Here is a 144,179-nt window from a genome sequence, read left to right on the forward strand (position 1 = left end):
AGTTTCTCAGAAAGCTTCTTTCTGCTTTTTATCTGAATATAATTCCATTGTCACTGTAAGCTTCATTGGGGAAAGAAATATCTCCCTGCAGAGTTCAAGAAAACTGTGTTAGCAAACTGATCAATGAACAGAAATGTGTAACCCTGTGAGTTGCTTTCACACTTCACAATGCGGTTTCTCACAACGTTTCTTTTCAGTATCTATCTGAAGATATTTCCTTTTTCACTTTAGCCGTGAATGCGCTCCGAAATATCACTTAGCAGATTCCACGAGAAGAGTGTTAGCAAACAGCTACATGAACAGAAAGGTGGAACTCTGTGAGATGAACTCAGAGAACAGAAAGACATTTCTCAGGTATCTTCTTTCTCATTTTTATCTGGGGATATTTCTTCTGGCTGCCTACTCCTCCAAGAGATGCAAAATATCGGTTCTCAGATTCAACAAAAACTGGACTTGCAAACAGCTCCATGAAATACAGCTGTAACTCTGTTAGGTGAACTCACACATCGCAAAGCAGTTTCTCAGACAGCTTCTTTCTGCTGTTTATCTGAATATATTTCCTTTGTCACTGTAAGCTTCATTGGGCAAAGAAATATCCAACTACAGATTTCAAGAAAACTGTGTTAGCAATCTGATCAAAGAACAAAAATGTGTATCTCTGTGAGTGGCATTTGCACGTCACAATGCAGTTTCTCAGTACGCTTCTTTTCAGTTTTTATCTGAAGAGATTTCCTTTTTCACTGTAGCCTTCCATGCACTCCCAAATATCACTTAGCAGATTCCATGAGAAGAGTGTTAGCAAACAGCTACATGAACAGAAAGGTGGAACTCCGTGAGATGAATGCAAAGGTCACATGGAAATTTCTAGGAACGCTTCCATTCAGTTTTTACGTGAAGATATTTCCTTTTTCACTAAGCCATGAATGCGCTCCCAAATATCACTTAGCAGATTCCACCAGAAGAGTGTTAGCAACAGCTACATGAACAGAAAGGTGAATCTCTGTGAGATGAACTCAGAGATTAGAAAGACATTTCTCAGAAATCTTCTTTCTCGTTTTTATCTGGGGATATTTCTTTTGGCTGCCTACTCCTCCAAGAGATCTGAAATATTGGTTCTCAGATTCAACAAAAACTGGACTAGCACACAGGTTCATGAAATACAACTGTAACTCAGTAAGTTGCACTCATCCATCACAAAGCAGTTTCTCAGAAAGCTTCTCTCTGCTTTTTATATGAATATATTTCCTTTGTCACTGTAAGCTTCATTGGGAAAGTAATATCCCACTGCAGATTTCAAGAAAACTGTGTTATCAAACTGATCAAAGAACAGAAATCTGTAACTCTGTGAGTTGCATTGACATGTCACAATGCAGTTTCTCTGAACACTTCTTTTCAGTTTTTATGTGAAGATATTTCCTTTTCCACTGTATCCCTCAATGCACTCACACATATCACTTTGCAGATTACACTAGAGAATTGTTAGCAAACAGCTCCATAAAGAGAAAGGTGGAACTCTGTGAGATGAATCAAACATCAGAAAGACAATACTCAGACATCTTCTTTCTCATTTTCATCCGAGGATATTTCCTGTGGCTGCCTACTAATCCAAACGATCTGAAATATGGGTTCTCAGATTCAACAAATACTAGACTAGCAAACAGCTCCATGAAATACAGCTGTAATTCAGTGAGGTGAACTCACACATCACAAGGCAGTTTCTCAGAAAGTTTCCTCCTGCTTTTTATCTGAATATATTTCCTTTGTCACTGTAAGCTTCGTTGGGCAAAGGAATATCCCACTAAAGATTTCAAGAAAACTGTGTTAGCAAACTGATCAAAGAACAGATCTGTGTAACTCTGTGAGTTACATTCACACGTCACAATGCAGTTTCTCAGAACGCTTCTTTTCAGTTTTTATCTGAAAATATTTCCTTTTTCACTGTAGCCATCAATGTGCTCCCAAATATCACTTAGTAGATTCCATGAGAAGAGTGTTATCAAACAGCTACATGATGAGAAAGGCGGAACTCTGTGAGACTAATGCACAGGTCACCCGGAAGTTTTTCAGAATGCTTCCTTTCCGTTTTTTTTTTTTTTTTTTTCCGAAGATATTTCCTTTTTCACTGTATCCCACAATGCGCTCCCAAATATCACTTTGAAGATTCCACCAGAAGAGTGTTGGCAAACAGCTACATGAACAGAAAGTAGAACTCTTTGAAATGAACTCAGAGATCAGAAAGACATTTCTAAGAAATCTTCATTCTCGTTTTTATCTGGGGATATTTCCTTTGGCTGCCTACTCTTCCTAGAGGTCCGAAATATTGGTTATCAGTTTCAACAAACACTGGGATATCAAACAGCTACATGAAATACAGCTGTAACTCACTGGGGTGAACTCACACATCACAAGGCAGTTTCTCTGAAAGCTTCTTTCTGCTTTTTTTCTGAAAATATTTCCTTTGATACTGTAAACTTCATTGGGCAAAGAAATATCTCACTGCAGATTTCAAGAAAACTGTGTTAGCAAACTGATCAAAGAACAGAAATGCGTTACTCTGTGAGTGACATTCACACGTCACAATGCAGTTTCTGACAACGCTTCTTTTCAGTTTTTATCTGAAGATATTTCCTTTTTCACTTTAGCCATGAATGCGCTGCCATATATCACTCAGCAGATTCAACGAGAAGAATGTTAGCAAACAGCTACATGAACAGAAAGGTGGAACTGTGTGAGATGAATGCACACGTCACATGGAAATTTCTCACAACGTTTCCTTTCAGTTTTTATCTGAAGATATTTCCTTTTTCACTGTATCCCTCAATACTCTGCCAAATACCACCTTGCAGATTCCTCCAAAAGAGTATTAGTAAACAGCTGCATGAACAGAAAGGTGGAACTCTGTGAGATGAACTCAGAGATCAGAAAGACATTTCTAAGAAATCTTCTTTCTCATTTTCATCTGCGGATATTTCCTGTGCCTGCCTACTCCTCCAAGCGATCTGAAATATCGGTTCTCAGATTCAAGTAAAACTGGACTAGCAAACAGCTCCATGAAATAGAGCTGTAACTCATTCAGAAGACATGACACATCACAAAGAAGTTTCTCAGAAAGCTTCTTTCTGCTGTTTATCTGAATATATTTCCTTTGTCACTGTAAGCTTCATTGGGCAAAGAAAAATCCCACTGTAGATTTCAAGAAAACTGTGTTAGTAAACTGATTAATGAGTAGAAATATGAAACTCTGTTAGTTGCATTCAAACGTCACAATGCAGTTTCTCATAACGCTTCTTTTCAGTTTTTATCTGTGGATATTTCCTTTACACTTTACCCATGAATGCGCTCCCACATATCACTTAGCAGATTCCACGAGAAGAGTGTTAGCAAACAGATACTTGTGCAGAAAGGTAGAACTCTGTGAGATGAATGCACAGGTCACATGGAAGTTTCTCAGAACACTTCGATTCAGTTTTTATCTGAAGATATTTCCTTTTTCACTGTATCCCTCAATGCAGTCCCAAATGTCACTTAGCAGATTCCACGAGAAGAGTGTTACCAAACAGCTGTATGAACAGAAATGTGGAATTCTGTGAGATGAACTCAGATATCATAAAGACATTTTTCAGACACCTTCTTTCCCGTTTTTATCTGGGGATATTTCTTTTGGCTGCCTAATCCTCCAAGAGATCTGAAATATCGGTTCTGAGATTCAACAAAAACTGGACTAGCAAACAGCTCCATGAAATACAGCTGTAATTCAGTGAGTTGCACTCACACATCACAAAGCAGTTTCTCAGAAAGCTTCTTTCAAGATTTTTCTGAGGATATTTCCTTTTCACCATACCCATCCAAGGGCTTCCAAATATCACTTTGCAAATTCCACAAGAACAGCCTTACCGAAAGATTTCTTGAGGGGAAAGGTGTAACTCTGTGAGATGAATTCACAAATCACAAAGAAGTTTCTGAGAAAGCTTCTTTTTTATTTTTATCAGAGGATATTTCCTTTGGCCCTATAGTCTTCAAAGGGATCCAAAATCTCAGGTCTCAGATTACACAGAAATAAGGCTAGCAAACAGCTCCACGAAATACAGCTGTAACTCAGTGAGTGGAAGTCACACATCACAAAGCAGTTTCTCAGAAAGCTTCTTTCCAGGTTACATCGGAGGATAATTTGTTTTTTCACCATAGGCCTTTAGGGGCTTCGAAATATCCCTTGGCAAATTCCACAAGAACAGTCTTAGTGAAAAGCTTCTGGAGGGGAAAGCTGTAACACTGTGAGATGATTCACAGATCACAAAAAAATTTCTCAGAAAGCTTCTTTCTCATTTTGATCGCAGGATATTTCCTTTGGCCCTATAGTCTTCAAAGGGATCAGAAATATCAGTTCTCAGACTCCACAGAGATAAGGCTAGTAAAGAGCTCCATGAAATACAGCTGTAACTCAGTGAGTGGAAGTCACACATCACAAAGGAGTTTCTCACAAACCTTCTTTCCAGTTTTCATGTGTGGATATTTTCTTTTTCACCATAGGCCTCTATGGGCTTCTAAATATCATTTTGCAAATTACACAACAACAGTCTTAGCGAAGGGCTTCTGGAGGGGAAAGCTGTAACTCTGTGAGATGAATTCAGAGAACACAAAGCAGTTTCTCAGAAAGCCTATTTCCAGTTATTATCTGAGGATATTTCCCTTTTCACCATAACCCTCCAAGGACTTCCAAATGTCACATTGCAAATTCCAAAAGAACAGTCTTAGCGAAAGGCTTCTGGAGGGGAAAGCTGTAAATGTGAGATGAATTCACGGATCACAAAGAAATTTCTCAGAAAGTTTCTTGCTCGTTTTGATCAGAGGATATTTCTTTTGGCCTTATTGTTTTCAAAGGGATCCGAAATATCAGTTCTCATATTCCACAGAAATAAGGCTAGCAAACAGTTCCACGAAATACAGCTGAAACTCAGTGAGTGAAGGCACACATCACAAAGTAGGTTCTCAGAAAGCTTCTTTCCCGTTTGCATCGGAGGATATTTTCTTTTTTACATAGGCTTCTATGGGCTTCCAAATATCCCTTTGCAAATTCCACAAGAACAGTCTTAGCGTACGGCTTCTGGAGGGGAAAGCTGCAACCCTGTAAGAATAATTCACAGAACACAAAGCAGTTTCTCACAAAGCAGTTTCTCAGAAACCTTCATTCCAGTTTAAATATGAGGATATTTCCCTTTCCACCATAGCCCTCCATGGGCTTCCAAAATATCACTTTTCAAATTCCACAAGAACAGTCTTAGCAAAAGGCTTCTTGAGGGGAAGGCTGTAACTCTGTGAGATGAATTCACAGATCACAAAGAGGTTTCTCAGAAGGCTTCTCTCTCATTTTGACCTTAGGATATTTCTTTGGCCCTATAGTCTTCAAAGGTATCCGAAATATCAGTTATCAGATTCCACAGAAATAAGGCTAGCAAACAGCTCCACGAAATACAGCTGTGACTCAGTGAGTGGAAGTTACACATCACAAAGCAGTTTCACAGAAAGCTTCCTTCCAGTTTTCATGTGAGGATATTTTCTTTTTCACCATAGGCCTTTAGGGTCTTCCAAATATCCCTTTACATATTACACAAGAGCAGTCTTGGCGAACGGTTTCTGGAGCGGAAAGCTGTAACACTGTGAGATGAATTCACAGAACACAAAGCAGTTTCTCAGAAAGCTTCTTTCCAGTTTTTATCTGAGGCTATTTCCCTTTTCACCATAGCCCTCCATGGACTTCCAAATATCACTTCCACATTTTGAGAGGAAGATATTTCCTTTGGTCTTTTGCCTTCTAGGTGATCCTAAATATCAGTTCTCAGATTCCAAAGAAATAAGTCTAACAAACAGCAATACGAAATACAGCTGTTCTGAGTGAGTTTAAGTCACACATCACAAAGCAGTTTCTCAGAAAGCTTCTTTCCAGTTTTCATCGGATGATATTTTCTTTTCCACCATATGCATCTATGGGCTTCCAAATATCCCATTGCAAATTCCACAAGAAGAGTCTTAACGAAAGTCTTCTGGAGGGGAAAGCTGTAACTCTGTAAGATGAATTCACAGAACATAAAGCAGTTTCTCAGAAAGCTTCTCTCCAGTTGTTATCTGAGGATATTTCCCTTTCCACCATAGCCCTTCATGAGATTCCAAATATGACTTTGCAAATTCCACAAGAATAGCCTTAGCGAAGGATTCTTGAAGGGAAAGCTGTAACTCTGTGCGATGAATTCACAGATCACAAAGAAATTTCTCAGAAAGCTTCTTTACCATTTTTATAGGAGGATATTTCCTTTGGCCCTTTTCTTCAAAGGGATCCGAAATATCACTTCTCAGATACGACAGAAATAAGGCTAGCAAAGACCTCCACGAAATACTGCTGTAACTCAGTGAGTGGAAACACACATCAGAAAGCAGCTTCTCAGAAACTTTGTTTCCAGTTTTCATCTGAGAATATTTAATTATTCACCATAGGACTCTAAGAGCTTCCAAATATCCCTTGGCAAATTCCACAAGAACAGTCTCAGCGAACGGCTTCTAGAGGGGAAAGCTGTAACTCTGTGAGTTGAATTCACAGAACACAAAGCAGTTTCTCAGAAAGCTTCTTTCCAGTTTTTATCTGAGGTTATTTCCCTTTCCAGCATAGACTTCCATGGGCTTCCAAATGTCCCTTTGCAAATTCCTCCAGAATAGTCTTAGCGAAAGGCTTCTGAGGGGCATGCTGTAACTCTGTGAGATGAATTCAGAGATCACAAAGAAGTTTCTCAGAAAACCTCTTTCTTATTTTCATCGAAGGATATTTCCTTTGGACCTATAGTCTTCAAAGGGAGTCGAAATATCAGTTCTCAGATTCCACAGAAATAAGGCTAGCAAACAGCCCCATGAAATACAGCTGTAATTCACTGAGTGGAAGTCACACATCACAAAGCAGTTTCTCAGAAAGCTTCTTTCCAATTTTCATCTGTGGATATTTTCTTTTTCACCATAGGCCTCTATGTGCTTCTAAATATCCCTTTGCAAATACCACAAGAACAGTCCCAGCGAACGGCTTCGGGACGGGAAAGCTGTAACTCTGTGAGATAAATTCACAGAACACAAAGCAGTTTCTCAGAAAGCTTCTTTCCAGTTTTCATCTGAGGATATTTCCCTTTTCACCATGACCCTCCTCGGGCTTTCAAATATCACTTTGCAAATTCCACAAGAACAGTCTTAGCGAAAGGCTTCCTGAAGGGAAAGCTGAAACTCTGTGAGATGAATTCACAGATCACAAAGAAGTTTCTCAGAAAGCTTGTTTCTCATTTTGATTGGAGGATTATTCTTTTGACCCTACAGTCTACAAAGGGATCTGAAATATCAGTTCTCATATTCCACAGAAATAAGGCCAATAAACCGCACGATGAAATAAAGGTGTAACTCAGTGAGTGGAAGTCACACATCACAAAGCAGTTTCTGAGAAAGCTTCTTTCCAGTTTTCATCTGAGGATAATTTTTTTTTCACAATAGGCCTCTTTGGGCTAACAAATATGCCTTTGCAAATTCCATAAGAAAAGTCTTAGAGAACGGCTTCTGGAGGGGAACGCTGTAATTCTGTGAGACGAATTCATAGAACACAAAGCGGTTCCTCAGAAAGCTTCTTTCCATTTTCGATCTGAAGATACTACCCTTTTCACCATTACCCTCCCTGGACTTCCAAATATCACTTTGCTAATTCCACAAGAACAATCTTAGCGAAAGGATTCTTGAGGGGAAAGCTGTAACTCTGTGAGATGAATTCAGAGATCACAAAGTAGTTTCTCAGAAAGCTTCTTTCTCATTTTCAACGGAGGATATTTCCTTTGGCCCTACAGTCTTCAAAGGGATCCGAAATATCATTTCTCAGATTCCACAGAAATAAGACTAGCAAACAGCTCCACGAAATACAGCTGTAACTGAGTGAGTGGAAGTCACACATCACAAAGTAGTCTCTCAGAAAGCTTCTTTCTAGTTTTCATCTGAGGATAAATTCTTTTTCACCAAAGGCCTCGATGGGCTTGCAAATATCTCTTTTCAAATACCACAAGAACAGTCTCAACGAACGGCTTCTGTAGGGAAAGCTGTAAAGCTGTGATATGAATTCACAGAACACAATGCAGTTTCTCAGAAAGCTTCTTTAAAGTTTTTATCTGAGGATATATCCCTTTTCTACTTAGCCCTCCATGGGCTTCTAAATATCATTTTGTAAATTCCTCAAGAACAGTCTTAGTGAAAGGCTTCTTTAGGGGAAAGGTGTAACTCTGTGAGATGAATTCACAGATCACAAAGAAGTTTCTCAGAAAGCTTCTTTACCATTTTGATCGGAGGATAATTCTTTTGGCCCTATAGTCTTCAAAGGGATAAGAAATATCAGTTCTCATATTCCACAGAAATAAGGCTAGTAAACAGCTCCACGAGATACAGCTGTAACTCACTGAGTGGAAGTCTCACATCACAAAGCTGTTTCTCAGAAAGGTTCTTTCCAGTTTTCATCTGAGGATATTTTGTTTTTCACCAGAGGCCTTTGTGGGCTTCCAAATATCCCTTTGCAAATTCCACAAGTATAGTCTTAGCGAACGGCTTCTGGAAGGAAAAGCTGTAACTCTGTGAGATGAATTCCAGAACACAAAGCACTTTCTCAGAAAGCTTCTTTCCAGTTTTTATCTGAGGATATTTCCCTTATCACCATAGCCCTCCATGGGCTTCCAAATATTCCTTAGCAAATTCCACAAGAACAGTCTTAGCGAAAGGCTTCTTGAGAGGAAGGCTGTAACTCTGTGGGATGAAATCACAGATCACAAAGAAGTTTCTCAGAAAGTTTCTTTCTCATTTTAATCGGAGTGTATTTCCTTTGGCCCTGTAGACTTCAAAGAGATCCGAAATATCAGTATTCAGATTCCACAGAAATAAGGCTAGTTTTACAGAAAGCTTCTTTCCAGTTTTCATCTGAGGATATTTTCTTTTTCACCATACGCCTCTATGGACTTCCTAATATCCCTTTGCCAATTCCACAAGAACAGACTTAGCAAACGGCTTCTGTAGGGGAAAGCTGTAACTCTGTGTGATGAATTCAGAGAACACAAAGAAGTTTCTCAGAAAGCTTCTTTCCAGTTATTATCTGAGGATATTTCCCTTTTCACCATAGCCCTCCATGAGCTTCCAAATATCACTTTGCAATTTCCACAAGAACAGTTTTACCGAAAGACTTCCTGAGAGGAATGATGTAATTCTGTGAGATGAATTCACAGATCACAAAGCAGTTTCTCAGAAACCTTCTTTCTCATTTTCATCGGAGGATATTTCCCTTAGCACTATAGTCTTCAAAGTGATACAAAATATGAGTTCTCAGATTCCACAGAAATAAGGCTAGCAAACAGCTCCAGGAAATACAGCTGTAACTCAGTGAGTGGAAGTCACACATCACAAAGCAGTGTCTCAGAAAGCTCTTTCCGGTTTTCATCTGAGATTATGTTCTTTTTTACCCTAGGCCTCTTTGGACTTCCAAATATCCCTTTGCAAATTACACAAGAACAGTCTTAGCGAATGGCTTCTGGAGGGGAAAGCTGTAACTCTGTGAGATGAATTCACAGAACACAAAGCAGATTCTCAGAAAGCTTCTTTCCAGTTTTCATCTGAGGATATTTCCCTTTTCACCATAGCCCTCCATGGGCTTCCAAATATCACTTTGCAATTTCCACAAGAACAGTCTTAGCGAAAGACTTTGAGGGGAAAGCTGTAACTCTGTGAGATGAATTCACAGATCACAAAGAGGTTTCTCCGAAAGCTTCTTTCTCATTTTCATCAGAGGATATTTCCTATGAACCTATGGTGTTCAAAGGGATCCGAAATATCAGTTCTCAGATTCCACAGAAATAAGGCTAGCAAACAGTTCCACGAAATACAGCTGTAACTCAGTGAGTGGAAGTCACACATCACAAAGCAGTTTCTCAGAAAGATTCTCTCTATATTTCCTTTGAGGATATTTTCTTTTTCCCCTTAGGCCTCCATGGGCTTCCAAATATCCCTTTGCAAATTCCACAAGAACAGACTTAGCGAACGACTTCTGGAGGGGAAAACTGTAACTCTGTGAGATGAATTCACAGAACACAAAGCAGTTTCTCAGAAAGCTTCTTTCCAGTTTTCATCTGAGGATATTTCCCTTTTCACCATAGCCCTCCATGGGCTTCCAAATATCATTTTGCAAATTCCACAAGAACAGTCTTAGCGAAAGGCTTCATGAGGGGAAAGCTGTAAATCTGTGAGATGAATTCACATATCACAAAGAAGTTTCTCAGAAAGCTTCTATCTCATTTTCATCGGAGGATATTTCCTTTGGCCGTAGAGTCTTCAAAGGGATCTGAAATATCAGTTCTCAGATTCCACAGAAATAAGGCTAGCAAACAGATCCACGAAATACAGCTGTAACTCAGTGAGTGGAAGTCACACATCACAAAGCAGTTTCTCAGAAAGCTTCTCTCCATATTTCCTTTGAGGATATTTTCATTTTCCCCGTAGACCTCTATGGGCTTCCAAATATCACTTTGCCAATTCCACAAGAACAGTCTTAGCGAACGGCTTCTGGAGGGGAAAGCTGTAAATCTTTGTGATGAATTCACAGAACACAAAACAGTTTCTCAGAATTCTTCTTTCCAGTTTTCATCTGAGGATATTTCCCTTTTCACCATAGCCCTCCATGGGCTTCCAAATATCACTTTGCAAATTCCACAAGAACAGTCTTAGCGAAATGTTTCTTGAGGGGAAAGCTGTAACTCTGTGAGATGAATTCAAAGATCACAAAGAAGTTTCTCAGAAAGATTCTTTCTCATTTTTATCGGAGGATATTTCCTTGGGCCCTATAGTCTTCAAAGGGATCCGAAATATCAGTTCTCAGATTCCACAGAAATAAGGCTGGCAAATAGCTCCACGAAATACCGCTGTAACTCAGTGAGTGGAAGTCACACATCACAAAGCAGTTTCTCAGAAAGCTTCTTTCGAGTTTTCATCAGAGGATATTTTCTTTTTCCCCATAGGCCTCTATGGGCTTAAAAATATCCCTTTGCAAATACCACAAGAACAGTCTTAGCGAACGGCTTCTGGAGGGGAAAGCTGTAACTCTGTGAGATGAATTCACAGAACACAAAGCAGATTCTCAGAAAGCTTCTTTCCAGTTTTCATCTGAGGATATTTCCCTTTTCACCATAGCCCTCCATGGGCTTCCAAATATCACTTTGCAATTTCCACAAGAACAGTCTTAGCGAAAGACTTTGAGGGGAAAGCTGTAACTCTGTGAGATGAATTCACAGATCACAAAGAGGTTTCTCAGAAAGCTTCTTTCTCATTTTCATCAGAGGATATTTCCTATGAACCTATGGTGTTCAAAGGGATCCGAAATATCAGTTCTCAGATTCCACAGAAATAAGGCTAGCAAACAGTTCCACGAAATACAGCTGTAACTCAGTGAGTGGAAGTCACACATCACAAAGCAGTTTCTCAGAAAGATTCTCTCTATATTTCCTTTGAGGATATTTTCTTTTTCCCCTTAGGCCTCCATGGGCTTCCAAATATCCCTTTGCAAATTCCACAAGAACAGACTTAGCGAACGACTTCTGGAGGGAAAACTGTAACTCTGTGAGATGAATTCACAGAACACAAAGCAGTTTCTCAGAAAGCTTCTTTCCAGTTTTCATCTGAGGATATTTCCCTTTCCACCATAGCCCTTCATGGGCTTCCAAATATCATTTTGCAAATTCCACAAGAACAGTCTTAGCGAAAGGCTTCATGAGGGGAAAGCTGTAAATCTGTGAGATGAATTCACATATCACAAAGAAGTTTCTCAGAAAGCTTCTATCTCATTTTCATCGGAGGATATTTCCTTTGGCCGTAGAGTCTTCAAAGGGATCTGAAATATCAGTTCTCAGATTCCACAGAAATAAGGCTAGCAAACAGATCCACGAAATACAGCTGTAACTCAGTGAGTGGAAGTCACACATCACAAAGCAGTTTCTCAGAAAGCTTCTCTCCATATTTCCTTTGAGGATATTTTCATTTTCCCCGTAGACCTCTATGGGCTTCCAAATATCACTTTGCCAATTCCACAAGAACAGTCTTAGCGAACGGCTTCTGGAGGGGAAAGCTGTAAATCTTTGTGATGAATTCACAGAACACAAAACAGTTTCTCAGAATTCTTCTTTCCAGTTTTCATCTGAGGATATTTCCCTTTTCACCATAGCCCTCCATGGGCTTCCAAATATCACTTTGCAAATTCCACAAGAACAGTCTTAGCGAAATGTTTCTTGAGGGGAAAGCTGTAACTCTGTGAGATGAATTCAAAGATCACAAAGAAGTTTCTCAGAAAGATTCTTTCTCATTTTTATCGGAGGATATTTCCTTGGGCCCTATAGTCTTCAAAGGGATCCGAAATATCAGTTCTCAGATTCCACAGAAATAAGGCTAGCAAATAGCTCCACGAAATACCGCTGTAACTCAGTGAGTGGAAGTCACACATCACAAAGCAGTTTCTCAGAAAGCTTCTTTCCATATTTCCTTTGAGGATATTTTCTTTTTCCACATAGGCCTCTATGGGCTTCCAAATATCCCTTTGCAAATTCAAAAAGAACAATCTTAACAAACGGCTTCTGGAGGGGAAATCTGTAACTCTCTGAGATGCATTCACAGAACACAAAGCAGATTCTCAGAAAGCTTCTTTCCAGTTTTCATCTGAGGATATTTCCCTTTTCACCATAGCCCTCCATGGGCTTCCAAATATCCCTTACAAATTCCACAAGAACAGTCTTAGCGAAAGGCTTCTTGTGAGGAAAGCTGTAACTCTGTGAGATGAATTCACAGATCACAAAGAAGCTTCTCAGAAAGCTTCTTTCTCATTTTTATCGGAGGATATTTCCTTGGGCCCTATAGTCTTCAAAGGGATCCGAAATATCAGTTCCCAGATTCCACATAAATAAGGCTAGCAAACAGCTCCACAAAATACAGCTCTAACTCAGTGAGTGGAAGTCTCACATCACAGAGCAGTTTCTCAGAAAGTTTCTTTCCAGTTTTCAGCGGAGGATATTTTCTTATTCCCCATAGGCCTCTGTGGACTTCCAAATATCCCTTTGCAAATTTCACAAAAACAGTCTTAGCGAACGGGTTCTGGAGGGAAAGCTGTAACTCTGTGAGATGAATTCAGAGAACACAAAGCAGTTTCTCAGAAAGCTTCTTTCCAGTTTTCATCTGAGGATATTTCCCTTTTCACCATAGCCCTCCATGGGCTTGAAAATATCACTTTGCAAATTCCACAAGAACAGTCTAAGCGAAAGACTTCTTGAGGGGAAAGCTGTAAGTCTGTGAGATGAATTCACAGATCACAAAGAAGTTTCTCAGAAAGCTTCTTTCTCTTTTTCATCGGAGGATATTTCCTTTGGCCCTATAGTCTTCAAAGGGTTCTGAAATATCAGTTCTCAGATTGCACAGAAATAAGGCTAGCAAACAGCTCCATGAAACACAGCTGTAACTCAATGAGTGGAAGTCACACATCACAAAGCAGTTTCTCAGAAAGCTTCCTTCCATATTTCCTCTGAGGATATTTTCTTTTTCCCCATAGGCCTCTATTGGCTTCCAGATATCCCTCTGCAAATTCCACAAGAACAGTCTGAGTAAACGGCTTCTGGAGGTTAAAGCTGTAACTCTGTGAGATGAATTCACAGAACACAAAGCAGTTTCTCAGAAAGCTTCTTTCCAGTTTTCATCTGAGGATATTTCTCTTTTCATCATAGCCCTCCATGGGCTTCGAAATATCACTTTGCAAATTCCACAAGAACCGTCTTAGCAAAAAGCTTCTTGAGGGGAAAGCTGTAACTCTGTGAGATGAATACAGAGATCACAAAGAAGTTTCTCAGAAAGCTTCTTTCTCATTTTCATCGGAGGATATTTCCTTTGGCCTTATAGTCTTCAAAGGGATCCAAAATATCAGTTCTCAGATTCCACAGAAATAAGGCTAGCAAACAGCTGCACAAAATACAGCTGTAACTCAGTGTGAAGAAGTCACACATCACAAAGCAGTTTCTCAGAAAGATTCTTTCCATATTTCCTTTTAGGATATTTTCTTTTTCCCCTTAGGCCTCTATGGGCTTCCAAATATCCCTTTGCAAATTTAACAAGAACAGTCTCAACGAACGTCTTCTGGAGGGGAAAGCTATAACTCTCTGAGATGCATTCACAGAACACAAAGCAGTTTCTCAGAAATCTTCTTTCCAGTTTTCATCTGAGGATATTTCGCTTTTCACCATAGCCCTCCATGGGCTTCCAAATATCACTTTGCAAATTCCACAAGAACAGTTTTAGCGAACGGCTTATGGAAGGGAAAGCTGTAACTCTGTGCGATGAATTCACAGATCACAAAGAAGTTTCTCAGAAAGCTTCTTTCTCATTTTTATCGGAATATATTTCCTTTGGCGTTATAGTCTTCATAGGCATCCGAAATTACAGTTCACAGATTCCACAGAAATAAGGCTAGCAAACAGCTCCACGAAATACAGCTGTAACTCAGAGAGTGGAAGTCACACATCTCAAAGCAGTTTCTCAGAAAGATTCTTTCCAGTTTTCATCTGAGGATATTTCCTTTTTCCCCTAGGCATCTATGGGCTTCCGAATATCACTTTGCAAATTCCACAAGAACAGTCTTAGGGATCCCCTTCTGGAGGGGAAAGCTGTACCTCTGTGAGATGCATTCAGAGATCACAAAGCAGTTTCTCAGAAAGCTTCTTTGCATTTGCTATCTGAGGATAATTCCCTTTTTTCCATAGCTCTCCAAGGGATTCCAAATATCACTTTGTAAATTCCACAAGAGCAGAATTAGCGAGAGGCTTCTAGAGGGGAAAGCTGTAACTCTGTGAGATGAATTCACGGATCACATAGAAGTTTTTCAGAAAGCGTCTTTCCAGGTGTAATCGGAGGATATATTATTTTTGCACATAGGCCTCTAAGGGCTTCCAAATATCCCTTTGTAATTTCCACAAGGACAATCTTAGCCACCGGCTTCTGGAGGGAAAAGCTGTAACTCTGTGAGATGAATTCGCAGATCACAAAGAAGTTTATCAGAAAGCTTCTTTCTCATTTTCATCAGAGGATATTTCCTTTGGCCGTATAGTCTTCAAAGGGATCCGAAATATCAGTTCTCAGATTCCACAGAAATGAGGCTAGCAAACACTTCCACGAAATACAGCTGTAACTCAGTGAGTGGAAATCACACATCACAATGCAGTATCTCAGAAAGCTTCTTTCCAGTTTTCATCTGAGGATATTTTCTTTTTTCGCATAGGCCTCTAGGGGCTTCCAAATATCCCTTTACATATTCCACAAGAACAGTCTTAGCAAACGGCTTCTGGAGGGGAAAGCTGTAACGCGGTGAGATGAATTCACAGAACACAAAGCAGTTTCTAGAAAGCTTCTTTCCTGTTGTTATCTGAGGATATTTCCCTTTTCAATATAGGCCTCCATGGGCTTCCAAACTTCATTTTGCAAATTCCACAACAACAGTCTTAGCGAAAGGCTTCTTGAGGGGAAAGCTGTAACTCTGTGAGATGAATTCAAAGATCACAAAGAAGTTTCTCAGAAAGCTTCTTTCTCATTTTCATCGGAGATTATTTCCTTTGGCCCTATTGTCTTCAAAGGGATCCGAAATATCAGTTCTCAGATTCCACAGAAATAAGGCTAGCAAAGAGCTCCATGAAATACAGCTGTAACTCAGTGAGTGGAAGTCACACATCACAAAGCAGTTTCTCAGAAAGCTTCTTTCCACTTTTCATCGGAGGATATTTTCTTTTTCCCCATAGGCCTCTAAAAGCTTCCAAATATACCTTTTCAAATTGCACAAGAACAGTCTTAGCGAACGGCTTCTGGAGGGAAAGCTGTAACTCTGTTAGACGAATTCACTGATCACAAAGAAGTTTCTCAAAAAACTTCTTCCTCATTTTCATCGGAGGATATTTACTTTGGCCCTATAGTCTTCAAAGGGATCCAAAATATCAGTTCTCAGATTCCAAAGAAATAAGGCTAGTAAACAGCTCCACGAAATACAGCTGTAACTCAGTTTGTGGAAGTCACACATCACAACGCAGTTTCTCAGAAAGCTTCTATCCAGTTTTCATCTGAGGATATTTTCTTTTTCCCCTTAGGCCTCTATGGGCTTCCAAATATCCCTTTCCAATTTCCACGAGAACAGTGTTAGCGAATAGCTTCTGGAAGGGAAATCTGTAACTTTGTGAGATGAATTCACAGAACACAAAGCAGTTTCTCAGAAAGCTTTTTTCCAGTTTTCATCTGAGGATATTTCCCTTTTCACTATATCCCTCCATGGGCTCCCAAATATCACATTGCAAATTCCACAAGAACTGTGTTAGCGAAAGGCTTCTTGAAGGGAAAGCTGTAACTCTGTGAGATAAATTCACAGATCACAAAGAAGTTTCTCAGAAAGCTTCTTCCTCATTTTCATCGGAGGATATTTCCTTTGGCCCTATAGTCTTCAAAGGGATCTGAAATATCACTTCTCCGATTCCACAGAAATAAGGCTAGCAAACAGCTCCACGAAATATAGCTGTATGTCAGTGAGTGGAAGTTACACATCACAAAGCAGTTTCTCAGAAAACTTCTTTCCAGTTTTCATCTGAGGATATTTCCCTTTTCAACATAGGCCTCCATGGGCTTCCAAATATCACCTTGCAAATTCCACAAAAACTGTTTTAGCGAACGGCTTCTGCGGGTGAAAGCTGTAATTCTATAAGATGAATTCACAGATCACTAAGAAGTTTCTCAGAAAGCTTCTTTATCATTTTCAGCGGAGGACATTTCCTATGGGCCTATAATCTTCATAGGGATACGAAATATCTGCTCTCAGATTCCACAGAAATAACACTGGCAAACAGCTCCACGAAAAACAGCTGTAACTCATTGAATGGAAGTCACAGATCACAAAGCAATTTCTCAGAAAGCTTCTTTCCAGTTTTCATCGGAGGATATTTTCTTTTTCCCCATAGGCCTCTAAGTTCTTCCAAATATCCCTTTGCAAATTCCACAAGAACAGCCTTATCGAACGTCTTCGGGAGGTGAAGGCTGTAACTCTGTGAGATGAAATCACAGAACACTAAACAGTTTCACAGAAAGCTTCTTTCCAATTTTTATCTGAGGATATTTCCCTTTTCACCTTAGCCCTCCATGGGCTTCCAAATAGCACTTTGCAAATTCCACAAGAAGAGTATTAGTTAAAGGCCTCCCGGGGGGAAATCTGTAACTCTGTGAGATGAATTCACAGATCACAAAGAAGTTTCTCTGAAAGATTCTATCTCATTTTCATCAGAGGATATTTCCTTTGGCCTTATAGTCTTCAAAGGTATCCGAAATATCAGTTCTTTGATTCCACAGAAATAAGGAAAGCAAACAGCTAAACAAAATACAGGTGTAACTCAGTGAGTGGAAGTCACATATCACAAAGCAGTTTCTCAGAAAGCTTCTTTCCAGTTTTCATCGGAGGATACTTTCTTTTTCCCCATAGGCCTCTATGTGCTTCCAAATATCCCTTTGCAAATTCCACAAGAACAGTTTTAACGAACGGCTTCTGGAAGGGAAAGCTGCAATTCTGTGAGATGAGTTCACAGAACACAAAGCAGTTTCTCAGAAAACTTCTTCCCAGTTTTCACCTGAGGATATTTCCCTTTTCACCATAGCCCACCATAGGCTTCCAAATATCACTTTGCCAATTCCACAAGAACAGTCTTAGCGAATGGCTTCTTGAGGGGAAAGTTGTAACTCTGTGAGATGAATTCACAGATCACAAAGAAGGTTCTCAGAAAGGTTCTATGTCATTTTCATCGGAGGATATTTACTTTCGCCCTATAGTCTTCAAAGGGATCCGAAATATCAGTTCTCCGATTCCACAGAAGTAAGGCAAGCAAACAGCTACAAGAAATACAGCTGTAACTCAGTGAGTGGAAGTCACACAACACAAAGCTGTTTCTCAGAAATCCTCTTTCCAGTTTTCATCGGAGGAGATATTCTTTTTCCCCATAGGTCTCTATGGGCTTCCAAATACCGCTTTGCAAATTCCACAAGAACAGTCTTAGCGAACGGCTTCTTGAGGGGAAAGCTGTAAATCTGTGAGATGAATTCACAGATAACAAGGAACTTTCTCAGAAAGTTTCTTACTCATTTTCATCGGAGGATATTTCCTTTGGACCTATCGTCCTCAAAGGGATCTGAAATATCACATCTAAGATTGTAGCGAAATAAGGCTAGCAAACACCTCCACGAAATACAGCTGTAACACAGTGAGTGGAAGTCACACATCACCAAGCAGTTTCTGAGAAAGCTTCTTTCGAGTTTTCATCGGAGGAGGTTTTCTTTTTCCCCATAGGCTTCTATGGGCTTCCAAATATCCCTTTGCAAATTCCACAAGAGCAGTCTTAGCGAAAGGCTTCTTGAGGGGAAAGCTGTAACTCTGTGAGATGAATTCACAGATCACAAAGAAATTTCACAGGAAGCTTCTTTCTCATTTTCATCGGAGGATATTTCCTTTGGCCCTATATTCTTCAAAGGGATCCGAAATATCTTTTCTTAGATTCCACTGAAATAAGCCTATCAAACAGCTCAACGAAATATAGCTGTAACTCAGTGAGTGGAAATCACACATCACAAAGCAGTTTCTGAGAAAGCTTCCTTACAGTTTTCATTGGAGGATATTTTCTTTTTCCCCATAGGCGTCTATGGGCTTCCACATATCCCTTTTCAAATTCCACAAGGAGGCACAAAGCAGTTTCTCAGAAAGCTTCTTTCCAGTTTTCATCGGAGGATATTTCCCTTTTCACCATAGCCCTCCATGGGCTTCCAAATATCACTTTGCAAATTCCACAAGAACAGTCTTAGCAAAAGGCTTCTTGAGGGGAAAGCAGTGACTTTGTGAGATGAATTCACAGATCACAAAGAAGTTTCTCAGAAAGCTTCCTTCTCATTTTCATCGGAGGATATTTCCTTTGGTCCTACAGTCTTCAAAGGGATCCGAAGTATCAGTTCTCAGATTCCACATAAATAAGGCTAGCAAACAGCTACACTTAATACCGCTGTAATTCAGTGAGTGGAAGTCACACATCAGAAAACAGTTTCTCAGAAAGCTTCTTTCCAGTTTTCATCGGAGGATATTTTCTTTTTCCCTGTAGTCCTCTATGGGCTTCCAAATATCCCTTTGTAAATTCCACAAGAACAGTCTTAGCGAACGGCTTCTGGAGGGGAAAACTGTAACTCTGTGAGATGAATTCACAGAACACAAAGCAGTTTCTCAGAAAACTTCCTTACAGTTTTCATCTGAGGATATTTCCCTTTTCACCATAGCCCTCCATGGGCTTCCAAATATCACTTTGCAAATTCCACAAGAACAGTCTTAGCGAAAGACTACTTGTTGGGAAAGCTGTAACTCTGTGAGATGAATTCACAGATCACAAAGAAGTTTCTCAGAAAACTTCTTTCTCATTTTCATCGGAGGATATTTCCTTTGGCCCTATGGTCTTCAAAGGGATCCGAAATATCAGTTCTCAGATTCCACAGAAAGAAGGCTATCAAACAGCTCCACGAAATACAGCTTAACTCAGTGAGTGGAAGTCACACATCACAAAGCAGTTTCTCAGAAAACTTCTTTCCAGTTTTCATCTGAGGATATTTCCCTTTTCACCATAGGCCTCCATGGGCTTCCAAATATCACCTTGCAAATTCCACAAGAACTGTTTTAGCGAACGGCTTCTGTGGGTGAAAGCTGTAATTCTATAAGACGAATTCACAGATCACTAAGAAATTTCTCAGAATGCTTCTTTATCATTTTCATCGGAGGATATTTCCTATGGGCCTATAATCTTCATAGGGATACGAAAAATCTGCTCTCAGATTCCACAGAAATAAGACTGGCAATCAGCTCCACGAAATACAGCTGTAACTCATTGAGTGGAAGTCACAGATCATAAAGCAATTACTCAGAAGGCTTCTTTCCAGATTTTATCTGAGGATATTTCCCTTTTCACCATAGTCCTCCATGGGCTTCCAAATATCTCTTTGCAAATTCCACAAGAACAGTCTTAGCGAACGGCTTCTGGAGGGGAAAGCTGTAACCCTGTGAGATGAATTCACAGATCACAAAGAAGTTTCTCAGAAAGCTTCTTTCTCATTTTCATCGGACGATGTTTTCTTTGGACATGTAGTTTTCAGAGGGATCCAAGCATCAGTTCCCAGATTCCACAGAAATAAGACTAGCAAACAGCTCCATGAAATACAGCTGTAACTCAGTGAGTGGAAGTCACACATCACAAAGCAGTTTCTCAGAAAGCTTCTTTCCAGTTTTCATCGGAGTATATTTTCATTTTCCCCATAGGCCTCTATGGGCTTCCAAATATCATTTTGCAAATTCCACAAGAAGAGTTTTAGCAAATGGCTTCTGCAGGGGAAAGCTGTAACTCTTTGAGATGAATTCAGAGAACACAAAGCAGTTTCTCAGAAAGCTTCTGTCCAGTTTTCACCAGAGGATATTTTCCTTTTCACCATAGCCCTCCATGGGCTTCCAAATATCACTCTGCAAATTCCACAGGAACCATCTTAGCGATAGGCTTCTTCAGGGTAAAGCTGTATCCCTGTGAGGTGAATTCACAGATCACAAAGAAGTTTCTCAGAAAGCTTTTTTCTCATTTTAATGGGAGGATATTTCCTTTGTTGCTATAGTCTTCAAAGGGATCCGAAATATCAGTTCTCCGATACCACAGAAATAAGGCTACCAAACAGCTCCACGAAATACAACTGTAACTCAGTGAGTGGAAGTCACACATCACAAAGCAGTTTCTCAGAAAGCTTTTTTCCAGTTTTCATCGCAGGATATTTTCTTTTTCCCCATAGGTCTCTAAGAGCTTCCAAATATCCCTTTGCAAATTACACAAGAGGAGTCTTATCGAACGGCTTCTGGAAGGGAAAGCCGTAACTCTGTGAGATGAATTCACAGATCACAAAGAAGTTTCTCAGAAAGCTTCTTTCTCATTTTCATCGGACGATGTTTCCATTGGCCATGTAGTCTTCAGAGGGATCCGAATATCAGTTGCCGAATTCCACAGAAATGAGGCTAGCAAACAGCTCGAAGAAATACAGCCATAACTCAGTGAGTGGAAGTCACACATCACAAAGCAGTGTCTCAGAAAGTTTCTTTCTCTTTTTCAACGGAGGATACTTCCTTTGGCCCTATAGTCTTCAAAGGGATCTGAAATATGAGTTCTCAAGATTACACAGAAATAACGACAGCAAACAGCTCCACGAAATACAGCTGTAGCTAAGTGAGTGGAAGTCACACATCACAAAGCAGATTCTCATTCTTTCCTATTTTCACCGGAGGATATTTTCTTTTCCCCATAGGCCTCTATGGGCTCCAAATATCCCTTTGCAAATTCCACAAGAACAGTCTTAGCGAACGGCTTCTGGAGGGGAAAGCTGTAAGTCTGTGAGATGAATTCAAAGAACCCAAAGCAGTTTCTCAGAAAGCTTCTTTCCAGTTTTCATCTGAGTATATTTCCCTTTTCACCATAGCCCACCATGGGCTTCCAAATATCACTTTACAAATTCCACAAGAACAGTCTTAGCGAAAGGCTTCTTGAGGGGAAAGCTGTAGCTCTGTGAGATGAATTCACTGATCACAAAGAAGTTTCTCAGAAAGCTTCTTTCTCATTTTCATCGGAGGATATTTCCTTTGGCCCGATAGTCTTCACAGGGATTCAAAATATCAGTTCTCAGACTCCACAGAAATAAGGCCAGCAAACAGCTCCATGAAATACAGCTGTAACTCAGGGAGTAGAAATCACACATCACAAAGCAGTTTCTCAGAAAGCTTCTTTCCAGTTATCATCGGAGGATATGTTCTTTTTACACTAGGACACTATGGGCTTCCAAATATCCCTTTGCAAATTCCACAAGAACAGTCTTAGCGAACGGCTTCTGGAAGTGAAAGCTGTAAGTCTGTGAGATGAATTCAAAGAACCCAAAGCAGTTTCTCAGAAAGCTTCTTTCCAGTTTTCATCTGAGTATATTTCCCTTTTCACCATAGCCCTCCATGGGCTTCCAAATATCACTTTGCAAATTCCACAAGAACAGTCATAGCGAAAGGCTTCTTGAGGGGAAAGCTGTAACTCTGTGAGGTGAATTTACAGATCGCAAAGATGTTTCTCAGAAAGTTTCTTTCTCATTTTCATCGGAGGATAGTTCCTTTGGCCCTATACTCTTCAAAGGGATCCGAAATATCAGTTCTCAGATTCCACAAAAATAAGGCTAGCAAACAGCTCCACGAAATACAGCTGTAACTCAGTGTGTGGAAATCACACATCACAAAGCAGTTTCTCAGAAAGCTTCTTTCCATATTTCCTTTGAAGCTATTTTCTTTTTCCCCATAGGCATCTACGGTCTTCCAAATATACCTTTGCAAATTCCACAAGAATAGTCTTAGCAAACGGCTTCTGGAGGGGAAAGCTGTAGCTCTGTGAGATGAATTCACAGAACACAAAGCAGTTTCTCAGAAAGCTTCTTTCCAGTTTTCATCTGTCGATATTTCCCTTTTCTCGGTAGCCCTTCATGGGCTTCAAAATATCACTTTGCAAATTCCACTAGAACAGTCTTAGCAAAAGGCTTCTTAAGGGGAAAGTTGTAACTCTGTGAGATGAATTCACAGATCACGAAGAAGTTTCTCAAAAAGCTTCTTTCTCCTTTTTATTGGAGGATATTTCCTTGGGCCCTACAGTCTTCAAAGGGATCCGAAATATCAGGTCTCAGATTCCACAGAAATAAGGCTATCAATCAGATCCACGAAATACAGCTGTAACTCAGTGAGTGGAAGTCACACATCACAAAGCAGTTTCTCAGAAAGTTTCTTTCCATATTTCCTTTGAGGATAATTTCATTTTCCTCATAGGCCTCTAAGGGCTTCCAAATATCCCTTTGCAAATTCCACAAGAAGAGTCTTAACGAACGGCTTCCGGAGGGGAAAGCTGTAACTCTGTGACATGAATTCACAGAACACAAAGCAGTTTCTCAGAAAGCTTCTTTCTCATTTTCATCGGAGGATATTTCCGATGGGCCTATGGTGTTCAAAGGGATCCGAAATATCAGTTCTCAGATTCCACAGAAATAATGATAGCAAACAGATCCACGAAATACAATTGTAACTCAGTGAGTGGAAGTCTCACATCACAAAGGAGTTTCTCAGAAAGCTTCTTTCCAGTTTTCATCGGAGGATATTTTCTTTTTCCCCATTTTCCTCTATGGGCTTCCAAATATCCCTTTGCAAATTCCACAAGAACAGTCTTAACGAACGACCTCTGGAAGGGAAAGGTGTAACTCTGTGAGATGAATTCACAGAACACAAAGCAGTTTCTCAGAAAGCTTCTTTCCAGTTTTCATCGGAGGATATTTTCTTTTTCCCCATAGGCCTCTATGGGCTTCCAAATATCCCTATGCAAATTCCACAAGAACAGTCTTAGCGAACGGCTTCTGCAGGGGAAAGCTGTAACTCTGTGAGATGAATTCACAGAACACAAAGCAGTTTCTCAGAAAGCTTCTTTCCAGTTTTCATCTTAGGATATTTCGCTTTTCACCGTAGGCCTCCATGGGCTTCCAAATATCACTTTGCAAATTCCACAAGAACAGACATAGCGAAAGGCTTCTTGAGGGGAAAGCAGTAACTCTGTGAGATGAATTCACTGATCACAAAGAAGATTCTCAGAAAGCTTCTTTCTCATTTTCATCGGAGGATATTTCCTATGGCCCTATAGTCTTCAAAGAGATCCGAAATATCAGTTCTCAGATTCCACAGAAATAAGGCTAGCAAACAGATCCACGAAATCAAGCTGTAACTCAGTGAGTGAAAGTCACACATCACAAAGCAGTTTCTCAGAAAGCTTCTATCCATATTTCCTTTGAGGATATTTTCTTTTTCCCTATAGGCCTCTATGGGCTTCCAAATATCCCTTTGCAAATTCCACAAGAACAGTCTTAGCGAACGGCTTCTGGAGGAGAAAGCTGTAATCTGTGAGATGAATTCACAGAACCCAAAGCAGTTTCTCCGAAAGCTTCTTTCCAGTTTTCATCTGAGTATATTTCCCTTTTCACCATAGCCCACCATGGGCTTCCAAATATCACTTTACAAATTCCACAAGAACAGTCTTAGCGAAAGGTTTCTTGAGGGGAAAGCTGTAGCTCTGTGAGGTGAATTCACAGATCACAAAGAAGTTTCTCAGAAAGCTTCTTTCTCATTTTCATCGGAGGATATTTCCTTTGGCCCTATAGTCTTCACAGGGATTCCAAATATCAGTTCTCAGACTCCACAGAAATAAGGCCAGCAAACAGCTCCATGAAATACAGCTGTAACTCAGGGAGTAGAAATCACACATCACAAAGCAGTTTCTCAGAAAGCTTCTTTCCAGTTTTCATTGGAGGATATGTTCTTTTTCCACTAGGACACTATGGGCTTCCAAATATCCCTTTGCAAATTCCACAAGAACAGTCTTAGCGAACGGCTTCTGGAGGGGAAAGCTGTAATTCGGTGAGATGAATTCACAGAACACAAATCAGTTTCTCTGAAAGCTTCTTTCCAGTTTTCATCAGAGGATATTTCCGTTTTCACCATAGCCCTCCATGGGCTTCCAAATATCACTTTGCAAATTCCACAAGAACAGTCTTAGCGAAAGTCTTCTTGAGGGGAAAGCTTTAACTCTGTGAGGTGAATTTACAGATCGCAAAGATGTTTCTCAGAAAGTTTCTTTCTCATTTTCATCGGAGGATAGTTCCTTTGGCCCTATACTCTTCAAAGGGATCCGAAATATCAGTTCTCAGATTCCACAAAAATAAGGCTAGCAAACAGCTCCACGAAATACAGCTGTAACTCAGTGAGTGGAAATCACACATCACAAAGCAGTTTCTCAGAAAGCTTCTTTCCATATTTCCTTTGAAGCTATTCTCTTTTTCCCCATAGGCATCTACGGGCTTCCAAATATACCTTTGCAAATTCCACAAGAACAGTCTTAGCCAACGGCTTCTGGAGGGGAAAGCTGTAACTCTGTGAGATGAATTCACAGAACACAAAGCAGTTTCTCAGAAAGCTTCTTTCCAGTTTTCATCTGTCGATATTTCCCTTTTCTCGGTAGCCCTTCATGGGCTTCAAAATATCACTTTGCAAATTCCACTAGAACAGTCTTAGCAAAAGGCTTCTTAAGGGGAAAGTTGTAACTCTGTGAGAAGAATTCACAGATCACAAAGAAGTTTCTTAGAAAGCTTCTTTCTCATTTTCATCGGAGGATATTTCCTTTGCCCCTATATTCTTCAAAGGGATCCGAAATATCAGTTCTCAGATTCCACAGAAATAAGGCTATCAAACAGATCCACGAAATACAGCTGTAACTCAGTGAGTGGAAGTCACACATCACAAAGCAGTTTCTCAGGAAGCTTCTTTCCAGTTTTCATCGGAGGATATTTCCTTTTTCCCCATACGCCTCTATGGGCTTCCAAATATCCCTTTGCAAATTCCACAAGTACAGTCTTAGCGAACGGCTTCTGAAGGGGAAAGCTCTAACTCTGTGAGATGAATTCACAGAACACAAAGCAGTTTCTCAGAAAGTTTCTTTCCAGTTTTCATCAGAGGATATTTCTCTTTTCACCATAGCCCTCCATGGTCTTCCAAATATCACTTTGCAAATTCCACAAGAAGAGTCTTAGCGAAAAGATTCTTGAGGGGAAAGCTGTAACTGAGAGATGAATTCACAGATCACAAAGAAGATTCTCAGAAAGCTTCTTTCTCATTTTCATCGGAGGATATTTCCTATGGACCCATAGTCTTCCATGCGATCCGAAATATCAGTTCTCAGATTGCACAGAAATAAGGCTAGCAAACACATCCATGAAATATAGCTGTAACTCAGTGAGTGGAAGTCACACATCACAAAGCAGTTTCTCGGAAAGTTTCTTTCCATATTTTCTTTGAGGATATTTTCTTTTTCCCCATAAGCCTCTATGGGCTTCCAAATATCACTTTACAAATTCCACAAGAACAGTCTTAGCGAACAGCTTCTGGAGGAGAAAGTTGTAATTCTGTGAGATGAATTCACAGAACACAAAGCAGTTTCTCAGAAAGCTTCTTTCCAATTTTCATCTGAGGATATTTCCCTTTTAACCATAGCCCTCCATGGGCTTCCAAATATCACTTTACAATTCCACAAGAACAGCATTAGCGAAAGGCTTGTTGAGGTGAAAGTTGTAGCTCTGTGAAAGAAGTTCACAGATCACAAAGAAGTTTCTCAGAAAGCTTCTTTCTCATTTTCATCGGAGGATATTTCCATTGGCCCTAGAGTCTTCACAGCGACCCGAAATATCAGTTCTCAGATTCCACAGAAATAAGGCTATGAAACAGATCCACGAAAAACAGCTGTAACTCAGTGAGTGGAAGTCACATATCACAAAGCCGTTTCTCAGAAAGCTTCTTTCCATATTTCCTTTGAGGATATTTTCTTTTTCCCCATTGGACTCTATAGGCTTCCAAATATCACTCTGCAAATTCCACAAGAACGGTCTTAACGAACGGCTTCTGAAGTGGAAATCTGTAACTCTGTGAGATGAATTCACAGAACACAAAGCAGTTTCTCAGAAAGCTTCTTTCCAGTTTTCATCTGAGGATATTTTCTTTTCACCATAGCCCTCTCTGGGCTTCAAAATATCACCTTGCAACTTCCACAAGAACAGTCTTAGCGAAAGGCTTCTTGAGGGGAAAGCTGTAACTCTGTGAGATGAATTCACAGATCACAAAGAAATTTCTCAGAAAGCTTCTTTCTCATTTTTATCGGAGGAAATTTCCTTGGGCCCTATAGTTTTCAAAGGGATCCGAAATATCAGTTCTCAGATTCCACAGAAATAAGGCTAGCAAACAGATCCACGAAATACAGCTGTAACTCAGTGAGTGGAAGTCTCACAACACAAAGCAGTTTCTCAGAAAGCTTCTTTCCAGTTTTCATCGGAGGATATTTTCTTTTTCCCCATAGGCCTCTATGGGCTTCCAAATATCCCTTTGCAAATGCCACTAGAACAGTCTTAACGAACGGCCTCTGGAGGGGAAAGGTGTAACTCTGTGAGATGAATTCGCAGAACACAAAGCAGTTTCTCAGAAAGCTTCTTTCCAGTTTTCATCTGAGGATATTTCCCCTTTCACTGTAGCCCTCCATGGGCTTCCAAATATCACTTTGCAAATTCCACAAGAACAGTCTTAGCGAAAGGCTTCTTGAGGGGAAAGCTGTAACTCTGTGAGATGAATTCACAGATCACAAAGAAGTTTCTCAGAAAGCTTCTTTCTCATTTTCATCGGAAGATATTTCCTATGGACCTATGGTGTTCAAAGGGATCCGAAATATCAGTATTCAGATTCCACAGAAATAATGATAGCAAACAGATTCACGAAATACAGCTGTAACTCAGCGAGTGGATGTCACACATCACAAAGCAGTTTCACAGAAAGCTTCTTTACATATTTCTTTGAGGATACTTTCATTTTCCCCTTCGGCCTCTATGGGCTTCCAAATATTCCTTTGCAAATTCCACAAGAACAGACTTAGCGAAAGGCATCTTGAGGGGAAAGCTGTAACTCTGTGAGATGAATTCACAGATCACAAAGAAGTTTCTCAGAAAGCTTCTTTCTCTTTTTCATCGGAGGATATTTCCTTTGGCCCTGTAGTCTTCAAAGTTATCCGAAATATCATTGTCAGATTCCACACAAATAAGGTTAGCAAAGAGATCCAGGAAATAAAGCTGTAACTAAGTCAGTGGAAGTAACACATCACAAAGCAGTTTCTCAGAAAGTTTCTTTCCATATTTCCTTTGAGGGTATTTTGTTTTTCCCCTTAGGCCTACATGGGCTTCCAAATATCCCTTTGCAAATTCCACAAGAACAGTCTTAGCGAACGGCTTCTGGAGGGGAAAACTGTAACACTGTGAGATGAATTCACAGAACACAAAGCAGTTTCTCAGAAAGCTTCTTTCCAGTTTTCATCTGACGATATTTCCCTTTTCACCATAGCCCTTCATGGGCTTCCAAATATCATTTTGCAAATTCCACAAGAACAGTCTTAGCGAAAGGCTTCTTGAGGGGAAAGCTGTAATTCTGTGAGATGAATTCACAGATCACAAAGAAGTTTCTCAGAAAGCTTCTTTCTCATTTTCATCGGAGGATATTTCCTTTGGCCCTATAGTCTTCAAAGGGTTCCGAAATATCAGTTCTCAGACTCCACAGAAATAAGGCTAGCAAACAGATCCACGAAATACAGCTGTAAGTCAGTGAGTGAAAGTCACACATCACAAAGCAGTTTCTCAGAAAGTTTCTTTCCATATTTCCTTTGAGGATATTTTCTTTTTCCCCATAGGCCTCCATGGGCTTCCAAATATCCCTTTGCAAATTCCACAAGAACAGACTTAGGGAACGGCTTCTAGAGGGGAAAGCTGTAAGTCTGTGAGATGAATTCACAGAACACAAAGCAGTTTCTCAGAAAGCTTCTTTCCACTTTTCATCAGAGGATATTTCCCTTTTCACCATAGCCCTCCAAGGGCTTCCAAATATCACTTTGCAAATTCCAAAAGAACAGTCTTAGCGAAAGGCCTCTTGAGGGGAAAGCTGTATCTCTGTGAGAAGAATTCACAGATCACAAAGAAGTTTCTCAGAAAGCTTCTTTCTCATTTTCATCGGAGGATATTTCCTTTGGCCCTAGAGTCTTCAAAGGGATCTGAAATATCAGTTCTCAGATTCCACAGAAATAAGGCTAGCAAACAGATCTTAGAGGCCTAAGGGGAAAAAGAATATATCCTCAAAGGAAATATGGAAAGAAGCTTTCTGAGAAACTGCTTTGTGATGTGTGACTTCCACTCACTGAGTTACAGGTGTGTTTCGTGGATCTTTTTGCTAGCCTTATTTCTGTGGAATCTGAGAACTGATATTTCCGATCCCTTTGAAGATTCTAGGACGAAATGAAATATCCTCCACTGAAAATGAGAAAGAAGCTTTCTGAGAAACTTCTTTGTGTTCTGTGAATTCATTTTACAGAATTACATCTTTCCCCTCCAGAAGCCGTTTGTTAAGACTGTTCTTGTGGAATTTGAAAAGGGATATTTGGAATCCCATAGAGGCCTAAGGGGAAAAAGAAAATATCCTCAAAGTAAATATGGAAAGAAGCTTTCTGAGAAACTGCTTTGTGATGTGTGACTTCCACTCACTGAGTTACAGCTGTATTTCGTGGATCTGTTTGCTAGCCTTATTTCTGTGGAATCTGAGAACACATATTTCGTATCCCTTTGAAGACTATAGGGCCAAAAAAAATATCCTTCGATGAAAATGAGAAAGAAGCTTTCTGAGGAATTTCTTTGTGATCTGTGAATTCATCTCAGAGAGTTACAGCTTTCCCCTCAAGAAGCCTTTCGCTAAGGCTATTCTTGTGGAATTTGGAAAGTGATATTTGGAAGCCCATGAAGGGCTACGGTGAAAAGGGAAATATCCTCAGATGAAAACTGGAAAGAATCTTTCGGAGAAACTGCTTTGTGTTCTGTGAAATCATATCACAGAGTTACAGCTTTCCCCTCCAGAAGCGGTATGCTAAGACAGTTTTTGTGAAATTTGTAAAGTGATATTTGGAAGCCCATAGAGGTATATGGGGAAAAAGAAAATATCCTCCGATGAAAACTGGAAAGAAGCTTTCTGAGAAACTGCTTTGTGATGTGTGACTTCCACTCACTGAGTTACAGCTGTATTTCGTGGATCTGTTTGCCAGCCTTATTTCTGTGGAATCTCAGAACTCATATTTCGGATCCCTTTGAACACTGTAGGGCCAAAGGAAATATCCTCCGATGAAAATGAGAAAGAAGCTTTCTGAGAAACTTCTTTGTGATCTGTGAATTCATCTCACAGAGTTACAGCTTTCCCCTCAAGAAGACTTTTGCTAAGACTGTTCTTGTGGAATTTGCAAAGTGATATTTGGAAGCCCATGAAGGGCTAGGGTGAAAAGGGAAATATAATCAGATGAAAACTGGAAAGAAGCTCTCTGAGAAACTGCTTTGTGTTCTGTGAAATCATCTTACAGAATTACAGCTTCCCCTCCAGAAGCCGTTCGTTAAGACTGTTCTTGTGGAATTTCCAAAGGGTTATTTGGAAGCCCATAAAGGCCTATTGGGAAAAAGAAAATATCCTCAAAGGAAATATGGAAAGAAGCTTTCTGAGAAACTGCTTTGTGATGTGTGAGTTCCACTCACTGAGTTACACCTGTATTTCGTGGATCTGTTTGCTAGCCTCATTTCTGTGGAATCTGAGAACTGATATTTCGGATCCCTTTGAAGAATCTAGGGCGAAATGAAATATCCTCCACTGAAAATGAGAAAGAAGCTTTCTGAGAAACTTCTTTGTGATCTGTGAATTCATCTCACAGAGTTACAGTTTTCCCCTGAAGAAGCCTTTTGCTAAGGCTGTCCTAGTGGATTTTGAAAAGTGATATTTGGAAGCCCATGAAGGGCCACGGTGAAAAGGGAAATTTCCTCAGATGAAAACTGAAAAGAAGCCATCTGAGAAACTGCTTTGTGTTCTGCGAATTCACCTCACAGAATTAAATCTTTCCCCTCCAAAAGTGTTCGCAAAGACTGTTCTTGTGGAATTTGCAAAGCGATATTTGGAAGCCCATAGAGGCCTATGGGGAAAAAGAAAATATCCTCAAAGGAAATATGGAAAGAAGCTTTCTGAGAAACTGCTTTGTGATGTGTGACTTCCACTCACTGAGTTACAGCTGTATTTCGTGGATCTGTTTGCTAACCTTATTTCTGTGGAATCTGAGAACTGATATTTCGGATCCCTTTGAAGACTATAGGGCCAAATGAAATATCCTCCGATGAAAATGAGAAAGAAGTTTTCTGAGAAACTTCTTTGTGATCTGTGAATTCATCTCACAGAGTTACAGCTTTCCCCTCAAGAAGCCTTCCGCTCAGACTGTTCTTGTGGAATTTGCAAAGTGATATTTGGAATCCCATGGAGGCCTATGGTGAAAAGGGAAATATCCTCAGATGAAAACTGGAAAGAAGCTTTCTGAGAATCTGCTTTGTGTTCTGTGAATTCATCGCAGAGAGTTACAGCTTTCCCCTCCAGAAGCCGTTCGCTAAGACTGTTCTTGTGGAATTTGCAAAGGGATATTTGGAAGCCCATAGAGGCCTATGGGGAAAAAGAAAATATCTTCAAAGGAAATATGGAAAGAAGCTTTCTGAGAAACTGCTTTGTGATGTGTGACTTCCACTCACTGAGTTACAGCTGTATTTCGTGGATCTGTTTGCTAACCTTATTTCTGTGGAATCTGAGAACTGATATTTCGGATCCCTTTGAAGACTATAGGTCCAAAGGAAATATCCTCGGATAAAAATGAGAAAGGAGCTTTCTGAGAAACTTCTTTGTGATCTGTGAATTCATCTCACAGAGTTACAGCTTTCCCCTCAAGAAGACTTTCGCTAAGACTGTTCTTGTGGAATTTGCAAAGTGATATTTGGAAGCCCGTGGAGGGCTATGTTGAAAAGGGAAATATCCTCAGAGGAAAACAGGAAAGAAGCTTTCTGAGAAACTGCTTTGTGTTCTGTGAAATCATCTTACAGAATTACAGCTTTCCCCTCCAGAAGCCATTCGTTAAGACTGTTCTTGTGGAATTTCCAAAGGGATATTTGGAAGCCCATAGCGGCCTAAGGGGAAAAAGAAAATATCCTCAAAGGAAATATGGAAAGAAGCTTTCTGAGAAACTGCTTTGTATTGTGTGACTTCCACACACTCAGTTATAGCTGTATTTCCTGGATTTCTTTGCTAGCCTTATATGTGTGGAATCTGAGAACTGATAATTCGGATCCCTTTGAAGACTATAGGGCCAAAGGAAATGTCCTCCGATGAAAATGAGAAAGAAGCTTTCTGAGAAACTTCTTTGTGATCTGTGAATTCATCTCACAGAGTTACAGCTTTCCCCTCAAGAAGCCTTTCGCTAAGACTCTTCTTGTGGAATTTGCAAAGTGATATTTGGAAGCCCACGGAGGGCTATGTTGAAAAGGGAAATATCCTCAGATGAAAACTGGAAAGAAGATTTCTGCGAAACTGCTTTGTGTTCTGTGAATTCATCTCACACAATTACATCTTTCCCCTCCAGAAGCCGTTCGCTAAGACTGTTCTTGTGGAATTTCCAAAGGGATATTTCGAAGCCCATAGAGGTATATGGGGAAAAAGAAAATATCCTCCGAAGAACACTGGAAAGAAGCCTTCTGAGAAACTGCTTTGTGATGTGTGACTTCAACTCACTGAGTTACAGCTGTATTTCGTGGATCTGTTGGCTAGACTTATTTCTGTGGAATCTGAGAACTGATATTTCGGATCCCTTTGAAGACTATAGGGCCAAAGGAAATATCCTCCGATGAAAATGAGAAAGAAGATTTCGGAGAAACTGCTTTGTGATGTGTGACTTCCACTCACTGAGTTACAGCTGTATTTCGTGGATCTGTTGGCTAGCCTTATTTCTGTGGAATCTGAGAACTGATATTTCGGATCCCTTTGAAGACTATAGGGACCAAGGAAATATCCTCCGATAAAAATGAGAAAGAAGCTTTCTGAGAAACTTCTTTGTGATCTGTGAATTCATCTCACAGAGTTACAGCTTCCCCTCCAGAAGCCTTTCGCTAAGAATGTTCTTGTGGAATTTGCAAAGTGATATTTTGAAGCACAGGGAGGGCTATGGTGAAAAGGGAAATATCCTCAGATGAAAACTGGAAAGAAGCTTTCTGAGAAACTGCTTTGTGTTCTGTGAATTCATCTCACAGAGTTACAGATTTCCCCTCCAGAAGCCGTTCGTTAAGATTGTTCTTTTTGAATTTGCAAAGGGATATTTGGAAGTCCATAGAGGCCTATGGGGAAAAAGAAAATATCCTCAAAGGAAATATGGAAAGAAGCTTTCTGAGAAACGGCTTTGTGATATGTGACTTCCACTCACTGAGTTACAGCTGTATTTCGTGGATCTGTTGGCTAGCCTTATTTCTGTGGAATCTGAGAACTGATATTTCGGATCGCTGTGAAGACTCTAGGGCCAAAGAAAATATCCTCCGATGAAAATGAGAAAGAAGCTTTCTTAGAAACTTCTTTGTGATCTCTGAATTTCTTTCACAGAACTATAACTTTCCCCTCAACAAGCCTTTCGCTAATTCTGTTCTTGTGGAATTGGTAAAGTGATATTTGGAGCCCATGGAGGGCTATGGTGAAAAGGGAAATATCCTCAGATGAAAATTGGAAAGAAGCTTTCTGAGAAACTGCTTTGTGTTCTGTGAATTCATCTCACAGAATTACAAGTTTCTCCTCCAGAAGCTGTTCGCTAAGACTGTTCTTGTGGAATTCGTAAAGTGATATTTGGAAGCCCATAGAGGCTTATGGAAAAAAAGAAAATATCCTCAAAGAAAATATGGAAAAAAGCTTTCTGAGTAACTGCTTTGTGATGTGTGACTTCCACTCACTGAGTTACAGTTATATTTCATGGATGTGTTGGCTAGCCTTATTTCTGTGGAATCTGAGATCTGATATTTCGGATCGCATGGAAGACTATGGGGCCAAAGGAAATATCCTCCGATGAAAATGAGAAAGAAGCTTTCTGAGAATCTTCTTTGTGATCTGTGAATTCATCTCTCAGTTACAGCTTTCCCCTCAAGAATCCTTTCGCTAAGACTGTTCTTGTGGTATTTGCAAAGTGATATTTGGAAGACCATGGAGGGCTATGGTGAAAAGCGAAATATCCTCAGATGAAAATTGGAAAGAAACTTTCTGAGAAACTGCTTTGAGTTCTGTGAATTCATCTCACAGAGTTACAGCTTTCCCCTCCAGCAGCCGTTCACTAAGACTGTACTTGTGGAATTTGCAAAGGGATATTGGGAAGCCCATAGACGCCTATGGGGAAAACACAAAGCAGTTCCTCAGAAGGCTTCTTTGCATATTTCCTTTGAGGATATTTTCTTTTTCCCCTTAGGCCTCCATGGGCTTCAAAATATCCCCTTGAAAATTCCACAAGAACAGTCTTAGCGAAAGGAATCTTGAGAGGAAAGCTCTAACAGTGAGATGAATTAACAGAACACAAAGTAGTTTGTGAGAGCGTCTTTCCAGTGTTCAACGTAAGATACTTCCTTTTTCACCATAGCCCTCTATGGGCTTGCAAATATCACTTTGCCAATTCCAGAAGAACAGCCTTAGCGAAAATCTTCTGGAAGGGATAGATGTAACTCTGTGAGATGAACTAACAGAACACAAAGCAGTTTCTCAGAATGCTTCTTTCCAGTTTTTAACGGAAGATATTTCCTTTTTCACCATAGCCCTCTATTGGCTTCCAAATATCACTTTGCCAATACCACAAGAACAGCCTTATCGAAAGGATTCTTGAAGGGAAAGAAATAACTCTGTGAGATGAATTAACAGAACTAAAGGCAGTTTCTCAGAAAGCTTCTTTCCAGTTTTTAACGGAAGATATTTCCTTTTTCACCATAGCCCTCTATGGGATTCCAAATATCACTTTGCAAATTCCACGAGAACTGTCTTAGAGAAAGGCTTCTTGAGGGGAAAGCTGTAACTCCGTGAGATGAAATAACAGAACACAAAGCAGTTTCTCAGAAAGCTTCTTCCCAGAATTTAACGGAAGATATTTCCTTTTTCACCATAGCACTCTAGGGGCTTCCAAATATCACTTTGACATTTCCACAAGAGCAGTCTTAGCGAAAGGCTTCTTGAAGGGAAAGCTGTAACTCTTTAAGATGAATTAACAGAACACAAAAGCAGTTTCTCAGAAAGCTTCTTTCCAGTTTTAACGGAAGATATTTCCTTTTTCACCGTAGCCCTCTATGGGCTTCCAAATATCACTTTGCAAATTCCACAAGAACAGCCTTAGCGAAAGACTTCTTGAGGGGAAAGATGTAACTCTGTGCGATGAATTAACAGAACATAAAGCAGTTTCTCAGAAAGCTTGTTTCCAGTTTTTAACGGAAGATATTTCCTTTTTCACCATAGCTCTCCATGGGCTCCCAAATATCACTTTGGAATTTCCACAAGAACAGTCATAGCGAAAGGCTTCTTGAGGGGAAAGCTGTAACTCTGTGAGATGAATTAAACGAACACAAAGCAGTGTCTCAGAAAACTTCTTTCCGGTTTTGAACTGAAGATATTTCCTTTTTCACCACAGCCTTCTATGGGCTTCCAAATATCACTTTCCATATTCCACAAAAACAGTCTTAGAGAAAGGAATCTTGAGAGGAAAGCTCTAACTGTGAGATGAATTAAGAGAACACAAAGCAGTTTGTGAGAGCGTCTTTCCAGTTTTTAACGGAAGATACTTCCTTTTTCACCATAGCCCTCTTTGGGCCTCCAAATATCACTTTGCCAATTCCACAAGAACAGCCTTAGCGAATATCTTCTGGAAGTGAAAGATGTAACTCTGTGAGATGAATTAACAGAACACAAAGCAGTTTCTCATAATGCTTCTTTCCAGTTTTTAACGGAAGATATTTCCTTTTTCACTATAGCCCTCTTTGGGCTTCCAAATATCACTTAGCCAATACCACAAGAACAGCCTTAGCGAAAGGATTCTTGAAGGGAAAGATGTAACTCTGTGAGATGAATTAACAGAACTCAAACTAGTTTCTCAGAAAGCTTCTTTCCAGTTTTTAACGGAAGATATTTCCTTTTTCACCATAGCCCTCTATGAACTTCCAAATATCACTTTCCATATTCCACAAGAACAATCTTACGGAAAGGAATCTTGAGAGGAAAGCTCTAAGTCTGTGTGATTAAATAACAGAACACAAAGCAGTTTCTGAGAGCTTCTTTCCAGTTTTTAAGAGAAGATACTTCCTTTTTCACCGCAGCCCTCTGCGGGCTTCCAAATATCACTTTGCCAATTCCACAAGAACAGCCTTAGCGAAAGGATTCTTGAAGGGAAAGATGTAACTCTGTGAGATGAATTAAGAGAACACAAAGCAGTTTCTCAGAAAGCTTCTTTACAGTTTTAAACGGAAGATATTTCCTTTTCCACCACAGCCATGTATGGGCTTCCAAATATCACTTTGCCAATTCCACAATAACAGGCTTAGCGAAAGGCTTCTTGAAGAGAAAGATGTAACTCTGTGAGCTCAATTAACAGAACTCAAAGTAGTTTCTCAGAAAGCTTCTTTCCAGTTTTTAACCGAAGATATTTCCTTTTTCACCGTAGCCCTCTATGGGCTTCCAAATATCACTTTGCAAATTCCACGAGAACTGTCTTAGAGAAAGGCCTCTTGCGGGGAAAGCTGAATCTCTGTGAGATGAATTAATAGAACACAAAGCAGTTTCTCAGAAAGCTTCTTCCCAGATTTTAACGAAAGATATTTCCTATTTCACCATAGGCCTCTAAGGGCTTCCAAATATCACTTTGTAAATTCCACAAGAACAGTCTTAGCGAAAGGCTTCTTAAAGGGAAAACTGTAACTCTGGAAGATGAATTAACAGAACACAAAGCAGTTTCTCAGAAAGTTTCTTTCCAGTTTTTAACGGAAAATATTTCCTTTATCACCATAGACCTCTACGGGCTTCCAAATATCACTTTCCTAATTCCACAAAAAGAGTCTTAGAGAAAGGCTTTTTGAGGGGAAAGATGTAACTCTGTGAGATGAATTAGCAGAACAGAAAGCAGTTCTCAGAAAGCTTCTTTCTAGTTTTGAACGGATGATATTTCCTTTTTCACCATAGCACTCTACGGGCTTCCAAATATCACTTGGCCAATTCCAGAAGAACAGCCATAGCGAAAGTCTTATTGAAGGGAAAGATTTAACTCTGAGAGGTGAATTAACAGAACACAAAGCAGTTTCTCGGAAAGCTTCTTTCCAGTTTTTAACGGAAGATATTTCCTTTTTAACCATTGCCCTCTATGGGCTTCCAAATATCACTTTACAAATTCCACAAGAACAGTCTTAGAGAAAGGTTTCTTGAAGGGAAAGCTGTAACTCTGTGAGACGAATTAACAGAACACACAACAGTTTCTGAGAAAGCTTCTTTCCAGTTTTTAACGTAAGACATTTTCTTTTTCACCATAGCCCTCTATGGGCTTCCAAATATCACTTTGCAAATTCCACAAGAACCGTCTTAGCGAAAGGAACGTTGAGAGGAAAGCTCTAACTCTGAGATGGAGTAACAGAACACAAAGCAGTTTCTGAGAGCGTCTTTCCAGTTTTTAACGGAAGATACTTCCTTTTTCACCATTGCCCTCTTGGGACTTTAAATTTAACTTTGCCAATTCCACAAAACAGCCTTAGCGAAAGGCTTCTTGAAGGGAAAGATGTAACTCTGTGAGTTGAATTAACAGAACATAAAGCAGTTTCTCAGAAAGCTTCTTTACAGTTTTTAACGGAAGATATTTCCTTTTTCACCATTACCCTCTATGGGCTTTCAAATATCACTTTGCAAATTCCACAGGAACAGTCTTGGAGAAAGGTTTCTTGAAGGGAAAGCTGTAACTCTGTGAGATGAATTAACAGAACACAAAAAAGCTTCTCAGAAAGCTTCTTTCCAGTTTTGAACGGAAGATATTTCCTTTTTCACCTTAGCCCTCTATGGGCTTCCAAATATCACTTTGCAAATTCTACGAGAACAGTCTTCGAGAAAGGCTTCTTGAGGAGAAAGCTGTAACTCCGTGAGATGAATTAACAGAACACAAAGCTGTTTCTCAGAAAGCTTCTACCCAGATTTTAACGGAAGATATTTCCTTTTTCACCATAGCACTCTATGGGCTTCCAAATATCACTTTGACAATTCCACAAGAACGTCTTAGCGAAAGGCTTCTTGAAGGAAAAGCTGTAACTCTTTAAGATGAATTAACAGAACACAGAAGCAGTTTCTCAGAAAGCTTCTTTCCAGTTTTAACGGAAGATATTTCCTTTTTCACCGTAGCCCTCTATGGGCTTCCAAATATCACTTTGCAAATTCCACAAGAACAGCTTTAGCGAAAGACTTCTTGAGGGGAAAGATGTAACTCTGTGCGATGAATTAACAGAACATAAAGCAGTTTCTCAGAAAGCTTGTTTCCAGTTTTTAACGGAAGATATTTCCTTTTTCACCATAGCCCTCCATGGGCTTCCAAATATCACTTTGGACATTCCACAACCACAGTCTTAGATGAAGGCTTCTTGAGGGGAAAGCTGTAACTCTGTGAGATGAATTAACAGAACACAAAGCAGTTTCTCAGAAAGCTTCTTTTCAGTTTTTAACGGAAGATATTTACTTTTTCACCATAGCCCTCTTTGGGCTTCCAAATATCACTTTACCAATTCCAAAACAACAGTCTTAGGGAAAGGTTTCTTGAAGGAAAAGCTGTAACTCTGTCAGATGAATTAACAGAACACAAAGTAGTTTCTCAGAAAGCTTCTTTCCAGTTTTTAACGGAAGATATTGCCTTTTTCACGGTTGCCGTCTATGGGCTTCCAAATATCACTTTGAAAATTCCACAAGAACAGTCTTAGAGAAAGGTTTCTTGAAGGGAAAGCTGTAACTCTGTGAGATGAATTAACAGAACACAAAGCAGTTTCTCAGAAAGCTTCTTTCCAGTTTTTAACGTAAGACATTTCCTTTTTCACCATAGCCCTCTAAGGGCTTCCAAATATCACTTTGCAAATTCCACAAGAACAGTGTTAGCGAAAGGCTTCTTGAGGGGAAAGCTGTAACTCTGAGAGATGAATTAAACGAACACAAAGCAGTTTCTCAGAAAAATTCTTTCCAGTTTTTAACGGAAGATATTTCCTTTTTCACCATAGCTCTCTATGGGCTTCCAAATATCACTTTGCCAATTCCACAAGAGCAGCCTTAGCGAAAGTCTTCTTGAAGGGAAAGATGTAACTCTGTGAGATGAATTAACAGAACACAAAGTAGTTTCTCAGAAAGCTTCTTTACAGTTTTTAATGGAAGATATTTCCTTTTTCACCACAGCCCTCTATGGGCTTCCAAATATCACTTTTCCAATTCCACAAGAACAGCCTTAGCGAAAGGCTTAATGAACGGATAGATGTAACTCTCTGAGATGAATTAATAGAACACAAAGCGGTTACTCAGAAATCTTCTTTCCAGTTTTTAACGGAAGATATTTTCTTTTTCACCATAGCCCTCTATAGGCTTCCAAATATCACTCTGCCTATTCCACAAGAACAGCCTTAGTGAAAGGATACTTGAAGGGAAAGATGTAACTCTGTGAGATGAATTAACAGAACACAAAGCAGTTTCTCAGAAAGCTTCTTTCCAGTTTTTAACGGAAGATATTTCCTTTTTCACCATAGCCCTCTATGGGCTTCCAAATATCACGTTGCAAATTCCACAAGAACAGTCTTAGCGAAAGGCTTCTTGGAGGGAAAGATGTAATATTGTGAGATGAATTAACAGAACACAAAACAGTTTCTCAGAAAGCTTCTTTTCAGTTTTTAACAGAAGATATTTCCTTTTTCACCATAGCCCTCTATGGGCATCCAAATATCACTTTGCCAATTCCACAAGAACAGTCTTAGCGAAGGCTTCTTGAAGGGAAAGATGTAACTCTGTGAGATGAATTAACAGAACACAAAGCAGTTTCTCAGAAAGCTTCTTTCCAGTTTTGAACGGAAGATATTTCCTTTTTCCCCAGAGCCCTCTAAAGGCTTCCAAATATCACTTTGCCAATTCCACAAGAACAGTCTTAGGGAAAGGTTTCCTGAAGGGGAAGATGTAACTCTGTGAGATGAATTAACAGAACACAAAGCTGATTCTCAGAAAGATTCTTTCCAGTTTTTAACGGAAGATATTTCCTTTTTCACCATAGCCCTCTATGGGCTTTCAAATATCACTTTGCCAATTCCACAAGAACAGCCTTAGCGAAAGGCTTCTTGAAGGGAAAGATGTAACTCTGTGAGATGAATTAACAGAACACAAAGCAGTTTCTCAGAAAGCTTCTTTCCAGTTTTTAATGGAAGATATTTCCTTTTTCACCATAGCACTCTATGGGCTTCCAAATATCACTTTGCGAATTCCACAACAACGGTCTCAGCGAAAGGCTTCTTTAGGGGAATGCTGTAAATCAGTGAGATGAATTAACAGAACACAGAGCAGTTTCTCTGAAAGCTTCCTTCCAGTTTTGAACGGAAGATATTTCTTTTTCACCATAGCCCTCTATGGGCTTCCAAATATCCCTTTGCCAATTCCACAAGAACAGCCGTAGCGAAAGGCTTCTTGAAGGGAAAGATGAACCTCTGTGAGATGAATTAACAGAACACAGAGCAGTTTCTCAGAAAGCTTCTTTCCAGTTTTGAGCGGAAGATATTTCCTTTTTCAACATAGCCCACAATGGGCTTCCAAATATCACTTTGCCGATTCCACAAGAACAGCCTTAGTGAAAGTCTTATTGAAGGGATAGATGTATCTCTGTGAGATGAATTAACACAACACAAAGCAGTTTCTCTGAAAGCTTCTTTCCTCTTTTTACAGAAGATATATCCTTTTTCACCATAGCCCTCTATGGGCTTCCAAATATCACTTTGCCTATTCCACAAGAACAGGCTTAGCGAAAGGATACTTGAAGGGAAAGATGTAGCTCTGTGAGATGAATTAACAGAACACAAAGAAGTTTCTCAGAAAGCTTCTTTCCAGTTTTTAACAGAACATATTTCCTTTTTCACCATAGCCCTCTATGGGCTTCCAAATATCACTTTGCCAATTCCACAAAAACAGCCTTAGCGAAAGGCATCTTGAAGGGAAAGATGTAACTCTGGGAGACGAATTAACAGAACACAAAGCAGTTTCTCAGAAAACTTCTCTACAGTTTTGAACGGAAGATATTTCCTTTTTATCCGAAGCCAGCTACGGGCTTACAAATATCACTATGGAAATTCCACAAGAGCAGCCTTAGCGAAAGGCTTCTTGAAGGGAAATATGTAACTCACTGCGATGAATTAACAGAACACAAAGCAGTTTCTCAGAAAGCTTCTTTTCAGTTTTTAACGGAAGATATTTCCTTTTCAGCATTGTCCTCTATGGGCTTCCAAATATCACTTTGCAAATTCCACAAGAACAGTCTTAGCGAAAGGCTTCTTGAAGGGAAACATGTAACTCTGTGAAATGAATAAACAGAAGAGTGCAGTTTCTCAGAAATCTTCTATCCAGTTTTTAACGGAAGATATTTCCTTTTTCACCATAGCCCTCTAAGAGCTTCCAAATAACACTTTGCAAATTCCACAGGAACAGTCGTAGAGAAAGCCTTCTTGAGGGGAAAGTTGTAACTCTGTGAGATGAATTAACAGAACACAGAGCAGTTTCTCAGAAAGATTCTTTCCAGTTTTTAACGGAAGATATTTCCTTTTTCACCGTAGCCCTCTCTGGGCTTCCAAATATCATTTTGCTATTACACAAGAACAGCCTTAGTGAAAGGCTTATTGAAGGGATAGATGTAACACTGTGAGATGAATTACCAGAACACAAAGCAGTGTCTTTGAAAGCTTCTTTCCAGTATTTAATGGAAGATATTTCCTTTTTCACCATAGCCCTCTATGGGCTTCCAAATATCACTTTGCCTATTCCACAAGAACAACCTTAGTGAAAGGATAATTGAAGGGAAAGATGTAACTCTGTGAGATGAATTAACAGAACACAAAGCAGTTTCTCAGAAAGCTTCTTTCCAGTTTTGAACGGAAGATATTTCCTTTTTCACAATAGCCCTTTATGGGCTTCCAAATATCCCTTTGCCAATTCCACAAGAACAGCCTTATCGAAAGTCTTCTTGAAGGGAAAGATGTAACTCTATGAGATGAATTAACAGAACACAATGCAGTTCCTCAGAAAGCTTCTTTCCAGATTTTAACGGAAGATATTTCCTTTTTCTCCATAATCCTCTACGGGCTTCCAAATATCACTTTGCAAATTCCTCAACAACAGTCTCAGCGAAAGGCTTCTTTAGGGGAATGCTGTAACTCTGTGAGATGAATTAACAGAACACAAAGCGGTTTCTCAGAAAGCTTCTTTCCAGTTTTTAACGGAAGATATTTCCTTTTTCAACATAGCGTTCTAGGGGCTTGCAAATATCACTTTGCAAATTCCACACGAACAGTCTTAGCGAAAGGATTCTTGAGGGGAAAGCTGTAACTCTGTCAGATGAATTAACAGAGCACAAAGCCGTTTCTCATAAAGCTCCTTTCCAGTTTTTAACGGAAGTTATTTCCTTTTTCACCATAGCCGTTTATGGACTTCCAAATATCACTTTGCCAATTCCACAAGAACAGTCTTAGCGAAAGGCTTCTTGAAGGGAAACATGTAACTCTGTGAAGTGAATAAACAGAACAGTGCAGTTTCTCAGAAAGCTTCTTTCCAGTTTTGATCGGAAGATATTTCCTTTTTCACCATAGCCCTCTATGGGCTTCCAAGTATCACTTTGCCTATTCCACAAGAACAGCCTTAGTGAAAGGCTTATTGAAGGTATAGATGTAACTCTGTGAGATGAATTAACAGAACACAAAGCAGTTTCTCAGAAAGCTTCTTTCCAGTTTTTAACGGAAGATATTTCCTTTTTCACCATAGCCTTCTATGGGCTTCCAAATATCACTTTGCCAATTCCACAAGAACAGCCTTAGCGAAAGGATACTTGAAGGGAAAGATGTAACTCTGTGAGATGAATTAACAGAGCACAAAGCAGTTTCTCAGAAAGCTTCTTTCCAGTTTTTAACGGAAGGTATTTCCTTTTTCACTATCGCCTTCTATGGGCTTCCAAATATCACTTTGCCTATTCCACAAGACCAGCCTTAGCGAAAGACTTCTTGAAGGGAAAGATGTAACTGTGGCAGACGAATTAACAGAACACAAAGCAGTTTCTCAGAAAGCTTCTTTTCAGTTTTTAACGGAAGATATTTCCTTTTTCACCATTGTCCTCTATGGGCTTCCAAATATCACTTTGCAAATTCCACAAGAACAGTCTTTGAGAAAGGATTCTTTAGAGGAAAGCTGTAATCCTGTGAGATGAATTAACAGAACACAAATCAGTTTCTCTGAAAGATTCTTTCCAGACTTTAACAAAAGATATTTCCTTTTTCACCATAGCCCTCTATGGGCTTCCAAATATCACTTTGCCAATTCCACAAGAACAGCCTTAGAGAAAGGATTCTTGAAGGGAAAGATATAACTCTGTGAGATGAATTAACAGAACTCAAAGCAGTTTCTCATAAAGCTTCTTTCCAGTTTTTAACCGGAAATATTTCCATTTCCACCTTAGCCCTCTATGGGCTTCCAAATATCTCTTTGCAAATTCCACACGAACAGTCTTAGCGAAAGGCTTATTGAGGGGAAAGCTGTAACTCGGTGAGATGAATTAACAGAACACAAAGCAGTTTCTCAGAAAGCTTCTTTCCAGTTTTGAAAGGAAGATATTTCCTTTTTGACCATAGCCCTCTATGGGCTTCCAAATATCACTTTGCAAATTCCACCACAACAGTCTTAGCGAATGGCTTCTTTAGGGGAATGCTCTAACTCTGAGAGATGAATTAACAGAACACAAAGGAGTTTCTCAGAAAGCTTCTTTCCAGTTTTTAACGGAAGATATTTCCTTTTTCACCACGTCCTCTATGGGCTTTCAAATATCACTTTGCCAATTCCACAAGAACAGCCTTAGGGAAAGGCTTCTTGAAGGGAAAGGTGTAACTGCGTGAGATGAATTAACAGAACACAAAGCCGTTTCTCAGAAAGCTCCTTTCCAGTTTTTAACGGAAGATATTTCCTTTTTCGCCATAGCCCTATATGGGCTTCCAAATATCACTTTGCCAATTCCACAAGAACAGCCTTAGGGAAAGGATTCTTTAACGGAAAGATGTAGCTCTGTGAGACGAATTAATAGAACGCAAAGCAGTTTCTCAGAAAGCTTCTTTCCAGTTTTCAGCGGAAAATATTTCGTTTTTCACCATAGCCCTCCATGATCTTCCAAATATCACTTTGCAAATTCCACATGAACAGTCGTAGCGAAAGGCTTCTTGAGGGGAAAGATGTAACTCTGTGAGATGAATTAACAGAACAGAAACCCGTTTCTCAGAAAGCTCTTTTCCGGTTTTTAACGGAAGATATTTCCTTTTTCACCACAGCCCTCTAAGGACTTCGAAATATCACCTTGAAAATTCCACTAGAACAGTCTTAGCGAAAGGCTTCTTGAAGGGAAACATGTAATTCTCTGAAATGAACAAACAGAACAGTGCAGTTTCTCAGAAAGCTTCTTTCCAGTTTTTAACAGAAGATATTTCGTTTTTCACCACAGCCCTCTAAGGACTTCGAAATATCACCTTGAAAATTCCACTAGAACAGTCTTAGCGAAAGGCTTCTTGAAGGGAAACATGTAATTCTCTGAAATGAACAAACAGAACAGTGCAGTTTCTCAGAAAGCTTCTTTCCAGTTTTTAACAGAAGATATTTCGTTTTTCACCATGGCCCTCTACGGACTTCCAAATAACACTTTGCAAATTCCACAAGAACAGTCTTAGAGAAAGCCTTCTTGAGCGGAAAGTTGTAACTCTGTGAGATGAAATAACAGAACACAAAGCAGTTTCTCAGAAAGCTTCATTCCGGTTTTTAACAGAAGATATTTCCTTTTTCACCATAGCCCTCTGGGATTCCAAATATCACTTTGCCAATTCCTCAACAACAGTCTTCGCGAAAGGCTTCTTTAGAGGAAATGTGTAATTCTGAGATGAATTAACAGAACACAAAGCAGTTTCTCAGAATGCTTCTTTCCAGTTTTTAACGGAAGATATTTCCCTTTTTAACGGAAACCAGCTAGGGGCTTCCAAATATCAATATGCCAATTCCACAAGAACAGCCTTAGCGAAAGGATTCTTGAAGGGAAAGATGTAACTCGCTGAGATAAATTAACAGAAAACAAAGCAGTTTCACAGAATGCTTCCTTTCAGTTTTTAACGGAAGATATTTACATTTTCACCATTGTCCTCTTTGGGCTTCCAAATATCATGCTGCAAATTCCACAACAACAGTCTTAGCGAAAGGCTTCTTTAAAGGGAAGGTGTAACTCTGAGATGAATTAACAGAACACAAAGCAGTTTCTCAGAAATCTTGTTTCCAGTTTTTAACGGAAGATATTTCTTTTTTCACCATAGCCCTCTATGGGCTTCCAAATATCACTTTGCCAATTCCACAAGAACAACCTTAGCGAAAGGCTTCTTGAAGGTAAAGATGTAACTCTGTGAGATGAATTAACAGAACACAAAGCAGTTTCTAAGAAAGCTTCTTTCCAGTTTTTAACGGAAGATAATTCCTTTTTCAGCGTAGCCCTCTATGGGCTTCCAAATATCACTTTGCAAATTCCACAAAAACAATCTCAGCGAAAGGCTCCTTGAGGGGAAAGGTGGAACTCTGTGAGATGAATTAAAATAACACGAAGCCGTTTCTCAAAAAGCTTCTTTCCAGTTTTTAACGGAAGACGTTTACTTTTTCTCCATAGCCCTCTATTGTCTTCCAAATATCACTTTGCCAATTCAACAAGAACAGCCTTAGCGAAAGGCTTCTTGAAGGGAAAGATGTAACTTTGTGAGATGAATTAACAGAACACAAAGCCGTTTCTCAGAAAGCTTCTTTCCAGTTTTTAACGGAAGATATTTCCTTTTTCACCATAGCCCTCTATGGGCTTCCAAATAACACTTTGCAAATTCCACAAGAACAGCCTTAGATATAGCCTTCTTGAGCGGAAAGTTGTAACTCTGTGAGATGAATTAACAGAACACAAAGCTGTTTCTCAGAAAGCTTCTTTCCAGTTTTTAACAGAAGATATTTCCTTTTTCAACATAGCCCTCTGGGATTACAAATATCACTTTGCAAATTCCACAACAACAGTCTTAGAGAAAAGCTTCTTTAGAGGAAAGGTGTAACTCTGAGATGAATAAACAGAACACAAAGCAGTTTCTCAGAAAGCTTCTTTCCAGTTTTTAACGGAAGATATTTCCTTTTTCACCATAGCCCTCTATGGGCTTCCAAATATCACTTTGCAAATTCCACAAGAACAGCCTTATCGAAAGTCTTCTTGAAGGGAAGGATGTAACTCAGTGAGATGAATTAACGGAACAGAAAGCAGTTTCTCAGAAAGCTTCTTTCCAGTTTTTAACGAAAGATATTTGCTTTTTCACGATAGCCCTCTATGGGCATCCAAATATCATTTTGCCAATTCCACAAGAACAGCCTTAGCGGAAGGATTCTTGATGGGAAAGATGTAACTCTGTGAGATTAATTAACAGAACACAAAGCAGTTTCTCAGAAAGCTTCTTTCCAGTTTTTTACGGAAAATATTTCCTTTTTCACCATAGACCTCTAGGGGCTTCCAAATATCACTTTGCAAATCCCAAATGAACGGTCTTAGCGAAAGGCTTCTTTAGGGGAAAGCTGTAACTCTGTGAGATGAATTAACAGAACACAAAACCGTTTCTCAGAAAGCTCCTTTCCAGTTTTTAACGGAAGATATTTCCTTTTTCACCACAGCCCTCTACGGACATCCAAATAGCACTTTGCCAATTCCACAAGAACAGTCTTAGCGAAAGGCTTCTTGAAGGGAAACATGTAAATCTGTGAAATGAATAAACAGAACAGTGCAGTTTCTCAGAAAGCTTCTTTCCAATTCTGAACGGAAGATATTTCTTTTTTCACCATAGCCCTCTAAGGGCTTCCAAATAACACTTTGCAAATTCCAAAAGAACAGTCGTAGAGAAAGTCTTCTTGCGGGGAATGTTGTAACTCTGTGAGATGAATTAACAGAACACAAAGCAGTTTCTCAGAATGCTTCTTTCCAGTTTTTACCGGAAGATATTTCCTTTTTCAACAGAGCTCTCTATGGGCTTCCAAATATCACTTTGCCAATTCCACAAGAACAGGCTTAGCAAAAGGATACTTGAAGGGAAAGATGTAACACTGTGAGATGAATTAACAGAGCACAAAGCAGTTTCTCAGAAAGCTTCTTTCCAGTTTTGAACGGATGGTATTTCCTTTTTCACCATCGCCCTATATGGGCTTCCAAATATCACTTTGCCTATTCCACAAGAACAGCCTTAGTGAAAGGATACCTGAAGGGAAAGTTGTAACTCTGTGAGATGAATTAACAGAACACAAAGCAGTTTCTCAGAAAGCTTCTTTCCAGTTTTTAACGGATGATATTTCCTTTTTCACCATAGCCCTCTAAGGGCTTCTAAATATCACTTTGCCAATTCCACAAGAACAGCCTTAGCGAAAGGCTCCTTGAAGGGAAAGATGTAACTCTGGGAGACGAATTAACAGAACACAAAGCAGTTTCTCAGAAAACTTCTTTCCAGTTTTTAACGGAAGATATTTAATTTTTAACCGTAGCCTTCTAGGGGCTTCCAAATATCACTAAGCCAATTCCACAGGAACAGCCTTAGCGAAAGGCTTCTTGAAGGGAAAGATGTAACTCTCTGAGATGAATTAACAGAACACAAAGCAGTTTCTCAGAAAGTTTCTTTTCAGATTTTAACGGAAGATATTTCCTTTTTCACCCTTGTCTTCTATGGGCTTCCAAATTTCACTTTGCAAATTCCACAAGAACAGTCTTTGAGAAAGGATTCTTGAGGGGAAAGCTTTAACTCGGTGAGATGAATTAACAGAACACAAAGCAGTTTCTCAGAAAGCTCCTTTCCAGTTTTTAACGGAAGATATTTACTTTTTAACCGTAGCCTGCAAGGGGCTTCCAAATATCACTATGCCAAAACAAAAGAACAGCCTTAGCGAAAGGCTTCTTGAAGGGAAAGATGTAACTCCGTGAGATGAATTAACAGAACACAAAGCAGTTTCTCAGAAAGTTTCTTTCCAATTTTTAACGGAAGATATTTCCTTTTTCACCATAGCCCTCTAGGGGCTTCCAAATATCACTTTGCCAATTCCACAAGAACAGCCTTAGCGAAAGGATTCTTGAAGGGAAAGATGTAACTCTGTGAGATGAATTAACAGAACACAAAGCAGTTTCTCAGTAAGCTTCTTTCCACTTTTTAACGAAAGATATTTCCTTTTTCACCATAGCCCTCTATGGGCTTCCAAATATCATTTTGTAAATTCCACAAGAACTGTCTTATCGAAAGGCTTCTTGAGGGGAAAGCTGTAACTCTGTGAGATGAATTAACAGAACACAAAGCCGTTTCTCAAAAAGCTTCTTTCCAGTTTTTAACGGAAGATATTTCCTTTTTCACCATAGCCCTCTAGGGTCTTCCAAATATCACTTTGCCAATTCCACAAGAACAGCCTTAGCAAAAGGCTTCTTGAAGGGATAGACGTAACTTTGTGAAATGAATTAACAGAACACAACGCAGTTTCTCAGACAGCTTCTTTCCAGTTTTTAACGGAAGATATTTCCTTTTTCACCATAGCCATCTATGGGCTTCCAAATAACACTTTGCAAATTCCATAAAAAAAGACTTAGAGAAAGCCTTCTTCAGCGGGAAGTTGTAAGTCTGTGAGATGAATTAACAGAACACAAAGCAGTTTCTCAGAAACCTTCTTTCCAGTTTTCACCAGAAGATATTTCCTTTTTCACCATAGTCCTCTGGGATTCCAAATATCACTTTGCAAATTCCACAACAACAGTCTTAGCGAAAGGCTTCTTTAGAGGAAAGGTGTAACTCTGAGATGAATTTACAGAACACAAAGCAGTTTCTCAGAAATCTTCTTTCCAGTTTTTAACGGAAGATATTTCTTTTTTCACCATAGCCCTCTATGGGCTTCCAAATATCACTTTGCCAATTCCACAAGAACAACCTTAGCGAAAGGCTTCTTGAAGGGAAAGATGTACCTCTGTGAGATGAATTAACAGAACACAAAGCAGTTTTTCAGAAAGCTTCTTTCCAGTTTTTAACGGAAGACATTTCCTTTTTCACAACAGCCATCTAACGGCATCCAAATATCACTTTGCCTATTCCGCAAGAACAGCTTTAGCGAAAGGATACTTGAAGAGAAAGATGTAACTCTGTGAGGTGAATTAACAGAACACAAAGCAGTATCTCAGAAAGCTTCCTTCCAGTTTTTAACGGAACATATTTCATTTTTCACCATAGCCCTTTTTCGGCTTCCAAATATCACTTTGCCAATTACACAAGAACAGCCTTAGCGAAAGGATTCTTGAAGGGAAAGATGGAATTCTTTGAGATGAATTAACAGAACACAAAGCAGTTTCTCAGAAAGCTTCTTTCCACTTTTTCACGAAAGATATTTCCTTTTTCACCATAGCCCCTTATGGGCTTCCAAATATGACTTTGCAAATTCCACACGAACAGTCTTAGCGAAAGGCTTATTGAGGGGAATGCTGTAACTCTGTGAGATGAATTAACAGAACACAAAGCAGTTTCTCAGAAAGATCCTTTCCAGTTTTTATCGGAAAATATTTCCTTTCTCACCAAAGCCCTCTATGGACTTCCAAATATCACTTTGCCAATTCCACAAGAACAGCCTTAGCGAAAGGCTTCTTGAAGGGAAAGATGTAACTTTGTGAGATGAATTAACAGAACACAACGCAGTTTCTCAGAAAGCTTCTTTCCACTTTTTTACGAAAGATAATTCCTTTTTCACCATAGACCTCTATGGGCTTACAAATATCACTTTGCAAATTCCACAACAACAGTCTAGGCTAATGGCTTCTTTAGGGGAATTCTGTAACTCTGTGAGATGAATTAACAGAACACAAAGCACTTTCTCAGAAAGCTTCTTTCCAGTTTTTAATGGAAGATATTTCCTTTTTCACCTTAGACCTCTATGGGCTTCCAAATATCACTTTGTCTATTCCGCAGGAACAACCTCAGCGAAAGGATACTTGAAGAGAAAGATGTAACTCTGTAAGATGAATTAACAGAACACAAAGCAGTTTCTCAGAAAGCTTCTTTCCAGTTTTTAACGGAAGATATTTCCTTTTTCACCAGAGCCCTCTATGGGCTTCCACATATCACTTTGCCAATTCCACAAGAACAGCCTTAGCGAAAGGATTCTTAAAGGGAAAGATGTAACTCTGTGAGATGAATTAACAGAACACAAAGCAGTTTCTCAGAAAGCTTCTTTCCAGTTTTTAACGGAAGGTATTTCCTTTTTCACAATCGCCCTATATGGGCTTACAAATATCACTTTGCCTATTCCACAAGAACAGCCTTAGCGAAAGGATACTTGAAGGGAAAGATGTAACTCTGTGGGATGAATTAACAGAACACAAAGCAGTTTCTCATCAAGCTTCTTTCCAGTTTTTAACGGATGATATTTCCTTTTTCACCATAGCCCTCTAAGTTCTTCTAAGTATCACTTTGCCAATTCCACAAGAACAGCCTTAGTGAAAGGCTTCTTGAAGCGAAAGATGTAACTCTGGGAGACGAATTAACAGAACACAAAGCAGTTTCTCAGAAATCTTCTTTCCAGTTTTTAACGGAAGATATTTCCTTTCTATCCGTAGCCTGCTAGGGGCTTCCAAATACCACTATGCCAATTCCACAAGAACAGCTTTAGCGAAAGGCTTCTTGAAGGGAAAGATGTAACTCTCTGAGATGAATTAACAGAACACAAAGTAGTTTCTCAGAAAGTTTCTTTTCAGTTTTTAACGGAAGATATTTCCTTTTTCACCATTGTCTTCTATGGGCTTCCAAATTTCACTTTGTAAATTCCACAAGAACAGTCTTTGAGAAAGGATTCTTGAGGGGAAAGCTGAACTCGGTGTGATGAATTAACAGAACACAACGCAGTTTCTCAGAAAGCTTCTTTCCAGTTTTTAACGGAAGATATTTCCTTTTTCACCATAGCCCTCTATGGGCTTCCAAATAACACTTTGCAAATTCCACAAGAACAGACTTAGAGAAAGCCTTCTTCAGCGGAAAGTTGTATCTATGTGAGATGAATTAACAGAACACAAAGCAGTTTCTCATAAAGCTTCTTTCCAGTTTTGAAATGAAGATATTTCCTTTTTCACCAGAGCCCTCTATGGGCTTCCAAATATCACTTTGCAAATTCCACAACAACAGTCTCAGCTAATGGCTTCTTTAGGGGAATTCTGTAACTTGGTGGGATGAATTAACAGAACACAAAGCACTTTCTCAGAAATCTTCTCTGCAGTTTTTAACGGAAGATATTTCATTTTACACCATAGCCCTCTACGGGCTTCCAAATATCACTTTGCCAATTACAAAAAAACATCCTTAGCGAAAGGACTCGTGAAGGGAAAGATATAACTCTGTGAGATGAATTAACAGAACACAAAGCAGTTTCTCAGAAAGCTTCTTTCCAGTTCCTAACGGAAGATAGTTTCTTTTTCACCATAGCCCTCAAAGGGCTTCCAAATATCACTTTTCAAATTCCACAAGAGCAGCCTTAGCAAAAGGCTTCTTGAAGGGAAAGATGTAACTCTGTGAGATGAATTAAGAGAACACAAAGCAGATTATCAGAAAGTTTCTTTCCAGTTTTTAACGGAAGATATTTCCTTTTTCACCATAGCCGTCTATGGGCTTCCAAATATCACTTTGAAATACCATAAGAACAGGCATAGCGAAAGGCTTCTTGAAGGGAAAGATGTATTTCTGTGAGATGAATTAACAGAACACAAACCAGTTTCTCAGAAAACATCTTTCCACTTTTTAACGGAATATATTTCCTTTTTCACCATAACCCTCTATAGGCTTCCAAATATCACTTTACCAATTCCACAAGAACAGCCTTAGCGAAAGGATTCTTGAAGGGAAAGATGTAACTCTGTGAGATGAATTAACAGAACACAAAGCAGTATCTCAGAAAGCTGCTTTCCAGTTTTTAACGGAAGATATTTCCTTTTTCACCGTAGCCCTCTATGGGCTTCGAAATAACACTTTGCAAATTCCACAAGAACAGTCTTAGAGAAAGACTTCCTGAATGGAAAGCTGTAACTCTGTGAGATGATTTAACAGAACACAAAGCAGTTTCTCAGAAAGCTTCTTTCCAGCATTTAACGGAAAATATTTCCTTTTTCACCTTAGCCCTCTATAGGCTTCCAAATATCACTTTGCCTATTGCACAAGAACAGCCTTAGCAAAAGGCTTCTTGAAGGGAAAGCTGAAACTCTGTGAGATGAATTAACAGAACACAAAGCAGTTTCTCAGATAGCTTCTTTCCCGTTTTTTAGGGAAGAAATTCCTTTTTCACGATAGCCCTCTTTGGGCTTCCAAATATCACTTTGCAAATTCCACAAGAACAGTCTTAGAGAAAGGCTTCTTGAGGAGAAAGACGTAACTCTGTGAGATGAATTAACAGAACACAAAGCAGATTCTCAGAAAGATTTTTTCCAGATTTTAACGGAAGATATTTCCTTTTTCACCTTAGCCCTCTATGGGCTTCCTAATATCACTTTCCAAATTCCACAAGAACAGTCTTAGCGAAAAGCTTCTTTAGGGGAAAGCTGTAATTCTGTGAGATGAATTAACAGAACACAAAGCAGTTTCTCAGAAAACTTCTTTCCAGTTTTTAACGGAAGATATTTCCTTTTTCAAACTACCTCTCTGAGGGCTTCCAAATATCACCTTGCCAATTCCACAAGAACAGCCTTAGCGAAAGGCTACTTGAGGGAAAGATGTAACTCTGTGAGATGAATTAACAGAACACAAAGGAGTTTCTCAGAACGCTTCTTTCCAGTTTTTAATTGTAGATATTTCCTTTTTCACCATAGCTCTCTATGGGCTTCCAAATATCACTTTGCCAATTCCACAAGAACAGCCTTAGCTAAAGGATTCTTGAAGGGAAACCTGTAACTCTGTGAGATGAATTAACAGAACACAAAGCAGTTTCTCAGAAAGCTTCTTTCCTGTTTTTAACGGAAGATATTTCTTTTTTCACCATAGCCCTCCATGGGCTTCCAAATATCACTTTGCCAATTCCACAAGAACAGTATTACAGAAAGGCTTCTTGAAGGGAAACCTGTAACTCTGTGAGACGAATTAGCAGAACACAAAGCAGTTTCTCAGAAAGCTTCTTTCCTGTTTTTAACGGAAGATATTTCTTTTTTCACCATAGCCCTCCATGGGCTTCCAAATATCACTTTGCCAATTCCACAAGAACAGTATTACAGAAAGGCTTCTTGAAGGGAAACCTGTAACTCTGTGAGACGAATTAACAGAACACAAAGCAGTTTCTCAGAAAGCTTCCTTCCAGTTTTTAACGGAACATATTTCATTTTTCACCATAGCCCTTTTTCGGCTTCCAAATATCACTTTGCCAATTACACAAGAACAGCCTTAGCGAAAGGATTCTTGAAGGGAAAGATGGAATTCTTTGAGATGAATTAACAGAACACAAAGCAGTTTCTCAGAAAGCTTCTTTCCACTTTTTCACGAAAGATATTTCCTTTTCCACCATAGCCCCTTATGGGCTTCCAAATATGACTTTGCAAATTCCACACGAACAGTCTTAGCGAAAGGCTTATTGAGGGGAATGCTGTAACTCTGTGAGATGAATTAACAGAACACAAAGCAGTTTCTCAGAAAGATCCTTTCCAGTTTTTATCGGAAAATATTTCCTTTCTCACCAAAGCCCTCTATGGACTTCCAAATATCACTTTGCCAATTCCACAAGAACAGCCTTAGCGAAAGGCTTCTTGAAGGGAAAGATGTAACTTTGTGAGATGAATTAACAGAACACAACGCAGTTTCTCAGAAAGCTTCTTTCCACTTTTTTACGAAAGATAATTCCTTTTTCACCATAGACCTCTATGGGCTTACAAATATCACTTTGCAAATTCCACAACAACAGTCTAGGCTAATGGCTTCTTTAGGGGAATTCTGTAACTCTGTGAGATGAATTAACAGAACACAAAGCACTTTCTCAGAAAGCTTCTTTCCAGTTTTTAATGGAAGATATTTCCTTTTTCACCTTAGACCTCTATGGGCTTCCAAATATCACTTTGTCTATTCCGCAGGAACAACCTCAGCGAAAGGATACTTGAAGAGAAAGATGTAACTCTGTAAGATGAATTAACAGAACACAAAGCAGTTTCTCAGAAAGCTTCTTTCCAGTTTTTAACGGAAGATATTTCCTTTTTCACCAGAGCCCTCTATGGGCTTCCACATATCACTTTGCCAATTCCACAAGAACAGCCTTAGCGAAAGGATTCTTAAAGGGAAAGATGTAACTCTGTGAGATGAATTAACAGAACACAAAGCAGTTTCTCAGAAAGCTTCTTTCCAGTTTTTAACGGAAGGTATTTCCTTTTTCACAATCGCCCTATATGGGCTTACAAATATCACTTTGCCTATTCCACAAGAACAGCCTTAGCGAAAGGATACTTGAAGGGAAAGATGTAACTCTGTGGGATGAATTAACAGAACACAAAGCAGTTTCTCATCAAGCTTCTTTCCAGTTTTTAACGGATGATATTTCCTTTTTCACCATAGCCCTCTAAGTTCTTCTAAGTATCACTTTGCCAATTCCACAAGAACAGCCTTAGTGAAAGGCTTCTTGAAGCGAAAGATGTAACTCTGGGAGACGAATTAACAGAACACAAAGCAGTTTCTCAGAAATCTTCTTTCCAGTTTTTAACGGAAGATATTTCCTTTCTATCCGTAGCCTGCTAGGGGCTTCCAAATACCACTATGCCAATTCCACAAGAACAGCTTTAGCGAAAGGCTTCTTGAAGGGAAAGATGTAACTCTCTGAGATGAATTAACAGAACACAAAGTAGTTTCTCAGAAAGTTTCTTTTCAGTTTTTAACGGAAGATATTTCCTTTTTCACCATTGTCTTCTATGGGCTTCCAAATTTCACTTTGTAAATTCCACAAGAACAGTCTTTGAGAAAGGATTCTTGAGGGGAAAGCTGAACTCGGTGTGATGAATTAACAGAACACAACGCAGTTTCTCAGAAAGCTTCTTTCCAGTTTTTAACGGAAGATATTTCCTTTTTCACCATAGCCCTCTATGGGCTTCCAAATAACACTTTGCAAATTCCACAAGAACAGACTTAGAGAAAGCCTTCTTCAGCGGAAAGTTGTATCTATGTGAGATGAATTAACAGAACACAAAGCAGTTTCTCATAAAGCTTCTTTCCAGTTTTGAAATGAAGATATTTCCTTTTTCACCAGAGCCCTCTATGGGCTTCCAAATATCACTTTGCAAATTCCACAACAACAGTCTCAGCTAATGGCTTCTTTAGGGGAATTCTGTAACTTGGTGGGATGAATTAACAGAACACAAAGCACTTTCTCAGAAATCTTCTCTGCAGTTTTTAACGGAAGATATTTCATTTTACACCATAGCCCTCTACGGGCTTCCAAATATCACTTTGCCAATTACAAAAAAACATCCTTAGCGAAAGGACTCGTGAAGGGAAAGATATAACTCTGTGAGATGAATTAACAGAACACAAAGCAGTTTCTCAGAAAGCTTCTTTCCAGTTCCTAACGGAAGATAGTTTCTTTTTCACCATAGCCCTCAAAGGGCTTCCAAATATCACTTTTCAAATTCCACAAGAGCAGCCTTAGCAAAAGGCTTCTTGAAGGGAAAGATGTAACTCTGTGAGATGAATTAAGAGAACACAAAGCAGATTATCAGAAAGTTTCTTTCCAGTTTTTAACGGAAGATATTTCCTTTTTCACCATAGCCGTCTATGGGCTTCCAAATATCACTTTGAAATACCATAAGAACAGGCATAGCGAAAGGCTTCTTGAAGGGAAAGATGTATTTCTGTGAGATGAATTAACAGAACACAAACCAGTTTCTCAGAAAACATCTTTCCACTTTTTAACGGAATATATTTCCTTTTTCACCATAACCCTCTATAGGCTTCCAAATATCACTTTACCAATTCCACAAGAACAGCCTTAGCGAAAGGATTCTTGAAGGGAAAGATGTAACTCTGTGAGATGAATTAACAGAACACAAAGCAGTATCTCAGAAAGCTGCTTTCCAGTTTTTAACGGAAGATATTTCCTTTTTCACCGTAGCCCTCTATGGGCTTCGAAATAACACTTTGCAAATTCCACAAGAACAGTCTTAGAGAAAGACTTCCTGAATGGAAAGCTGTAACTCTGTGAGATGATTTAACAGAACACAAAGCAGTTTCTCAGAAAGCTTCTTTCCAGCATTTAACGGAAAATATTTCCTTTTTCACCTTAGCCCTCTATAGGCTTCCAAATATCACTTTGCCTATTGCACAAGAACAGCCTTAGCAAAAGGCTTCTTGAAGGGAAAGCTGAAACTCTGTGAGATGAATTAACAGAACACAAAGCAGTTTCTCAGATAGCTTCTTTCCCGTTTTTTAGGGAAGAAATTCCTTTTTCACGATAGCCCTCTTTGGGCTTCCAAATATCACTTTGCAAATTCCACAAGAACAGTCTTAGAGAAAGGCTTCTTGAGGAGAAAGACGTAACTCTGTGAGATGAATTAACAGAACACAAAGCAGATTCTCAGAAAGATTTTTTCCAGATTTTAACGGAAGATATTTCCTTTTTCACCTTAGCCCTCTATGGGCTTCCTAATATCACTTTCCAAATTCCACAAGAACAGTCTTAGCGAAAAGCTTCTTTAGGGGAAAGCTGTAATTCTGTGAGATGAATTAACAGAACACAAAGCAGTTTCTCAGAAAACTTCTTTCCAGTTTTTAACGGAAGATATTTCCTTTTTCAAACTACCTCTCTGAGGGCTTCCAAATATCACCTTGCCAATTCCACAAGAACAGCCTTAGCGAAAGGCTACTTGAGGGAAAGATGTAACTCTGTGAGATGAATTAACAGAACACAAAGGAGTTTCTCAGAACGCTTCTTTCCAGTTTTTAATTGTAGATATTTCCTTTTTCACCATAGCTCTCTATGGGCTTCCAAATATCACTTTGCCAATTCCACAAGAACAGCCTTAGCTAAAGGATTCTTGAAGGGAAACCTGTAACTCTGTGAGATGAATTAACAGAACACAAAGCAGTTTCTCAGAAAGCTTCTTTCCTGTTTTTAACGGAAGATATTTCTTTTTTCACCATAGCCCTCCATGGGCTTCCAAATATCACTTTGCCAATTCCACAAGAACAGTATTACAGAAAGGCTTCTTGAAGGGAAACCTGTAACTCTGTGAGACGAATTAGCAGAACACAAAGCAGTTTCTCAGAAAGCTTCTTTCCTGTTTTTAACGGAAGATATTTCTTTTTTCACCATAGCCCTCCATGGGCTTCCAAATATCACTTTGCCAATTCCACAAGAACAGTATTACAGAAAGGCTTCTTGAAGGGAAACCTGTAACTCTGTGAGACGAATTAACAGAACACAAAGCAGTTTCTCAGAAAGCTTCTTTCCAGTTTTTAACGGAAGATATTTCCTTTTTCACCATAGCCCTGAAAGGGCTTCCAAATATCACTTTGCCAATTCAGCAAGAACAGCCTTAGCGAAAGGCTTCTTGAAGGGAAGGATGTAAGTCTGTGAGATGAATTAACAGACACAAAGCAGTTTCCCGAAATCTTCTTTACAGTTTTTAACGGAAGATATTTCTTTTTTCACCATAGCCCTCTACGAGCTTCCGAATATCACTGTGCAAATTCCACAGCGACAGCCTTAAGGAAAGGCTTCTTAAATTGAAAGATGTAACTCCGTGAGCTGAATTAACAGAGCACAAAACAGTTTCTCAGAAAGCTTCTTACCAGTTTTTAACGGAAGATATTTCCTTTTTCACCACAGCCCTCTATGGGCTACCAAATATCACTTTGCCAATTCCAAAAAAAAACAGTCTTAGCGAAAGGTTTCTTGAAGGGAAAGATGTAACTCTGTGAGATGAATTAACAGAACACAAAGCAGTTTCTCAGAAAGATTCTTTCCAGTTTTTAACGGAAGATATTTCCTTTTTCACCATAGCCCTGTAAGGGTTTCCAAATATCACTTTGCCATTTCCACAAGAACAGCCTTAGAAAAAGACTTCTTGAAGGGAAAGATATAATTCTGTGATATGAATTAACAGAACACAAAGCAGTTTCTCAGAAAGCTTCTTTCCAGTTTTTAACGGAAGATATTTCCTTTTTCACCTTAGCCCTCTATGGGCTTCCAAATATCACTTTGCAAATTCCACAAGAACAGTCTTAGAGAAAGGCTTGTTGAGGGGAAAGCTGTAACTCTGTGAGATGAATTAACAGAACACAAAGCAGCTGCTCAGAAAGCTTCTTTCCAGTTTTTAAGGGAAGAATATTACCTTTCCCACCATAGCCCTCTATGGGCTTCCAATTATCACTTAGCAAATTCCACAAAACAGTCTTAGCAAAAGGCTTCTTGAGGGGAAAGATGTAACTCTGTGAGATGAATTAACAGAACACAAAGCAGTTTTTCAGAAAGCTTGTTTCCAGTTTTTAATGGAAGATATTTCCTTTTACACCGTAGCCGTCTATGGGCTTCCGTATGTCACTTCGCAAATTCCACAAGAACAGCCTTAACGAAAGGCTTCTTAAAGGGAAAGATGTAACTCCGAGAGATGAATTAGCAGAGCACGAGGCAGTTTCTCAGAAAGCTTCCTTCCTCTTTTTAACGGAAGATATTTCCTTTTTCACCATAGCCCTCTATGGGATTCCAAATATCACTTTGCCAATTCCACAAGAACAACCTTAGCGAAAGGCTACCTGAAGCGAATGATGTAATTCTGAGAGATGAATTAACAGAACACAAAGTAGTTCCTCAGAAAGTTTCTTTCCAGTTCTTAACGGAAGATACTTAGTTTTTCACCATAGCCCTCTTAGGGCTTCCAAATATCACTTTGCAAATTCCACAAGAGCAGCCTTAGCAAAAGGCTTCTTGAAGGGAAAGAGGTAACTCTGTTAGATGAATTAAGAGAACACAAAGCAGATTATCAGAAAGCTTCTTTCCACTTTTTAACGGAAGATATTTAATTTTTCACCATAGCCCTCTGTGGGCTTCAGAATATCACTTTGAAATAACATAAGAACAGCCATACCGAAAGGCCTCTTTTGGGGAAAGCTGTAACTCTGTGAGGTGAATTAACAGAGGACAAAACAGTATCCCAGAAAGCTTCTTTTGAGTTTTTAACGGAAGATATTTCCTTTTTCACCATAGCCCTCTATGGGCTTCCAAATATCACCTTGCCAATTCCACAAGAACAGCCTTAGCGAAAAGTTTCTTGAAGGGAAAGATGTAACTCTGTAAGATGAATTAACAGAAAACAAAGCAGTTTCTCAGAAAGCTTGTTTCCAGTTTTTAACGGAAGATATTTCCTTTTTCACCATAGCCTTCTTTGGGCTTCCAAATATCACTTTGCCAATTCCACAAGAACAGTCTTAGCGAAAGGCTTCTTGAGGGGAAAGCTGTAAATCGGTGAGATATATTAACCGAACACAAAGCAGTTTCTCAGAAAGCTGCTTTCCAGACTTTAACGGAAGATATTTCCTTTTTCACCATATCCCTCTATGGGCATCCAAATATCACATTGCAAATTCCACAATAACAGTCTTAGCGAATGGCTTCTTGAAGGGAAAGCTGTAACTCTGTAAGAAAATTAACAGAACACAAAGCAGTTTCTCAGAAAACTTCTTTCCAGTTTTTAACGGAAGATATTTCCTTTTTCACCGTATCCCTCTATGGGCTTCCAAATATCACTTTGCAATTCCACAAGAACAGCCTTAGCGTAAGGCTTCCTGAAGGGAAAGCTGTAACTCTGTAAGATGAATTAAAAGAACACAAAGCAGTTTCTCAGAAAGCTTGTTTCCAGTTTTTAACGGAAGATATTTCCTTTTTCACCATAGCCCTCTAAGGGCTTCCAAATATCACTTTGCCAATTCCATAAGAACAGCCATAACGAAAGGCTCCTTGAAGGGAAACATGTAACTCTCTGAGATGAATTAAGAGAACACAAAGCAGTTTATCAGAAAGCTTCTTTCCACTTTTTAACGAAAGATATTTCCTTTTTCACCATAGCCCTCTATGGGCTTGCAAATATCACTTTGCAAATCCCACAAGAACAGTCTTAGTGAAAGACTTCTTGAAGGAAAAGCAGTAACTCCGTAAGTTGAATTAACAGAACACAAAGCAGTTTCTCAGAAAGCTTCCTTCCATTTTTTAATGGAAGATATTTCCTTTTTCACCATAGCCCTCTATGGGCTTGCAAATATCACTTTGCAAATCCCACAAGAACAGTCTTAGTGAAAGACTTCTTGAAGGGAAAGCAGTAACTCCGTAAGTTGAATTAACAGAACACAAAGCAGTTTCTCAGAAAGCTTCCTTCCATTTTTAAATGGAAGATATTTCCTTTTTCACCATAGCCCTCTATGGTCTTAAAAATATCACTTTCCCAATTGCACAGGAACAGCCTTAGTGAAAGCCTTCTTGAAGGAATTGATGTAACTCTGTGAGATGAATTAACAGAACACAAAGCAGTTTCTCAGAAAGCTTCTTTCCAGAATTTAACCGAAGATATTTCCTTTTCACCGTAGCCCTCTGTGGGATTCCAAATATCACTTTGCAAATCGCGCAAGAACAGTCTTAGCGAAAGGCTTCTTGAGCGAAAGCTGAAATTCCGTAAGTTGAATTAACAGAACACAAAGCAGTTTCTCAGAAAGCTTTCTTGCAGTTTTTAACGGACGATATTTCCTTTTTCACCGTAGCCCTCTATGGGCTTCCAAATATCACTTTGCAAATTCCACAAGAACAGTATTAGAGAAAGGATTCTTGAGGGGAAAGCTGTAACTCTGTGAGATGAACTACGAGAACACAAAGCAGTTTCTCAGAAAGCATCTTTCCAGATTTTAACGGAAGCTATTTCCTTTTTCACCATAGCCCTCTATGGGCATCCAAATATCACTTTGCCAATTCCACAAGAACAGTATTAGAGAAAGGCTTCTTGAAAGGAAACCTGTAACTCTGTGAGATGAATTAACAGAACACAGAGCAGTTTCTCAGAAAGCTTCTTTCCAGTTTTGAACGGAAGATATTTCCTTTTTCACCATAGCCCTCTATGGGCTTCCAAATATCACTTTTCAAATACCACAAGAACAGTCTTAGAGAAAGGCTTCTTGAGGAGAAAGCTGTAACTCTGTGAGATGAATTAACAGAACACAAAGCAGCTTCTCAGCAAGCTTCTTTGCAGTTTTTAACGGAAGATATTTCCTTTTTCACCGTAGCCGTCTATGGGCTTCCAAATATCAGTTTGAAAATTCCACAAGAACCGTCTTAGTGAAAGACTTCTTCAGGGAAAAGCTGTAACTCTGTGAGATGAATTAAGAGAACACAAAGTAGTTTCTCAGAAAGCTTCTTTCCAGTTTTGAACGGAAGATATTTCCTTTTTCACCGTAGCCCTCTATGGGCATCCAAATATCACTTTGCCAATTCCACAAGAACAGGCTTAGCGAATGTCTTCTTGAAGGGAAAGATGTAACTCTGTGAGATGAATTAACAGAACACAAAGCAGTTTCTCAGAAAGTTTCTTTCCTGTTTTTAACGGTAGATATTTCCTTTTTGACCATAGTTCTCTAAAGGCTTCCAAATATCACTGTGCCAATTCCACAAGAAAAGCCTTAGGGAAAGGGTTCTTGAGGGTAAAGTTGTAACTCTGAGAGATGAATTAAGAGAACACAAAGCAGTTTCTCAGAAAGCTTCTTTCCAGTTTTTAATGGAAGGTATTTCCTTTTTCACCATATCCCTCTATGGGCTTCCAAATATCACTTTGCAATTCCACAAGAACAGCCTTAGCGAAAGGCTTCCTGAAGGGAAAGCTGCAACTCTGTAAGATGAATTAAAAGAACACAAAGCAGTTTCTCAGAAAGCTTGTTTCCAGTTTTTAACGGAAGATATTTCCTTTTTCACCATAGCCCTCTAAGGGCTTCCAAATATCACTTTGCCAATTCCACAAGAACAGCCATAACGAAAGGCTCCTTGAAGGGAAATATGTAACTCTCTATGATGAATTAACAGAACACAAAGCAGTTTATCAGAAAGCTTCTCAAAAGTTTTTAACGGAGGATGTTTCCTTTTTCACCATAGCCCTCTATGGGCTTCCAAATATCACTTTGCAAATCCCACAAGAACAGTCTTAGTGAAAGACTTCTTGAAGGGAAAGCAGTAACTCCGTAAGTTGAATTAACAGAACACAAAGCAGTTTCTCAGAAAGCTTCCTTCCATTTTTAAATGGAAGATATTTCCTTTTTCACCATAGCCCTCTATGGTCTTAAAAATATCACTTTCCCAATTGCACAGGAACAGCCTTAGTGAAAGCCTTCTTGAAGGAATTGATGTAACTCTGTGAGATGAATTAACAGAACACAAAGCAGTTTCTCAGAAAGCTTCTTTCCAGATTTTAACCGAAGGCATTTCCTTTTTCACCATAGCCCTCTGTGGGCTTCCAAATATCACTTTGCAAATCGCGCAAGAACAGTCTTAGCGAAAGGCTTTTTGAAGGGAAAGCTGTAATTCGGTAAGTTGAATTAACAGAACACAAAGCAGTTTCTCAGAAAGCTTCCTTCCAGTTTTTAACGGAAGATATTTCCTTTTTCACCGTAGCCCTCTATGGGCTTCCAAATATCACTTTGCAAATTCCACAAGAACAGTATTAGAGAAAGGATTCTTGAGGGGAAAGCTGTAACTCTGTGAGATGAACTACGAGAACACAAAGCAGTTTCTCAAAAAGCTTCTTTCCAGTTTTTGACGGAAGCTATTTCCTTTTTCACCATAGCCCTCTAAGGGCTTAAAAATATCACTTAGCCAATTCCACAAGAACAGCCTTAACGAAAGGTTTCTTGAAGGAATTGATGTAACCCTGTGAGATGAATTAACAGAACACAAAGAAGTTTTTCAGAAAGCTTCTTTCCAGATTTTAATGGAAGATATTTCCTTTTTCAGCTTAGCCCTCAATGTGCTTCCAAATATCACATTGCCAATTCCACAAGAACAGCGTTAGCGAAAGGCTTCTTGAAGGGAAAGATGTAACTCTGTGAGATGAATTAACAGAACACAAAGCAGTTTCTCATAAAGCTTCTTTAAATTATTTAACGGAAGATATTTCTTTTTTCACTATAGCCCTCCTTTGGCTTCCAAAAATCCCTTTTGCAAATTTCCAAGAACAGACTTAGAGAAAGCCTTCTTGAGGAGAAAGATGTAACTCTGTGAGATGAATTAAGAGAACACAAAGCAGTTTCTCAGAATGCTTCTTTCCAGATTTTAACGGAAGATAATTCCTTTTTCACCATAGCCATCTCTGGGCATCCTAATATCACTTCGCAAATTCCAGAAGAACAATCTTAGCGAAAGGCTTCCTGAGGGGAAAGCTGTAACTCTGTGAGATGAAATAACAGAACTCAAAGCAGTTTCTGAGAAAGCTTCTTTCCAGTTTTTAACGGAAGGTATTTCCTTTTTCATCATAGCCCTCTATGGTTTTCCAAATATCACTTTGCCAATTCCACAAGAACAGCCTTAGCGAAAGTCTTCTTGAAGGGAAAGATGTAATTCTGTGAGATGAATTAACAGAACACAAAGCAGTTTATCTGAAAGCTTCTTTCCAGTTTTCAACTGAAGATATTTGCTTTTTCACCGTAACGATCTATGTGCTTCCAAATATAACTTTGCAAATACCACAAGAACAGTCTTAGCGAAAGGCTTCTTGAAGGGAAAGCTGTAACTCTGTGAGATGAATTAACAGAACTCAAAGCAGTTTCTCAGAAACTTTCTTTCCAGTTTTTAATGGAAGATATTTCCTTGTTCACCATAGCCCTCTATTTGCTTCCAAATATCACTGTGCCAATCCACAAGACCAGCTTTAGTGAAAGGCTTCTTGAAGGGAAAGATGAAACTCTGTGAGATGAATTAACAGAACACAGAGCAGTTTCTCAGAAAGCTTGTTTCCAGTTTTGAACGGAAGATATTTCCTTTTTCACCATAGCCCTCTATGGGCTTCCAAATATCCCTTTGCCAATTGCACAAGAACAGCCTTAGCGAAAGGCTTCTTGAAGGGAGAGATGTAACTCTGTGAGATGAATTAACAGAACACAAAGCAGTTTCTCATAAAGCTTCTTTAAATTATTTAACGGAAGATATTTCTTTTTTCACTATAGCCCTCCTTTGGCTTCCAAAAATCCCTTTTGCAAATTTCACAAGAACAGACTTAGAGAAAGCCTTCTTGAGGAGAAAGATGTAACTCTGTGAGATGAATTAAGAGAACACAAAGCAGTTTCTCAGAATGCTTCTTTCCAGATTTTAACGGAAGATATTTCCTTTTTCACCATAGCCATCTCTGGGCATCCAAATATCACTTCGCAAATTCCACAAGAACAATCTTAGCGAAAGGCTTCTTGAGGGGAAAGCTGTAACTCTGTGAGATGAATTAACTGAACTCAAAGCAGTTTCTGAGAAAGCTTCTTTCCAGTTTTTAACGGAAGGTATTTCCTTTTTCATCATAGCCCTCTATGGGTTTCCAAATATAACTTTGTAAATTCCACAAGAACAGTCTTAGTGAAAGGCTTCTTGAAGGGAAAGATGTAACACTGTGAGGTGAATTAACAGAGCACAAAGCAGTTTCTCAGAAAGCTTATTTTCAGTTTTTAATGGAAGATAATTCCTTTTTCACCATAGCCCTCTATGGGCTTCCAAATATCACATTGCCAATTCCACAAGAAGAGCCTTAGCGAAAGGCTTCTTGAAGGGAAAGATGTAACTCTGTGAGATGAATTAACAGAACACAAAGCAGTTTCTCAGAAAGCTTCTTTCCAGATTTTAACAGAAGATATTTCCTTTTTCACCATAGCCCTCTGTGGGCTTCCAAATATCACTTTGCAAATCGCGCAATAACAGTCTTAGAGAAAGTCTTCTTGAAGGGAAAGCTTTAACTCTGTATGTTGAATTAACAGAACACAAAGCAGTTTCTCAGAAATCTTATTTTCACTTTTTAACGGAAGATATTTCCTTTTTCACCGTAGCCCTCTATGGGCTTCCAAATATCACTTTGCAAATTACACAAGAACCGTCTTAGAGAAAGGATTCTTCAGGGGAAAGCTGTAACTCTGTGAGATGTATTAACCGAACACAAAGCAGTTTCTCAGAAAGCTTCTTTCCAGATTTTAAAGGAAGATATTTCCTTTTTCACCATAGCCCTGTATGGGCTTCCAAATATCACTTTGCAAATTCTACAAGAACAGTCTTAGCGAAAGGCTTCTTGAGGGGAAAGCTGTTACTCTGTGAGATGAATTAACAGAACACAAAGCAGTTTCTCAGAAAGTTTCCTCCCTGTTTTTAACGGAAGATATTTCCTTTTTCATCTTAGCCCTCTATGGGCTTCCAAATATCAATTTGCCAATTCCACAAGAACAGTCGTAGCGAAAGGCTTCTTGAAGGGAAAGCTGTAACTCTGTAAGATGAATTAGCAGAACACTAAAGAGTTTCTCAGAAAGCTTCTTTCCAGTTTTTAACGTAAGATATTTCCTTTTTCACCATAGCCCACTATGGGCTTCCAAATATCACTTTGCCAATTCCACAAGAACAGCCTTAGCGAAAGTCTTCTTGAAGGGAAAGATGTAAGTCTGTGAGATGAATTAACAGAACACAAAGCAGTTTATCTGAAAGCTTCTTTCCAGTTTTTAACGTAAGATATTTCCTTTTTCACCACAGCCCTCTATGGGCTTCCAAATATCACATTGCCAATTCCTCAAGAACAGTGTCAGAGAAACGCTTTTTGAAGGCAAACCTGTAACTCTGTGAGATGAATTAACAGATCACAAAGCAGTTTCTCAGAAAGCTTCTTTCCAGTTTTTAACTGAAGATATTTGCTTTTTCACCGTAACGATCTATGGGCTTCCAAATATCACTTTGCAAATACCACAAGAACAGTCTTAGCGAAAGGGTTCTTGAAGGGAAAGCTGTAACTCTGTGAGATGAATTAACAGAACTCAAAGCAGTTTCTCAGAAACTTTCTTTCCAGTTTTTAATGGAAGATATTTCCTTTTTCACCCTAGCCCTCTATGGGCTTCCAAATATCACTGTGCCAATCCACAAGAACAGCTTTAGTGAAAGGCTGTTCAGAACACAGAGCAGAACACAGAGCAGTTTCTCAGAAAGCTTGTTTCCAGTTTTGAACGGAAGATATTTCCTTTTTCACCATAGCCCTCTATGGGCTTCCAAATATCCCTTTACAATTGCACAAGAACAGCCTTAGCGAAAGGCTTCTTGAAGGGAAAGATGTAACTCTGTGAGATGAATTAACAGAACACAAAGCAGTTTCTCATAAAGCTTCTTTAAATTATTTAACGGAAGATATTTTTTTTTTTCACTATAGCCCTACTTTGGCTTCCAAAAATCCCTTTTGCAAATTTCACAAGAACAGGCTTAGAGAAAGCCTTCTTGAGGAGAAAGATGTAACTCTGTGAGATGAATTAAGAGAACACAAAGCAGGCCGGGCGCGGTGGCTCAAGCCTCTAATCCCAGCACTTTGGGAGGCCGAGACGGGCGGATCAGGAGTTCAGGAGATCGAGACCATCCTGGCTAACACGGTGAAACCCCGACTCTACTAAAAATACAAAAAACTAGCCGGGCGAGGTGGCGGGCGCCTGTAGTCCCAGCTACTTCGGAGGCTGAGACAGGAGAATGGCGTAAACCCGGGAGGCGGAGCTTGCAGTGAGCTGAGATCAGGCCACTGCAGTCCAGCCCGGGCTACAGAGCAAGACTCCGTCTCAAAAAAAAAAAAAAAAAAAAAAAAAAAAAAAAAAAAAAAAAAGAGAACACAAAGCAGTTTCTCAGAATGCTTCTTTCCAGATTTTAACGGAAGATATTTCCTTTTTCACCATAGCCATCTCTGGGCATCCAAATATCACTTCGCAAATTCCACAAGAACAATCTTAGCGAAAGGCTTCTTGAGGGGAAAGCTGTAACTCTGTGAGATGAATTAACAGAACTCAAAGCAGTTTCTGAGAAAGCTTCTTTCCAGTTTTAAACGGAAGGTATTTCCTTTTTCATCATAGCCCTCTATGGGTTTCCAAATATAACTTTGTAAATTCCACAAGAACAGTCTTAGCGAACGTCTTCTTGAAGGGAAAGATGTAACTCTGTGAGATGAATAACAGAACACAAAGCAGTTTCTCAGAAAGTTTCCTTCCAGTTTTTAACGGTAGATATTTCCTTTTTGACCATAGATCTCTAAAGGCTTCCAAATATCACTGTGCCAATTCCACAAGAAAAGCATTAGGGAAAGGCTTCTTGAGGGTAAAGTTGTAACTCTGAGAGATTAATTAAGAGAACACAAAGCAGTTTCTCAGAAAGCTTCTTTCCAGTTTTTAATGGAAGATATTTCCTTTTTCAATATAGCCCTCTATGGGCTTCCAAATATCACTTTGCAATTCCACAAGAACAGCCTTAGCGAAAGGCTTACTGAAGGGAAAGCTGTAACTCTGTAAGATGAATTAAAAGAACACAAAGCAGTTTCTCAGAAAGCTTGTTTCCAGTTTTGAACGGAAGATATTTCCTTTTTCACCATAGCCCTCTAAGGGCTTCCAAATATCACTTTGCAAATGCCACAAGAACAGCCATAACGAAAGGCTCCTTGAAGGGAAACATGTAACTCTCTGAGATGAATTAACAAAACACAAAGCAGTTTATCAGAAATCTTCTCTCCAGTTTTTAACGGAGGATGTTTCCTTTTTCAGCATAGCCCTCTATGGGCTTCCAAATATCACTTTTCAAATCCCACAAGAACAGTCTTGGTGAAAGGCTTCTTGAAGGGAAAGCAGTAACTCCGTAAGTTGAATTAACAGAAGACAAAGCAGTTTCTCAGAAAGCTTCCCTCCATTTTTTAATGGAAGAAATTTCCTTTTTCACCATAGCCCTCTATGGGCTTCCAAATATCACTTTGCAAATTCCAAAAGAACAATATTAGAGAAAGGCTTCTTGAGGGGAAAGCTGTAACTCTGTGAGATGAATTAACAGAACACAAAGCAGTTTCTCAGAAAGCTTCTTTCCAGTTTTTAACGGAAGATATTTCCTTTTTCACCATAGCCCTCTATGGGCTTAAAAATATCACCTTCCCAATTGCACAGGAACAGCCTTAGTGAAAGCCTTCTTGAAGGAATTGATGTAACTCTGTGAGATGAATTAACAGAACACAAAGCAGTTTCTCAGAAAGCTTCTTTCCAGATTTTAACCGAAGATATTTCCTTTTTCACCATAGCCGTATGTGGGCTTCCAAATATCACTTTGCAAATCGCGCAAGAACAGTCTTAGCGAAAGGCTTCTTGAAGGGAAAGCTGTAATTCCGTAAGTTGAATTAACAGAACACAAAGCAGTTTCTCAGAAAGCTTCCTTCCAGTTTTTAACGGAAGATATTTCCTTTTTCACTGTAGCCCTATATGGGCTTCCAAATATCACTTTGCAAATTCCACAAGAACAGTATTAGAGAAAGGATTCTTGAGGGGAAAGCTGTAAACCTGTGAGATGAACTACGAGAACACAAAGCAGTTTCTCAGAAAGCTTCTTTCCAGTTTTTGACGGAAGCTATTTCCTTTTTCACCATAGCCCTCTAAGGGCTTAAAAATATCACTTAGCCAATTCCACAAGAACAGCCTTAACGAAAGGCTTCTTGAAGGGAAAGATGTAACTCTGTGAGATGAATTAACAGAACACAAAGCAGTTTCTCAGAAACCTTCTTTCCAGATTTTAACGAAGATATTTCCTTTTTCAGCATAGCCCTCTATGGGCTTCCAAATATCACTATGCCAATTTTACAAGAACAAGCTTAGCGAAAGGCTTCTTGAAGGGAAAGCTGTAACTCTGTGAAATGAATTAACAGAACACAAAGCAGTTTCTCAGAAAGCTTCTTTCCTGTTTTTAACGGACGATATTTCCTTTTTCACCATAGCCCTCTACGGGTTTCCAAATATCACTTTGCCAATTCCACAAGAACAGCCTTAGCGGAAGGATTCTTGAGGAGAAAGCTGTAATTCTGTGAGATGAATTAACAGAACAAAAAGCAGTTTCTCAGAAAGCTTCTTTCCAGTTTTTATTTTAAGATATTTCCTTTCTCACCTTAGCCCTCTATGGGCTTCCAAATATCACTTTGCAAATTCTAGAAGAGCAGTCTAAGAGAAAGGCTTCTTGAGGGGAAAGCTGTAACTCTGTGAGATGAATTAACAGAACACAAAGCAGTTCCTCAGAAAGCTTCTTTCCAGATTTTAACAAAGATAATTCCTTTTTCCCCATAGCCCTCTATGGGCTTCCAAATATCAGTTTGCCAATTCCACAAGAAGAGTCTTAGCGAACGGCTTCTTGAAGGGAACGCTGTAAATCTGTGAGATGAATTAACAGAACACAAAGCAGTTTCTCAGAAAGCATCTTTCCAGTTTTTAACGGAAGATGTTTGCTTTTTCAGCATAGCCCTCTATGGGCTTCCAAATACCACTTTGCAAATTCCACAAGAACAGTCTTAGCAATAGGATTCTTGAGGGGAAAGGTGTAACTCTGTGAGATGAAATAACAGAACATAAAGCACCTTTTCAGAAAGCTTCTTTCCAGTTTTTAACTTAGGATATTACCTTTTTCACCATAGCCCTCTATGGGCTCCAAATATCACTTTTCCATTTCCACAAGAACAGCCTTAGCGAAAGGCTTCTTGAAGGGAAAGATGTACCTCGGTGAGATGAGTTAACAGAACGCAAAGGAGTTTCTTCGAAAGCTTCTTTCCAGTTTTTAACGGAAGATATTTCCTTTTTCACCACAGCCCTCTATGGGCTTCCAAATATCACTTTGCAAATTCCACAAGAACAGTCTTAGAGAAAGGCTTCTTGAGGGGAAAGCTGTAGCTCTGTGAGGAAAAAGCTATAACTCTTTGAGATGAATTAACAGAACACAAAGTAGTTTCTCAGAAAGCTTCTTTCCAGTTTTTAACGGAAGTTATTTCCTTTTTCACCATAGCCCTCTAAGGGCTTCCAAATATCACTTTGCCAATTCCACAAGAACAGCCTTAGTGAAAGTCTTCTTGAAGGGAAAGATGTATCTCTGTGAGATGAATTAACGGAACACAAAGTACTTCCTGAGAAAGCTTCTTTCCACTTTTTAACGGAAGATATTTCTTTTTTCACCATAGCCCTCTATGTTCTTCCAAATATCATTTTGCCAATTCCACAAGAACAGATTTAGCGAAAGGCTTCTTGAAGGAAATGTTGTAACTCTTTGAGATGAATTAACAGAACACAAAGCAGTCTCTCAGATTGCTTCTTTCCACTTTTTAACAGAAGATATTTCCTTTTTCACCTTAGCCCTCTATGGGCTTCCAAATATCACTTTGCACATACCACAAGAAAAGTGTTAGCGAAAGGCTTCTTGAAGGGAAAGCTGTAACTCTATAAGATGTATAAAAAGAACACAAAGCAGTTTCTCAGAAAGCTTCTTTCCAGTTTTTAACAGAAGATAATTACTTTTTCACCGTAGCCCTCTATGGGCTTCCAAATATTACTTTGCCAATTCCACAAGAACAGTCTTAGAGAAAGGCTTCTTGAGGGGAATGCTGTATCTCTGTGAGATGAATTAACAGAACACACAGCAGTTTCTCAGAAAGCTTCTTTCCACATTTTAACGGATAATATTTACTTTTTCACCCTAGCCCTCTATGGGCTTCTAAATATCCCTTTGCAAATTCCGCAAGAACAGACTTAGCGAAAGGCTCATTGAAGGGAAAGCTGTAACTCTGTAAGATGAATTAACACAACACAAAACAGTTTCTCAGAAAGCTTCTTTCCAGTTTTTAACGGAAGATATTTCCTTTTTCACCATAGCACTCTATGGGCTTCCAAATATCACTTTGCAAATTCCACAAGAACAGTTTTAGAGGAAGGCTTGTTGAGGGAAAAGCTGCATCTCTGTGAGATGAATTAACAGAACACATTGCAGTTTCTCAGAAAGCTTCCTTCCAGTTTGTAACGGAAGGTATTTCCTTTTTCACCATAGCCCACTATGGGGTTCCAAATATCACCTTGCCAATTCCACAAGAACAGACTTAGCGAAAGTTTTCTTGAAGCGAAAGTTGTAACTCTGTGAGATGAATTAACAGAACAAAAAAACAGTTTCTCAGAAGGCTTCTTTCCAGTTTTTAACGGAAGATATTTCCTATTTCACCATAGGCCTCTAAGGGCTTCCAAATATCACTGTGTAAATTCCACAAGAACAGTCTTAGAGAAAAGCTTCTTGAAGGGAAAGCTGTAGCTCTTTGAGATGAATTAACAGAACACAAAGCAGTTTCTCAGAAAGCTTCTTTCCAGTTTTTAACGGAAGATTTTCCTTTTTCACCATAGACCTCAAAAGGCTTCCAAATATCACTTTGCCAATTCCAAAAAAACAGCCTTAGCGAAAGACTTCTTGAAGGGAAAGCTGTATCTCTGTGACATGAATTAACAGAACTCAAAGCAGTTTCTCAGAAAGCTTCTTTCCAGTTTTGAAAGGAAGATATTTTGTTTTTCCCCTAGCCTTCTAAGGGCTTCCAAATATCACTTTGCCAATTGTACAAGAACAGCCTTAGCGAAATGATTCTTGAAGGGAGAGATGTTACTTTGTGAGATGAATTAACGGAACTTAAAGCAGTTTCTCAGAAAGCGTCTTTCCATTTTTTAATGGAAGATATTTCCTTTTTCACCATTGCACTCTATGGGCTTCGAAATATCACATTGAAAATTCCACTAGAGCAGACTTAGCGAAAGGCTTCTTGAGGGGAAAGCTGTAACTCTGTGAGATGAATTAACAGAACACAAAGCAGTTTCTGAGAAAGCTTCTTTCCAATTTTTAACGGAAGCTATTTCCTTTTTCACCATATCTCTCAACGGGCTTCCAAATATCACTTTGCAAATTCCACAAGAACAGTTTTAGCGAAAGGCTTTTGAAGGGAATGACGTAACTCTGTGAGAATAATTAACAGAACTCAACGCAGTTTCTCAGATAGCTTCTTTCCACTTTTTAACAGAAGATATTTCCTTTTTCACCATAGCCCTCTATGGGCTTCCAAATATCACTTTGCCAATTCCACAAGAACAGACTTAGCGAAAGGCTTCTTGAAGGCAAAGACGTAAATCTGTGAGATGAACTAACAGAACACAAAGCAGTTTCTCAGAAAGCTTCTTTTCAGTTATTAACGGAAGATATTTCCATTTTTACCACAGCCCTCTATGGGCTGCAAAATATCACTTTGCAAAATCCACAAGAACAGTCTTAGAGAAAGGCTTCTTGAGGGGAAAGTTGTAACTCTGTGAGATGAATTAACAGAACACAAAGCAGTTTCTCAGAAAGCTTCTTTCCAGTTTTTAACGGAAGATATTTCCTTTTTCACCATAGCCCTCTTTGGGCTTCCAAATATCACTTTGCAAATACTACAAGAAAAGTGTTAGCGAAAGGCTTCCTGAATGGAAAGCTGTAACTCTGTGAGATGAATTAACAGAACTCAAAGCAGTTTCTCAGAAAGTCTCCTTCCAGTTTGTAATGGAAGGTATTTCCTTTTTCACCACAGCCCTCTATGGGCTTCCAAAAATCACCTTGCCAATTCCACACGAACAGCCTTAGCGAAAGGCTTCTTGAAGGCAAAGCTGTAACACTGTGAGGTGAATTAACAGAACACAAAGCAGTTACTCAGAAAGCTTCTTTCCAGTGTTAACGGAAGATAATTCCTTTTTCACCATAGCCCTCCATGGGCTTCCAAATATCACCTTGCAAATTCCACAAGAACAGTCATAGAGAAAGTCTCCTTGAAGGGAATGATGTAACTCTTTGAGATGAATTAACAGAACACAAAGCAGTTTCTCTCAAAGCCTCTTTCCAGTTTTTAACGGAAGATATTTCCTTTTTCACCGTAGCCCTCTATGGGCTTCCCAATAAAACTTTCACAATTCCACGAGAACAGTCTTAGCGACAGGCTTTTGAGGGGAAAGCTGTAACTCTGTAAGATGAAATAACAGAACACAAAGCAGTTTCTCAGAAAGCTTCTTTGCAGTTTTTAACGGCAGATATTTCCTTTTTCACCATAACACACTATGGGCTTCCAAATATCACTTTGAAAATTCCACAAGAACAGCCTTAGCAAAAGGATTCTTGAGGGGAAATCTGAAACTCTGTGAGATGAATTAACAGAACACAAAGCAGTTTCTCAGAAAGCTTCTTTCCAGTTTTTAACGGAAGATATTTAATTTTTCACCATAGCCCTCTAAGGGCCTCCAAATATTACATTGCAAATTCCACAAGAACAGTCTTAGCGAAAGGCTTCTTGAGGGGAAAGCTGTAACTCTGCTAGAAAATTAACGGAACACAAAGCAGTTTGTCAGAAAGCTTCTTTCCAGTTTTTAACGGAAGATATTTCGTTTTTCACTGTAGACCTCTATGGGCTTCCAAATATCACTTTGGCAATTCCACAAGAACCGTCTTAGCGAAAGGCTTCTTGAAGAGAAAGATGTAACCCTGTGAGATGAACTAACAGAACACAAAGCAGTCTCTCAGAAAGCTTCTTTGCAGTTTTTAACGGAATATATTTCCTTTTTCACCATAGACCTCTATATGCTTCCAAATATCACTTTACCAATACCACAAGAACAGCCTTAGCGAAAGGCTTCTTGAAGGGAAAGATGTAACTCTGTGACATGAATTAACAGAACACAAAGCAGTTTCTCAGAGGGCTTCATTCCAGTTGTTAATGGAAGATATTTCCTTTTACACCACAGCCCCCTATGGGCCTCCAAATATCACTTTGTCAATTACACAAGAACAGACCCAGAGAAAGGCTTGTTGAGGGGAAAGCTGTAACTCTGTGAGATGAATTAACAGAACACAAAGCAACTTCTCAGAAAGCTTCTTTCCAGTATTTAACGGAAGAATATTACCTTTTTCACCATAGTCCTCTAAGGGCTTCCAAATATCACCTTGCAAATTCCACAAAACAGTCTTAGCGAAAGGTTTCTTGAGGGAAAAGCTGTAACTCTGTGAGATGAATAAACAGAACACAAAGCAGTTTCTCAGAAAGGTTCTTTCCAGTTTTCAACGGATGATATTTCCTTTTTCACCATAGCCCTCTAAGGGCTTCCAAATATCACTTTGCAAATGCCACAAGAACAGCCATAACGAAAGGCTCCTTGAAGGGAAACATGTAACTCTCTGAGATGAATTAACAAAACACAAAGCAGTTTATCAGAAATCTTCTCTCCAGTTTTTAACGGAGGATGTTTCCTTTTTCAGCATAGCCCTCTATGGGCTTCCAAATATCACTTTTCAAATCCCACAAGAACAGTCTTGGTGAAAGGCTTCTTGAAGGGAAAGCAGTAACTCCGTAAGTTGAATTAACAGAAGACAAAGCAGTTTCTCAGAAAGCTTCCCTCCATTTTTTAATGGAAGAAATTTCCTTTTTCACCATAGCCCTCTATGGGCTTCCAAATATCACTTTGCAAATTCCAAAAGAACAATATTAGAGAAAGGCTTCTTGAGGGGAAAGCTGTAACTCTGTGAGATGAATTAACAGAACACAAAGCAGTTTCTCAGAAAGCTTCTTTCCAGTTTTTAACGGAAGATATTTCCTTTTTCACCATAGCCCTCTATGGGCTTAAAAATATCACCTTCCCAATTGCACAGGAACAGCCTTAGTGAAAGCCTTCTTGAAGGAATTGATGTAACTCTGTGAGATGAATTAACAGAACACAAAGCAGTTTCTCAGAAAGCTTCTTTCCAGATTTTAACCGAAGATATTTCCTTTTTCACCATAGCCGTATGTGGGCTTCCAAATATCACTTTGCAAATCGCGCAAGAACAGTCTTAGCGAAAGGCTTCTTGAAGGGAAAGCTGTAATTCCGTAAGTTGAATTAACAGAACACAAAGCAGTTTCTCAGAAAGCTTCCTTCCAGTTTTTAACGGAAGATATTTCCTTTTTCACTGTAGCCCTATATGGGCTTCCAAATATCACTTTGCAAATTCCACAAGAACAGTATTAGAGAAAGGATTCTTGAGGGGAAAGCTGTAAACCTGTGAGATGAACTACGAGAACACAAAGCAGTTTCTCAGAAAGCTTCTTTCCAGTTTTTGACGGAAGCTATTTCCTTTTTCACCATAGCCCTCTAAGGGCTTAAAAATATCACTTAGCCAATTCCACAAGAACAGCCTTAACGAAAGGCTTCTTGAAGGGAAAGATGTAACTCTGTGAGATGAATTAACAGAACACAAAGCAGTTTCTCAGAAACCTTCTTTCCAGATTTTAACGAAGATATTTCCTTTTTCAGCATAGCCCTCTATGGGCTTCCAAATATCACTATGCCAATTTTACAAGAACAAGCTTAGCGAAAGGCTTCTTGAAGGGAAAGCTGTAACTCTGTGAAATGAATTAACAGAACACAAAGCAGTTTCTCAGAAAGCTTCTTTCCTGTTTTTAACGGACGATATTTCCTTTTTCACCATAGCCCTCTACGGGTTTCCAAATATCACTTTGCCAATTCCACAAGAACAGCCTTAGCGGAAGGATTCTTGAGGAGAAAGCTGTAATTCTGTGAGATGAATTAACAGAACAAAAAGCAGTTTCTCAGAAAGCTTCTTTCCAGTTTTTATTTTAAGATATTTCCTTTCTCACCTTAGCCCTCTATGGGCTTCCAAATATCACTTTGCAAATTCTAGAAGAGCAGTCTAAGAGAAAGGCTTCTTGAGGGGAAAGCTGTAACTCTGTGAGATGAATTAACAGAACACAAAGCAGTTCCTCAGAAAGCTTCTTTCCAGATTTTAACAAAGATAATTCCTTTTTCCCCATAGCCCTCTATGGGCTTCCAAATATCAGTTTGCCAATTCCACAAGAAGAGTCTTAGCGAACGGCTTCTTGAAGGGAACGCTGTAAATCTGTGAGATGAATTAACAGAACACAAAGCAGTTTCTCAGAAAGCATCTTTCCAGTTTTTAACGGAAGATGTTTGCTTTTTCAGCATAGCCCTCTATGGGCTTCCAAATACCACTTTGCAAATTCCACAAGAACAGTCTTAGCAATAGGATTCTTGAGGGGAAAGGTGTAACTCTGTGAGATGAAATAACAGAACATAAAGCACCTTTTCAGAAAGCTTCTTTCCAGTTTTTAACTTAGGATATTACCTTTTTCACCATAGCCCTCTATGGGCTCCAAATATCACTTTTCCATTTCCACAAGAACAGCCTTAGCGAAAGGCTTCTTGAAGGGAAAGATGTACCTCGGTGAGATGAGTTAACAGAACGCAAAGGAGTTTCTTCGAAAGCTTCTTTCCAGTTTTTAACGGAAGATATTTCCTTTTTCACCACAGCCCTCTATGGGCTTCCAAATATCACTTTGCAAATTCCACAAGAACAGTCTTAGAGAAAGGCTTCTTGAGGGGAAAGCTGTAGCTCTGTGAGGAAAAAGCTATAACTCTTTGAGATGAATTAACAGAACACAAAGTAGTTTCTCAGAAAGCTTCTTTCCAGTTTTTAACGGAAGTTATTTCCTTTTTCACCATAGCCCTCTAAGGGCTTCCAAATATCACTTTGCCAATTCCACAAGAACAGCCTTAGTGAAAGTCTTCTTGAAGGGAAAGATGTATCTCTGTGAGATGAATTAACGGAACACAAAGTACTTCCTGAGAAAGCTTCTTTCCACTTTTTAACGGAAGATATTTCTTTTTTCACCATAGCCCTCTATGTTCTTCCAAATATCATTTTGCCAATTCCACAAGAACAGATTTAGCGAAAGGCTTCTTGAAGGAAATGTTGTAACTCTTTGAGATGAATTAACAGAACACAAAGCAGTCTCTCAGATTGCTTCTTTCCACTTTTTAACAGAAGATATTTCCTTTTTCACCTTAGCCCTCTATGGGCTTCCAAATATCACTTTGCACATACCACAAGAAAAGTGTTAGCGAAAGGCTTCTTGAAGGGAAAGCTGTAACTCTATAAGATGTATAAAAAGAACACAAAGCAGTTTCTCAGAAAGCTTCTTTCCAGTTTTTAACAGAAGATAATTACTTTTTCACCGTAGCCCTCTATGGGCTTCCAAATATTACTTTGCCAATTCCACAAGAACAGTCTTAGAGAAAGGCTTCTTGAGGGGAATGCTGTATCTCTGTGAGATGAATTAACAGAACACACAGCAGTTTCTCAGAAAGCTTCTTTCCACATTTTAACGGATAATATTTACTTTTTCACCCTAGCCCTCTATGGGCTTCTAAATATCCCTTTGCAAATTCCGCAAGAACAGACTTAGCGAAAGGCTCATTGAAGGGAAAGCTGTAACTCTGTAAGATGAATTAACACAACACAAAACAGTTTCTCAGAAAGCTTCTTTCCAGTTTTTAACGGAAGATATTTCCTTTTTCACCATAGCACTCTATGGGCTTCCAAATATCACTTTGCAAATTCCACAAGAACAGTTTTAGAGGAAGGCTTGTTGAGGGAAAAGCTGCATCTCTGTGAGATGAATTAACAGAACACATTGCAGTTTCTCAGAAAGCTTCCTTCCAGTTTGTAACGGAAGGTATTTCCTTTTTCACCATAGCCCACTATGGGGTTCCAAATATCACCTTGCCAATTCCACAAGAACAGACTTAGCGAAAGTTTTCTTGAAGCGAAAGTTGTAACTCTGTGAGATGAATTAACAGAACAAAAAAACAGTTTCTCAGAAGGCTTCTTTCCAGTTTTTAACGGAAGATATTTCCTATTTCACCATAGGCCTCTAAGGGCTTCCAAATATCACTGTGTAAATTCCACAAGAACAGTCTTAGAGAAAAGCTTCTTGAAGGGAAAGCTGTAGCTCTTTGAGATGAATTAACAGAACACAAAGCAGTTTCTCAGAAAGCTTCTTTCCAGTTTTTAACGGAAGATTTTCCTTTTTCACCATAGACCTCAAAAGGCTTCCAAATATCACTTTGCCAATTCCAAAAAAACAGCCTTAGCGAAAGACTTCTTGAAGGGAAAGCTGTATCTCTGTGACATGAATTAACAGAACTCAAAGCAGTTTCTCAGAAAGCTTCTTTCCAGTTTTGAAAGGAAGATATTTTGTTTTTCCCCTAGCCTTCTAAGGGCTTCCAAATATCACTTTGCCAATTGTACAAGAACAGCCTTAGCGAAATGATTCTTGAAGGGAGAGATGTTACTTTGTGAGATGAATTAACGGAACTTAAAGCAGTTTCTCAGAAAGCGTCTTTCCATTTTTTAATGGAAGATATTTCCTTTTTCACCATTGCACTCTATGGGCTTCGAAATATCACATTGAAAATTCCACTAGAGCAGACTTAGCGAAAGGCTTCTTGAGGGGAAAGCTGTAACTCTGTGAGATGAATTAACAGAACACAAAGCAGTTTCTGAGAAAGCTTCTTTCCAATTTTTAACGGAAGCTATTTCCTTTTTCACCATATCTCTCAACGGGCTTCCAAATATCACTTTGCAAATTCCACAAGAACAGTTTTAGCGAAAGGCTTTTGAAGGGAATGACGTAACTCTGTGAGAATAATTAACAGAACTCAACGCAGTTTCTCAGATAGCTTCTTTCCACTTTTTAACAGAAGATATTTCCTTTTTCACCATAGCCCTCTATGGGCTTCCAAATATCACTTTGCCAATTCCACAAGAACAGACTTAGCGAAAGGCTTCTTGAAGGCAAAGACGTAAATCTGTGAGATGAACTAACAGAACACAAAGCAGTTTCTCAGAAAGCTTCTTTTCAGTTATTAACGGAAGATATTTCCATTTTTACCACAGCCCTCTATGGGCTGCAAAATATCACTTTGCAAAATCCACAAGAACAGTCTTAGAGAAAGGCTTCTTGAGGGGAAAGTTGTAACTCTGTGAGATGAATTAACAGAACACAAAGCAGTTTCTCAGAAAGCTTCTTTCCAGTTTTTAACGGAAGATATTTCCTTTTTCACCATAGCCCTCTTTGGGCTTCCAAATATCACTTTGCAAATACTACAAGAAAAGTGTTAGCGAAAGGCTTCCTGAATGGAAAGCTGTAACTCTGTGAGATGAATTAACAGAACTCAAAGCAGTTTCTCAGAAAGTCTCCTTCCAGTTTGTAATGGAAGGTATTTCCTTTTTCACCACAGCCCTCTATGGGCTTCCAAAAATCACCTTGCCAATTCCACACGAACAGCCTTAGCGAAAGGCTTCTTGAAGGCAAAGCTGTAACACTGTGAGGTGAATTAACAGAACACAAAGCAGTTACTCAGAAAGCTTCTTTCCAGTGTTAACGGAAGATAATTCCTTTTTCACCATAGCCCTCCATGGGCTTCCAAATATCACCTTGCAAATTCCACAAGAACAGTCATAGAGAAAGTCTCCTTGAAGGGAATGATGTAACTCTTTGAGATGAATTAACAGAACACAAAGCAGTTTCTCTCAAAGCCTCTTTCCAGTTTTTAACGGAAGATATTTCCTTTTTCACCGTAGCCCTCTATGGGCTTCCCAATAAAACTTTCACAATTCCACGAGAACAGTCTTAGCGACAGGCTTTTGAGGGGAAAGCTGTAACTCTGTAAGATGAAATAACAGAACACAAAGCAGTTTCTCAGAAAGCTTCTTTGCAGTTTTTAACGGCAGATATTTCCTTTTTCACCATAACACACTATGGGCTTCCAAATATCACTTTGAAAATTCCACAAGAACAGCCTTAGCAAAAGGATTCTTGAGGGGAAATCTGAAACTCTGTGAGATGAATTAACAGAACACAAAGCAGTTTCTCAGAAAGCTTCTTTCCAGTTTTTAACGGAAGATATTTAATTTTTCACCATAGCCCTCTAAGGGCCTCCAAATATTACATTGCAAATTCCACAAGAACAGTCTTAGCGAAAGGCTTCTTGAGGGGAAAGCTGTAACTCTGCTAGAAAATTAACGGAACACAAAGCAGTTTGTCAGAAAGCTTCTTTCCAGTTTTTAACGGAAGATATTTCGTTTTTCACCGTAGACCTCTATGGGCTTCCAAATATCACTTTGGCAATTCCACAAGAACCGTCTTAGCGAAAGGCTTCTTGAAGAGAAAGATGTAACCCTGTGAGATGAACTAACAGAACACAAAGCAGTCTCTCAGAAAGCTTCTTTGCAGTTTTTAACGGAATATATTTCCTTTTTCACCATAGACCTCTATATGCTTCCAAATATCACTTTACCAATACCACAAGAACAGCCTTAGCGAAAGGCTTCTTGAAGGGAAAGATGTAACTCTGTGACATGAATTAACAGAACACAAAGCAGTTTCTCAGAGGGCTTCATTCCAGTTGTTAATGGAAGATATTTCCTTTTACACCACAGCCCCCTATGGGCCTCCAAATATCACTTTGTCAATTACACAAGAACAGACCCAGAGAAAGGCTTGTTGAGGGGAAAGCTGTAACTCTGTGAGATGAATTAACAGAACACAAAGCAACTTCTCAGAAAGCTTCTTTCCAGTATTTAACGGAAGAATATTACCTTTTTCACCATAGTCCTCTAAGGGCTTCCAAATATCACCTTGCAAATTCCACAAAACAGTCTTAGCGAAAGGTTTCTTGAGGGAAAAGCTGTAACTCTGTGAGATGAATAAACAGAACACAAAGCAGTTTCTCAGAAAGGTTCTTTCCAGTTTTCAACGGATGATATTTCCTTTTTCACCATAGCCCTCTATGGGCTTCGAAATATCACTTTGCCAATTCCACAAGAACAGCCTTAGCGAAAGACTTCTTGAAGGGAAAGATGTAATTCTGTCAGAAGAATTAAAAGAACACAAAGCAGTTTCTCAGAAAGCTTCTTTCCAGTTTTTAACGGAAGATATTTCCTTTTTCACTGTAGCCGTCAATGAGCTTCCGAATATCTCTTTGCAAATTCCACAAGAACAGCCTTAACGAAAGGCTTTTTAAAGGGAAAGATGTAACTCTGTGAGATGAATTAACAGAGCACAAAGCAGTATCTCAGAAAGTTTCCTTCCAGTTTTTAACGGAAGATATTTCCTTTTTCACCATTGCCTTCTATGTTCTTCTAAATATCACTTTGCCAGTTCCACAAGAACAGTCTTATCGCAAGGCTTCTTGAAGGGAAAGCTGTAACTCTGTAAGATGAATTAACAGAACACAAAACAGTTTATCAGAAAGCTTCTTCCCAGTTTATAAACGAAGATATTTTCTCTGTCACCATTGCCCTCTATGGGCTTCCAAATATCAATTTACAAATTCCATAAGAATAGTCTTAGCAAAAGGTTTCTTGAGGGGAAAGTTGTAACACTGTGAGATGAATTACCAGAACACAAAGCACTTTCTCAAAAAGCTTCTTTGCAATTTGTAAAAGAAGATATTTCCTTTTTCACCATAGCCCCCTGTGGGCTTCCAAATATCACTTTGCAAATCGCGCAAGAACAGTCTTAGCGAAAGGCTTCTTGAAGGGAAAGATTTAACTCTGTAAGTTGAATTAACAGAACACAAGGCAGTTTCTCAGAAAGCTTCCTTCCAGTATTTAACGGAAGATATTTCATTTTTCACCGTAGCCCTCTATGGGCTTCCAAATATCACTTTGCCAATTCCACAAGAAAAGTCTTAGAGAAAGGATTCTTGAGGGGAAAGCTGTAACTCTGTGAGAAGTATTAACCGAACACAAAGCAGTTTCTCAGAAAGCTTCTTTCCAGATTTTAACGGAAGATATTTCCTTTCTCACCATAGCCCTCTATGGGCTTCCAAATATCACTTTGCAAATTCTACAAGAGCAGTCTTAGCGAAAGGCTTCTTGAGGGGAAAGCTGTAACACTGTGAGATGAATTAACAGAACACAAAGCAGTATCTCATAAAGCTTCTTTCCAGTTTTTAACGGAAGATAATTTCTTTTTCACCTTAGCCCTCTATGGGCTTCCAAATATCACTTTGCCAATTCCACAAGAACAGCCTTAGCAAAAGGCTTCTTGAAGGGAAAGATGTAACACTGTGAGATGAATTAACAGAAGACAAAGTAGTTCCTCAGAAATCTTTTCGGCAGTTTTTAACGGAAGATATTTCCTTTTTCACCATAGCCCTCTACGGGCTTCTAAATATCACCTTGCCAAATTTACAAGAACAGTCTTAGCGAACAGCTTCTGGAAGGGAAAGCTGTAAATCTGTGAGATGAATTAACAGAACACAAAGCAGTATCTCATAAAGCTTCTTTCCAGTTTTTAACTGAAGATAATTTCTTTTTCAACATAGCCCTTTATGGTCTTCCAAATATCACTTTGCAAATTCCACAAGAACAGTTTTAGCGAAAGGCTTCCTGAGGAGAAAGCTGTAACTCAGTGAGATGAATTAACAGAACACAAAGCATTTTCTCAGAAAGCTTCTTTCCAGATTTTAACGGAAGATATTTTGTTTTTCACCACAGCCCTCTATGGTCTTCCAAATATCACTTTGCCCATTCCATAAGAACAGCCTTAGCGAAAGGCTTCTTGAAGGCAAAGATTTAACTCTCTGAGATGAACTAACAGAACACAAAGCAGTTTCTCAGAAAGCTTCTTTCCAGTTTTCAAAGGAAGATATTTCCTTTTTCACCATAGCCCTCTACTGGATTCCTAATATCACTTTGGAAATTCCTCAAGAACAGTCTTAGTGAAAGGCTTCTTGAAGGGAAATCAGTAACTCCGTAAGTTGATTTAAGAATACAAAGCAGTTTCTCAGAAAGCTTCCTTCCATTGTTTAAAGGAAGATATTTCCTTTTTCACCATAGCCCTCTATCGGCTTCCAAATATCACTTTGCCAATTCCACAAGAACAATCTTAGAGAAAGCCTTCTTGAGGGGAAAGCTGTAACTCTGTGAAATGAATTAACAGAACACAAAGCAGTTTCTCAGAAAGCTATTTTCCAGTTTTTAACGGAAGATATTTCCTTTTTCACCTAGCCCTCTATGGGATTGAAAATATCACTTTCCCAATTCCACAGGAACAGCCTTAGCGAAAGCCTTCTTGAAGGAATTGATGTAACTCTGTGAGATGAATTAACAGAACACAAACAGTTTCTCAGAAAGCTTCTTTCCAGATTTTAACCGAAGATATTTCCTTTTTCACCATAGCCCTCTGTGGGCTTCCAAATATCACTTTGCAAATCGCGCAAGAACAGTCTTAGCGAAAGGCTTCTTGAAGGGAAAGATGTAACTCTGTAAGTTGAATTAACAGAACACAAAGCAGTTTCTCAGAAAGCTTCCTTCCAGTTTTTAACGGAAGATATTTCCTTTTTCACCGTAGCCCTCTATGGGCTTCCAAATATCACTTTGCAAATTCCACAAGAACAGTCTTAGAGAAAGGATTCTTGAGGGGAAAGCTGTAACTCTGTGAGATGAACTACCAGAACACAAAGCAGTTTCTCAGAAAGCTTCTTTCCAGTTTTTAACGGAAGCTATTTCCTTTTTCACCGTAGCCCTCTATGGGCTTAACTCTGTGAGATGAATTAACAGAACACAAAGCAGTTTTTCAGAAAGCTTCTTTCCAGATTTTAATGCAAGATATTTCCTTTTTCAGCTTGGCCCTCAATGTGCTTCCAAATATCTCTTTGCCAATTCCACAAGAACAGCGCTAGAGAAAGGCTTCTTGAAGGGAAAGATGTAACTCTGTGAGATGAATTAACAGAACACAAAGCAGTTTCTCATAAAGCTTCTTTAAATTATTTAACGGAAGATATTTCCTTTTTCACTATAGCCCTCCTTCGGCTTCCGAAAATCACTTTGCAAATTTCACAAGAACAGTCTTAGAGAAAGGCTTCTTGAGGAGAAAGATGTAACTCTGTGAGATGAATTAAGAGAACACAAAACAGTTTCTCAGAATGCTTCTTTCCAGATTTTAACGGAAGATATTTCCTTTTTCACCATAACCATCTATGGGCTTCCAAATATCACTTCGCAAATTCCACAAGAACAATCTTAGCGAAAGGCTTCTTGAGGGGAAAGCTGTAACTCTGTGAGATGAATTAACAGAAAACAAGGCAGTCTCTCAGAAAGCTGCTTTCCAGTTTTTAACGGAAGGTATTTCGTTTTTCACCGTAGCCCTCCCTGGGCTTCCAAATAACACTTTGCAAATTCCACAAGAACAGTCTTAGAGAATGACTTCCTGAATGGAAAGCTGTAACTCTGTGAGATGAATAAACAGAACAAAAAGCAGTTTCTCAGAAAGCTTCTTTCCACTTTTTAACGTAAGATATTTCCTTTTTCACCACAGCCCTCTATGGGGTTCCAAATATCACTTTGCAAATTTCACAAGAACAGTCTTAGAGAAAGGCTTCTTGAGGAGAAAGCTGTAACTCTGTGAGATGAGTTACCAGAACACAAAGCAGTTTCTCAGAAAGCTTCTTTCCAGATTTTAACGAAGATATTTCCTTTTTCAGCATAGCCCTCTCTGGGCTTCCAAATACCACTATGCCAATTTTACAAGAACAGTCTTAGGGAACGGCTTCTTGAAGGGAAAGCTGTAAATCTGTAAGATGAATTAACAGAAAACAAAGCAGTTTCTCAGAAAGCTCCTTTCCAGTTTTTAACGGAAGATATTTCCTGTTTCACCATAGCCGTCTATGGGCTTCCAAATATCACTTTGCCAATTCCACAAGAGCATCCTTAGCGAAAGTCTTCCTGAGGGGAAAGCTGTAATTCTGTGAGATGAACTAACAGAACACAAAGCACTATCCCAGAAAGCTTCTTTCCTGTTATTAACGGAAGATATTTCCTTTTTCACCACAGCCCTCTACGGGTTTCCAAATATAACTTTGCCAATTCCACAAGAACAAGCTTAGTGAAAGGCTTCTTGAAGGGAAAGCTGTAACTCTGTGAAATGAATTAACAGAACACAAAGCAATTTCTAAGAAAGCTTCTTTCCAGTTTTTAACGGAAGATATTCCTTTTTCAACATAGCCCTCTACGGGTTTCCAAATATGACTTTGCCAATACCACAAGAACAGCCTTAGCGAAAGGATTCTTGAGGGGAAAGCTGTAACTCTGTGAGATGAATTAACAGCACACAAAGCAGTTTCTGAGAAAACTTCTTTCCAGTTATTAACGGAAGATATTTCCTTCTTCACCATAACCCTCTCTAGGCTTCCAAATATCACTTTGCAAATTCCACAAGAACACACTTCGAGAAAGGCTTCTTGAGGGGAAAGCTGTAACACTGTGAGATGAATTAACAGAACACAAAGCAGTTTCTCAGAAAGCTTCTTTCCAGATTTTAACGAAGATATTTCCTTTTTCAGCATAGCCCTCTAAAGGCTTCCAAATATCACTTTGCCAATTCCACAAGAACAAGCTATCGAAAGGCTTCTTGAAGTGAAAGCTGTAACTCTGTGAAATGAATTAACAGAACACAAAGCAGTTTCTCAGAAAGCTTCTTTCCAGTTTTTAACGGAAGACATTTCCTTTTTCACCAAAGCCCTCTACGGATTTCCAAATATCACATTGCGAATTCCACAAGAACAATCTTAGCGAAAGGATTGTTGAGGGGAAAGCTGTAATTCTGTGAGATGAATTAACAGCACACAAAGCAGTTTCTCAGAAAGCTTCTTTCCAGTTATTAACGGAAGATATTTCCTTTTTCACCATAACCCTCTATAGGCTTCCAAATATCACTTTACCAATTCCACAAGAATAGGCTTAGCGAAAGTCTTCTAGAAGGGAAAACTGTAACTCTGTGAGATGAATTAGTAGAAAACACAGCAGTTTCTCAGAAAGCTTCTTTCCAGTGTTTAACGGAACATATTTCCTTATTCACCACAGCCCTCTATGGGCTTCCAAAAACACTTTGCAAATTACACAAGAACAGCCTTAGAGAAAGGCATCTTGAAGGGAAAGCTGTAACTCTGTGAGATGAATTAACAGAACACAAAGCAGTTTCTCAGAAAGTTTCTTTCCAGATTTTAACGAAGATATTTCCTTTTTCCGCATAGCCCTCTATGGGCTTCTAAATATCACTTTGCCAATTCCACAAGAACAGACTATGCGAAAGGATTCTTTAGGGGAAAGCTGTAACTCAGTGAGATGAAATAACAGAACAAAAGCAGCTTCTCAGAAAGCTTCTCTCCAGTTTTGAACGGAAGATATTTCCTTTTTCACCATAGCCCTCTATGGGCTTCCAAATATCCCTTTGCCAATTCCAGAAAACAGCCTTAGCGAAAGGCTTCTTGAAGGGAAAGATGTAACTCTGTGAAATGAATTAACAGAACACAGAGCAGTTTCTCAGAAAGCTTCTTTCCAGTTTTGAACGGAAGTTAATTCCTTTTTCAACATAGCCCTCTTTGGGCTTCCAAATATCCCTTTGCCAATTCCACAAGAACAGCCTTAGTGAAAGGCTTCTTGAAGGGAAAGATGTAACTCTGTGACATGAATTAACAGAACACAGAGCAGTTTCTCAGAAAGCTTCTTTCCAGTTTTGAACGGAGGATATTTCCTTTTTCACCATAGCCCTCTACGGGTTTCCAAATATCCCTTTGCCAATTCTACAATAACAGCCGTAGCGAAAGGCTTCTTGAGGGGAAAGATGTAACTCTGTGAGATGAATTAACAGAACCCAGAGCAGTTTCTCAGAAAGCTTCTTTCCAGTTTTGAACGGAAGATATTTCCTTTTTCACCATAGCCCTCTATGGTCTTCCAAATATCACTTTGCCAATTCCACAAGAACAGCCGTAGCGAAAGGCTTCTTGAAGCGAAATATGTAAGTCTGTGAGATGAATTAACAGAACACAGAGCAGTTTCTCAGGAAGGTTCTTTCCAGTTTTGAACGGAAGATATTTCCCTATTCACCATAGTCCTCTATGGGCTTCCAAATATACCTTTGCCAATTCCAGAAGAACAGCCTTAGCGAAAGGCTTCTTGAAGGGAAAGATGTAACTCTGTGAAATGAATTAACAGAACACAGAGCAGTTTCTCAGAAAGCTTCTTTCCAATTTTGAACGGAAGTTAATTCCTTTTTCAACATAGCCCTCTTTGGGCTTCAAAATATCCCTTTGCCAATTCCACAAGAACAGCCTTAGCGAAAGGCTTCTTGAAGGGAAAGATGTAACTCTGTGACATGAATTAACAGAACACAGAGCAGTTTCTCAGAAAGCTTCTTTCCAGTTTTGAACGGAGGATATTTCCTTTTTCACCATAGCCCTCTAAGGGCTTCCAAATATCCCTTTGCCAATTCTACAAGAACAACCATAGCGAAAGGCTTCTTGAGGGGAAAGATGTAACTCTGTGAGATGAATTAACAGAACACAGAGCAGTTTCTCAGAAAGCTTCTTTCCAGTTTTGAACACAAGATATTTCCTTTTTCACCATAGGCCTGTATGGACTTCCAAATATCCCTTTGCCAATTCCACAAGAACAGCCTTAGCGAAAGGCTTCTTGAAGGGAGAGATGTAACTCTGTGAGATGAATAAACAGATCACAGAGCAGTTTCTCAGAAAGCTTCTTTCCAGTTTTGAACGGAAGATATTTGCATTTTCACCATAGCCCTCTATGGGCTTCCAAATATCCCTATGCCAATTCCACAAGAACAGCCTTAGCGAAAGGCTTCTTGAAGGGAAAGATGTAACTCTGTGAGATGAATTAACAGAACACAGAGCAGTTTCTCAGAAAGCTTCTTTCCAGTTTTGAACGGAAGATATTTCCTTTTTCACCATAGCCCTCTATGGGCTTCCAAATATCCCTTTGCCAATTCCACAAAAACAGCCTTAACGAAAGGCTTCTTGAAGGGAAAGATGTAACTCTCTGAGATGAATTAACAAAACACAAAGCAGTTTATCAGAAATCTTCTCTCCAGTTTTTAACGGAGGATGTTTCCTTTTTCAGCATAGCCCTCTATGGGCTTCCAAATATCACTTTTCAAATCCCACAAGAACAGTCTTGGTGAAAGGCTTCTTGAAGGGAAAGCAGTAACTCCGTAAGTTGAATTAACAGAAGACAAAGCAGTTTCTCAGAAAGCTTCCCTCCATTTTTTAATGGAAGAAATTTCCTTTTTCACCATAGCCCTCTATGGGCTTCCAAATATCACTTTGCAAATTCCAAAAGAACAATATTAGAGAAAGGCTTCTTGAGGGGAAAGCTGTAACTCTGTGAGATGAATTAACAGAACACAAAGCAGTTTCTCAGAAAGCTTCTTTCCAGTTTTTAACGGAAGATATTTCCTTTTTCACCATAGCCCTCTATGGGCTTAAAAATATCACCTTCCCAATTGCACAGGAACAGCCTTAGTGAAAGCCTTCTTGAAGGAATTGATGTAACTCTGTGAGATGAATTAACAGAACACAAAGCAGTTTCTCAGAAAGCTTCTTTCCAGATTTTAACCGAAGATATTTCCTTTTTCACCATAGCCGTATGTGGGCTTCCAAATATCACTTTGCAAATCGCGCAAGAACAGTCTTAGCGAAAGGCTTCTTGAAGGGAAAGCTGTAATTCCGTAAGTTGAATTAACAGAACACAAAGCAGTTTCTCAGAAAGCTTCCTTCCAGTTTTTAACGGAAGATATTTCCTTTTTCACTGTAGCCCTATATGGGCTTCCAAATATCACTTTGCAAATTCCACAAGAACAGTATTAGAGAAAGGATTCTTGAGGGGAAAGCTGTAAACCTGTGAGATGAACTACGAGAACACAAAGCAGTTTCTCAGAAAGCTTCTTTCCAGTTTTTGACGGAAGCTATTTCCTTTTTCACCATAGCCCTCTAAGGGCTTAAAAATATCACTTAGCCAATTCCACAAGAACAGCCTTAACGAAAGGCTTCTTGAAGGGAAAGATGTAACTCTGTGAGATGAATTAACAGAACACAAAGCAGTTTCTCAGAAACCTTCTTTCCAGATTTTAACGAAGATATTTCCTTTTTCAGCATAGCCCTCTATGGGCTTCCAAATATCACTATGCCAATTTTACAAGAACAAGCTTAGCGAAAGGCTTCTTGAAGGGAAAGCTGTAACTCTGTGAAATGAATTAACAGAACACAAAGCAGTTTCTCAGAAAGCTTCTTTCCTGTTTTTAACGGACGATATTTCCTTTTTCACCATAGCCCTCTACGGGTTTCCAAATATCACTTTGCCAATTCCACAAGAACAGCCTTAGCGGAAGGATTCTTGAGGAGAAAGCTGTAATTCTGTGAGATGAATTAACAGAACAAAAAGCAGTTTCTCAGAAAGCTTCTTTCCAGTTTTTATTTTAAGATATTTCCTTTCTCACCTTAGCCCTCTATGGGCTTCCAAATATCACTTTGCAAATTCTAGAAGAGCAGTCTAAGAGAAAGGCTTCTTGAGGGGAAAGCTGTAACTCTGTGAGATGAATTAACAGAACACAAAGCAGTTCCTCAGAAAGCTTCTTTCCAGATTTTAACAAAGATAATTCCTTTTTCCCCATAGCCCTCTATGGGCTTCCAAATATCAGTTTGCCAATTCCACAAGAAGAGTCTTAGCGAACGGCTTCTTGAAGGGAACGCTGTAAATCTGTGAGATGAATTAACAGAACACAAAGCAGTTTCTCAGAAAGCATCTTTCCAGTTTTTAACGGAAGATGTTTGCTTTTTCAGCATAGCCCTCTATGGGCTTCCAAATACCACTTTGCAAATTCCACAAGAACAGTCTTAGCAATAGGATTCTTGAGGGGAAAGGTGTAACTCTGTGAGATGAAATAACAGAACATAAAGCACCTTTTCAGAAAGCTTCTTTCCAGTTTTTAACTTAGGATATTACCTTTTTCACCATAGCCCTCTATGGGCTCCAAATATCACTTTTCCATTTCCACAAGAACAGCCTTAGCGAAAGGCTTCTTGAAGGGAAAGATGTACCTCGGTGAGATGAGTTAACAGAACGCAAAGGAGTTTCTTCGAAAGCTTCTTTCCAGTTTTTAACGGAAGATATTTCCTTTTTCACCACAGCCCTCTATGGGCTTCCAAATATCACTTTGCAAATTCCACAAGAACAGTCTTAGAGAAAGGCTTCTTGAGGGGAAAGCTGTAGCTCTGTGAGGAAAAAGCTATAACTCTTTGAGATGAATTAACAGAACACAAAGTAGTTTCTCAGAAAGCTTCTTTCCAGTTTTTAACGGAAGTTATTTCCTTTTTCACCATAGCCCTCTAAGGGCTTCCAAATATCACTTTGCCAATTCCACAAGAACAGCCTTAGTGAAAGTCTTCTTGAAGGGAAAGATGTATCTCTGTGAGATGAATTAACGGAACACAAAGTACTTCCTGAGAAAGCTTCTTTCCACTTTTTAACGGAAGATATTTCTTTTTTCACCATAGCCCTCTATGTTCTTCCAAATATCATTTTGCCAATTCCACAAGAACAGATTTAGCGAAAGGCTTCTTGAAGGAAATGTTGTAACTCTTTGAGATGAATTAACAGAACACAAAGCAGTCTCTCAGATTGCTTCTTTCCACTTTTTAACAGAAGATATTTCCTTTTTCACCTTAGCCCTCTATGGGCTTCCAAATATCACTTTGCACATACCACAAGAAAAGTGTTAGCGAAAGGCTTCTTGAAGGGAAAGCTGTAACTCTATAAGATGTATAAAAAGAACACAAAGCAGTTTCTCAGAAAGCTTCTTTCCAGTTTTTAACAGAAGATAATTACTTTTTCACCGTAGCCCTCTATGGGCTTCCAAATATTACTTTGCCAATTCCACAAGAACAGTCTTAGAGAAAGGCTTCTTGAGGGGAATGCTGTATCTCTGTGAGATGAATTAACAGAACACACAGCAGTTTCTCAGAAAGCTTCTTTCCACATTTTAACGGATAATATTTACTTTTTCACCCTAGCCCTCTATGGGCTTCTAAATATCCCTTTGCAAATTCCGCAAGAACAGACTTAGCGAAAGGCTCATTGAAGGGAAAGCTGTAACTCTGTAAGATGAATTAACACAACACAAAACAGTTTCTCAGAAAGCTTCTTTCCAGTTTTTAACGGAAGATATTTCCTTTTTCACCATAGCACTCTATGGGCTTCCAAATATCACTTTGCAAATTCCACAAGAACAGTTTTAGAGGAAGGCTTGTTGAGGGAAAAGCTGCATCTCTGTGAGATGAATTAACAGAACACATTGCAGTTTCTCAGAAAGCTTCCTTCCAGTTTGTAACGGAAGGTATTTCCTTTTTCACCATAGCCCACTATGGGGTTCCAAATATCACCTTGCCAATTCCACAAGAACAGACTTAGCGAAAGTTTTCTTGAAGCGAAAGTTGTAACTCTGTGAGATGAATTAACAGAACAAAAAAACAGTTTCTCAGAAGGCTTCTTTCCAGTTTTTAACGGAAGATATTTCCTATTTCACCATAGGCCTCTAAGGGCTTCCAAATATCACTGTGTAAATTCCACAAGAACAGTCTTAGAGAAAAGCTTCTTGAAGGGAAAGCTGTAGCTCTTTGAGATGAATTAACAGAACACAAAGCAGTTTCTCAGAAAGCTTCTTTCCAGTTTTTAACGGAAGATTTTCCTTTTTCACCATAGACCTCAAAAGGCTTCCAAATATCACTTTGCCAATTCCAAAAAAACAGCCTTAGCGAAAGACTTCTTGAAGGGAAAGCTGTATCTCTGTGACATGAATTAACAGAACTCAAAGCAGTTTCTCAGAAAGCTTCTTTCCAGTTTTGAAAGGAAGATATTTTGTTTTTCCCCTAGCCTTCTAAGGGCTTCCAAATATCACTTTGCCAATTGTACAAGAACAGCCTTAGCGAAATGATTCTTGAAGGGAGAGATGTTACTTTGTGAGATGAATTAACGGAACTTAAAGCAGTTTCTCAGAAAGCGTCTTTCCATTTTTTAATGGAAGATATTTCCTTTTTCACCATTGCACTCTATGGGCTTCGAAATATCACATTGAAAATTCCACTAGAGCAGACTTAGCGAAAGGCTTCTTGAGGGGAAAGCTGTAACTCTGTGAGATGAATTAACAGAACACAAAGCAGTTTCTGAGAAAGCTTCTTTCCAATTTTTAACGGAAGCTATTTCCTTTTTCACCATATCTCTCAACGGGCTTCCAAATATCACTTTGCAAATTCCACAAGAACAGTTTTAGCGAAAGGCTTTTGAAGGGAATGACGTAACTCTGTGAGAATAATTAACAGAACTCAACGCAGTTTCTCAGATAGCTTCTTTCCACTTTTTAACAGAAGATATTTCCTTTTTCACCATAGCCCTCTATGGGCTTCCAAATATCACTTTGCCAATTCCACAAGAACAGACTTAGCGAAAGGCTTCTTGAAGGCAAAGACGTAAATCTGTGAGATGAACTAACAGAACACAAAGCAGTTTCTCAGAAAGCTTCTTTTCAGTTATTAACGGAAGATATTTCCATTTTTACCACAGCCCTCTATGGGCTGCAAAATATCACTTTGCAAAATCCACAAGAACAGTCTTAGAGAAAGGCTTCTTGAGGGGAAAGTTGTAACTCTGTGAGATGAATTAACAGAACACAAAGCAGTTTCTCAGAAAGCTTCTTTCCAGTTTTTAACGGAAGATATTTCCTTTTTCACCATAGCCCTCTTTGGGCTTCCAAATATCACTTTGCAAATACTACAAGAAAAGTGTTAGCGAAAGGCTTCCTGAATGGAAAGCTGTAACTCTGTGAGATGAATTAACAGAACTCAAAGCAGTTTCTCAGAAAGTCTCCTTCCAGTTTGTAATGGAAGGTATTTCCTTTTTCACCACAGCCCTCTATGGGCTTCCAAAAATCACCTTGCCAATTCCACACGAACAGCCTTAGCGAAAGGCTTCTTGAAGGCAAAGCTGTAACACTGTGAGGTGAATTAACAGAACACAAAGCAGTTACTCAGAAAGCTTCTTTCCAGTGTTAACGGAAGATAATTCCTTTTTCACCATAGCCCTCCATGGGCTTCCAAATATCACCTTGCAAATTCCACAAGAACAGTCATAGAGAAAGTCTCCTTGAAGGGAATGATGTAACTCTTTGAGATGAATTAACAGAACACAAAGCAGTTTCTCTCAAAGCCTCTTTCCAGTTTTTAACGGAAGATATTTCCTTTTTCACCGTAGCCCTCTATGGGCTTCCCAATAAAACTTTCACAATTCCACGAGAACAGTCTTAGCGACAGGCTTTTGAGGGGAAAGCTGTAACTCTGTAAGATGAAATAACAGAACACAAAGCAGTTTCTCAGAAAGCTTCTTTGCAGTTTTTAACGGCAGATATTTCCTTTTTCACCATAACACACTATGGGCTTCCAAATATCACTTTGAAAATTCCACAAGAACAGCCTTAGCAAAAGGATTCTTGAGGGGAAATCTGAAACTCTGTGAGATGAATTAACAGAACACAAAGCAGTTTCTCAGAAAGCTTCTTTCCAGTTTTTAACGGAAGATATTTAATTTTTCACCATAGCCCTCTAAGGGCCTCCAAATATTACATTGCAAATTCCACAAGAACAGTCTTAGCGAAAGGCTTCTTGAGGGGAAAGCTGTAACTCTGCTAGAAAATTAACGGAACACAAAGCAGTTTGTCAGAAAGCTTCTTTCCAGTTTTTAACGGAAGATATTTCGTTTTTCACTGTAGACCTCTATGGGCTTCCAAATATCACTTTGGCAATTCCACAAGAACCGTCTTAGCGAAAGGCTTCTTGAAGAGAAAGATGTAACCCTGTGAGATGAACTAACAGAACACAAAGCAGTCTCTCAGAAAGCTTCTTTGCAGTTTTTAACGGAATATATTTCCTTTTTCACCATAGACCTCTATATGCTTCCAAATATCACTTTACCAATACCACAAGAACAGCCTTAGCGAAAGGCTTCTTGAAGGGAAAGATGTAACTCTGTGACATGAATTAACAGAACACAAAGCAGTTTCTCAGAGGGCTTCATTCCAGTTGTTAATGGAAGATATTTCCTTTTACACCACAGCCCCCTATGGGCCTCCAAATATCACTTTGTCAATTACACAAGAACAGACCCAGAGAAAGGCTTGTTGAGGGGAAAGCTGTAACTCTGTGAGATGAATTAACAGAACACAAAGCAACTTCTCAGAAAGCTTCTTTCCAGTATTTAACGGAAGAATATTACCTTTTTCACCATAGTCCTCTAAGGGCTTCCAAATATCACCTTGCAAATTCCACAAAACAGTCTTAGCGAAAGGTTTCTTGAGGGAAAAGCTGTAACTCTGTGAGATGAATAAACAGAACACAAAGCAGTTTCTCAGAAAGGTTCTTTCCAGTTTTCAACGGATGATATTTCCTTTTTCACCATAGCCCTCTAAGGGCTTCCAAATATCACTTTGCAAATGCCACAAGAACAGCCATAACGAAAGGCTCCTTGAAGGGAAACATGTAACTCTCTGAGATGAATTAACAAAACACAAAGCAGTTTATCAGAAATCTTCTCTCCAGTTTTTAACGGAGGATGTTTCCTTTTTCAGCATAGCCCTCTATGGGCTTCCAAATATCACTTTTCAAATCCCACAAGAACAGTCTTGGTGAAAGGCTTCTTGAAGGGAAAGCAGTAACTCCGTAAGTTGAATTAACAGAAGACAAAGCAGTTTCTCAGAAAGCTTCCCTCCATTTTTTAATGGAAGAAATTTCCTTTTTCACCATAGCCCTCTATGGGCTTCCAAATATCACTTTGCAAATTCCAAAAGAACAATATTAGAGAAAGGCTTCTTGAGGGGAAAGCTGTAACTCTGTGAGATGAATTAACAGAACACAAAGCAGTTTCTCAGAAAGCTTCTTTCCAGTTTTTAACGGAAGATATTTCCTTTTTCACCATAGCCCTCTATGGGCTTAAAAATATCACCTTCCCAATTGCACAGGAACAGCCTTAGTGAAAGCCTTCTTGAAGGAATTGATGTAACTCTGTGAGATGAATTAACAGAACACAAAGCAGTTTCTCAGAAAGCTTCTTTCCAGATTTTAACCGAAGATATTTCCTTTTTCACCATAGCCGTATGTGGGCTTCCAAATATCACTTTGCAAATCGCGCAAGAACAGTCTTAGCGAAAGGCTTCTTGAAGGGAAAGCTGTAATTCCGTAAGTTGAATTAACAGAACACAAAGCAGTTTCTCAGAAAGCTTCCTTCCAGTTTTTAACGGAAGATATTTCCTTTTTCACTGTAGCCCTATATGGGCTTCCAAATATCACTTTGCAAATTCCACAAGAACAGTATTAGAGAAAGGATTCTTGAGGGGAAAGCTGTAAACCTGTGAGATGAACTACGAGAACACAAAGCAGTTTCTCAGAAAGCTTCTTTCCAGTTTTTGACGGAAGCTATTTCCTTTTTCACCATAGCCCTCTAAGGGCTTAAAAATATCACTTAGCCAATTCCACAAGAACAGCCTTAACGAAAGGCTTCTTGAAGGGAAAGATGTAACTCTGTGAGATGAATTAACAGAACACAAAGCAGTTTCTCAGAAACCTTCTTTCCAGATTTTAACGAAGATATTTCCTTTTTCAGCATAGCCCTCTATGGGCTTCCAAATATCACTATGCCAATTTTACAAGAACAAGCTTAGCGAAAGGCTTCTTGAAGGGAAAGCTGTAACTCTGTGAAATGAATTAACAGAACACAAAGCAGTTTCTCAGAAAGCTTCTTTCCTGTTTTTAACGGACGATATTTCCTTTTTCACCATAGCCCTCTACGGGTTTCCAAATATCACTTTGCCAATTCCACAAGAACAGCCTTAGCGGAAGGATTCTTGAGGAGAAAGCTGTAATTCTGTGAGATGAATTAACAGAACAAAAAGCAGTTTCTCAGAAAGCTTCTTTCCAGTTTTTATTTTAAGATATTTCCTTTCTCACCTTAGCCCTCTATGGGCTTCCAAATATCACTTTGCAAATTCTAGAAGAGCAGTCTAAGAGAAAGGCTTCTTGAGGGGAAAGCTGTAACTCTGTGAGATGAATTAACAGAACACAAAGCAGTTCCTCAGAAAGCTTCTTTCCAGATTTTAACAAAGATAATTCCTTTTTCCCCATAGCCCTCTATGGGCTTCCAAATATCAGTTTGCCAATTCCACAAGAAGAGTCTTAGCGAACGGCTTCTTGAAGGGAACGCTGTAAATCTGTGAGATGAATTAACAGAACACAAAGCAGTTTCTCAGAAAGCATCTTTCCAGTTTTTAACGGAAGATGTTTGCTTTTTCAGCATAGCCCTCTATGGGCTTCCAAATACCACTTTGCAAATTCCACAAGAACAGTCTTAGCAATAGGATTCTTGAGGGGAAAGGTGTAACTCTGTGAGATGAAATAACAGAACATAAAGCACCTTTTCAGAAAGCTTCTTTCCAGTTTTTAACTTAGGATATTACCTTTTTCACCATAGCCCTCTATGGGCTCCAAATATCACTTTTCCATTTCCACAAGAACAGCCTTAGCGAAAGGCTTCTTGAAGGGAAAGATGTACCTCGGTGAGATGAGTTAACAGAACGCAAAGGAGTTTCTTCGAAAGCTTCTTTCCAGTTTTTAACGGAAGATATTTCCTTTTTCACCACAGCCCTCTATGGGCTTCCAAATATCACTTTGCAAATTCCACAAGAACAGTCTTAGAGAAAGGCTTCTTGAGGGGAAAGCTGTAGCTCTGTGAGGAAAAAGCTATAACTCTTTGAGATGAATTAACAGAACACAAAGTAGTTTCTCAGAAAGCTTCTTTCCAGTTTTTAACGGAAGTTATTTCCTTTTTCACCATAGCCCTCTAAGGGCTTCCAAATATCACTTTGCCAATTCCACAAGAACAGCCTTAGTGAAAGTCTTCTTGAAGGGAAAGATGTATCTCTGTGAGATGAATTAACGGAACACAAAGTACTTCCTGAGAAAGCTTCTTTCCACTTTTTAACGGAAGATATTTCTTTTTTCACCATAGCCCTCTATGTTCTTCCAAATATCATTTTGCCAATTCCACAAGAACAGATTTAGCGAAAGGCTTCTTGAAGGAAATGTTGTAACTCTTTGAGATGAATTAACAGAACACAAAGCAGTCTCTCAGATTGCTTCTTTCCACTTTTTAACAGAAGATATTTCCTTTTTCACCTTAGCCCTCTATGGGCTTCCAAATATCACTTTGCACATACCACAAGAAAAGTGTTAGCGAAAGGCTTCTTGAAGGGAAAGCTGTAACTCTATAAGATGTATAAAAAGAACACAAAGCAGTTTCTCAGAAAGCTTCTTTCCAGTTTTTAACAGAAGATAATTACTTTTTCACCGTAGCCCTCTATGGGCTTCCAAATATTACTTTGCCAATTCCACAAGAACAGTCTTAGAGAAAGGCTTCTTGAGGGGAATGCTGTATCTCTGTGAGATGAATTAACAGAACACACAGCAGTTTCTCAGAAAGCTTCTTTCCACATTTTAACGGATAATATTTACTTTTTCACCCTAGCCCTCTATGGGCTTCTAAATATCCCTTTGCAAATTCCGCAAGAACAGACTTAGCGAAAGGCTCATTGAAGGGAAAGCTGTAACTCTGTAAGATGAATTAACACAACACAAAACAGTTTCTCAGAAAGCTTCTTTCCAGTTTTTAACGGAAGATATTTCCTTTTTCACCATAGCACTCTATGGGCTTCCAAATATCACTTTGCAAATTCCACAAGAACAGTTTTAGAGGAAGGCTTGTTGAGGGAAAAGCTGCATCTCTGTGAGATGAATTAACAGAACACATTGCAGTTTCTCAGAAAGCTTCCTTCCAGTTTGTAACGGAAGGTATTTCCTTTTTCACCATAGCCCACTATGGGGTTCCAAATATCACCTTGCCAATTCCACAAGAACAGACTTAGCGAAAGTTTTCTTGAAGCGAAAGTTGTAACTCTGTGAGATGAATTAACAGAACAAAAAAACAGTTTCTCAGAAGGCTTCTTTCCAGTTTTTAACGGAAGATATTTCCTATTTCACCATAGGCCTCTAAGGGCTTCCAAATATCACTGTGTAAATTCCACAAGAACAGTCTTAGAGAAAAGCTTCTTGAAGGGAAAGCTGTAGCTCTTTGAGATGAATTAACAGAACACAAAGCAGTTTCTCAGAAAGCTTCTTTCCAGTTTTTAACGGAAGATTTTCCTTTTTCACCATAGACCTCAAAAGGCTTCCAAATATCACTTTGCCAATTCCAAAAAAACAGCCTTAGCGAAAGACTTCTTGAAGGGAAAGCTGTATCTCTGTGACATGAATTAACAGAACTCAAAGCAGTTTCTCAGAAAGCTTCTTTCCAGTTTTGAAAGGAAGATATTTTGTTTTTCCCCTAGCCTTCTAAGGGCTTCCAAATATCACTTTGCCAATTGTACAAGAACAGCCTTAGCGAAATGATTCTTGAAGGGAGAGATGTTACTTTGTGAGATGAATTAACGGAACTTAAAGCAGTTTCTCAGAAAGCGTCTTTCCATTTTTTAATGGAAGATATTTCCTTTTTCACCATTGCACTCTATGGGCTTCGAAATATCACATTGAAAATTCCACTAGAGCAGACTTAGCGAAAGGCTTCTTGAGGGGAAAGCTGTAACTCTGTGAGATGAATTAACAGAACACAAAGCAGTTTCTGAGAAAGCTTCTTTCCAATTTTTAACGGAAGCTATTTCCTTTTTCACCATATCTCTCAACGGGCTTCCAAATATCACTTTGCAAATTCCACAAGAACAGTTTTAGCGAAAGGCTTTTGAAGGGAATGACGTAACTCTGTGAGAATAATTAACAGAACTCAACGCAGTTTCTCAGATAGCTTCTTTCCACTTTTTAACAGAAGATATTTCCTTTTTCACCATAGCCCTCTATGGGCTTCCAAATATCACTTTGCCAATTCCACAAGAACAGACTTAGCGAAAGGCTTCTTGAAGGCAAAGACGTAAATCTGTGAGATGAACTAACAGAACACAAAGCAGTTTCTCAGAAAGCTTCTTTTCAGTTATTAACGGAAGATATTTCCATTTTTACCACAGCCCTCTATGGGCTGCAAAATATCACTTTGCAAAATCCACAAGAACAGTCTTAGAGAAAGGCTTCTTGAGGGGAAAGTTGTAACTCTGTGAGATGAATTAACAGAACACAAAGCAGTTTCTCAGAAAGCTTCTTTCCAGTTTTTAACGGAAGATATTTCCTTTTTCACCATAGCCCTCTTTGGGCTTCCAAATATCACTTTGCAAATACTACAAGAAAAGTGTTAGCGAAAGGCTTCCTGAATGGAAAGCTGTAACTCTGTGAGATGAATTAACAGAACTCAAAGCAGTTTCTCAGAAAGTCTCCTTCCAGTTTGTAATGGAAGGTATTTCCTTTTTCACCACAGCCCTCTATGGGCTTCCAAAAATCACCTTGCCAATTCCACACGAACAGCCTTAGCGAAAGGCTTCTTGAAGGCAAAGCTGTAACACTGTGAGGTGAATTAACAGAACACAAAGCAGTTACTCAGAAAGCTTCTTTCCAGTGTTAACGGAAGATAATTCCTTTTTCACCATAGCCCTCCATGGGCTTCCAAATATCACCTTGCAAATTCCACAAGAACAGTCATAGAGAAAGTCTCCTTGAAGGGAATGATGTAACTCTTTGAGATGAATTAACAGAACACAAAGCAGTTTCTCTCAAAGCCTCTTTCCAGTTTTTAACGGAAGATATTTCCTTTTTCACCGTAGCCCTCTATGGGCTTCCCAATAAAACTTTCACAATTCCACGAGAACAGTCTTAGCGACAGGCTTTTGAGGGGAAAGCTGTAACTCTGTAAGATGAAATAACAGAACACAAAGCAGTTTCTCAGAAAGCTTCTTTGCAGTTTTTAACGGCAGATATTTCCTTTTTCACCATAACACACTATGGGCTTCCAAATATCACTTTGAAAATTCCACAAGAACAGCCTTAGCAAAAGGATTCTTGAGGGGAAATCTGAAACTCTGTGAGATGAATTAACAGAACACAAAGCAGTTTCTCAGAAAGCTTCTTTCCAGTTTTTAACGGAAGATATTTAATTTTTCACCATAGCCCTCTAAGGGCCTCCAAATATTACATTGCAAATTCCACAAGAACAGTCTTAGCGAAAGGCTTCTTGAGGGGAAAGCTGTAACTCTGCTAGAAAATTAACGGAACACAAAGCAGTTTGTCAGAAAGCTTCTTTCCAGTTTTTAACGGAAGATATTTCGTTTTTCACCGTAGACCTCTATGGGCTTCCAAATATCACTTTGGCAATTCCACAAGAACCGTCTTAGCGAAAGGCTTCTTGAAGAGAAAGATGTAACCCTGTGAGATGAACTAACAGAACACAAAGCAGTCTCTCAGAAAGCTTCTTTGCAGTTTTTAACGGAATATATTTCCTTTTTCACCATAGACCTCTATATGCTTCCAAATATCACTTTACCAATACCACAAGAACAGCCTTAGCGAAAGGCTTCTTGAAGGGAAAGATGTAACTCTGTGACATGAATTAACAGAACACAAAGCAGTTTCTCAGAGGGCTTCATTCCAGTTGTTAATGGAAGATATTTCCTTTTACACCACAGCCCCCTATGGGCCTCCAAATATCACTTTGTCAATTACACAAGAACAGACCCAGAGAAAGGCTTGTTGAGGGGAAAGCTGTAACTCTGTGAGATGAATTAACAGAACACAAAGCAACTTCTCAGAAAGCTTCTTTCCAGTATTTAACGGAAGAATATTACCTTTTTCACCATAGTCCTCTAAGGGCTTCCAAATATCACCTTGCAAATTCCACAAAACAGTCTTAGCGAAAGGTTTCTTGAGGGAAAAGCTGTAACTCTGTGAGATGAATAAACAGAACACAAAGCAGTTTCTCAGAAAGGTTCTTTCCAGTTTTCAACGGATGATATTTCCTTTTTCACCATAGCCCTCTATGGGCTTCGAAATATCACTTTGCCAATTCCACAAGAACAGCCTTAGCGAAAGACTTCTTGAAGGGAAAGATGTAATTCTGTCAGAAGAATTAAAAGAACACAAAGCAGTTTCTCAGAAAGCTTCTTTCCAGTTTTTAACGGAAGATATTTCCTTTTTCACTGTAGCCGTCAATGAGCTTCCGAATATCTCTTTGCAAATTCCACAAGAACAGCCTTAACGAAAGGCTTTTTAAAGGGAAAGATGTAACTCTGTGAGATGAATTAACAGAGCACAAAGCAGTATCTCAGAAAGTTTCCTTCCAGTTTTTAACGGAAGATATTTCCTTTTTCACCATTGCCTTCTATGTTCTTCTAAATATCACTTTGCCAGTTCCACAAGAACAGTCTTATCGCAAGGCTTCTTGAAGGGAAAGCTGTAACTCTGTAAGATGAATTAACAGAACACAAAACAGTTTATCAGAAAGCTTCTTCCCAGTTTATAAACGAAGATATTTTCTCTGTCACCATTGCCCTCTATGGGCTTCCAAATATCAATTTACAAATTCCATAAGAATAGTCTTAGCAAAAGGTTTCTTGAGGGGAAAGTTGTAACACTGTGAGATGAATTACCAGAACACAAAGCACTTTCTCAAAAAGCTTCTTTGCAATTTGTAAAAGAAGATATTTCCTTTTTCACCATAGCCCCCTGTGGGCTTCCAAATATCACTTTGCAAATCGCGCAAGAACAGTCTTAGCGAAAGGCTTCTTGAAGGGAAAGATTTAACTCTGTAAGTTGAATTAACAGAACACAAGGCAGTTTCTCAGAAAGCTTCCTTCCAGTATTTAACGGAAGATATTTCATTTTTCACCGTAGCCCTCTATGGGCTTCCAAATATCACTTTGCCAATTCCACAAGAAAAGTCTTAGAGAAAGGATTCTTGAGGGGAAAGCTGTAACTCTGTGAGAAGTATTAACCGAACACAAAGCAGTTTCTCAGAAAGCTTCTTTCCAGATTTTAACGGAAGATATTTCCTTTCTCACCATAGCCCTCTATGGGCTTCCAAATATCACTTTGCAAATTCTACAAGAGCAGTCTTAGCGAAAGGCTTCTTGAGGGGAAAGCTGTAACACTGTGAGATGAATTAACAGAACACAAAGCAGTATCTCATAAAGCTTCTTTCCAGTTTTTAACGGAAGATAATTTCTTTTTCACCTTAGCCCTCTATGGGCTTCCAAATATCACTTTGCCAATTCCACAAGAACAGCCTTAGCAAAAGGCTTCTTGAAGGGAAAGATGTAACACTGTGAGATGAATTAACAGAAGACAAAGTAGTTCCTCAGAAATCTTTTCGGCAGTTTTTAACGGAAGATATTTCCTTTTTCACCATAGCCCTCTACGGGCTTCTAAATATCACCTTGCCAAATTTACAAGAACAGTCTTAGCGAACAGCTTCTGGAAGGGAAAGCTGTAAATCTGTGAGATGAATTAACAGAACACAAAGCAGTATCTCATAAAGCTTCTTTCCAGTTTTTAACTGAAGATAATTTCTTTTTCAACATAGCCCTTTATGGTCTTCCAAATATCACTTTGCAAATTCCACAAGAACAGTTTTAGCGAAAGGCTTCCTGAGGAGAAAGCTGTAACTCAGTGAGATGAATTAACAGAACACAAAGCATTTTCTCAGAAAGCTTCTTTCCAGATTTTAACGGAAGATATTTTGTTTTTCACCACAGCCCTCTATGGTCTTCCAAATATCACTTTGCCCATTCCATAAGAACAGCCTTAGCGAAAGGCTTCTTGAAGGCAAAGATTTAACTCTCTGAGATGAACTAACAGAACACAAAGCAGTTTCTCAGAAAGCTTCTTTCCAGTTTTCAAAGGAAGATATTTCCTTTTTCACCATAGCCCTCTACTGGATTCCTAATATCACTTTGGAAATTCCTCAAGAACAGTCTTAGTGAAAGGCTTCTTGAAGGGAAATCAGTAACTCCGTAAGTTGATTTAAGAATACAAAGCAGTTTCTCAGAAAGCTTCCTTCCATTGTTTAAAGGAAGATATTTCCTTTTTCACCATAGCCCTCTATCGGCTTCCAAATATCACTTTGCCAATTCCACAAGAACAATCTTAGAGAAAGCCTTCTTGAGGGGAAAGCTGTAACTCTGTGAAATGAATTAACAGAACACAAAGCAGTTTCTCAGAAAGCTATTTTCCAGTTTTTAACGGAAGATATTTCCTTTTTCACCTAGCCCTCTATGGGATTGAAAATATCACTTTCCCAATTCCACAGGAACAGCCTTAGCGAAAGCCTTCTTGAAGGAATTGATGTAACTCTGTGAGATGAATTAACAGAACACAAACAGTTTCTCAGAAAGCTTCTTTCCAGATTTTAACCGAAGATATTTCCTTTTTCACCATAGCCCTCTGTGGGCTTCCAAATATCACTTTGCAAATCGCGCAAGAACAGTCTTAGCGAAAGGCTTCTTGAAGGGAAAGATGTAACTCTGTAAGTTGAATTAACAGAACACAAAGCAGTTTCTCAGAAAGCTTCCTTCCAGTTTTTAACGGAAGATATTTCCTTTTTCACCGTAGCCCTCTATGGGCTTCCAAATATCACTTTGCAAATTCCACAAGAACAGTCTTAGAGAAAGGATTCTTGAGGGGAAAGCTGTAACTCTGTGAGATGAACTACCAGAACACAAAGCAGTTTCTCAGAAAGCTTCTTTCCAGTTTTTAACGGAAGCTATTTCCTTTTTCACCGTAGCCCTCTATGGGCTTAACTCTGTGAGATGAATTAACAGAACACAAAGCAGTTTTTCAGAAAGCTTCTTTCCAGATTTTAATGCAAGATATTTCCTTTTTCAGCTTGGCCCTCAATGTGCTTCCAAATATCTCTTTGCCAATTCCACAAGAACAGCGCTAGAGAAAGGCTTCTTGAAGGGAAAGATGTAACTCTGTGAGATGAATTAACAGAACACAAAGCAGTTTCTCATAAAGCTTCTTTAAATTATTTAACGGAAGATATTTCCTTTTTCACTATAGCCCTCCTTCGGCTTCCGAAAATCACTTTGCAAATTTCACAAGAACAGTCTTAGAGAAAGGCTTCTTGAGGAGAAAGATGTAACTCTGTGAGATGAATTAAGAGAACACAAAACAGTTTCTCAGAATGCTTCTTTCCAGATTTTAACGGAAGATATTTCCTTTTTCACCATAACCATCTATGGGCTTCCAAATATCACTTCGCAAATTCCACAAGAACAATCTTAGCGAAAGGCTTCTTGAGGGGAAAGCTGTAACTCTGTGAGATGAATTAACAGAAAACAAGGCAGTCTCTCAGAAAGCTGCTTTCCAGTTTTTAACGGAAGGTATTTCGTTTTTCACCGTAGCCCTCCCTGGGCTTCCAAATAACACTTTGCAAATTCCACAAGAACAGTCTTAGAGAATGACTTCCTGAATGGAAAGCTGTAACTCTGTGAGATGAATAAACAGAACAAAAAGCAGTTTCTCAGAAAGCTTCTTTCCACTTTTTAACGTAAGATATTTCCTTTTTCACCACAGCCCTCTATGGGGTTCCAAATATCACTTTGCAAATTTCACAAGAACAGTCTTAGAGAAAGGCTTCTTGAGGAGAAAGCTGTAACTCTGTGAGATGAGTTACCAGAACACAAAGCAGTTTCTCAGAAAGCTTCTTTCCAGATTTTAACGAAGATATTTCCTTTTTCAGCATAGCCCTCTCTGGGCTTCCAAATACCACTATGCCAATTTTACAAGAACAGTCTTAGGGAACGGCTTCTTGAAGGGAAAGCTGTAAATCTGTAAGATGAATTAACAGAAAACAAAGCAGTTTCTCAGAAAGCTCCTTTCCAGTTTTTAACGGAAGATATTTCCTGTTTCACCATAGCCGTCTATGGGCTTCCAAATATCACTTTGCCAATTCCACAAGAGCATCCTTAGCGAAAGTCTTCCTGAGGGGAAAGCTGTAATTCTGTGAGATGAACTAACAGAACACAAAGCACTATCCCAGAAAGCTTCTTTCCTGTTATTAACGGAAGATATTTCCTTTTTCACCACAGCCCTCTACGGGTTTCCAAATATAACTTTGCCAATTCCACAAGAACAAGCTTAGTGAAAGGCTTCTTGAAGGGAAAGCTGTAACTCTGTGAAATGAATTAACAGAACACAAAGCAATTTCTAAGAAAGCTTCTTTCCAGTTTTTAACGGAAGATATTCCTTTTTCAACATAGCCCTCTACGGGTTTCCAAATATGACTTTGCCAATACCACAAGAACAGCCTTAGCGAAAGGATTCTTGAGGGGAAAGCTGTAACTCTGTGAGATGAATTAACAGCACACAAAGCAGTTTCTGAGAAAACTTCTTTCCAGTTATTAACGGAAGATATTTCCTTCTTCACCATAACCCTCTCTAGGCTTCCAAATATCACTTTGCAAATTCCACAAGAACACACTTCGAGAAAGGCTTCTTGAGGGGAAAGCTGTAACACTGTGAGATGAATTAACAGAACACAAAGCAGTTTCTCAGAAAGCTTCTTTCCAGATTTTAACGAAGATATTTCCTTTTTCAGCATAGCCCTCTAAAGGCTTCCAAATATCACTTTGCCAATTCCACAAGAACAAGCTATCGAAAGGCTTCTTGAAGTGAAAGCTGTAACTCTGTGAAATGAATTAACAGAACACAAAGCAGTTTCTCAGAAAGCTTCTTTCCAGTTTTTAACGGAAGACATTTCCTTTTTCACCAAAGCCCTCTACGGATTTCCAAATATCACATTGCGAATTCCACAAGAACAATCTTAGCGAAAGGATTGTTGAGGGGAAAGCTGTAATTCTGTGAGATGAATTAACAGCACACAAAGCAGTTTCTCAGAAAGCTTCTTTCCAGTTATTAACGGAAGATATTTCCTTTTTCACCATAACCCTCTATAGGCTTCCAAATATCACTTTACCAATTCCACAAGAATAGGCTTAGCGAAAGTCTTCTAGAAGGGAAAACTGTAACTCTGTGAGATGAATTAGTAGAAAACACAGCAGTTTCTCAGAAAGCTTCTTTCCAGTGTTTAACGGAACATATTTCCTTATTCACCACAGCCCTCTATGGGCTTCCAAAAACACTTTGCAAATTACACAAGAACAGCCTTAGAGAAAGGCATCTTGAAGGGAAAGCTGTAACTCTGTGAGATGAATTAACAGAACACAAAGCAGTTTCTCAGAAAGTTTCTTTCCAGATTTTAACGAAGATATTTCCTTTTTCCGCATAGCCCTCTATGGGCTTCTAAATATCACTTTGCCAATTCCACAAGAACAGACTATGCGAAAGGATTCTTTAGGGGAAAGCTGTAACTCAGTGAGATGAAATAACAGAACAAAAGCAGCTTCTCAGAAAGCTTCTCTCCAGTTTTGAACGGAAGATATTTCCTTTTTCACCATAGCCCTCTATGGGCTTCCAAATATCCCTTTGCCAATTCCAGAAAACAGCCTTAGCGAAAGGCTTCTTGAAGGGAAAGATGTAACTCTGTGAAATGAATTAACAGAACACAGAGCAGTTTCTCAGAAAGCTTCTTTCCAGTTTTGAACGGAAGTTAATTCCTTTTTCAACATAGCCCTCTTTGGGCTTCCAAATATCCCTTTGCCAATTCCACAAGAACAGCCTTAGTGAAAGGCTTCTTGAAGGGAAAGATGTAACTCTGTGACATGAATTAACAGAACACAGAGCAGTTTCTCAGAAAGCTTCTTTCCAGTTTTGAACGGAGGATATTTCCTTTTTCACCATAGCCCTCTACGGGTTTCCAAATATCCCTTTGCCAATTCTACAATAACAGCCGTAGCGAAAGGCTTCTTGAGGGGAAAGATGTAACTCTGTGAGATGAATTAACAGAACCCAGAGCAGTTTCTCAGAAAGCTTCTTTCCAGTTTTGAACGGAAGATATTTCCTTTTTCACCATAGCCCTCTATGGTCTTCCAAATATCACTTTGCCAATTCCACAAGAACAGCCGTAGCGAAAGGCTTCTTGAAGCGAAATATGTAAGTCTGTGAGATGAATTAACAGAACACAGAGCAGTTTCTCAGGAAGGTTCTTTCCAGTTTTGAACGGAAGATATTTCCCTATTCACCATAGTCCTCTATGGGCTTCCAAATATACCTTTGCCAATTCCAGAAGAACAGCCTTAGCGAAAGGCTTCTTGAAGGGAAAGATGTAACTCTGTGAAATGAATTAACAGAACACAGAGCAGTTTCTCAGAAAGCTTCTTTCCAATTTTGAACGGAAGTTAATTCCTTTTTCAACATAGCCCTCTTTGGGCTTCAAAATATCCCTTTGCCAATTCCACAAGAACAGCCTTAGCGAAAGGCTTCTTGAAGGGAAAGATGTAACTCTGTGACATGAATTAACAGAACACAGAGCAGTTTCTCAGAAAGCTTCTTTCCAGTTTTGAACGGAGGATATTTCCTTTTTCACCATAGCCCTCTAAGGGCTTCCAAATATCCCTTTGCCAATTCTACAAGAACAACCATAGCGAAAGGCTTCTTGAGGGGAAAGATGTAACTCTGTGAGATGAATTAACAGAACACAGAGCAGTTTCTCAGAAAGCTTCTTTCCAGTTTTGAACACAAGATATTTCCTTTTTCACCATAGGCCTGTATGGACTTCCAAATATCCCTTTGCCAATTCCACAAGAACAGCCTTAGCGAAAGGCTTCTTGAAGGGAGAGATGTAACTCTGTGAGATGAATAAACAGATCACAGAGCAGTTTCTCAGAAAGCTTCTTTCCAGTTTTGAACGGAAGATATTTGCATTTTCACCATAGCCCTCTATGGGCTTCCAAATATCCCTATGCCAATTCCACAAGAACAGCCTTAGCGAAAGGCTTCTTGAAGGGAAAGATGTAACTCTGTGAGATGAATTAACAGAACACAGAGCAGTTTCTCAGAAAGCTTCTTTCCAGTTTTGTACGGAAGATATTTCCTTTTTCACCTTAGGCCTGTATGGACTTCCAAATATCCCTTTGCCAATTCCACAAGAACAGCCTTAGCGAAAGGCTTCTTGAAGGGAAAGATGTAACTCTGTGAGATGAATTAACAGAACACAGAGCAGTTTCTCAGAAAGCTTCTTTCCAGTTTTGAACGGAAGATATTTCCTTTTTCACCATAGCCCTCTATGGGCTTCCAAATATCCCTTTGCCAATTCCACAAAAACAGCCTTAACGAAAGGCTTCTTGAAGGGAAAGATGTAACCCTGTGAGATGAATTAACAGAACACAGAGCAGTTTCTCAGAAAGCTTCTTTCCAGTTTTGAACGGAAGATATTTCCTTTTTCACCATAGCCCTCTATGGGCTTCCAAATATCCCTTTGCCAATTAAACAAGAACTGCCGTAGCGAAAGGCTTCTTGAAGGGAAAGATGAACCTCTGTGAGATGATTTAAAAGAACACAGAGCAGTTTCTCAGAATGCTTGTTTCCAGTTTTGAACGGAAGATATTTCCTTTTTCACCGTAGCCCTCTATGGGCTTCCAAATATCCCTTTGCCAATTCCACAAGAACAGCCTTAACGAAAGGCTTACTGAAGGGAAAGATGTGACTCTGTGAGATGAATTAACAGAACACAGAGCAGTATCTCAGAAAGCTTCTTTCCAGTTTTGAACGGAAGATATTTGCTTTTTCACCATAGCCCTCCTTGGGCTTCCAAATATCCCTTTGCCAATTCCAAAAGAACAGCCTTAGCGAAAGGCTTCTTGAAGGGAAAGATGTAACTCTGTGAGATGAATTAAAAGAACACAGAGCAGTTTCTCAGAAAGGTTCTTTCCAGTTTTGAACATAAGATATTTCCTTTTTCACCATAGGCCTGTATGGTCTTCCAAATATCATTTTGCCAATTCCACAAGAACAGCCTTAGTTAAAGGCTTCTTGAAGGGAGAGATGTAACTCTGTGAGATGAATTAACAGAACACAGAGCAGTTTCTCAGAAAGCTTCTTTCCAGTTTTGAACGGAAGATATTTCCTTTTTCAACATAACCCTCTAAGGGCTTCCAAATATCCCTTTGCCAATTCCACAAGAACAGCCTTAGCGAAAGGCTTTTGAAGGGAAAGATGTAACTCTGTGATATGAATTAACAGAACACAGAGCAGTTTCTCAGAAAGCTTCTTTCCAGTTTTGAACGGAAGTTATTTCGTTTTTCAACATAGCCCTCTTTGGGCTTCCAAATATCCCTTTGCCAATTCCAGAAAGAACAGCCTTAGTGAAAGGCTTCTTGAAGGGAAAGATGTAAGTCTGTGAGATGAATTAACAGAACACGGAGCGGCTTCTCAGAAAGCTTATTTCCAGTTTTGAACGGAAGTTATTTCCTTTTTCACCATAGCCCTCTTTGGGCTTCCAAATATCCCTTTGCCAATTCCACAATAACAGCCATAGCGAAAGGCTTCTTGAGGGGAAAGATGTAACGGTGTGAGATGAATTAACAGAACACAGAACAGTTTGTCAGAAAGCTTCTTTCCAGTTTTGAACGGAAGTTATTTCCTTTTTCACCATAGCCCTCTTTGGATTTTCAAATATCCCTTTGACAATTTCACAAGAACAGCCTTAGCGAAAGGCTTCTTGAAGCGAAAGATGTAACTCTGTGAGATGAATTAACAGAACACAGAGAAGTTTCTCAGAAAGCTTCTTTCCAGTTTTGAACGGAAGTTATTTCCTTTTTCACCATAGCCCTCTTTGGGTTTTCAAATATCCCTTTGCCAATTCCACAAGAACACCCTTAGCGAAAGGCTTCTTGAAGGGAAAGATGTAACTCTGTCAGATGAATTAACAGAACACAGAGCAGTTTCTCAGAAAGCTTCTTTCCAGTTTTGAACGGAAGATATTTCCTTTTTCACCATAGCCCCCTAAGGGCTTCCAAATATCCCTTTGCCAATTCCACAAGAACAGACTTAGCGAGAGGCTTCTTGAAGGGAAAGATGTAACTCTGTGCGATGAATTAACAGAACACAGAGCATTTTCACAGAAAGCTTCTTTCCAGTTTTGAACGGAAGATATTTCCTTTTTCACCATAGCCCTCTATGGGCTTCCAAATATCCCTTTGCCAATTCCACAAGAACAGGCTTAGCGAAAGGCTTCTTAAAGGGAAAGATGAAACCCTGTGAGATAAATTAACAGAACACAGAGCAGTTTCTCAGAAAGCTTCTTTCCAGTTTTGAACGGAAGATAATTCCTTTTTCACCATAGCCCTCTATGGGCTTCCAAATATCCCTTTGCCAATTCCACAAGAACACCCTTAGTGAAAGGCTTCTTGAAGGGAAAGATGTAACTCTGTGACATGAATTAACAGAACACAGAGCAGTTTCTCAGAAAGCTTCTTTCCAGTTTTGAACGGAGGATATTTCCTTTTTCACCATAGCCCTCTACGGGCTTCCAAATATCCCTTTACCAATTCTACAATAACAGCCATAGCGAAAGGCTTCTTGAGGGGAAAGATGTAACTCTGTGAGATGAATTAACAGAACACAGAGCACTTTCTCAGAAAGCTTCTTTCCAGTTTTGAACTCATGATATTTCCTTTTTCACCATAGGCCTCTATGGACTTCCAAATATCCCTTTGCCAATTCCACAAGAACAGCCTTAGCGAAAGGCTTCTTGAAGGGAGAGATGTAACTCTGTGAGATGAATAAACAGAACACAGAGCAGTTTCTCAGAAAGCTTCTTTCCAGTTTTGAACGGAAGATATTTCCTTTTTCACCATAGCCCTCTATGGGCTTCCAAATATCACTTTGCCTATTCCAAAACAACAGCCGTAGCGAAAGGCTTCTTGAAGGGAAAGATGTACGTCTGTGAGATGAATTAACAGAACACAGAGCAGTTTCTCAGAAAGCTTCTTTCCAGTTTTGAACGGAAGATATTTCCTTTTTCACCATAGCCCTCTATGGGCTTCCAAATATCCCTTTGCCAATTCCACAAAACAGCCTTAGCGAAAGGCTTCTTGAAGGGAAAGATGTAACTCTGTGAGATGAATTAACAGAACACAGAGAAGTTTCTCAGAAAGCTTCTTTCCAGTTTTGAACGGAAGTTATTTCCTTTTTCACCATAGCCTTCTTTGGGTTTTCAAATATCCCTTTGCCAATTCCACAAGAACACCCTTAGCGAAAGGCTTCTTGAAGGGAAAGATGTAACTCTGTCAGATGAATTAACAGAACACAGAGCAGTTTCTCAGAAAGCTTCTTTCCAGTTTTGAACGGAAGATATTTCCTTTTTCACCATAGCCCTCTAAGGGCTTCCAAATATCCCTTTGCCAATTCCACAAGAACAGACTTAGCGAAAGGCTTCTTGAGGGGAAAGATGTAACTCTGTGAGATGAATTAACAGAACACAGAGCAGTTTCTCAGAAAGCTTCTTTCCAGTTTTGAACGGAAGATATTTCCTTTTTCACCATTGCCCTCTATGGGCTTCCAAATATCCCTTTGCCAATTCCACAAGAACAGCCTTAGCGAAATGCTTCTTGAAGGGAAAGATATAACTCTGTCAGATGAATTAACAGAACACAGAGCAGTTTCTCAGAAAGCTTCTTTCCAGTTTTGTACGGAAGATACTTCCTTTTTCACCATAGCCCTCTACGGACTTCCAAGTATCCCTTTCCAATTCCACAAGAACAGCCTTAGCGAAAGGCTTCTTGAAGGGAAAGATGTAACTCTGTGAGATGAATTAACAGAACACAGAGAAGTTTCTCAGAAAGCTTCTTTCCAGTTTTGAACGGAAGTTATTTCCTTTTTCACCATAGCCCTCTTTGGGTTTTCAAATATCCCTTTGCCAATTCCACAAGAACACCCTTAGCGAAAGGCTTCTTGAAGGGAAAGATGTAACTCTGTGAGATGAATTAACAGAACACAGAGCAGTTTCTCAGAAAGCTTCTTTCCAGTTTTGAACGGAAGTTATTTCCTTTTTCACCATAGCCCCCTAAGGGCTTCCAAATATCCCTTTGCCAATTCCACAAGAACAGACTTAGCGAAAGGCTTCTTGAAGGGAAAGATGTAACTCTGTGAGATGAATTAACAGAACACAGAGCATTTTCTCAGAAAGCTTCTTTCCAGTTTTGAACGGAAGATATTTCCTTTTTCACCATAGCCCTCTATGGGATTCCAAATATCCCTTTGCCAATTCCACAAGAACAGGCTTAGCGAAAGGCTTCTTGAAGGGAAAGATGTAAGTCTGTGAGATGAATTAACAGAACACAGAGCAGTTTCTCAGAAAGGTTCTTTCCAGTTTTGAACATAAGATATTTCCTTTTTCACCATAGGCCTCTATGGACTTCGAAATATCACTTTGCCAATTCCACAAGAACAGCCTTAAAGAAAGGCTTCTTGAAGGGAGAGATGTAACTCTGTGAGATGAATTAACAGAACACAGAGCAGTTTCTCAGAAAGCTTCTTTCCAGTTTTGAACGGAAGATATTTCCTTTTTCACCATAGCCCTCTAAGGGCTCCCAAATATCCCTTTGCCAATTCCACAAGAACAGCCTTAGCGAAAGGCTTCTTGAAGCGAAAGATGTAACTCTGTGAGATGAATTAACAGAACACAGAGCAGTTTCTCAGAAAGCTTCTTTCCAGTTTTGTACGGAAGGTATTTCCTTTTTCACAATAGCCCTCTACGGACTTCCAAGTATCCCTTTGCCAATTCCACAAGAACAGCCTTAGCGAAAGGCTTCTTGAAGGGAAAGATGTAACTCTGTGAGATGAATTAACAGAACACAGAGAAGTTTCTCAGAAAGCTTCTTTCCAGTTTTGAACGGAAGTTATTTCCTTTTTCACCATAGCCTTCTTTGGGTTTTCAAATATCCCTTTGCCAATTCCACAAGAACACCCGTAGCGAAAGGCTTCTTGAAGGGAAAGATGTAACTCTGTCAGATGAATTAACAGAACACAGAGCAGTTTCTCAGAAAGCTTCTTTCCAGTTTTGTATGGAAGGTATTTCCTTTTTCACAATAGCCCTCTACGGACTTCCAAGTATCCCTATCCAATTCAACAAGAACAGCCTTAGCGAAAGGCTTCTTGAAGGGAAAGATGTAACTCTGTGAGACGAATTAAAAGAACACAGAGAAGTTTCTCAGAAAGCTTCTTTCCAGTTTTGAACGGAAGTTATTTCCTTTTTCACCGTAGCCCTCTATGGGCTTCCAAATATCCCTTTGCCAATTCCACAAGAACAGCCTTAACGAAAGGCTTCTTGAAGGGAAAGATGAAACCCTGTGAGATGAATTAACAGAACACAGAGCAGTTTCTCAGAAAGGTTCTTTACAGTTTTGAACATAAGATATTTCCTTTTTCACCATAGGCCTCTATGGACTTCCAAATATCACTTTGCCAATTCCACAAGAACAGCCTTAAAGAAAGGCTTCTTGAAGGGAGAGATGTAACTCTGTGAGATGAATTAACAGAACACAGAGAAGTTTCTCAGAAAGCTTCTTTCCAGATTTGAACGGAAGTTATTTCCTTTTTCACCATAGCCCTCTTTGGGTTTTCAAATATCCCTTTGCCAATTCCAAAAGAACATCCTTAACGAAAGGCTTCCTGAAGGTAAAGATGTAACTCTGTGAGATGAATTAACAGAACACAGAGCAGTTTCTCAGAAAGCTTCTTTCGAGTGAACGGAAGATATTTCCTTTTTCACCATAGCCCTCTATGGGCTTCCAAATATCACTTTGCCAATTCAACAAGAACAGCCTTAGCGAAAGGCTTCTTGAAGGGAAAGATGTAACTCTGTGAGATAAATTAACAGAACACAGAGCAGTTTCTCAGAAAGCTTCTTCCGGTTTTGAACGGAAGATATTTCCTTTTTCACCATAGCCCTCTATGGGCTTCCAAATATCCCTTTGCCAATTCCACAAGAACAGCCTTAGCGAAAGGCTTCTTGAAGGGAAAGATGTAACCCTTTGAGATGAATTAACAGAACACCGAGCAGTTTCTCAGAAAGCTTCTTTCCCGTTTTGAACGGAAGATATTTCCTTTTTCACGATAGCCCTCTATGGGCTTCCAAATATCACTTTGCCAATTCCACAAGAACAGCCGTAGCGAAAGGCTTCTTGAAGGGAAAGATGTAACACTGTGAGATGAATTAACAGAACACAGAGCAGTTTCTCAGAAAGCTTCTTTCCAGTTTTGAACGGAAGATATTTCCTTTTTCACCATAGCCCTCTCAGGGCTTCGAAATATCCCTTTGCCAACTCCACAACAACAGTCTTAGCGAAAGGCTTCTTGAAGGGAAAGATGTAAGTCTGTGAGATGAATTAACAGAACACAGAGCAGTTTGTCAGAAAGCTTCTTTCCAGTTTTGAACGGAAGATATTTCCTTTTTCACCATAGCCCTCTATGGGCTTCCAAATATCCCTTTGCCAATTCCACAAGAACAGCCTTAGCGAAAGGCTTCTTGAAGGGAAAGATGTAACTCTGTGAGATGAATTAACAGAACACAGAGCAGTTTCTCAGAAAGCTTCTTTCCAGTTTTGAACGGAAGATATTTCCTTTTTCACCATAGACCTCTATGGGCTTCCAAATATCCCTTTGCCAATTCCAGAAGAACAGCCTTAGCGAAAGGCTTCTTGAAGGGAAAGATGTAACTCTGTGAGATGAATTAACAGAACACAGAGCAGTTTCTCAGAAAGCTTCTTTCCAGTTTTGAACGGAAGTTATTTCCTTTTTCAACATAGCCCTCTTTGGGCTTCCAAATATCCCTTTGCCAATTCCACAAGAACACCCTTAGTGAAAGGCTTCTTGAAGGGAAAGATGTAACTCTGTGACATGAATTAACAGAACACAGAGCAGTTTCTCAGAAAGCTTCTTTCCAGTTTTGAACGGAGGATATTTCCTTTTTCACCATAGCCCTCTACGGGCTTCCAAATATCCCTTTGCCAATTCTACAATAACAGCCATAGCGAAAGGCTTCTTGAGGGGAAAGATGTAACTCTGTGAGATGAATTAACAGAACACAGAGCACTTTCTCAGAAAGCTTCTTTCCAGTTTTGAACTCATGATATTTCCTTTTTCACCATAGGCCTGTATGGACTTCCAAATATCCCTTTGCCAATTCCACAAGAACAGCCTTAGCGAAAGGCTTCTTGAAGGGAGAGATGTAACTCTGTGAGATGAATAAACAGAACACAGAGCAGTTTCTCAGAAAGCTTCTTTCCAGTTTTGAACGGAAGATATTTGCATTTTCACCATAGCCCTCTATGGGCTTCCAAATATCCCTATGCCAATTCCACAAGAACAGCCTTAGCCAAAGGCTTCTTGAAGGGAAAGATGTAAATCTCTGACATGAATTAACAGAACACAGAGCAGTTTCTCAGAAAGCTTCTTTCCAGTTTTGAACGGAAGATATTTCCTTTTTCACCATAGGCCTGTATGGACTTCCAAATATCCCTTTGCCAATTCCACAAGAACAGCCTTAGCGAAAGGCTTCTTGAAGGGAGAGATGTAAGTCTGTGAGATGAATAAACAGAACACAGAGCAGTTTCTCAGAAAGCTTCTTTCCAGTTTTGAACGGAAGATATTTCCTTTTTCACCATAGCCCTCTATGGGCTTCCAAATATCACTTTGCCTATTCCACAAGAACAGCCGTAGCGAAAGGCTTCTTGAAGGGAAAGATGTAAGTCTGTGAGATGAATTAACAGAACACAGAGCATTTTCTCAGAAAGCTTCTTTCCAGTTTTGAACGGAAGATATTTCCTTTTTCACCATAGCCCTCTATGGGCTTCCAAATATCCCTTTGCCAATTCCACAAGAACAGCCGTAGCGAAAGGCTTCTTGAAGGGAAAGATGAACCTCTGTGAGATGAATTAACAGAACACAGAGCAGTTTCTCAGAAAGCTTCTTTCCAGTTTTGAACGGAAGATATTTCCTGTTTCACCATAGCCCTCTATGGGCTTCCAAATATCCCTTTGCCAATTCCACAAGAACAGCCTTAGCGAAAGGCTTCTTGAAGGGAAAGTTGTAACTCTGTGAGATGAATTAACAGAACACAGAGCAATTTCTCAGCATGCTTCTTTCCAGTTTTGAACGGAAGATATTTCCTTTTTCACCATAGCCCTCTATGGGCTTCCAAATATCCCTTTGCCAACTCCACAACAACAGCCTTAGCGAAAGGCTTCTTGACGGGAACGATGTAACTCTGAGAGATGAGTTAACAGAACACAGAGCAGTTTCTCAGAAAGCTTCTTTCCAGTTTTCAACGGAAGATATTTCCTTTTTCACCATAGCCCTCTATGGGATTCCAAATATCCCTTTGCCAATTCCACAAGAACAGCCTTAGCGAAAGGCTTCTTGAAGGGAAAGATATAACCCTGGGAGATGAATTAACAGAACACAGAGCAGTTTCTCAGGAAGCTTCTTTCCAATTTTGAACGGAAGATATTTACTTTTTCACCCTAGCCATCTATGGGCTTCCAAATATCACTTTGCCAATTCCACAAGAACAGCCGTAGCGAAAGGCTTCTTGAAGGGAAAGATGTAAGTCTGTGAGATGAATTAACAGAACACAGAGCAGTTTCTCAGAAAGCTTCTTTCGAGTGAACGGAAGATATTTCCTTTTTCACCATAGCCCTCTATGGGCTTCCAAATGTCACTTTGCCAATTCAACAAGAACAGCCTTAGCGAAAGGCTTCTTGAAGGGAAAGATGTAACTCTGTGAGATAAATTAACAGAACACAGAGCAGTTTCTCAGAAAGCTTCTTCCGGTTTTGAACGGAAGATATTTCCTTTTTCACCATAGCCCTCTATGGGCTTCCAAATATCCCTTTGCCAATTCCACAATAACAGCCTTAACGAAAGGCTTCTTGAAGGGAAAGATGAAACCCTGTGAGATGAATTAACAGAACACAGAGCAGTTTCTCAGAAAGCTTCTTTCCAGTTTTGAACGGAAGATAATTCCTTTTTCACCATAGCCCTCTACGGGCTTCCAAATATCCCTTTGCCAATTCCACAATAACAGCCATAGCGAAAGGCTTCTTGAGGGGAAAGATGTAACTCTGTGAGATGAATTAACAGAACACAGAGCAGTTTCTCAGAAAGCTTCTTTCCAATTTTGAACGGAAGGTATTTCATTTTTCACCATAGCCCTCTATGGGCTTCCAAATATCCCTTTGCCAATTCCACAAGAACAGCCTTAGCGAAAGGCTTCTTGAAGGGAAAGATGTAACTCTGTGAGATGAATTAACAGAACACAGAGCAGTTTCTCAGAAAGCTTCTTTCCAGTTTTGAACGGAAGATATTTCCTTTTTCACCATTGCCCTCTATGGGCTTCCAAATATCCCTTTGCCAATTCCACAAGAACAGCCTTAGCGAAATGCTTCTTGAAGGGAAAGATGTAACTCTGTCAGATGAATTAACAGAACACAGAGCAGTTTCTCAGAAAGCTTCTTTCCAGTTTTGTACGGAAGAGACTTCCTTTTTCACCATAGGCCTCTACGGACTTCCAAGTATCCCTTTCCAATTCCACAAGAACAGCCATAGAGAAAGGCTTCTTGAAGGGAAAGATGTAACTCTGTGAGATGAATTAACAGAACACAGAGAAGTTTCTCAGAAAGCTTCTTTCCAGTTTTGAACGGAAGTTATTTCCTTTTTCACCATAGCCCTCTTTGGGTTTTCAAATATCCCTTTGCCAATTCCACAAGAACACCCTTAGCGAAAGGCTTCTTGAAGGGAAAGATGTAACTCTGTCAGATGAATTAACAGAACACAGAGCAGTTTCTCAGAAAGCTTCTTTCCAGTTTTGAACGGAAGATATTTCCTTTTTCACCATAGCCCCCTAAGGGCTTCCAAATATCCCTTTGCCAATTCCACAAGAACAGACTTAGCGAAAGGCTTCTTGAAGGGAAAGATGTAACTCCGTGAGATGAATTAACAGAACACAGAGCATTTTCTCAGAAAGCTTCTTTCCAGTTTTGAACGGAAGATATTTCCTTTTTCACCATAGCCCTCTATGGGATTCCAAATATCCCTTTGCCAATTCCACAAGAACAGGCTTAGCGAAAGGCTTCTTGAAGGGAAAGATGTAAGTCTGTGAGATGAATTAACAGAACACAGAGCAGTTTCTCAGAAAGGTTATTTCCAGTTTTGAACATAAGATATTTCCTTTTTCACCATAGGCCTCTATGGACTTCCAAATATCACTTTGCCAATTCCACAAGAACAGCCTTAAAGAAAGGCTTCTTGAAGGGAGAGATGTAACTCTGTGAGATGAATTAACAGAACACAGAGCAGATTCTCAGAAAGCTTCTTTCCAGTTTTGAACGGAAGATATTTCCTTTTTCACCATAGCCCTCTATGGGCTTCCAAATATCCCTTTGCCAATTCCACAAGAACAGCCTTAGCGAAAGGCTTCTTGAAGGGAAAGATGTAACTCTGTGAGATGAATTAACAGAACACAGAGAAGTTTCTCAGAAAGCTTCTTTCCAGTTTTGAACGGAAGTTATTTCCTTTTTCACCATAGCCCTCTTTGGGTTTTCAAATATCCCTTTGCCAATTCCAAAAGAACATCCTTAACGAAAGGCTTCCTGAAGGTAAAGATGTAACTCTGTGAGATGAATTAACAGAACACAGAGCAGTTTCTCAGAAAGCTTCTTTCGAGTGAACGGAAGATATTTCCTTTTTCAACATAGCCCTCTATGGGCTTCCAAATATCACTTTGCCAATTCCACAAGAACAGCCTTAACGAAAGGCTTCTTGAAGGGAAAGATGAAACCCTGTGAGATGAATTAACAGAACACAGAGCAGTTTCTCAGAAAGCTTCTTTCCAGTTTTGAACGGAAGATAATTCCTTTTTCACCATAGCCCTCTACGGGCTTCCAAATATCATTTTGCCAATTCCACAAGAACAGCCTTAGCGAAAGGCTTCTTGAAGGGAAAGATGTAACTCTGTGAGATGAATTAACAGAACACAGAGCAGTTTCTCAGAAAGCTTGTTTCCAGTTTTGAACGGAAGATATTTCCTTTTTCACCATAGCCCTCTATGGGCTTCCAAATATCCCTTTGCCAATAACACAAGAACAGCCTTAGCGAAAGGCTTCTTGAAGGGAAAGATGTAACCCTGGGAGATGAATTAACAGAACACAGAGCAGTTTCTCAGAAAGCTTCTTTCCAGTTTTGAACTGAAGATATTTCCTTTTTCACCATAGCCCTCTAAGGGCTTCCAAATATCCCTTTGCCAATTCCACAAGAACAGCCTTAGCGAAAGGCTTCTTGAAGCGAAAGATGTAACTCTGTGAGATGAATTAACAGAACACAGAGCAGTTTCTCAGATAGCTTCTTTCCAGTTTTGTACGGAAGATGTTTCCTTTTTCACAATAGCCCTCTACGGACTTCCAAGTATCCCTATCCAATTCCACAAGAACAGCCTTAGCGAAAGGCGTCTTGAAGGGAAAGATGTAACTCTGTGAGGTGAATTAACAGAACACCGAGATGTTTCTCAGAAAGCTTCTTTCCAGTTCTGAACGGAAGTTATTTCCTTTTTCACCATAGCCCTCTTTGGGTTTTCAAATATCCCTTTGCCAATTCCAAAAGAACATCCTTAACGAAAGGCTTCCTGAAGGTAAAGATGTAACTCGGTGAGATGAATTAACAGAACACAGAGCAGTTTCTCAGAAAGCTTCTTTCGAGTGAACGGAAGATATTTCCTTTTTCACCATAGCCCTCTATGGGCTTCCAAATATCACTTTGCCAATTCAACAAGAACAGCCTTTGCGAAAGGCTTCTTGAAGGGAAAGATGTAACTCTGTGAGATAAATTAACAGAACACAGAGCAGTTTCTCAGAAAGCTTCTTCCGGTTTTGAACGGAAGATATTTCCTTTTTCACCATAGCCCTCTATGGGCTTCCAAATATCCCGTTGCCAATTCCACAAGAACAGCCTTAACGAAAGGCTTCCTGAATTGAAAGATGAAACCCTGTGAAATGAATTAACAGAACACAGAGCAGTTTCTCAGAAAGCTTCTTTCCAGTTTTGAACGGAAGATAATTCCTTTTTCACCATAGCCCTCTACGGGCTTCCAAATATCCCTTTGCCAATTCCACAATAACAGCCATAGCGAAAGGCTTCTTGAGGGGAAAGATGTAACTCTGTGAGATGAATTAACAGAACACAGAGCAGTTTCTCAGAAAGCTTCTTTCCAATTTTGAACGGAAGGTATTTCCTTTTTCACCATAGCCCTCTATGGGCTTCCAAATATCCCTTTGCCAATTCCCCAAGAACAGCCTTAGCGAAAGGCTTCTTGAAGGGAAAGATGTAACTCCGTGAGATGAATTAACAGAACACAGAGCAGTTTCTCAGAAAGCTTCTTTCCAGTTTTGAACGGAAGATAAATCCTTTTTCACCATTGCCCTCTATGGGGTTCCAAGTATCCCTTTCCAATTCCACAAGAACAGCCTTAGCGAAAGGCTTCTTGAAGGGAAAGATGTAACTCTGTCAGATGAATTAACAGAACACAGAGAAGTTTCTCAGAAAGCTTCTTTCCAGTTTTGAACGGAAGTTATTTCCTTTTTCACCATAGCCCTCTTTGGGTTTTCCAATATCCCTTTGCCAATTCCACAAGAACACCCTTAGCGAAAGGCTTCTTGAAGGGAAAGATGTAACTCTGTGAGATGAATTAACAGAACACAGAGCAGTTTCTCAGAAAGCTTGTTTCCAGTTTTGAACGGAAGATATTTCCTTTTTCACCATAGCCCCCTAAGGGCTTCCAAATATCCCTTTGCCAATTCCACAAGAACAGACTTAGCGAAAGGCTTCTTGAAGGGAAAGATGTAACTCTGTGAGATGAATTAACAGAACACAGAGCATTTTCTCAGAAAGCTCCTTTCCAGTTTTGAACTGAAGATATTTCCTTTTTCACCATAGCCCTCTATGGGCTTCCAAATATCCCTTTGCCATTTCCACAAGAACAGGCTTAGCGAAAGGCTTCTTGAAGGGAAAGATGTAAGTCTGTGAGATGAATTAACAGAACACAGAGCAGTTTCTCAGAAAGGTTCTTTCCAGTTTTGAACATAAGATATTTCCTTTTTCACCATAGGCCTCTATGGACTTCCAAATATCACTTTGCCAATTCCACAAGAACAGCCTTAAAGAAAGGCTTCTTGAAGGGAGAGATGTAACGCTGTGAGATGAATTAACAGAACACAGAGCAGTTTCTCAGAAAGCTTCTTTCCAGTTTTGAACGGAAGATATTTCCTTTTTCACCATAGCCCTCTAAGGGCTTCCAAATATCCCTTTGCCAATTCCACAAGAACAACCTTAGCGAAAGGCTTCTTGAAGCGAAAGATGTAACTCTGTGAGATGAATTAACAGAACACAGAGCAGTTTCTCAGAAAGCTTCTTTCCAGTTTTGTACGGAAGATATTTCCTTTTTCACAATAGCCCTCTACGGACTTCCAAGTATCCCAATCCAATTCCACAAGAACAGCCTTAGCGAAAGGCTTCTTGAAGGGAAAGATGTAACTCTGTGAGATGAATTAACAGAACACAGAGAAGTTTCTCAGAAAGCTTCTTTCCAGTTTTGAACGGAAGTTATTTCCTTTCTCACCATAGCCCTCTTTGGGTTTTCAAATATCCCTTTGCCAATTCCAAAAGAACATCCTTAACGAAAGGCTTCCTGAAGGTAAAGATGTAACTCTGTGAGATGAATTAACAGAACACAGAGCAGTTTCTCAGAAAACTTCTTTCGAGTGAACGGAAGATATTTCCTTTTTCACCATAGCCCTCTATGGGCTTCCAAATATCCCTTTGCCAATTCCACAAGAACACCCTTAGTGAAAGGCTTCTTGAAGGGAAAGATGTAACTCTGTGACATGAATTAACAGAACACAGAGCAGTTTCTCAGAAAGCTTCTTTCCAGTTTTGAACGGAGGATATTTCCTTTTTCACCATAGCCCTCTACGGGCTTCCAAATATCCCTTTGCCAATTCTACAATAACAGCCATAGCGAAAGGCTTCTTGAGGGGAAAGATGTAACTCTGTGAGATGAATTAACAGAACACAGAGCACTTTCTCAGAAAGCTTCTTTCCAGTTTTGAACACATGATATTTCCTTTTTCACCATAGGCCTGTATGGACTTCCAAATATCCCTTTGCCAATTCCACAAGAACAGCCTTAGCGAAAGGCTTCTTGAAGGGAGAGATGTAACTCTGTGAGATGAATAAACAGAACACAGAGCAGTTTCTCAGAAAGCTTCTTTCCAGTTTTGAACGGAAGATATTTCCTTTTTCACCATAGCCCTCTATGGGCTTCCAAATATCCCTATGCCAATTCCACAAGAACAGCCTTAGCCAAAGGCTTCTTGAAGGGAAAGATGTAAATCTCTGACATGAATTAACAGAACACAGAGCAGTTTCTCAGAAAGCTTCTTTCCAGTTTTGAACGGAAGATATTTCCTTTTTAACCATAGGCCTGTATGGACTTCCAAATATCCCTTTGCCAATTCCACAAGAACAGCCTTAGCGAAAGGCTTCTTGAAGGGAGAGATGTAACTCTGTGAGATGAATAAACAGAACACAGAGCAGTTTCTCAGAAAGCTTCTTTAAAGTTTTGAACGGAAGATATTTCCTTTTTCACCATAGCCCTCTATGGGCTTCCAAATATCACTTTGCCTATTCCACAAGAACAGCCGTAGCGAAAGGCTTCTTGAAGGGAAAGATGTAAGTCTGTGAGATGAATTAACAGAACACAGAGCAGTTTCTCAGAAAGCTTCTTTCCAGTTTTGAACGGAAGATATTTCCTTTTTCACCATAGCCCTCTATGGGCTTCCAAATATCCCTTTGCCAATTCCACAATAACAGCCGTAGCGAAAGGCTTCTTGAAGGGAAAGATGAACCTCTGTGAGATGAATTAACAGAACACAGAGCAGTTTCTCAGAAAGCTTCTTTCCAGTTTTGAACGGAAGATATTTCCTGTTTCACCATAGCCCTCTATGGGTTCCAAATATCCCTTTGCCAATTCCACAAGAACAGCCTTAGCGAAAGGCTTCTTGAAGGGAAAGTTGTAACTCTGTGAGATGAATTAACAGAACACAGAGCAGTTTCTCAGAAAGCTTCTTTCCAGTTTTGAACGGAAGATATTTCGTTTTTCACCATAGCCCTCTATGGGCTTCCAAATATCCCTTTGCCATTTCCAGAAGAACAGCCTTAGCGAAAGGCTTCTTGAAGGGAAAGATGTAACTCTGTGAGATGAATTAACAGAACACAGAGCATTTTCTCAGAAAGCTTCTTTCCATTTTTGAACGGAAGTTATTTCCTTTTTCGACATAGCCCTCTTTGGGCTTCCAAATATCCCTTTGCCAATTCCACAAGAACACCCTTAGTGAAAGGCTTCTTGAAGGGAAAGATGTAACTCTGTGACATGAATTAACAGAACACAGAGCAGTTTCTCAGAAAGCTTCGTTCCAGTTTTGAACGGAGGATATTTCCTTTTTCACCATAGCCCTCTACGGGCTTCCAAATATCCCTTTGCCAATTCTACAATAACAGCCATAGGGAAAGGCTTCTTGAGGGGAAAGATGTAACTCTGTGAGATGAATTAAGAGAACACAGAGCAGTTTCTCAGAAAGCTTCTTTCCAGTTTTCAACGGAAGATATTTCCTTTTTCACCATAGCCCTATCTGGGCTTCCAAATATCCCTGTGCCAATTCCACAAGAACAGCCTTAGCGAAAGGCTTCTTGAAGGGAAAGATATAACCCTGGGAGATGAATTAACAGAACACAGAGCAGTTTCTCAGGAAGCTTCTTTCCAGTTTTGAACGGAAGATATTTACTTTTTCACCCTAGCCATCTATGGGCTTCCAAATATCACTTTGCCAATTCCACAAGAACAGCCGTAGCGAAAGGCTTCTTGAAGGGAAAGATGTAAGTCTGTGAGATGAATTAACAGAACACAGAGCAGTTTCTCAGAAAGCTTCTTTCGAGTGAACGGAAGATATTTCCTTTTTCACCATAGCCCTCTATGGTCTTCCAAATATCACTTTGCCAATTCAACAAGAACAGCCTTAGCGAAACGCTTCTTGAAGGGAAAGATGTAACTCTGTGAGATAAATTAACAGAACACAGAGCAGTTTCTCAGAAAGCTTCTTCCGGTTTTGAACGTAAGATATTTCCTTTTTCACCATAGCCCTCTATGGGCTTCCAAATATCCCTTTGCCAATTCCACAAGAACAGGCTTAGCGAAAGGCTTCTTGAAGGGAAAGATGTAACTCTGTGAGATGAATTAACAGAACACAGAGCAGTTTCTCAGAAAGCTTCTTTCCAGTTTTGAACGGAAGATATTTCCTTTTTCACCATTGCCCTCTATGGGCTTCCAAATATCCCTTTGCCAATTCCACAAGAACAGCCTTAGCGAAATGCTTCCTGAAGGGAAAGATGTAACTCTGTCAGATGAATTAACAGAACACAGAGCAGTTTCTCAGAAAGCTTCTTTCCAGTTTTGTACGGAAGATACTTCCTTTTTCACCATAGGCCTCTACGGACTTCCAAGTATCCCTTTCCAATTCCACAAGAACAGCCTTAGAGAAAGGCTTCTTGAAGGGAAAGATGTAACTCTGTGAGATGAATTAACAGAACACAGAGAAGTTTCTCAGAAAGCTTCTTTCCAGTTTTGAACGGAAGATATTTCCTTTTTCACCATAGCCCTCTTTGGGTTTTCAAATATCCCTTTGCCAATTCCACAAGAACACCCTTAGCGAAAGGCTTCTTGAAGGGAAAGACGTAACTCTGTCAGATGAATTAACAGAACACAGAGCAGTTTCTCAGAAAGCTTCTTTCCAGTTTTGAACGGAAGATATTTCCTTTTTCACCATAGCCCCCTAAGGGCTTCCAAATATCCCTTTGCCAATTCCACAAGAACAGACTTAGCGAAAGGCTTCATGAAGGGAAAGATGTAACTCTGTGAGATGAATTAACAGAACACAGAGCATTTTCTCAGAAAGCTCCTTTCCAGTTTTGAACGGAAGATATTTCCTTTTTCACCATAGCCCTCTATGGGATTCCAAATATCCCTTTGCCAATTCCACAAGAACAGGCTTAGCGAAAGGCTTCTTGAAGGGAAAGATGTAAGTCTGTGAGATGAATTAACAGAACACAGAGCAGTTTCTCAGAAAGGTTCTTTCCAGTTTTGAACATAAGATATTTCCTTTTTCACCATAGGCCTCTATGGACTTCCAAATATCACTTTGCCAATTCCACAAGAACAGCCTTAAAGAAAGGATTCTTGAAGGGAGAGATGTAACTCTGTGAGATGAATTAACAGAACACAGAGCAGTTTCTCAGAAAGCTTCTTTCCAGTTTTGAACGGAAGATATTTCCTTTTTCACCATAGCCCTCTAAAGGCTTCCAAATATCCCTTTGCCAATTCCACAAGAACAGCCTTAGCGAAAGGCTTCTTGAAGCGAAAGATGTAACTCTGTGAGATGAATTAACAGAACACAGAGCAGTTTCTCAGAAAGCTTCTTTCCAGTTTTGTACGGAAGATATTTCCTTTTTCTCAATAGCCCTCTACGGACTTCCAAGTATCCCAATCCAATTCCACAAGAACAGCCTTAGCGAAAGGCTTCTTGAAGGGAAAGATGTAACTCTGTGAGATGAATTAACAGAACACAGAGAAGTTTCTCAGAAAGCTTCTTTCCAGTTTTGAACGGAAGTTATTTCCTTTTTCACCATAGCCCTCTTTGGGTTTTCAAATATCCCTTTGCCAATTCCAAAAGAACATCCTTAACGAAAGGCTTCCTGAAGGTAAAGATTTAACTCTGTGAGATGAATTAACAGAACACAGAGCAGTTTCTCAGAAAGCTTCTTCCGGTTTTGAACGGAAGATATTTCCTTTTTCACCATAGCCCTCTATGGGCTTCCAAATATCCCTTTGCCAATTCCACAATAACAGCCATAGCGAAAGGCTTCTTGAAGGGAAAGATGTAACTCGGTGCGATGAATTAACAGAACACAGAGCATTTTCACAGAAAGCTTCTTTCCAGTTTTGAACGGAAGATATTTCCTTTTTCACCATAGCCCTCTATGGGCTTCCAAATATCCCTTTGCCAATTCCACAAGAACAGGCTTAGCGAAAGGCTTCTTAAAGGGAAAGATGAAACCCTGTGAGATAAATTAACAGAACACAGAGCAGTTTCTCAGAAAGCTTCTTTCCAGTTTTGAACGGAAGATAATTCCTTTTTCACCATAGCCCTCTATGGGCTTCCAAATATCCCTTTGCCAATTCCACAAGAACACCCTTAGTGAAAGGCTTCTTGAAGGGAAAGATGTAACTCTGTGACATGAATTAACAGAACACAGAGCAGTTTCTCAGAAAGCTTCTTTCCAGTTTTGAACGGAGGATATTTCCTTTTTCACCATAGCCCTCTACGGGCTTCCAAATATCCCTTTACCAATTCTACAATAACAGCCATAGCGAAAGGCTTCTTGAGGGGAAAGATGTAACTCTGTGAGATGAATTAACAGAACACAGAGCACTTTCTCAGAAAGCTTCTTTCCAGTTTTGAACTCATGATATTTCCTTTTTCACCATAGGCCTCTATGGACTTCCAAATATCCCTTTGCCAATTCCACAAGAACAGCCTTAGCGAAAGGCTTCTTGAAGGGAGAGATGTAACTCTGTGAGATGAATAAACAGAACACAGAGCAGTTTCTCAGAAAGCTTCTTTCCAGTTTTGAACGGAAGATATTTCCTTTTTCACCATAGCCCTCTATGGGCTTCCAAATATCACTTTGCCTATTCCAAAACAACAGCCGTAGCGAAAGGCTTCTTGAAGGGAAAGATGTACGTCTGTGAGATGAATTAACAGAACACAGAGCAGTTTCTCAGAAAGCTTCTTTCCAGTTTTGAACGGAAGATATTTCCTTTTTCACCATAGCCCTCTATGGGCTTCCAAATATCCCTTTGCCAATTCCACAAAACAGCCGTAGCGAAAGGCTTCTTGAAGGGAAAGATGTAACTGTGTCAGATGAATTAACAGAACACAGAGCAGTTTCTCAGAAAGCTTCTTTCCAGTTTTGTACGGAAGATACTTCCTTTTTCACCATAGCCCTCTACGAACTTCCAAGTATCCCTTTCCAATTCCACAAGAACAGCCTTAGCGAAAGGCTTCTTGAAGGGAAAGATGTAACTCTGTGAGATGAATTAACAGAACACAGAGAAGTTTCTCAGAAAGCTTCTTTCCAGTTTTGAACGGAAGTTATTTCCTTTTTCACCATAGCCTTCTTTGGGTTTTCAAATATCCCTTTGCCAATTCCACAAGAACACCCTTAGCGAAAGGCTTCTTGAAGGGAAAGATGTAACTCTGTCAGATGAATTAACAGAACACAGAGCAGTTTCTCAGAAAGCTTCTTTCCAGTTTTGAACGGAAGATATTTCCTTTTTCACCATAGCCCTCTAAGGGCTTCCAAATATCCCTTTGCCAATTCCACAAGAACAGACTTAGCGAAAGGCTTCTTGAGGGGAAAGATGTAACTCTGTGAGATGAATTAACAGAACACAGAGCAGTTTCTCAGAAAGCTTCTTTCCAGTTTTGAACGGAAGATATTTCCTTTTTCACCATTGCCCTCTATGGGCTTCCAAATATCCCTTTGCCAATTCCACAAGAACAGCCTTAGCGAAATGCTTCTTGAAGGGAAAGATATAACTCTGTCAGATGAATTAACAGAACACAGAGCAGTTTCTCAGAAAGCTTCTTTCCAGTTTTGTACGGAAGATACTTCCTTTTTCACCATAGCCCTCTACGGACTTCCAAGTATCCCTTTCCAATTCCACAAGAACAGCCTTAGCGAAAGGCTTCTTGAAGGGAAAGATGTAACTCTGTGAGATGAATTAACAGAACACAGAGAAGTTTCTCAGAAAGCTTCTTTCCAGTTTTGAACGGAAGTTATTTCCTTTTTCACCATAGCCCTCTTTGGGTTTTCAAATATCCCTTTGCCAATTCCACAAGAACACCCTTAGCGAAAGGCTTCTTGAAGGGAAAGATGTAACTCTGTGAGATGAATTAACAGAACACAGAGCAGTTTCTCAGAAAGCTTCTTTCCAGTTTTGAACGGAAGTTATTTCCTTTTTCACCATAGCCCCCTAAGGGCTTCCAAATATCCCTTTGCCAATTCCACAAGAACAGACTTAGCGAAAGGCTTCTTGAAGGGAAAGATGTAACTCTGTGAGATGAATTAACAGAACACAGAGCATTTTCTCAGAAAGCTTCTTTCCAGTTTTGAACGGAAGATATTTCCTTTTTCACCATAGCCCTCTATGGGATTCCAAATATCCCTTTGCCAATTCCACAAGAACAGGCTTAGCGAAAGGCTTCTTGAAGGGAAAGATGTAAGTCTGTGAGATGAATTAACAGAACACAGAGCAGTTTCTCAGAAAGGTTCTTTCCAGTTTTGAACATAAGATATTTCCTTTTTCACCATAGGCCTCTATGGACTTCGAAATATCACTTTGCCAATTCCACAAGAACAGCCTTAAAGAAAGGCTTCTTGAAGGGAGAGATGTAACTCTGTGAGATGAATTAACAGAACACAGAGCAGTTTCTCAGAAAGCTTCTTTCCAGTTTTGAAAGGAAGATATTTCCTTTTTCACCGTAGCCCTCTAAGGGCTTCCAAATATCCCTTTGCCAATTCCACAAGAACAGCCTTAGCGAAAGGCTTCTTGAAGCGAAAGATGTAACTCTGTGAGATGAATTAACAGAACACAGAGCAGTTTCTCAGAAAGCTTCTTTCCAGTTTTGTACGGAAGGTATTTCCTTTTTCACAATAGCCCTCTACGGACTTCCAAGTATCCCTTTGCCAATTCCACAAGAACAGCCTTAGCGAAAGGCTTCTTGAAGGGAAAGATGTAACTCTGTGAGATGAATTAACAGAACACAGAGAAGTTTCTCAGAAAGCTTCTTTCCAGTTTTGAACGGAAGTTATTTCCTTTTTCACCATAGCCTTCTTTGGGTTTTCAAATATCCCTTTGCCAATTCCACAAGAACACCCGTAGCGAAAGGCTTCTTGAAGGGAAAGATGTAACTCTGTCAGATGAATTAACAGAACACAGAGCAGTTTCTCAGAAAGCTTCTTTCCAGTTTTGAACGGAAGATATTTCCTTTTTCACCGTAGCCCCCTAAGGGCTTCCAAATATCCCTTTGCCAATTCCACAAGAACAGCCTTAACGAAAGGCTTCTTGAAGGGAAAGATGAAACCCTGTGAGATTAATTAACAGAACACAGAGCATTTTCTCAGAAAGCTCCTTTCCAGTTTTGAACGGAAGATATTTCCTTTTTCACCATAGCCCTCTATGGGCTTCCAAATATCCCTTTGCCAATTCCACAAGAACAGGCTTAGCGAAAGGCTTCTTGAAGGGAAAGATGTAAGTCTGTGAGATGAATTAACAGAACACAGAGCAGTTTCTCAGAAAGGTTCTTTCAAGTTTTGAACATAAGATATTTCCTTTTTCACCATAGGCCTCTATGGACTTCCAAATATCACTTTGCCAATTCCACAAGAACAGCCTTAAAGAAAGGCTTCTTGAAGGGAGAGATGTAACTCTGTGAGATGAATTAACAGAACACAGAGCAGTTTCTCAGAAAGCTTCTTTCCAGTTTTGAACGGAAGATATTTCCTTTTTCACCATAGCCCTCTAAGGGCTTCCAAATATCCCTTTGCCAATTCCACAAGAACAGCCTTAGCGAAAGGCTTCTTGAAGCGAAAGATGTAACTCTGTGAGATGAATTAACAGAACACAGAGCAGTTTCTCAGAAAGGTTCTTTCCAGTTTTGTACGGAAGATATTTCCTTTTTCACAATAACCCTCTACGGACTTCCAAGTATCCCTATCCAATTCCACAAGAACAGCCTTAGCGAAAGGCTTCTTGAAGGGAAAGATGTAACTCTGTGAGATGAATTAAGAGAACACAGAGAAGTTTCTCAGAAAGCTTCTTTCCAGTTTTGAACGGAAGTTATTTCCTTTTTCACCATAGCCCTCTTTGGGTTTTCAAATATCCCTTTGCCAATTCCAAAAGAACATCCTTAACGAAAGGCTTCCTGAAGGTAAAGATGTAACTCTGTGAGATGAATTAACAGAACACAGAGCAGTTTCTCAGAAAGCTTCTTTCGAGGTGAACGGAAGATATTTCCTTTTTCACCATAGCCCTCTATGGGCTTCCAAATATCACTTTGCCAATTCAACAAGAACAGCCTTAGCGAAAGGCTTCTTGAAGGGAAAGATGTAACTCTGTGAGATAAATTAACAGAACCCAGAGCAGTTTCTCAGAAAGCTTCTTCCGGTTTTGAACGGAAGATATTTCCTTTTTCACCATAGCCCTCTATGGGCTTCCAAATATCCCTTTGCCAATTCCACAAGAACAGCCTTAACGAAAGGCTTCTTGAAGGGAAAGATGAAACCCTGTGAGATGAATTAACAGAACACAGAGCAGTTTCTCAGAAAGCTTCTTTCCAGTTTTGAACGGAAGATAATTCCTTTTTCACCATAGCCCTCTATGGGCTTCCAAATATCCCTTTGCCAATTCCACAAGAACAGCCTTAGCGAAATGCTTCTTGAAGGGAAAGATGTAACTCTGTCAGATGAATTAACAGAACACAGAGCAGTTTCTCGGAAAGCTTCTTTCCAGTTTTGTACGGAAGATACTTCCTTTTTCACCATAGCCCTCTACGGACTTCCAAGTATCCCTTTCCAATTCCACAAGAACAGCCTTAGCGAAAGGCTTCTTGAAGGGAAAGATGTAACTCTGTGAGATGAATTAACAGAACACAGAGAAGTTTCTCAGAAAGCTTCTTTCCAGTTTTGAACGGAAGTTATTTCCTTTTTCACCATAGCCCTCTTTGGGTTTTCAAATATCCCTTTGCCAATTCCACAAGAACACCCTTAGCGAAAGGCTTCTTGAAGGGAAAGATGTAACTCTGTCAGATGAATTAACAGAACACAGAGCAGTTTCTCAGAAAGCTTCTTTCCAGTTATGAACGGAAGATATTTCCTTTTTCACCTAGCCCCCTAAGGGCTTCCAAATATCCCTTTGCCAATTCCACAAGAACAGACTTAGCGAAAGGCTTCTTGAAGGGAAAGATGTAACTCTGTGAGATGAATTAACAGAACACAGAGCATTTTCTCAGAAAGCTTCTTTCCAGTTTTGAACGGAAGATATTTCCTTTTTCACCATAGCCCTCTATGGGATTCCAAATATCCCTTTGCCAATTCCACAAGAACAGGCTTAGCGAAAGGCTTCTTGAAGGGAAAGATGTAAGTCTGTGAGATGAATTAACAGAACACAGAGCAGTTCTCAGAAAGGTTCTTTCCAGTTTTGAACATAAGATATTTCCTTTTTCACCATAGGCCTCTATGGACTTCCAAATATCACTTTGCCAATTCCACAAGAACAGCCTTAAAGAAAGGCTTCTTGAAGGGAGAGATGTAACTCTGTGAGATGAATTAACAGAACACAGAGCAGTTTCTCAGAAAGCTTCTTTCCAGTTTTGAACGGAAGATATTTCCTTTTTCACCATAGCCCTCTATGGGCTTCCAAATATCCCTTTGCCAATTCCACAAGAACAGCCTTAGCGAAAGGCTTCTTGAAGCGAAAGATGTAACTCTGTGAGATGAATTAACAGAACACAGAGCAGTTTCTCAGAAAGCTTCTTTCCAGTTTTGTATGGAAGGTATTTCCTTTTTCACAATAGCCCTCTACGGACTTCCAAGTATCCCTATCCAATTCAACAAGAACAGCCTTAGCGAAAGGCTTCTTGAAGGGAAAGATGTAACTCTGTGAGACGAATTAAAAGAACACAGAGAAGTTTCTCAGAAAGCTTCTTTCCAGTTTTGAACGGAAGTTATTTCCTTTTTCACCATAGCCCTCTTTGGGTTTTCAAATATCCCTTTGCCAATTCCAAAAGAACATCCTTAACGAAAGGCTTCCTGAAGGTAAAGATGTAACTCTGTGAGATGAATTAACAGAACACAGAGCAGTTTCTCAGAAAGCTTCTTTCGAGTGAACGGAAGATATTTCCTTTTTCACCATAGCCCTCTATGGGCTTCCAAATGTCACTTTGCCATTTCAACAAGAAGAGCCTTAGCGAAAGGCTTCTTGAAGGGAAAGATGTAACTCTGTGAGATAAATTAACAGAACACAGAGCAGTTTCTCAGAAAGCTTCTTCCGGTTTTGAACGGAAGATATTTCCTTTTTCACCGTAGCCCTCTATGGGCTTCCAAATATCCCTTTGCCAATTCCACAAGAACAGCCTTAACGAAAGGCTTCTTGAAGGGAAAGATGAAACCCTGTGAGATGAATTAACAGAACACAGAGCAGTTTCTCAGAAAGGTTCTTTACAGTTTTGAACATAAGATATTTCCTTTTTCACCATAGGCCTCTATGGACTTCCAAATATCACTTTGCCAATTCCACAAGAACAGCCTTAAAGAAAGGCTTCTTGAAGGGAGAGATGTAACTCTGTGAGATGAATTAACAGAACACAGAGAAGTTTCTCAGAAAGCTTCTTTCCAGATTTGAACGGAAGTTATTTCCTTTTTCACCATAGCCCTCTTTGGGTTTTCAAATATCCCTTTGCCAATTCCAAAAGAACATCCTTAACGAAAGGCTTCCTGAAGGTAAAGATGTAACTCTGTGAGATGAATTAACAGAACACAGAGCAGTTTCTCAGAAAGCTTCTTTCGAGTGAACGGAAGATATTTCCTTTTTCACCATAGCCCTCTATGGGCTTCCAAATATCACTTTGCCAATTCAACAAGAACAGCCTTAGCGAAAGGCTTCTTGAAGGGAAAGATGTAACTCTGTGAGATAAATTAACAGAACACAGAGCAGTTTCTCAGAAAGCTTCTTCCGGTTTTGAACGGAAGATATTTCCTTTTTCACCATAGCCCTCTATGGGCTTCCAAATATCCCTTTGCCAATTCCACAAGAACAGCCTTAGCGAAAGGCTTCTTGAAGGGAAAGATGTAACCCTTTGAGATGAATTAACAGAACACCGAGCAGTTTCTCAGAAAGCTTCTTTCCCGTTTTGAACGGAAGATATTTCCTTTTTCACGATAGCCCTCTATGGGCTTCCAAATATCACTTTGCCAATTCCACAAGAACAGCCGTAGCGAAAGGCTTCTTGAAGGGAAAGATGTAACACTGTGAGATGAATTAACAGAACACAGAGCAGTTTCTCAGAAAGCTTCTTTCCAGTTTTGAACGGAAGATATTTCCTTTTTCACCATAGCCCTCTCAGGGCTTCGAAATATCCCTTTGCCAACTCCACAACAACAGTCTTAGCGAAAGGCTTCTTGAAGGGAAAGATGTAAGTCTGTGAGATGAATTAACAGAACACAGAGCAGTTTGTCAGAAAGCTTCTTTCCAGTTTTGAACGGAAGATATTTCCTTTTTCACCATAGCCCTCTATGGGCTTCCAAATATCCCTTTGCCAATTCCACAAGAACAGCCTTAGCGAAAGGCTTCTTGAAGGGAAAGATGTAACTCTGTGAGATGAATTAACAGAACACAGAGCAGTTTCTCAGAAAGCTTCTTTCCAGTTTTGAACGGAAGATATTTCCTTTTTCACCATAGACCTCTATGGGCTTCCAAATATCCCTTTGCCAATTCCAGAAGAACAGCCTTAGCGAAAGGCTTCTTGAAGGGAAAGATGTAACTCTGTGAGATGAATTAACAGAACACAGAGCAGTTTCTCAGAAAGCTTCTTTCCAGTTTTGAACGGAAGTTATTTCCTTTTTCAACATAGCCCTCTTTGGGCTTCCAAATATCCCTTTGCCAATTCCACAAGAACACCCTTAGTGAAAGGCTTCTTGAAGGGAAAGATGTAACTCTGTGACATGAATTAACAGAACACAGAGCAGTTTCTCAGAAAGCTTCTTTCCAGTTTTGAACGGAGGATATTTCCTTTTTCACCATAGCCCTCTACGGGCTTCCAAATATCCCTTTGCCAATTCTACAATAACAGCCATAGCGAAAGGCTTCTTGAGGGGAAAGATGTAACTCTGTGAGATGAATTAACAGAACACAGAGCACTTTCTCAGAAAGCTTCTTTCCAGTTTTGAACTCATGATATTTCCTTTTTCACCATAGGCCTGTATGGACTTCCAAATATCCCTTTGCCAATTCCACAAGAACAGCCTTAGCGAAAGGCTTCTTGAAGGGAGAGATGTAACTCTGTGAGATGAATAAACAGAACACAGAGCAGTTTCTCAGAAAGCTTCTTTCCAGTTTTGAACGGAAGATATTTGCATTTTCACCATAGCCCTCTATGGGCTTCCAAATATCCCTATGCCAATTCCACAAGAACAGCCTTAGCCAAAGGCTTCTTGAAGGGAAAGATGTAAATCTCTGACATGAATTAACAGAACACAGAGCAGTTTCTCAGAAAGCTTCTTTCCAGTTTTGAACGGAAGATATTTCCTTTTTCACCATAGGCCTGTATGGACTTCCAAATATCCCTTTGCCAATTCCACAAGAACAGCCTTAGCGAAAGGCTTCTTGAAGGGAGAGATGTAAGTCTGTGAGATGAATAAACAGAACACAGAGCAGTTTCTCAGAAAGCTTCTTTCCAGTTTTGAACGGAAGATATTTCCTTTTTCACCATAGCCCTCTATGGGCTTCCAAATATCACTTTGCCTATTCCACAAGAACAGCCGTAGCGAAAGGCTTCTTGAAGGGAAAGATGTAAGTCTGTGAGATGAATTAACAGAACACAGAGCATTTTCTCAGAAAGCTTCTTTCCAGTTTTGAACGGAAGATATTTCCTTTTTCACCATAGCCCTCTATGGGCTTCCAAATATCCCTTTGCCAATTCCACAAGAACAGCCGTAGCGAAAGGCTTCTTGAAGGGAAAGATGAACCTCTGTGAGATGAATTAACAGAACACAGAGCAGTTTCTCAGAAAGCTTCTTTCCAGTTTTGAACGGAAGATATTTCCTGTTTCACCATAGCCCTCTATGGGCTTCCAAATATCCCTTTGCCAATTCCACAAGAACAGCCTTAGCGAAAGGCTTCTTGAAGGGAAAGTTGTAACTCTGTGAGATGAATTAACAGAACACAGAGCAGTTTCTCAGCATGCTTCTTTCCAGTTTTGAACGGAAGATATTTCCTTTTTCACCATAGCCCTCTATGGGCTTCCAAATATCCCTTTGCCAACTCCACAACAACAGCCTTAGCGAAAGGCTTCTTGACGGGAACGATGTAACTCTGAGAGATGAGTTAACAGAACACAGAGCAGTTTCTCAGAAAGCTTCTTTCCAGTTTTCAACGGAAGATATTTCCTTTTACACCATAGCCCTCTATGGGCTTCCAAATATCCCTTTGCAAATTCCACAAGAACAGCCTTAGCGAAAGGCTTCTTGAAGGGAAAGATGTAACTCTGTGAGATGAATTAACAGAACACAGAGCAGTTTCTCAGAAAGCTTCTTTCCAGTTTTGAACGGAAGATATTTGGTTTTTCACCATAGCCCTCTATGGGCTTCCAAATATCCCTTTGCCATTTCCAGAAGAACAGCCTTAGCGAAAGGCTTCTTGAAGGGAAAGATGTAATTCTGTGAGATAAATTAACAGAACACAGAGCATTTTCTCAGAAAGCTTCTTTCCAGTTTTGAACGGAAGTTATTTCCTTTTTCAACATAGCCCTCTTTGGGCTTCCAAATATCCCTTTGCCAATTCCACAAGAACACCCTTAGTGAAAGGCTTCTTGAAGGGAAAGATGTAACTCTGTGACATGAATTAACAGAACACAGAGCAGTTTCTCAGAAAGCTTCGTTCCAGTTTTGAACGGAGGATATTTCCTTTTTCACCATAGCCCACTACGGGCTTCCAAATATCCCTTTGCCAATTCTACAATAACAGCCATAGGGAAAGGCTTCTTGAGGGGAAAGATGTAACTCTGTGAGATGAATTAACAGAACACAGAGCAGTTTCTCAGAAAGCTTCTTTCCAGTTTTCAACGGAAGATATTTCCTTTTTCACCATAGCCCTCTATGGGATTCCAAATATCCCTTTGCCAATTCCACAAGAACAGCCTTAGCGAAAGGCTTCTTGAAGGGAAAGATATAACCCTGGGAGATGAATTAACAGAACACAGAGCAGTTTCTCAGGAAGCTTCTTTCCAATTTTGAACGGAAGATATTTACTTTTTCACCCTAGCCATCTATGGGCTTCCAAATATCACTTTGCCAATTCCACAAGAACAGCCGTAGCGAAAGGCTTCTTGAAGGGAAAGATGTAAGTCTGTGAGATGAATTAACAGAACACAGAGCAGTTTCTCAGAAAGCTTCTTTCGAGTGAACGAAAGATATTTCCTTTTTCACCATAGCCCTCTATGGGCTTCCAAATGTCACTTTGCCAATTCAACAAGAACAGCCTTAGCGAAAGGCTTCTTGAAGGGAAAGATGTAACTCTGTGAGATAAATTAACAGAACACAGAGCAGTTTCTCAGAAAGCTTCTTCCGGTTTTGAACGGAAGATATTTCCTTTTTCACCATAGCCCTCTATGGGCTTCCAAATATCCCTTTGCCAATTCCACAATAACAGCCTTAACGAAAGGCTTCTTGAAGGGAAAGATGAAACCCTGTGAGATGAATTAACAGAACACAGAGCAGTTTCTCAGAAAGCTTCTTTCCAGTTTTGAACGGAAGATAATTCCTTTTTCACCATAGCCCTCTACGGGCTTCCAAATATCCCTTTGCCAATTCCACAATAACAGCCATAGCGAAAGGCTTCTTGAGGGGAAAGATGTAACTCTGTGAGATGAATTAACAGAACACAGAGCAGTTTCTCAGAAAGCTTCTTTCCAATTTTGAACGGAAGGTATTTCCTTTTTCACCATAGCCCTCTATGGGCTTCCAAATATCCCTTTGCCAATTCCACAAGAACAGCCTTAGCGAAAGGCTTCTTGAAGGGAAAGATGTAACTCTGTGAGATGAATTAACAGAACACAGAGCAGTTTCTCAGAAAGCTTCTTTCCAGTTTTGAACGGAAGATATTTCCTTTTTCACCATTGCCCTCTATGGGCTTCCAAATATCCCTTTGCCAATTCCACAAGAACAGCCTTAGCGAAATGCTTCTTGAAGGGAAAGATGTAACTCTGTCAGATGAATTAACAGAACACAGAGCAGTTTCTCAGAAAGCTTCTTTCCAGTTTTGTACGGAAGAGACTTCCTTTTTCACCATAGGCCTCTACGGACTTCCAAGTATCCCTTTCCAATTCCACAAGAACAGCCATAGAGAAAGGCTTCTTCAAGGGAAAGATGTAACTCTGTGAGATGAATTAACAGAACACAGAGAAGTTTCTCAGAAAGCTTCTTTCCAGTTTTGAACGGAAGTTATTTCCTTTTTCACCATAGCCCTCTTTGGGTTTTCAAATATCCCTTTGCCAATTCCACAAGAACACCCTTAGCGAAAGGCTTCTTGAAGGGAAAGATGTAACTCTGTCAGATGAATTAACAGAACACAGAGCAGTTTCTCAGAAAGCTTCTTTCAAGTTTTGAACGGAAGATATTTCCTTTTTCACCATAGCCCCCTAAGGGCTTCCAAATATCCCTTTGCCAATTCCACAAGAACAGACTTAGCGAAAGGCTTCTTGAAGGGAAAGATGTAACTCCGTGAGATGAATTAACAGAACACAGAGCATTTTCTCAGAAAGCTTCTTTCCAGTTTTGAACGGAAGATATTTCCTTTTTCACCATAGCCCTCTATGGGATTCCAAATATCCCTTTGCCAATTCCACAAGAACAGGCTTAGCGAAAGGCTTCTTGAAGGGAAAGATGTAAGTCTGTGAGATGAATTAACAGAACACAGAGCAGTTTCTCAGAAAGGTTATTTCCAGTTTTGAACATAAGATATTTCCTTTTTCACCATAGGCCTCTATGGACTTCCAAATATCACTTTGCCAATTCCACAAGAACAGCCTTAAAGAAAGGCTTCTTGAAGGGAGAGATGTAACTCTGTGAGATGAATTAACAGAACACAGAGCAGATTCTCAGAAAGCTTCTTTCCAGTTTTGAACGGAAGATATTTCCTTTTTCACCATAGCCCTCTATGGGCTTCCAAATATCCCTTTGCCAATTCCACAAGAACAGCCTTAGCGAAAGGCTTCTTGAAGGGAAAGATGTAACTCTGTGAGATGAATTAACAGAACACAGAGAAGTTTCTCAGAAAGCTTCTTTCCAGTTTTGAACGGAAGTTATTTCCTTTTTCACCATAGCCCTCTTTGGGTTTTCAAATATCCCTTTGCCAATTCCAAAAGAACATCCTTAACGAAAGGCTTCCTGAAGGTAAAGATGTAACTCTGTGAGATGAATTAACAGAACACAGAGCAGTTTCTCAGAAAGCTTCTTTCGAGTGAACGGAAGATATTTCCTTTTTCAACATAGCCCTCTATGGGCTTCCAAATATCACTTTGCCAATTCCACAAGAACAGCCTTAACGAAAGGCTTCTTGAAGGGAAAGATGAAACCCTGTGAGATGAATTAACAGAACACAGAGCAGTTTCTCAGAAAGCTTCTTTCCAGTTTTGAACGGAAGATAATTCCTTTTTCACCATAGCCCTCTACGGGCTTCCAAATATCATTTTGCCAATTCCACAAGAACAGCCTTAGCGAAAGGCTTCTTGAAGGGAAAGATGTAACTCTGTGAGATGAATTAACAGAACACAGAGCAGTTTCTCAGAAAGCTTGTTTCCAGTTTTGAACGGAAGATATTTCCTTTTTCACCATAGCCCTCTATGGGCTTCCAAATATCCCTTTGCCAATAACACAAGAACAGCCTTAGCGAAAGGCTTCTTGAAGGGAAAGATTTAACCCTGGGAGATGAATTAACAGAACACAGAGCAGTTTCTCAGAAAGCTTCTTTCCAGTTTTGAACTGAAGATATTTCCTTTTTCACCATAGCCCTCTAAGGGCTTCCAAATATCCCTTTGCCAATTCCACAAGAACAGCCTTAGCGAAAGGCTTCTTGAAGCGAAAGATGTAACTCTGTGAGATGAATTAACAGAACACAGAGCAGTTTCTCAGATAGCTTCTTTCCAGTTTTGTACGGAAGATGTTTCCTTTTTCACAATAGCCCTCTACGGACTTCCAAGTATCCCTATCCAATTCCACAAGAACAGCCTTAGCGAAAGGCGTCTTGAAGGGAAAGATGTAACTCTGTGAGGTGAATTAACAGAACACCGAGATGTTTCTCAGAAAGCTTCTTTCCAGTTCTGAACGGAAGTTATTTCCTTTTTCACCATAGCCCTCTTTGGGTTTTCAAATATCCCTTTGCCAATTCCAAAAGAACATCCTTAACGAAAGGCTTCCTGAAGGTAAAGATGTAACTCGGTGAGATGAATTAACAGAACACAGAGCAGTTTCTCAGAAAGCTTCTTTCCAGTTTTGAACGGAAGATATTTCCTTTTTCACCATAGCCCTCTATGGGCTTCCAAATATCACTTTGCCAATTCAACAAGAACAGCCTTTGCGAAAGGCTTCTTGAAGGGAAAGATGTAACTCTGTGAGATAAATTAACAGAACACAGAGCAGTTTCTCAGAAAGCTTCTTCCGGTTTTGAACGGAAGATATTTCCTTTTTCACCATAGCCCTCTATGGGCTTCCAAATATCCCGTTGCCAATTCCACAAGAACAGCCTTAACGAAAGGCTTCCTGAATTGAAAGATGAAACCCTGTGAAATGAATTAACAGAACACAGAGCAGTTTCTCAGAAAGCTTCTTTCCAGTTTTGAACGGAAGATAATTCCTTTTTCACCATAGCCCTCTACGGGCTTCCAAATATCCCTTTGCCAATTCCACAATAACAGCCATAGCGAAAGGCTTCTTGAGGGGAAAGATGTAACTCTGTGAGATGAATTAACAGAACACAGAGCAGTTTCTCAGAAAGCTTCTTTGCAATTTTGAACGGAAGGTATTTCCTTTTTCACCATAGCCCTCTATGGGCTTCCAAATATCCCTTTGCCAATTCCCCAAGAACAGCCTTAGCGAAAGGCTTCTTGAAGGGAAAGATGTAACTCCGTGAGATGAATTAACAGAACACAGAGCAGTTTCTCAGAAAGCTTCTTTCCAGTTTTGAACGGAAGATAAATCCTTTTTCACCATTGCCCTCTATGGGGTTCCAAGTATCCCTTTCCAATTCCACAAGAACAGCCTTAGCGAAAGGCTTCTTGAAGGGAAAGATGTAACTCTGTCAGATGAATTAACAGAACACAGAGAAGTTTCTCAGAAAGCTTCTTTCCAGTTTTGAACGGAAGTTATTTCCTTTTTCACCATAGCCCTCTTTGGGTTTTCCAATATCCCTTTGCCAATTCCACAAGAACACCCTTAGCGAAAGGCTTCTTGAAGGGAAAGATGTAACTCTGTGAGATGAATTAACAGAACACAGAGCAGTTTCTCAGAAAGCTTGTTTCCAGTTTTGAACGGAAGATATTTCCTTTTTCACCATAGCCCCCTAAGGGCTTCCAAATATCCCTTTGCCAATTCCACAAGAACAGACTTAGCGAAAGGCTTCTTGAAGGGAAAGATGTAACTCTGTGAGATGAATTAACAGAACACAGAGCATTTTCTCAGAAAGCTCCTTTCCAGTTTTGACTGAAGATATTTCCTTTTTCACCATAGCCCTCTATGGGCTTCCAAATATCCCTTTGCCATTTCCACAAGAACAGGCTTAGCGAAAGGCTTCTTGAAGGGAAAGATGTAAGTCTGTGAGATGAATTAACAGAACACAGAGCAGTTTCTCAGAAAGGTTCTTTCCAGTTTTGAACATAAGATATTTCCTTTTTCACCATAGGCCTCTATGGACTTCCAAATATCACTTTGCCAATTCCACAAGAACAGCCTTAAAGAAAGGCTTCTTGAAGGGAGAGATGTAACGCTGTGAGATGAATTAACAGAACACAGAGCAGTTTCTCAGAAAGCTTCTTTCCAGTTTTGAACGGAAGATATTTCCTTTTTCACCATAGCCCTCTAAGGGCTTCCAAATATCCCTTTGCCAATTCCACAAGAACAGCCTTAGCGAAAGGCTTCTTGAAGCGAAAGATGTAACTCTGTGAGATGAATTAACAGAACACAGAGCAGTTTCTCAGAAAGCTTCTTTCCAGTTTTGTACGGAAGATATTTCCTTTTTCACAATAGCCCTCTACGGACTTCCAAGTATCCCAATCCAATTCCACAAGAACAGCCTTAGCGAAAGGCTTCTTGAAGGGAAAGATGTAACTCTGTGAGATGAATTAACAGAACACAGAGAAGTTTCTCAGAAAGCTTCTTTCCAGTTTTGAACGGAAGTTATTTCCTTTCTCACCATAGCCCTCTTTGGGTTTTCAAATATCCCTTTGCCAATTCCAAAAGAACATCCTTAACGAAAGGCTTCCTGAAGGTAAAGATGTAACTCTGTGAGATGAATTAACAGAACACAGAGCAGTTTCTCAGAAAACTTCTTTCGAGTGAACGGAAGATATTTCCTTTTTCACCATAGCCCTCTATGGGCTTCCAAATATCCCTTTGCCAATTCCACAAGAACACCCTTAGTGAAAGGCTTCTTGAAGGGAAAGATGTAACTCTGTGACATGAATTAACAGAACACAGAGCAGTTTCTCAGAAAGCTTCTTTCCAGTTTTGAACGGAGGATATTTCCTTTTTCACCATAGCCCTCTACGGGCTTCCAAATATCCCTTTGCCAATTCTACAATAACAGCCATAGCGAAAGGCTTCTTGAGGGGAAAGATGTAACTCTGTGAGATGAATTAACAGAACACAGAGCACTTTCTCAGAAAGCTTCTTTCCAGTTTTGAACACATGATATTTCCTTTTTCACCATAGGCCTGTATGGACTTCCAAATATCCCTTTGCCAATTCCACAAGAACAGCCTTAGCGAAAGGCTTCTTGAAGGGAGAGATGTAACTCTGTGAGATGAATAAACAGAACACAGAGCAGTTTCTCAGAAAGCTTCTTTCCAGTTTTGAACGGAAGATATTTCCTTTTTCACCATAGCCCTCTATGGGCTTCCAAATATCCCTATGCCAATTCCACAAGAACAGCCTTAGCCAAAGGCTTCTTGAAGGGAAAGATGTAAATCTCTGACATGAATTAACAGAACACAGAGCAGTTTCTCAGAAAGCTTCTTTCCAGTTTTGAACGGAAGATATTTCCTTTTTCACCATAGGCCTGTATGGACTTCCAAATATCCCTTTGCCAATTCCACAAGAACAGCCTTAGCGAAAGGCTTCTTGAAGGGAGAGATGTAACTCTGTGAGATGAATAAACAGAACACAGAGAAGTTTCTCAGAAAGCTTCTTTAAAGTTTTGAACGGAAGATATTTCCTTTTTCACCATAGCCCTCTATGGGCTTCCAAATATCACTTTGCCTATTCCACAAGAACAGCCGTAGCGAAAGGCTTCTTGAAGGGAAAGATGTAAGTCTGTGAGATGAATTAACAGAACACAGAGCAGTTTCTCAGAAAGCTTCTTTCCAGTTTTGAACGGAAGATATTTCCTTTTTCACCATAGCCCTCTATGGGCTTCCAAATATCCCTTTGCCAATTCCACAATAACAGCCGTAGCGAAAGGCTTCTTGAAGGGAAAGATGAACCTCTGTGAGATGAATTAACAGAACACAGAGCAGTTTCTCAGAAAGCTTCTTTCCAGTTTTGAACGGAAGATATTTCCTGTTTCACCATAGCCCTCTATGGGTTCCAAATATCCCTTTGCCAATTCCACAAGAACAGCCTTAGCGAAAGGCTTCTTGAAGGGAAAGTTGTAACTCTGTGAGATGAATTAACAGAACACAGAGCAGTTTCTCAGAAAGCTTCTTTCCAGTTTTGAACGGAAGATATTTCGTTTTTCACCATAGCCCTCTATGGGCTTCCAAATATCCCTTTGCCATTTCCAGAAGAACAGCCTTAGCGAAAGGCTTCTTGAAGGGAAAGATGTAACTCTGTGAGATGAATTAACAGAACACAGAGCATTTTCTCAGAAAGCTTCTTTCCATTTTTGAACGGAAGTTATTTCCTTTTTCGACATAGCCCTCTTTGGGCTTCCAAATATCCCTTTGCCAATTCCACAAGAACACCCTTAGTGAAAGGCTTCTTGAAGGGAAAGATGTAACTCTGTGACATGAATTAACAGAACACAGAGCAGTTTCTCAGAAAGCTTCGTTCCAGTTTTGAACGGAGGATATTTCCTTTTTCACCATAGCCCTCTACGGGCTTCCAAATATCCCTTTGCCAATTCTACAATAACAGCCATAGGGAAAGGCTTCTTGAGGGGAAAGATGTAACTCTGTGAGATGAATTAAGAGAACACAGAGCAGTTTCTCAGAAAGCTTCTTTCCAGTTTTCAACGGAAGATATTTCCTTTTTCACCATAGCCCTATCTGGGCTTCCAAATATCCCTGTGCCAATTCCACAAGAACAGCCTTAGCGAAAGGCTTCTTGAAGGGAAAGATATAACCCTGGGAGATGAATTAACAGAACACAGAGCAGTTTCTCAGGAAGCTTCTTTCCAGTTTTGAACGGAAGATATTTACTTTTTCACCCTAGCCATCTATGGGCTTCCAAATATCACTTTGCCAATTCCACAAGAACAGCCGTAGCGAAAGGCTTCTTGAAGGGAAAGATGTAAGTCTGTGAGATGAATTAACAGAACACAGAGCAGTTTCTCAGAAAGCTTCTTTCGAGTGAACGGAAGATATTTCCTTTTTCACCATAGCCCTCTATGGTCTTCCAAATATCACTTTGCCAATTCAACAAGAACAGCCTTAGCGAAACGCTTCTTGAAGGGAAAGATGTAACTCTGTGAGATAAATTAACAGAACACAGAGCAGTTTCTCAGAAAGCTTCTTCCGGTTTTGAACGTAAGATATTTCCTTTTTCACCATAGCCCTCTATGGGCTTCCAAATATCCCTTTGCCAATTCCACAAGAACAGGCTTAGCGAAAGGCTTCTTGAAGGGAAAGATGTAACTCTGTGAGATGAATTAACAGAACACAGAGCAGTTTCTCAGAAAGCTTCTTTCCAGTTTTGAACGGAAGATATTTCCTTTTTCACCATTGCCCTCTATGGGCTTCCAAATATCCCTTTGCCAATTCCACAAGAACAGCCTTAGCGAAATGCTTCCTGAAGGGAAAGATGTAACTCTGTCAGATGAATTAACAGAACACAGAGCAGTTTCTCAGAAAGCTTCTTTCCAGTTTTGTACGGAAGATACTTCCTTTTTCACCATAGGCCTCTACGGACTTCCAAGTATCCCTTTCCAATTCCACAAGAACAGCCTTAGAGAAAGGCTTCTTGAAGGGAAAGATGTAACTCTGTGAGATGAATTAACAGAACACAGAGAAGTTTCTCAGAAAGCTTCTTTCCAGTTTTGAACGGAAGATATTTCCTTTTTCACCATAGCCCTCTTTGGGTTTTCAAATATCCCTTTGCCAATTCCACAAGAACACCCTTAGCGAAAGGCTTCTTGAAGGGAAAGACGTAAC

This window comes from Chlorocebus sabaeus, chromosome 15 (assembly GCF_047675955.1).
Source record: "Chlorocebus sabaeus isolate Y175 chromosome 15, mChlSab1.0.hap1, whole genome shotgun sequence".
NCBI classification, from domain to species: Eukaryota; Metazoa; Chordata; class Mammalia; order Primates; family Cercopithecidae; genus Chlorocebus; species Chlorocebus sabaeus.